The 144,179-nt window shown below is 45.0% G+C and overlaps 4 protein-coding genes and 1 pseudogene across 8 annotated transcripts in view; 2 read left to right on the forward strand and 3 right to left on the reverse strand.

The window, feature by feature from the left end:
* Atp6v1e2 (ATPase H+ transporting V1 subunit E2) overlaps nt 1–11,059 on the reverse strand; it is an 11,148-nt gene extending 89 nt beyond the window's left edge. Inside the window, exons 1-2 of one of the 2 annotated variants that reach the window (XM_040738475.1) lie at nt 11,041–11,059; nt 1–875 (exon numbers count right to left, since the gene is read on the reverse strand). The exon at nt 1–875 is cut by the window's left edge and continues 89 nt beyond it. In XM_040738475.1, the coding sequence (XP_040594409.1) occupies nt 98–778 (681 nt within the window). In that variant the 5' untranslated portion in view covers nt 779–875; nt 11,041–11,059 and the 3' untranslated portion in view covers nt 1–97. Of the gene's footprint in view, nt 876–3,307; nt 3,386–11,040 lie in introns of those variants that run through there. The other variant, XM_005077270.3, reaches the window with a different exon arrangement.
* A 7,511-nt stretch (nt 11,060–18,570) lies between these two features.
* Rhoq (ras homolog family member Q) lies at nt 18,571–55,421 on the forward strand. The gene is made up of 5 exons (XM_005077271.4): nt 18,571–18,927; nt 19,474–19,532; nt 49,674–49,838; nt 50,124–50,219; nt 52,182–55,421. The coding sequence occupies exons 1-5, from the start codon at nt 18,786–18,788 to the stop codon at nt 52,335–52,337; spliced, it is 618 nt and encodes a 205-aa protein (XP_005077328.1). The 5' UTR covers nt 18,571–18,785; the 3' UTR covers nt 52,338–55,421.
* On the reverse strand, nt 52,531–81,162 carry Pigf (phosphatidylinositol glycan anchor biosynthesis class F). 4 transcript variants are annotated; one of them, XM_005077272.4, is made up of 6 exons: nt 81,036–81,162; nt 79,359–79,607; nt 77,037–77,128; nt 75,671–75,787; nt 64,432–64,540; nt 52,531–52,843 (listed from the first exon to the last, which is right to left on the reverse strand). In XM_005077272.4, the coding sequence occupies exons 2-6, from the start codon at nt 79,584–79,586 to the stop codon at nt 52,730–52,732; spliced, it is 660 nt and encodes a 219-aa protein (XP_005077329.1). In that variant the 5' UTR covers nt 79,587–79,607; nt 81,036–81,162; the 3' UTR covers nt 52,531–52,729. The 4 variants fall into 4 exon arrangements, with proteins under 4 accessions (XP_005077329.1, XP_012973966.1, XP_012973965.1 ...); XM_013118512.3 differs by lacking the exon at nt 81,036–81,162 and adding an exon at nt 80,891–81,029; XM_013118511.3 differs by lacking the exon at nt 81,036–81,162 and adding an exon at nt 80,865–81,014.
* A 96-nt stretch (nt 81,163–81,258) lies between these two features.
* Nucleotides 81,259–98,228, forward strand: Cript (CXXC repeat containing interactor of PDZ3 domain). The gene is made up of 5 exons (XM_005077273.4): nt 81,259–81,401; nt 84,205–84,270; nt 93,424–93,478; nt 96,619–96,722; nt 97,340–98,228. The coding sequence occupies exons 1-5, from the start codon at nt 81,386–81,388 to the stop codon at nt 97,402–97,404; spliced, it is 306 nt and encodes a 101-aa protein (XP_005077330.1). The 5' UTR covers nt 81,259–81,385; the 3' UTR covers nt 97,405–98,228.
* A 30,632-nt stretch (nt 98,229–128,860) lies between these two features.
* LOC121137356 lies at nt 128,861–128,992 on the reverse strand (annotated as a pseudogene).
* Nucleotides 128,993–144,179: the final 15,187 nt, after the last annotated feature.

Below are 144,179 nucleotides of genomic sequence, written 5' to 3' on the forward strand. Positions count from 1 at the left end.
GGAAGACGCACCCCCCCACCCCCAGTTCCCTTTGTCCCAATGACTCGAGACTTCTTTTTGACGTTGCAATTCAACGCCAGTTTCCCTTTCCAGCACCTTAAGTAAAGAACTTTCTGTTGGCATTGCCCCCAAACAAAGTCCTTCGTATATCTGGCATCTTTTCCAGGGCCGCGAGATTCAGTCGACTTTCCAGGGTATTGGAAACCTTTATTCTATGGTCACTGCTGTAGACCTCCACCCCTCCAGCCGCATTCGAAGACAAGTATGCCTCTTGGTCAACCTGGATGTCCGAATGCTTCAGGCAGAGCATCATGTACTGAGGGATGGCTCTTTGCACCGCAGCCTCTACCAGGTGGAGGTCCTGCGGCCTGCAGCGGACGATCATCACAGGCTCCAGCAGCCGGAGCAAGGCTTGGAGCACGAGTTTATCCAGCAGCTCCTGATAAACATGGAGATCCAACACAACTCTACTGAGTCTTACCTTGGCATCCTTGAGCAGCTCCAAGACGAGATTGTCTCGGGCTCTCAGGACCGTGAGCCGCGCCTGATTTCTCATGGTGGACAGCTGGATTTTTTTCTGCTGCTCTATCTGTTTCTCCTTCTTCTCATAGTAATCCATGATCTTCAGTCGCTGGGTCTGCACAAGGCGGCCTTTCTCGATGTTGAACTCTTCCTCCGCCTTGGCGTCAATCTCCTCTGCCTTTTCATTGGCTTCTTGCTCGATGAAAGCCATCATGTGTTTGATCTGTTTCTGCACATCGAGGTCGGTCAGGGCCATGGCTGCTCTCCGGAAGCAAGTAGAGGGAGTATCCGTGGACCCTTTGTGTTTCCGATTTTGACGGTTTCCAGGGGGCTGCGAATGTTCCTCTTCCTCCCTGTGGGGTACACAAAGGGGAAATCCGAGTCTAAAGGGAAGGATCCTGGAGGCCATCTCTATAGCCCTCAGTTCACAAATAAGTAAACGCCAAGTCCAGAATCGGAAAGTGATTTGTAAGAAGCTGTTCGTTCCCTAGTAACAGAGGCTTCAACCTCCATTCCATTCCTTGTCAGCTCATTGTCACCCAATAGCTGGAAGTTGGGGCCAGGAATTCTCTAGGCAGTGATGACTGAAGACTCAGATAAGAAGTCTTTGGAGTAGAAATACCAAATCAATACATAAACATAAAGAATGTCTCCACATGGGGCTGGAGAGATAGCTCAGCCATCAAGACCTGAGTTCAATTCCCAGCACTCACATGGTAGTTCACATCTCCCTGTAACTCTAGTTCTAGGGGATCTGACACCTCATTCTGGCCTCTTCAGGCACTGTACGTATGTGGTATACAGACATATAACATATTCAAACAAAACACCCCCACACAAAATTCTTTTAAAAGGTTAAACAACCAAATAGACACACTATGGGGTGGGGAGGAGTGAGGAGAAGCAGAGAACCTGGTAAGGCAGGATTCAATCCAGGAAGACTTCTCAGAGGCAGAAGGCTTCACAAAACCTCTAATGACGCAAAGAATTAGAGTATGGCAAGGGCGAAGGCACTCTGGGGTGAGACATGGGGCTGAAGAGGCTGAAGTTAGTCTTTTATCTCCAAGCTTGTGGAGATATTTGAATAGCATGGGGGACCTTTAAGGAATCCATCTTTGAAAGCCTCATTCCGTATCTATTGCTCATCCTACACCTACTGTCATCCAAACCTCTGCCAGTATCATCTGGGATCTGGGATCTGAAACAGAGTGTTGGGCTGGAGTGCCTGCCAAACAGCCCCCAAAGACTTGTGTTTGGTTTCCAGGCCCCATGGAAAGGCAGAAGCACAGCTCCAACTCCACACCTCTGACCTCCATGAGTGTACCACAGTATGTGTGCATCTACACTCAAAAACTCATCGCGTGCGCACACACACGCACACACACACACACAGACACCCTCCTCCAGTAGTAATTATAAAGGAGGAGAGAAGGAGGAGGAGAAGGAGGAGGAGCAGGAGGAGGAGGAGGAGGAGAAAAATCCTCAGACTGGGGATATGATTCAGTGGTAGAACATTTGTCTAACATGTACATGGTTCTGGGATCCAGTGTCATGGAAATAAAACAAACAAAAATAAAAACGGAAGAAAACAAAGACACTGTCCCTACTAGGGCCATAAAATGCTATCCTATGGGCATGACACAGCATGACAGTCATGAGTTTACAGCAACTGTGGTTGCCTGCATAGGACCCACAAAAGACTGAACCCACAAACAAACCTTCTATCATAGGTGGATGAGGGAAAGTGGGGTTCCCGCCCCACCCAGGAGAGCTAATGGCAGTCTTGAGCTGCTGAAGGGAGAATGTCACTTTCTTCAGTAGCGTAGCCATCCATGAGTCACTAATGCTCCATTGCTCCATGCCCATGTCCACGCAAGTGACCTGGTTAAATCCAGTGGGTCACAAAGCAAAAAACAAAACAAAAAGACAAAGTACGGCGGAGATTTGGAGGGAAGAGAGGAAGCGTGGGGGGGGGGGAGAAGGGATTGTGGAGGGATCCGTGTGACCAGAATGGATTATATACACATATGATATGTCTAAGAGTAAATTAACTTTTAAAAAAACTCAAAAAATCTCATCAATCTCAGGAAAATGTCTGAATGAAATGAGACTATTCAAAAGAGAAAATGTACAAGGAACTAAATAAATTTTGGAGCTAAAGAATAATTTAATTAGAAAGATACCAAAGGTATAATCAGGCCCAGTGAGACAGCCCAGTGGGTAATGGTACGTACCACCAAGCCTGAAAACCTGAGTTTGGTCCCTAGAACCCACTCAGTAGAAGAAAGAATCAATTCTAGCTAGTTGTCCTTTGACCTCTACACTCGGGCCCTGATATTCATGTAATTTTAAATTTTTGACAAGGCTGGACGTGGTGGCACATGCTCCAATTCCAGCACTTGGGAGCCAGAGGCAGGCGGAGCTCTGTAACCCTGAGGCTAGCTTGGTCTAGCAGTAAGTCCCAGGCCAGCCAGAGCTACATAGCAAGTTCCTATCTAAAATAACTTCCCCCAAAAGATTATTGAACTTGTCTCATGTAATTTTGAGGTATACTTTTGAAAACTGAGGTTTTTTTTTTTTTTGGTTTTGTTTTTTTGTCAATGGCACAAAACATTCCCTGCTCCTACAGGAGACACGTTGATTAAATTCGTTTTAAAAGGCTCCCTGAGTGGCCCTGCTAGTCACCAGCTTTTGGAGTCACTATGGATGAAAGGCAAGGGAGTTCCAGATGTAGGACACCCCAGGCATATGTGTGGAGGAACAAACACACCAAACCAGCCCTTACCAGTTCCCTGCCAGGAGCCGCCTTTGGTCCGGCGCCTGGAGTCTGATACAGAGTGTGGAACTTGGAACACTCACTGGAACATGGCACTGTCACATCCTTCTGTACAGATGACCCAGGCCATCTGACCAAGCAGCTCAAATTCACAGCTAGGCCACCCCTTAGGAAGGCTGGCCGGTTCTGCCAAGAAGTGTCCAAGAGCGGGTTCCTTGGCACAGGGCCGTAGCTAGCGCTAACCTTGTACACTCAGAATCTTGATTAAATTGCTGCAGAGTGGGCCCACTATGAGATGGGCTCCCCTTAACAGATACGTGTATAGACCCAGGCAGCTAGTGTATTAATTTACTAACGGAAACTACAACAGCCATGCTGATTGGTCATGGCTTCTTTTCTCGAAGGCAGATTGACTGTGGAGCTAAATCTGAAGGCTGTTTAATAAGGAAGCAGTCCAATCAGAATTCACCAGATGGTTTCTAAGACAGTCACTCCCATCATGGGGCTGTTGGGTTCCTTTTCACAATGGAGGCATATCTCTGTGCCCGGACAGAGTAGACTCTGCAGTGGGGTTGCCTCAATGCCCAGCTCTGCACTGACCATGCATGTGATTTTTCTGAAGCAGCTCAGGCTCCCCTCCCAACCCTGTTTCATTATGGGTATAATGGGAATATAACACCATCCGCGACATGGGGCCATTGCTTAAATGAAAGAAGTGAAGCTTGGTAGCCGGAGTGGGTGGAGTCACACTTCTTGGATGGCGATTGCCATCTGTACACTGCCGCCATGATCTCTCCTTGGATTTGGGGGGTCACTCATCACAGTCCTTCTTTGGGCATAAGGGAGGTAGATCTGAATCGGCTTTCAATCATTTGCCTCTTTTTTAAGCTTAGCAGCCCTGGCTGGAGTTCAGGAACTCCCCAAATATTTCACAGTACCCTCATTAATAGTCCAGACACAGACACACCTTCCCTCGGTGATGGTGGGTAAAGTTCTGAATTCCAAGGCCCCAGGTTGGGAGTGGGAGTGATTAGCTCATAGCCCATCACATGCCCCCTGCCAGGTGCTGTAGTCCACAGTTATCAGGGCTTCCCTGTGCACCAGCTTCCACTGTGTTCATTAATGCTGGCCTTAGAAGAAGCTACAGAGTGGGTGGGCTGAAATTTGGGATTAGAGCGAATGTGTCTGCAGGAATTGGGGTGTCTGTGTCATGTGTCTGCAGGAACTGGGGTGTCTGTGTCATGTGTCTGCAGGAACTGGGGTATCCGTGTCATGTGTCTGCAGGAACTGGGGTGTCCGTGTCATGTGTCTGCAGGAACTGGGGTGTCCGTGTCATGTGTCTGGATGTAGGAACTGGGCTGTCCGTGTCATGTGTCTGCAGGAACTGGGGTGTCCGTGTCATGTGTCTGCAGGAACTGGGGTGTCCGTGTCATGTGTCTGCAGGAACTGGGGTGTCCGTGGCATGTGTCTGCAGGAACTGGGGTGTCCGTGTCATGTGTCTGGATGCAGGAACTGGGGTGTCCGTGTCATGTGTCTGGATGCAGGAACTGGGGTGTCCGTGTCATGTGTCTGGATGCAGGAACTGGGGTGTCCGTGTCATGTGTCTGGATGCAGGAACTGGGGTGTCCGTGTCATGTGTCTGCAGGAACTGGGGTGTCCGTGGCATGTGTCTGCAGGAATTGGGGTGTCCGTGTCATGTTCTGCAGGAACTGGGGTGTCTGTGTCATGTTCTGCAGGAACTGGGGTGTCCGTGTCATGTTCTGCAGGAACTGGGGTGTCCGTGTCATGTGTCTGCAGGAACTGGGGTGTCCGTGTCATGTGTCTGGATGTAGGAACTGGGCTGTCCGTGTCATGTGTCTGCAGGAACTGGGGTGTCCGTGTCATGTGTCTGCAGGAACTGGGGTGTCCGTGTCATGTGTCTGCAGGAACTGGGCTGTCCGTGGCATGTGTCTGGATGCAGGAACTGGGGTGTCCGTGGCATGTGTCTGCAGGAACTGGGGTGCCATGTGTCTAGCAGATTAACTTCCTGCCTGTCTGGCATAGAGATTGTGAGCTCACATGGACCTGTGGTTTAAGCAAAACAATACACCAAACTGAGAAAATCTCATGTCTGCTTTGGCACTAAGGCCCAGAGTCCTCTATTCTACTTCCTGAAAGTGGCATTTGTCCTGCTGACATCTGGGGCTGTGACAGCGAGTCAGGGCCTCTAAGCAGACATACCTCCCAGTATCTACCCCATATTCAGTAGCAGGGCATCCTTACTGCTTCAGACCCCAAGCACAGGAGCCCAGTTCCACTCAGCACGTTACCCACCCTGTCCCCTCAAGTAAAATGTCCAGCTCGTCTAAGTCCACCCTTACTTTCTGACCCAGGATGAGTCACATTGCTTCTTGGGCCTCCAGGCTCATCATCAAAATGTCAATTCAGACCTGGGCCCAGGGGTCCTCAGGACTCCAGCAGACGCAGGTGCACACGGACACTTTCAATATGATTGACTGGACCGAGGGCTTGGAGTCAGGAAAGACTTGTTTTCGTGCTTTCTTTTTTGTCTTTTTAAATTGTAAAATACAACACACACTGAGAAAAGTACACAGAATGCAAATGTGCAGCTAATGAATTATAACTTGGGAGCCCTGGCTCCCACGCAAATATTTGGTTAGCTAACTGCTACCCAGGCCAAGAAAGGAAATGCCAAAGGGCCGGTGAGATATCTCAGTGGGTAAAGGTGCGCTTGCCACCAGGCATTATGACCCAAGTTCGATCCTTGAGACTTGCATGATAAAGAGAGAACAGACTCCCACAGGTTGTCCTGTGACCTCCAAACATGTGTCATGCCATGTTCACATGAACTCACAACACTTCCACACAAAATAAGTTCATTTTTTTTCAAAAAGAAATGTTGATCATCTCCCAGATGCCCCCACTGTGACTGTGGATGGGACATTTCAGAACTGGTGATTTTGCATCTGTGGGTGTGGGAAAGATCTTAGGGAGAAGAACGAGCCTGGAAGGTTCTGTTTCTTCATGCCCTCCCCTACATGAAGCCCCGTGCATTCCAGAAAAGTGAGGAACCCTGTACCCAAGAGGAAGCCACGAGTCTGTCAGCCAGGAACCTCGCCCACACCCTGAAGCAACCATCCTCCATTCCAGCTGTGTCTGTAAGCATGTCTGAAGTCAGATGTGTGTGGCATTGTCTCACTACCCCGTCAAAAAGGAAGCAGTGCCAGACTTGGGCCTCTAGACACTTAGGGATTGCCAAGTAACAAGAAGAAGGGGTTTTCCAGGGCACGAAGCATGGGGCAATGCATGGGCCCAGGAAGTAGGTGAAGAAATTTAGGAAGTCCTTTGGGGGAGTTCAGAATTAACTATGTGGGAGGAGGCATCAACTTCTCTGTCATTTAGCAGATATTGGCTGAGTAGTGTGTGAGGAGTTGTGCACTCACCAGCAGAGTGAGAACGAGGCCGCTGCCAGCCCTGGCTTCCGGGCCCTTGGTGTGATGGGATACAAGGTTTGCAAGCAGGAAATCACGAACCAGACAATGTCCATAAAGCTACGTGAATGAAGGGATCTAGCTCTGCTGGCCTTACCGAGTTCATCCCTGGCTGTGGTGGCGTATTGCCCTGCAGACAGTTCAATCTTACAGGTTTCAAATGTCTGGGGGTTGACAATAAAACACAAACAGGGGAGCAAGGGGATGAGGATAAATGGGAGGATATGCAGACCTCTAGAGGCACTCAGACAAAATGAGGTTTCAGGGAAATCCAGTGCAGCGCCTTAACATGGAGCAAGCCATCTGGAAAAGACAGGACATTGGTTGAATTCACAGCTGGGAATGTATCCAAACTGACAGAAACGAGTGAAGACTTCGTGGAGATCCAGTTCTTAAGCAGGAACTTGAGCTACCCAGAAAGGCCTCTGGCTAAGACGTGTGGAAAGGTACCAGCCGCTCAAGGTGAGGCAGGATACAGGGGAAAAAAAAGACACAGATAAGGTGGCTGTGGGTTTCAGTTGAGCGACGGATCCTGCGGCTTCCCAATAGGGTTGTAACTTGACGGAACACTGGTCTAGGGAGACTCACCAGGTGGTGGCAGAGGCAGGAGAGAGCTGACTAGAAAACAGATAGGGACTGTGCACAGGTGAGCCCGGGGATGAGAGACAGGGTGTCAGTAATGAAAGGGGAGGTGTGACCCTTGGATGCAGCCCACACAGGGCAGAGCAGCCGGGCTGTGGGTAAGGCTGTGAGACACAGTAGGGACTATACACTCTGCTCCTGGGAGCAAGCTGGAGGAGGGGAAATAAGGTCAAAGCTCCAGAGGTAAAAGCCCACCCCCAGAGAGAAAAGCCAGTGTCAGAAAAGCGTAGACTACTTCAGCGATGACAGCGAGGACCATAGCCGGGCTTAGAGACTCCATCCCAGCGGCTAAGCGATTTCTGGTCCTGCCTGTTGAATGTGAAATGCCTGCAGGGGCCAGGCACAAAAGGCAAGAATGAGCCAGGCAAGGCAAGGAAAAAGTTTCTTCCGAAATCATTTACATTAAGAAGCCACGGCCGGGCAGTGGTGGCACACGCCTTTAATCCCAGCACTCGGGAGGCAGAGGCAGGCGGATCTCTGTGAGTTCGAGGCCAGGCTGGACCGACAGCCTCCAAAACAATACAGAGAAACCCTGTCTCGTAAAAAAAAAAAAAAAAAAAAAAGAAGCCACTACTTTGCCTCTTCTAAAACATCTGCAGGGTCAGGCATTTCGAAGCAGTACTTCAGAGAAGCTGGGCTCTCCCCAGAAGTGGTTTGCTTCGAATGAGCATAGCTTGGTTTCCAGGGACAGTGTCCTCTACAAGAAAAGCCTTTCAGGTCTGTCTTACCTCCAGGTGACACAGTCCGAGCCACCTTGCAAAAAACAAAGCTCTCCACAACAATGAGGCTTCTTCAGGGACTCCATGCCTGCCTCAGCACCTCAGGGTTTCCGCTGCAGATGAGGCTGTCCCTTCACCAGTGACCTCTCTTGGCACCTCACAGGACCATGCCTCAGCGTTTCCCCATGACCTCTTCAGCCCTGCAACTTCCATGCCAACCAGACCGTCCTACGTGGGCTACACTCACACGCCACCAAGTTAATTTGCTTGAGATGCAGCCTTGGCCCCTCTGGCCCATAGCTTCCATGTCCTGACCCTGAGGAAATGTTTGCCAGGCTTCACCTCAATGATGCCGATCTCTTCTTAATCACAGATTGAGTTTCTCAGCCCTAGCTAAGCAACCCTGATTGTCCCAGTAAGGCAAAGATTTCACTTTGGGGGTGTTGGTCTCTTGTTACCCAAGAGCCACAGCTAACCGAGAGCCACACATTCCCAGTTCAAAATATCAACAGCCCTGAGAATCTCTGCCTCCCTCTGCAATCTCCCGAGCCAGGTGTCCACCATCTGCACTGCCCTCGGCTTTATCTTGTGTGTTCCCACAGAACAGCTCATTAAACGCCAAGGACATGATGGCATTTCCAGATCAGACTTACAAGTACTTCCAGAATCCTCCCCTAAGCAGCACGGCTGCGTGCATTGTTGTAATAACCCGTTCTCTGATACCTATTTCCGTCCTATTTTACTTGCTATTGCTATGCTGAAACACTGACCAAATCCGATGTGGGGAGGAAAGGGTTTACTTCCTCTTAACAGATTACAGTCCATCATAGTCCATCACGAAGGGACGTCAGGGCAGGAACCTGGAGGCAGGGACTGAAGAAGTCATGGCAGAATGCAGCCCCCTGACTTGCTCAGCCTCTTTCCTTTCTTCCTTTTTTTTTTGTTTGTTTGTTTGTTTGTTCTGTTTTTGTTTTGTTTTTAGAGACAGGGTTTCTCTGTGACTTTGGAGCCTGTCCTGGAACTAGCTCTTGTAGACCAGGCTGGGCTCGAACTCACAGAGCTCCACCTGCCTCTGCCTCCCGAGTGCTGGGATTAAAGGTGTGAGCCACCACTGCCCAGCTTCCCTGCATTCTTATAGAACCCAGGAGATGCATTGTATACACTCCCACATGTCCAGGGGATGGCACCACCCACAGTGGGCTTGGTCATCCTACATTAATCATCAATCAGGAAAATGCTCAATAGATGTGTTCACAGGCCAGCCCGATGGGGACATATCCTTAACGGAGACTGCCTCTTCCTGGGTATCTCCAGTTTGTGTCAAACTGACAAAAATTAATCAACATAGGGCCAGATGATCTGACTTCAACACAGAGAAGTCACATCTGTAAGAGAGATGCTGCTGTTCTCACAATGGAACCGAAAAGGCTAAAGGGTATGAAGGTTGGACAAGCTCTGGAAAGTTCTAGATGAGTTTGTTATTACAAGGGGTAACTTCCCTAGCCTTGCCCCCAAGGTCCGTCCCCTCTGACCCTTCATAGATCAGACTCCTCTAACCACCTGTGGGGAAGGGGACCTAAGTCAGAGGTCCCAGGAAGCCTCCAAAGGACCAAGCCTAAGGGTAAAGGTGACTGAGTAGCCTGAAGTATGTCTCCTTAGAGAGAGCTATCTGTCCAGGACTCCAGGGGGCAAGCTAAGACGGAATACAAGCGGTCAACCTCAGAGACACACAGCGGCCATGCTTGCTGTTAGCTCCCTATGACATATTCGGTGCAAGCACAGCTCTGATACCAAATTCACTCTCATCACGACAGTCTTGGCCTCAACTCTTCCAGGGATACAGCTCCACCCTGGCACAGGAAAGGCTCTGGTTTGCAGGGAAGAGAATGTAAACGTCTATCCGACATCGTCCCTCACCACGTCCAGGGTCTCTTCAGGGACTTACTCAGGAAGAAAGCTATTATCTTTTTCCTTACTCATCTCACGGCTTCTGGCGGAGGCAGGAGGATACATCAACGTCATCAAAGCTGCTCACTGAGCCCATACAGCAGTGGTTGGGTGGTGAAGACATAGGCCCCCTACACACTGCCAACAACCTTGGGCCTTTTCAGCCCTCTGTCAGAATGTGATGGTGGGGGGAGGAGACACAGTGGCCTGACCTAGAGGAACTCCCATACAGCCTACATTGCTGGGACGCAGGATAAGGTAGTCATACGGATTTATCTGGAGGCCTCTGAGACTATTCTACTCAAAGTGGTGACTGTAAGGCTGTCATGATCCTAACTTATACTTGAGTAAAAGATGAGACCAACCAGAGTGGTCCCTGCCTCCTGGAACTTCGTCCCAAAGCCTCTGCTTAGCCAGGCATTAGCCCTCCAGATACTGAGTAAAGACATCAGAGAAAGCCAGGGAAAGGCTTGGGATAACTTTCTAGGCAGAGGTCAAGGCAGAGAGTGTTTAGCAAGCAAGGCAAAATTATTTCAGTGCCTTTGAACCTGTTTAGCCATAGAATATGGCATGTTATACACGATAAGTTATCTCTGGATCTGGAAACAATGTGCCTTAGTTAGGGTTTCTATTGCTATGAAGAGACACCATGACCATGGCAACTCTCATAAAGGAAAACAGTTAATTGTGGTGGCAGCTTACAGTTCAGAGGTTCAGTCCATTATAATTATGGTAGAGAGCACAGCTGTGTGCAGGCAGACCTGGTACTGGGGAAGCAGCCGAGAGGCCTACATCTTGCAGGCAACAGGAAGTTGACTGAGATGCTGGGCGGTACCCCGAGCATAGGAAACCTCAAAGCCCGCCCCCATAGTGACACACTTCCTCCAACAAAGCCACACCTCCTAACAGGGTCACTCCCTATGAGATTATGGGGGCGGATTACCTTCAGATTACCACACAGTGGCTTTTTGCACATCAGGAAGATTGGTGTAGTACTCTTGCTTGCTATGGTAGAAGAGAACGCTGCTATGCTGCTTACATGAAATGCATTCATTGTAGTCATCTGCTGGCCCACTCCTTTCTCAGGGGGCGGGGCTGCAGGAGACAGAAATGATGTCTGGTTAGACAGAAAAGGCATGCAGAGTTGTAGAAGAGCTGGAGAAACTGCTGAAGATAGATAGGTATGGTGTCCAGTGTGCACCTCGGGAGCTACTCTGGTAAGAAAACCACTTCCTGTCACCTAGCTTTCAGCAACTCAATCATGCCACATCTACAACAACCTCTGCCTTCCTGAGGTGCCACTTCCCGTGTCAGAACTGACTACTCCCCCACCACTGAAGCAGAACATCCAGAGAGTATGGCTTTTATTTAACCCGAGTTTCACTGTCTCATGGGTTTGGCAGGGACTGAACATCTGCAACGTCTATCTTTGCTTTAAGGGTTAGTGCTTCCCTTCCACTGAGACTTACAAACTGGAGCCGTGGTCCTCAACCTTCCTGACGCTGCCACCCTTGAATACAGTTCCTCATGTTGTGGTGACCCCGAACCGCACTTCATCACTGTAATGTTGCTACTGTTACGAATCGTAATGTAAATATCTGATGTGTAAGGTATCTGATGTACGACCCCAAAGGGGTCACAAACCACAGGGTGAGAACCACTGAACTAGAATGTGGGGACACCAGACCTTGAGCAGAGACCCACTTCCCCTTCTGCCTGGGAGTAGGCAGCTGTGAGACAATGTTTAGTAAAAACATGTTTACTAAAAACGATACAATAAGTTCCTGGCCACTTCCCCTTCTGCCTGGGAGTAGGCAGCTGTGAGACAATGTTTAGTAAAAACATGTTTACTAAAAAACGATACAATAAGTTCCTGGAAAAGGCCTTCCCACGGAAACTGCCCTGACCTCGACCTTGTCCAGAGACTAACCGCACCTTCAAAAACCCACACACATCCACCTCTGGTGTCAGAGCAGAACCAGCCAGGGGAGAGGAGAGAGCAGAAGCTTCTCTGGTGGGAGCTTTTCTGAGGAGGTTTTCTTGAACCTTTTTTGGAGCCTGTTTAAAGTTTTCTTTACATCATTGAACAAGTCTCTGTGTTGTCAATCCCCGACATCCTCCGCACGTTCTCGGACACAGCCGCGCAGCAGACGCGACACTAGAAGATGCTGCACATTCAGAATGTTCACTGAGCAAAACATCCACTACGAAAGAACAGCTACAAATGAGTGTGGCTGGCAGGTACCGTGGCTGCCACCTGTATCTAAGCAACTCATGTACCTGTCACTTCTGAACCAGGAACTCAATTATATTGCTCTTAGTACTGAAGCATGGGATAAAATAGTGACTTCATTTCTCAAAGAGATATCTGTGACCCAGTCTTCTTTAAAGCTATGGAAGGGGACAACTCCCAAATTATATGAGGATTCCATTGCAGCAACCCCGAAAGATGCGTCCTCTCCTACAGCAATGGGTGGTGATGCTGCCAGTCACAATGACAAGTGAAGTAATTTTATTAGATTTGGTTTTTATCATTCCAATCTTTAAGGCCCAATGACTTTTAAGAACTCACTACAGAGGCCGGGCGGTAGTGGCACAAGCCTTTAATCCCAGCACTCGGGAGGCAGAGGCAGGTGGATCTCCGTGAGTTTGAGGCCAGCCTGGTCTACAAAGCTACACAGAGAAACCCTGTCTCAAAAACCAAAACGGAAAAAAAAAAAGAACTCACTGCAGTGTTTAAGCCATCAGTACCCCCATTCAAAATCCCATGCAATGTCTGTTACCAAAGAAAGCAATGCATATAGGAGGGGCAAATAGGAAGGAGAAGCATAGGCATGGTATATGGCCAGGTGACATGAAATCAGTAGAGTCTGAGTGGCAGGGGGAGTCATCGGCAGTTATGTGGCTCAATCTGAGCCTAGGGACGACGTGTAAGAGACAGCAGAATCAAGAAGCATGATAACCATTTCACTTCCTTATTGATAACTTCCCAGAAGGGATTTCAGAGAGGGAGGAGAAACACACCAAGACTTGAGTGAGCATGGGTTCAGCTCACCTTGCTCCGCACCTGACCTGCCGCACGCTTCCATTCTCCCTTTAAAGCTGTCATTTCCACGGCAGCACCTGGAGGCCTAGGAACTCTAGTGAGCAAAAACCCGGATGGAATGAATGTTGCTGGCTACCTCTCCTGCCAAAAGCCCCCTTCATAACTGCGGCCCATCACAAGGGAAGCACGGATCTAGTCAGGATGAAGCCCATGCCGCCTCCTCCCACAAAGCCTAACCCAGGAGTTAACCAGAGCCATCTGACCTTTCACTACCGCCAGGCCTGGCTTTGGGATGCACTGGAATTATCCTATCAGAGGAAGTCCAAGGCTTGTGTTTAATTAGCGAGGCAAGGGAAACCGCTGGTCAGAGCAGTAAATGGAAGGTAAATCCCTCCCCATGTTACCAAGCTCCGTGGATTTCTGTCATATAATCTTGAACTTTACACTCTTCATGTTCATGATAATCCTTCATCCAGTCTTTTATTTAAAGTCCATTTATTTATTATGTATACAATGTTCTGCCTGCAGGCCAGAAGAGGGCACTCAGATCTCATTAGAGATGGTTGTGAGCTGCCATGTGGCTGTTGGGAATTGAACTCAGGTCCTCTGGAAGAGCAGTCTGAGCCATCTCTCCAGACCCGCTTTGTTGAGTCTTACATGATGTCTCCCCTCTTCCCTCCCTCTTAGTCTCCTCCTATTCGCCAAATCCATGCACTAGAGTGGTCTCAAATGACAGACCTAAATTTGTCATTTTTTTCTTTGCATCTTTGATGTACTGTCGTAGAATGTACAGCCAGTAGCATGGGGTTGGAAGACATTTCAAACCTTAGCCCTGCTACTTGGCTGTGTAACTGAGCAAGCTTCTTTTTTTTTTTTTTTTTTTTTTTTTTTTTTTGGTTTTACAAGACAGGGTTTCTCTGTTTTGGAGGCTGTCCAGCCTGGCCTCGAACTCACAGAGATCCACCTGTCTCTGCCTCCCGAGTGCTGGGATTAAAGGCGTGCGCCACCAACGCCCGGCCTGAGCAAGCTTCTAAACCTTTGCATATTCCTTACCACGGCTTATAATGAGAACACTGTAAGAGTCGGAATTCCTTGGGTACCAGTGGCTGAAAACTAACTTCAATTCATTAGGTGAAAGGGACAGCTGTGTTAACTCAGTTTGTCTGAAGAGTCGGTAAGGCCTCAGGACAATAGAATCCTGTGCATATTTGTGTGAATGAGTACATGCACACCTTGAGGGCAGCACATCTCCACGGTTGCTTCTCTCTGGCCCCTGGCTTCACCGTCTGGAACTGACTAGCTCCTGGGTCGCCAACAGTTTTCAGACCCACGCAAACCAGCTATGCCGAAAAAGAGAGGAGAGTCCTGCTGGGAGCCCCGGATTTGAAAATTTCAGGAAATGTGTGTCTTGTCTTGCCTTGGAGTCAGTACCCATGTAGGCTAGTCCTTGGGGGTTCGGGCAGGATGTGTAAGATAACAGAGATGAGATTACAAAGAATATTTACCAGGAGCAAATAGTGCTGTCCTGGACAGACCAACTGCTGTCTACAAGCCTTATCCTGCAGTCACTTCAGAGATAAAACAAGATTACGTACATCACGGACCTCCATTTGTGTACACAGTGCAACGCAGGTACGGCTCACAACAGTGCTCTGCCGATCTCTCCGCCGCTCACTGTATCCTAGCTTTTAGGGCCACAGCTCACCCAGACAGTGCCTTTGTCTCTTGCTAAGTAGATAAAGATGAACCTCTCTGATTGTATGCATCTCTATGGGAATGAGTATTGCTTTAATTTTTTGCTCTTTTACTCTTTTGGCTTTTGGGGGGACCCACCACTCAGCTCTCAAATAAATCACCCCCACACACTGAGGCTTATTATTACTTATGAATACCTGATCTTAGCTTGGCTTGTTGATAGCAGCATTTTTTTTCTTTTTCTTTTTTGTTTGTTTTTCGAGACAGGGTTTCTCTGTGGCTTTGGAGGCTGTCCTGGAACTCGCTCTGTAGACCAGGCTGGCCTCAAACTCACAGAGATCCGCCTGCCTCTGCCTCCCGAGTGCTGGGATTAAAGGCGTGCACCACCAACGCCCGGCAACAGCAGCATTTATTATCTTAATTTATGCCATTTACCTTTTCCCTCTGGACTTGTCTTTCTTACTTTCCTTCTTACTCTATGGCTGGCTGGCTGGGTAGCTGAGTGGATGGCCCCTGCTGTCCTCCTAGCCATGTTCTCTTGCTGCTCCTCATTCTTAGTTTCTCCTCCTAATTCTCTCTGCCCGCCAGCCCCACCTATCCCTGCTCCTGCCTCGTTATTGACCCGTTCAGCGCTTTATTAGACCACCAGGTGGTTTTTGTTTGTTTGTTTGTTTGTTTGTTTTTTGGTTTTTCGAGACAGGGTTTCTCTGTGGCTTTGGAGGCTGTCCTGGAACTCACTCTGTAGACCAGGCTGGCCTCGAACTCACAGAGATCTGCCTACCTCTGCCTCCCGAGTGCTGGGATTAAAGGCGTGCGCCACCAACGCCCGGCTCGACCACCAGGTGTTTTAGACAGGCACAGTAACACAGCTTCACAGAGTTAAACAAATGCAGCATAAACAAAAGCCACATGCCTTAAGATACTCTACCACAAAGAAAGTTTGACAAGCAAGCAGTGTCATCGGCTCTTCTGCACCACTAAGCCTGTCCTCTGTCTACCTCAGATGGACGCCATTCCTAAAAAACTGTGTGCTGCTCTCCCTTGGCCAGTGCATGCCGTCTGCTTCCCCCGGGCCTTCTGTTAGCCTCAGGAGCCCCAGGCCAATGATACCGCTTCCTCAGCACACCCACGGCTAAGCGGCTACGGCTACTACTGCCTCCTCCACTCCTCCAGAAGCCTGCTCTTTCTCCCCTACCACAGTACTGATTACATTATATAGCAATTATCTGTTTGCCCATCGGCTCCTTTCCGCTCCCCCTCTAGTGATGGTGGCTTGCCAGCTCTAAGTCCCCTGGCCAGGAAGAAAGCCTGGCTTCTAGTCGACCTCAATTCATGCTTGTTAAATGAAATACTGAATGAATCAATGAGGAGGAGGAGGAAGGAAGGACTGTAGGGGAGGAAGAGAAGGCTGCCTAGACAAGTTCTCTGTTCCCACACAGACCTGCGTCTGTTTCAATGCTCACAGCTCAGACAAAAGGGGGGGGGGAGCAGAGGCCTATGGGATGCTTAGGAACAAAGTTGCTTCCTGTCCCCCAGTCCTTGACATTTGAGAACTGTTTTTGGTTTTGTTCTGTTTTACCACTTGGGCATTCTTTCTCTCTTTCTCTCTCTCTCTTTTTTCACCCATGGGAAATCGAGGGTCTTGCAGACGTCTAATTATTCCAGTGGAAGGGAGCAGAGACAGCATTCCGGATGACTCTCCCCCTCCCCTTTTCAATCCATATCCATACCAGGTGTGACGGTCCCCAGAGCTCCGATATTCTTGGCAGTCTGTTTGACATTACTGTGGGCCAAGGGAATGAGGTCACTGTCGCCAATGAAATCACCACTGCATGATTCATCGCACATCAGTTCCCAACTTGGAGTGTGCTCTGAGATTCCCAGAGCGTCCCACAGCCATCCAGAACCCGTGGGGTCCCTGTGCAATGAGCTCACATTTTTAGAGCAGAAAACCGAGGCCCGGAGAAAGGCAGCCTCGTGGCTAACTTGTGGTGCTTGGACCAAATTCAGTTTTCCGCAGAGCTGGCTCCCACAGCTCGTTCACATCGTCCACGGATCCTCCTTTCAGAATACTAGCCTCTGCAAAGGCGGCCTGAGCTAACTATCTTTCAGGTAGCAAACCTTCCTTTCCTCCCCCACTAGAAAGTGGAAAGATCTGACTTCAAGGCAATTTGTTGCCTTTCTTAGCCTTCAAGAACTTACGAAGTAACTTTCAGGTTTATCAACGCAGTCAGCACAAGAACCTCTCTACTCAAACACAGTGGGCAGGGTATAGAGAGGGACGCTCCCATACGTTCACCAGAAACTTTACATGATACTTGAAATCTTCCTGGTAGATTTGAAATCGGGATAGGATTTGAGAATTGGTCCCTGGGGGGTCGTGAAAATGAAATGAGAACATCGCAGTGAGTATTTCCCTCCAGTGCTCCTGAAATCCTTGATAGCCAGGAGTAACAAGGAAGCCTTTTTTGCAACCACTTCCTAGGTACCAGTTTTCCTCACCCCGAACCCGAGGGTGAGGGCCTAAATGACCCCACGCGCCTGTCTGCACAGCAATTTCTATCACTGAGAATCAGTGAGTGGAAGCAATTTCCCTGTCGGCAAGCTGGGGATGGGGTGCGGTGTGGGGTCAGCGCAGACTGCGCCTTCGCCCCAGTGCCGTGAGTGTGAAGCAGCCCTGGGCCACAGAACCGCCCTGGCCAGACAAGTGTTTCCGGACTTGCCAGACAGAGGCGCAGGGTTGGCCCTGGATCCCTGGCCAAATCTCAGAGCGTGAGGACACATCACCTCAAGGATCACAAACGAATACTTTTGGAGAGACCTTTGGGAAAGAAAGGAAGCCTCGGACAATGTCGCCTCCAGGGGGAGCACAAATAACATTTGCAGTCTCCTGACGAGGGCTCGCCTCTTTGTGGCTGGCTTGGGGGTGCAATATGCTGCATCTCTCTTAGTCACCGATTTCATAGAAAATGACTCAAGCTCGTGCTGCGAAAGAAAGGCGTGGGGCGGTGATGCTGAAGCAATAAGCCAGGAGACCCACCACCCTCCCAGCCTCCGCGCGCCTTTCTAATTATTGTTATTAATTATTTTTAAAACACGCTTGGCCGCTGTTCCTGGTTTCTAGTTGCGTGGAGCACTCGCAGGCGGATAGGATGGCTCCTGCCTTCCAGGCGGAATTTAAATAGATACATCTGTATCATTTTGCACAATTGCGTCACCGTTGAAGTCGTCGTGGTTCCCCGAAAGGCCTCCACGTCTCCTCCCGGCACCAGGGCCAGCAGACGCTTCCGGGCTCTGGCCGCACTTTCGCGAGGAGCCCTGGGCTCCTCCCGAGCGGCTGCCCGCGAGCCCCTCCCCCAGCTCCCCTCCCGTCCTCCCGGCTCCCGGGCGCCTCCTCCACTGCCTCCGCGCCCGCCTCACGGGGAGCCAGGCTAGGGTGAGCGGCAGGGCCCCCCACGGCGGGCGCGGGTGCGAGCGCAGGGCGCGGGACGTGCGGCTCTCGGGACCGCCCTCCTCCGGACCCAGGCGGGCGGGGGCCGGGGCGGTGCGGGGCGGGCAGAGCCGCCTGGCCCCTCCCCTCCGCCGCCCTCCCCAAAGTTGCCGACTCCCCCGGGGCCGGACAGTCTTATGATCCGGCGGATCCTCCTGGGGAGGCCGGGCAGGGGAACGGGTTCGGGCGCTGAGCGGCGGGGCCAGCGGGCGGACGCGGCGAGCGGGGCCGGGGCGGGGAGCGGGGCAGCGATCGAAGCAGCGGCGGCGGCGGCGGCAGCGCCCCGGGCCCGCCGCACCTTCCCCTCCGGTGAGGGGAACCGCTGCATGGGGCCAGGGGGGCTGCCCTGCTGCGCCGAGCGGCGGCGACGGCGGACCCCCCAGGCGGGCTGGGGCTGAGCCCGGGGCCGGGGCGGGGGCTCCGGGGGGACCATGCCCCGAGGCCGGCCGGCCGCAGCATGGCTCACGGGCCCGGCGCGCTGATGCTCAAGTGCGTGGTGGTCGGAGACGGGGCGGTGGGCAAGACGTGCCTGCTCATGAGCTATGCCAACGACGCCTTCCCCGAGGAGTACGTGCCCACTGTCTTCGACCACTACGCAGGTAAGCCTCTGCCCTGCTGACTGAGGGGCTGATCCCGGGCCGGGAACTTTGGAACAACTTTGGCCGAGCCCCCCTGGCTGCCTCCTCTGAGCGTGCTCCCCTCCCCCGCCGGGCCCTCTGCCTGGCGGCCCCACCCCCAGACGAGGCTGTGTCTCTGGACACCCCTCAACGCGACTCCCACCCCTCCCTATCTCCCCCCTCGCCCCTTCTCCCACACTTCTCAGTTCCCTGAGCGCCCTCCTTGACCTTCCCGCGGTCGCTTCCCTTACTGCCCCAAGCCCCTGTGGGGAGACATCTGGGGACACTAGGGTAGACGTGGCTATGGGACTTGGGAGAAGAGGGGTGGATAACAGGGGTGCACATTACGACTAGATCTCATGCCACTTTGGCAGCGAGCTGAACGTTAAGGGGGGTGTTCTTTCCCGGGGAGCACCCACACGCCTCCCCGTGATTTGGGAAAGTGTGTGGGGGTCCTGTGTAAAACGAAATTGCTTGACCTCAGGTCATTGTGAGCGTCTCTCCCCACCCCCACCCCTGTCCTTGCAGTCAGCGTCACCGTCGGGGGCAAGCAGTACCTGCTGGGACTCTATGACACAGCTGGACAGGTAAGTGTCTTGGCCTCTGGCCGGTTCCTTTACCCCCACCTTTCGCCAATTCTGTGCGACTGCGAAGGGCCTTGGGAAGCTGAGGTGTCTAGGTGGGAGGGTGTGTCTTCCAGGGGCTCCTTCGGGATCGGGTCTTTTCTTAAGTCAGCAAATTAAGGAAACAAACCAAAAAGAAAAGGCTGAACAGTGCGAACCCCCGGGATGTGAAAGTTTTTGACTGTGTGGGTCGTTACGTGCGTTGCCTGGTGTGTGGGTCCCAACTCCTGTTGCAAAGTGGCGGCGTCCAATGGTGAAGCGCTCTTATTTTTAGTTGCTGGTGACCAGGTCTCCCCCCTCACAGCCTTTGTCTGGTCCCTCATTGGTGAGTGGTCTGCCTGCCCGAGGAGCCTGATTGGTGGGAAATGGCATCATCTAACATGATGGGAAGGCATTTGGTTCTCGTTATGTTTATTACAACATCATTGCACTCTGGGACTCCAGTCCCTGAAAACGTAATTTGTGGTGTTACCAGAGAACCACGGGGAAAAAGGAAAGAAACAACAACCCTCAGCCACTCCCTGGGGTGCGGAATCGCTAGGGTTAAGAGTTCAGCATGAGTCTTTCTTCCCCCTGGAGGGCCAGGTGACTGTGTTTTCTTTGGAGAGATTATTGTGCAGAAAAGAAAGGAAGGCTTCTCCCTTCGGCCTCTGGCTAGTGTTTGCAAACCAGAAGGGCCAGGCTGTTCTCCTGAAGGATTAAGGCGTTTTTATTCTCTCTCCCTGACCCAGCACTACTGACTTGCCAGACCCACTTTCTTTCCTCTGGGGCTAAGGTGATGAAGTTTCAGAATTCAGCTCTGCTATTTGGCCCGAAGTCTCGGGAAGAAGTTTCTGTGTATTGTGCAGACTTAAGGACCCTGAGGAGATAGGAGCCACTGAAGGGTTTCGAGTGGCTCTGGGGGAAGATCAGTCATTCAGTTTCTTCTTTATTTTCGAAGCGGGGGGGGGGGGGGTGGCTTAAGAAAAAAGAAAAAAAAGGAGAAAGACCAGACCACTACAGATACTGTATACCAAATATGTGTTGTTTGTTTAGATTTGCCTTTTGGAATTGTACACTCTTTGATTCTATATTGACATCTGGAAATATCTTGTGGGTTGGGTTTTTTGGGGGAGGGGGCTTGAAGTGGTCCTGATTTCTAAACTGTCATGGGAACATCTGAGGATGGAGAAGTGCGGTTCAAAGGGCCAGAGGACACTTCTGTCATCCAAGGTGTCCAGGCCAGTGCAGCCAGGTCTGATTCTCAGATTTGGGGTCCTGGTTTGGTTATTCTTTCATTGCCCCCCCTTTATCAGTTATGGAAGGCAAGGAGTGGAACTCAGATACCACCAACTTTTAAGTTGTGCTCTTGATAGAGAAGACGTTGACATCAGTTGAAAATAGGGAGTGGGGGGGAGTTTCTAATTTTAACTTTTCATACTAGCTCATTTCATTGTTGCAGTGATGGGGTTTTAACCGTGCACCTTGTTTAACAGGACATGTGGGTGTCGGAAGTCTTTATACAGAGACCCAGTTACAGTTAACCCTATGCCCATGTATGCACATCCCAGGTCATGCGGCACACAAGGGTTTGCTGCTGAGATAAAGACCCTTGCATCACCCCAATTTGAGATCCTGGGGAGTGCCGATGTCTGCCCCCTATTGGCCAGATTGTTAGTGTGCATAAATTACCTGAAGTTTTCCAGTCATTCTCTTGGTGGTGGTAGACTGGGTGGGGGTGGGGAGGATGCGATGGGGGTGCGGAGTCCTGTGCCGCCTGATGGTAGGCGCTGCTGGGTTTTCACCCACTTACTGATACTTTTGATTCGGAGTTAAAGTTAGCGATAATTCATTCCATTGGTAATAACCAAATTTAGCCATTATCAGACAATATAGTAGGGCTGTTGTATCATGCTAAGCATCTGGGCTGTACAAAAGAGAACATTTAAGTTAGCCCCCTCCTCCTGCTGATGGTGTGAATGTATGTAAGAGTCTGGATCGGATGTGTCTTACATAGATTTCGGTGTTGATTTTTTAAGACCTGATTTCTCTATGAATAGGTATCAGTTTCCTCTTATGATACTAATAGTAGTAAATAAATACATAGACATACATGCACGTACTTGCCTGTCGAGGATTTTCAGCCAGATAGACAACAGAGGAAAGCATATAGGGACCAAAACGTCTTGAATTCAGATCTCTACCTTGTGTGTAGTTCTAACCAAGTTATTTACTTTCTCTGTAATAGTAAAATGTGGGATAATTAGCATCTATACCGAAGAGCCGTAGGCTGCCTTAAATTCATTAACCTTTGCAAAAACAGTTGGCATCCACAGTTCTTTGTATATAGTAGGTGTGCAAATGGTGTTACAAAAAATTACTGTGCTCTGCTGTGGGCAGTGTCACTGGGCGGGGGGGGGGGGGGGGGTCACAAGTGGAAGAGGACATAATGTATCATATCCAAAGTTGATAGTCTACCAGAGGGCCTGATCCCAGAAGTGATAGCAGATGTGTGGAGCCAGAGAAATCCTTCCGGGCTCTGTGTTGGCGTTGAGAAGCTAGGGGCACGTGTAGTGTAGGTTTCTGTTGGTTCTCTTTTTTCCCCCCCAGAGACAGAGGGATGAGGAGGATCACAGCACTAGGAAACACTTGCCTTCTCTCCAAACTGTTTGCTCATATGTGTGGGCGCTTGGCACATCTCCTTGAAGAAACGCAGTCATGCCTCCTCCCTCAGGTTGGCATACCTCTAGTTCACTTTTTTACTCTTGGCCTTCTTGATGACCCCGGTCAAGTCCAAAGGCACAAGCATCATTTGCCCAGTTGACAAATTAGGAATCTACGAGTCAGGGGAGGGTGGTTAGGTGGTGACCTTTGGCCTTCTTGAGCAGGCTGCTGTCTACTTGACCTTTGTTGCAATCAGCAGAGAGAGAATCAGAGTACAAGAATGTGTCGGACATCAGTCCCCATCATAAACCTTGTGTAGGACATCTCTCAATGCTCTTCTCGCTCGCAAGCATTGCTCCTGAAAGGAACTCCCTCCCCTTCTTGGCTGAGCCCCAGGGTGGTCCTAGGACAGCCTACCATTTTGACTGCCAAGTGTTTTGGAGTGGAAGTTGACATAGGCTCCCTCCTCTACCCCGGGGGGCCTTACACGGAGGTCTGGCTCTCTGCCTGTCTCCTGTCTGGGGTGGCGGAGTCGGGACGGACACTTCTCCTTTCGGTGTAGGCTCTGTACTAGCCCTCTGCTTGTTATGGCAGGGATTAGAAGGTGGGGTTGTCCCCGGCTGCCACTCTTGGGAATGAAAGGAAGTGGGGCGCTCTCTGCCCAAACGAGCCAGCAGGGATGTGCTTAGCAGGCTGCACTCCAGCTCCAGGCTCCAGGCCTGATCTCTTAATCCTTGGCAGGAAGGTAGAACTTTGATGCTCTCAGGAGGGAGTCACTGAGATCCAGTTTATCCCAGGTCTCAGGGCACGTGATGGGGTGCGTTTGGGATCCCTAAAGTTGTAGATCCGGCCACTGTCTCTGTGTCCAAGATCACATGTGTGCTTTAGGTATACCATTACTATATCTGGCAACTTAAGCATCTGGGCTCAGGGTTGCATACATGAGAGCTATAAATATCTTTACTCCAGTGTCCCCCGGGGTAGCTTTCAATGACAAATGAGATTTGCTTCACATTTGCCATAACCCAGCAGCTGTAGCTGGTTGCCCACCACCACCACGGGAGCTCTCTGGGTACCCAGGGAGGCCCTTCCTCCAACAAAGGGAACCTCCACTGAAGGCAGCAGCCAGGAGGCCCCTCCCCTCTTCTGCATTTCTTGGGACAGCACCCAGGAACTAGCATAATGGGAGGAGGGAGCGATGGGCAAAGGTACCGCCAGCACATCAGTGCGTCCCGTCTTAGGCAGGGCTTGTCCACAACACCTTTCCAGGTAGACCTTTCCCAGAAAGGAAACGGCAGGCAGGTGAGCTGATGGGAGTCAGAAACAATGGTTTCCCTACTTCAGTGTGCAGAGGTGGGGTACAGGAATTGGGCACTCACACCCCCCAAGTCATCGGGTTCCCTCGGCGCCCCGCATTCCATCCTTGAGGGAATGGAGTGTGAGAGGAGTCTCAAGGCTCTTTCTAGATAGACCTGCAACAGGTGAGAAGGGGCACTGAGCCTCTGGTTTCCCTTGGTAACCCACTGTAGATTTCTTGTCTGGATTTTGCTAACCTTTGTAGAAGCTATTTATAACCCAGGCTGCACTGCGTCACACAATGCTGCTTTCCTCCTCTGTATTGAGAAGGTAGGTGGTCTCTGTTCATTCATAAGTTGTTCCTGTCTAAAATACTACACCGTGTTTCCCTGCGTGGGGCACTGGTGGTCTGTTCCAGCTCCAGCGTGGGCCCGAAGGCAGGGACCTTAGGGTGGGGGCAGTGCCTGATTGTGCCTCGGTCATGCTTCAACCTTTTTTGGGCCCTTTGGTCGACTTCCAACGTGATTCTCCTGAGGTGTCCTGACATTTTCAGACTTTAAAGTTTCCTGGCTGGTATGCTAAGCATCGGTCCTACAGACATGCCAAGCTGTTGCCTCGTCAGCCTTGAGGAGCTGGGGAGGTGGAGGGCCATGATATGGTCACAGAGCTAACTTTTTTTTTTTTTTTTTGGTGCAGTACTGGGGTTTGAACCCTGTAGCCTCATGCTCAGGTCAGGGGCCTTTTGGAGACTTGGACTTTTGTAGTTTCATTGTGGAATTTGGGGTTTCAGGGGATGATAGCGAATGGCAAAGCCTAGCAGCTCTCTGTGGGAGTATCAGTTTCCAGCGAGGACGCATGTGCTGGAGGCCTCAGCAGCAGGTACTCCCCCAATCCCCCCCCCATCCCCAGGCCCCAGACACAGCAGTGATGCTACAAAGAGGAAAAAGGCAGAGGCAGAGAAACCAGGAAGAAAAACTACAAATGCAGCAAAAACAAAAACAAAAACAGAAAACAATGATTTATGACTGCGATAGGCTACATTTCCTCTTACACCCTGGGGGGTTGGTTTTGCCCTCATTTGGCCAGCTTTGGCTGGGGAGTGGCTTTCTTTGCCCTCAGCACTTTCTTGTTCCTCTTTTGGTGCCTGTTACAGCTGCTCTGCACCCTGGCAAGCCGGCAGGTGGTAGGTGACAGCTGTTCCAGTCCTTCACATGCCCCAGTGAGTGGTCTGGGACCACTGTCCGCCATGGCCTCTGTGGATGCGTCATATTCTAACCGAGCCCCGGGCTGGAGGGGTACTTCACCACATCCCCAGAGCCCAGTTCTGTGCAGAGCCCAGTTCTGTGCTCCATGGTGCTAGGCACACACACATCTTAGAACACATTCGTTTGCATTTGGCCCTCCTCTTGCTCGGCTAATCCTGCTAGCCTGTGGCTAAGAGCATCAAGTACAGCCCCCTTCCTGCTGATTTGAGCTGCTATCTCTGAGGGGAATGAAGCAGCCATGTGGACGATACATCACGCTACCCATTTAGTCTCTGACCTGGCTCACTAGGCTAGGAGGGTACCAGGCTCAGACCTCAGCATCTTCAAGGCCTTTTGCTCCCTGGCCTCCTGAACTGTTTTCAGCAGTGGGAAGGCGGGGTTTGGATTCTGCAGATGAACATCAAACTTTCTCTGTCCTTCTGTGGTTGAGATCAGCCCACCAGCCAGCACCCCCCCCCCCACACACACCAGCCTCTTTCCTTCTGTATGAGTTGGGGAGACAGTTTCTACCTTGCAGAGTGGTCTCGAGGATTAGGTATTTCGTATGTGGTTGCCCAGTCCCAGGAGTGCCATGCCGCCTCAGGTCTGGTGCTATCCATTTGGTGCCTGTTCTCAGTCCCAGCTTCTGTGGGAGGGAAAGGAAAGTGGTGAGCCCCCTGGGAAGTTCATCATGCAAACAGGAGGCTGGTTGAGAGCCACGCTGCAGGACGGTGAGGAGGTAGAAGGCAGGAGAGCACCGCCAGCCAGGGTGGGCTGTAGAGTCCTGGCCAGGCTCTGCCACTTTCCACCGAGAACCTTCGCCTCCCGAAACTAAAGTCCTCATCGCCTCCCGAAACTAATGTCCTCATCCGTACAATGGGGTCATGATAGTGCTTCCTGGTAGGGCTTGGGGGCCAAGTCAGAGCTTCCTAGCTCCCAAAGGATTTCTTCCCCTCCTAGGGTGGCCAGGTGAGGCTTCACGTTCAGCTGTCCCTTCCAGCCACTCACCCATGCTCCTTGTCCCCACAGCAGCTCCCGTCTCTCTGTGCCACTAAGTGCGAGTTTGAGAAGCGTGGCGCTGAGTGAGGCCATGGGGTGGAGTGTGTAAGAGAAAGCTCGAATCTTGGCAGGGGTGTGGGAAGCAGTGGAGAGAGGGCAGCCATAGGAGGTGTCCCACTTGTGTCTTCCAGGAATTGGGATCCTTGCTCTCGCTGTCAGCTTGAGATGTAGGCCTGATAAGTAAACTGTGGACCTTTCTCCTTTTGACTGACAACTTAGTAATTAGATATTAACCTGCTGCTTTGTTGCTCGTTGATTTTAATAGAAAAGCAAGCTGAGGAGGAGGCCTCCATTGTTGCTATCTCTTTTGTGGTGGCTGGCCAGGGAAGTGAGCCAGCCTCCTCTCCAGATCTCCGTGTGTGTGTGTGTGTGTGTGTGTGTGTGCGCGTGTGTGTGTGTGTGTGTGTGTGTGTGTATGTGACCTCAAGGCAGACTTAGGGGGACTCAGCCTTGAGTGATGTTTCCCCACAGAGCAAGCTTGTGGCCTCTCTATTTTCTCACCTCTATGAGTCATGGAGGCTAGCGGTGCTTGCCTTATTTTGCAGGGTCAGGACGGTTAAGTGGCTTGCTCCAGGCCATGTGGTTGGTGAACATTAAAAGGCGAGTTTCTGGGGTGGGACTCTGGACTGCAAGTCCTGGGATCTTCGTGTTAGCTGACACTGATGGGCTTGCCCATAAGCAGATGCCTCCTTGTTCCACAGCACACGCTCTGTTGTCAACGGTTCCGTGCAAAAACTCCCATCACGATTCCAGGCAGGAGAGCTGGTAGTGGCTTCTGTAGGTGGGATGCCAGGAGCTGGTGCTGAAACTGCTCCACAAATGTTGTTCCTGTTCACTCTCAAGGCTGTTTTGTCTATTTGCCCACAAACCACTGTGCTTCTTTAACGGGGACATTGTGGTGATATCTTGCTTGAACAAATAAAGCCTGTCTGGGGGCCAGAGAATGGAGCTTGCCACTAGCTAACCAGAGAGGTCTGGAGGCTTTATTTGCTCAGGCAAGATACCACCACAGGGCACGTCTGGGGTGGCACTCATGTCACTCTGCTGATGAGTGAGTGGACGAAGCTTGGTGCCATTTGCCTTATGTCCTGTGTTGAACTGTTAGTGGACTTCCTTCAAGCCTAAGGGATAACAGCCCTCTATGTCCGTTTCTGCTTCCGGTGCCCTGTTTGGCCCACTTGACTTGACCTGTGGTTGGGGAGATGCCCCACGTTTCAGAGGTTTCATATTTAGGGGAAGTTGCCTCTTCACAAATGTGTGTCTGGGCCCTGAGGTGTAGCCTATTATGTACATTGAAAAGAGATTGTCTCTTTTATCTAAATGTCCCCTAAATGTATCTGCCACTTGCTGCCTATGTGGTTTGCCTGCTTGGGCCATCCACATTGCCACCACCTTGTCCAGGGGCTCCCAGGTCCCCTAGCTTCCGGCTTTCCCTGGTAGCTGGCTGATGAGAGCATCCCTCTATAGGCAGCCAGCAAATGGTCCCTGAGCATCAAGTCTGGGCTGGGGCTTGTGATGGAAGTATGGTGGGCCTGTTTCTGGGGTTGCCAAGGAGGCCAGTGTCTGCTCTTCTGGTGGTGAACTCCCAGTGTCAGTTAAGTCAAAGCAGGGCGTCCCAGGTAGACAAAGCACCAGACTGGATTCCTGCACGTACTGGCTTCTCGGAGTGTGGTCCTCCCTACAACACTTACTGCCAGGGAAGTTGTTAGGCATCTCAAATCTTAGAATCTACCCCCATTGCCTAAATCACAAGCTTGGAGAAATCGCTCTTAGTCCCGGCTGGACACGTGAGTCTGACGTGGGCCAAAAACCGTCAAAGCTGCACAGACAACTGTGTGTGGATTCTGGCATCTCCTCTCAACAAGCTCCTCACACACACACTTACTACCTTACACACCCTCCCAGCGTCTGGGGAACACGACTGAGCTCGTCGTTTAACCTTCTTCCCTCCTGACATTCGCCGGGCCTCCTTCCTCATTTTGGACATGTGTTGGGACTGCCCACATTTGCTTAAGGACTGGACCCCTCCCAGCCCGCCCGTGGACAGGAGAAAAACAGCAGAGGCAAGGATGTCATGTGTCAAACCTTGGCTCCATGAGCGTGCTGTCTGCCTTAGGGGTGTGCAAGTTGTAGACTCCACAGGCATTCCCCGATGACGTCCACAGGCCAAGCCATGCTCTTTCCTGCACACTGAGAGGACAGGTGTCCTTAGCTGAGGTTTGTTCATGTGCCCCATCACGGGGGGGGGGGGGGTGGCTTGGCTTTGTGCTGTCTTAGGTGGGCTGTGACACCTTCTGGTCTTGAACCCCAGGCAGGTGACAGTGGCTGGGCGCAGAGGAAGTGCTGTGTTGCCTAACACCCACCTTGGCAGCAATGGCCTTTTCCTTGGCTGACTTAGTGTTCTATCAAGTGACTTCTTTCTCTATTCCTCCCTGCCCCCTGCCTTTCAAATGTTATCTTTTCGTTTCCTTAAGAAACAAAACAAAACAACCAACTTGTTCCGGTGTAGAGGTGCCATCCTTCGAATAGCACAGTGGTTAGGATGATGAGTGCGTTGGCTCAGAGGGGACCTGAGCGTCAGAGTCATTGATAGAGTTTAATTCTGACTCCAGTTCAGTTAAAGCTCCATTTGCCCTAATCGCCACAGGCTGTCCTCCCCAGCCAGCTAGGTCAGGGCTCTGCCACTCTTATTACCCCAAGGTGTTTCTAGAAGCTTCCTTGGCCCTGAATACATAGGGATGGAGCTAGATGTGGGGAGAGGACAGAGGTGGGGCAGAGGAGGGATGGAGATTTCTGCTCCCACATCGGGGACTCTGTCCTACAGATGGAATCACCCAGAAGTCCAGGAAGTCTGAGGGGGGTGCACCCAGCAGCCCTCTCTCTTTTAAGGTCGACCTACACCCCACTTTTGAAGTTTAACTTAGTAACTGACTGAGATACAACCCAACACTTGGCTCCTTTCCTGGGTTGATCATCATTACCCACGAAGATTGGAGTGGGGGGATGCGTGTGACTCAACCCTTACACGGGGTTTGGAAATCCCCATAGGAACTAGGTGAGGGTTGGATCTCAGCGAGTATGTTGGTCAAGTCATTATGGAAAAAAAACAAAAATCAAAACAAAACCCCCTGACTTTCATAAGTGGCTCCGCCATTTGGAAGAGGATTCTGACCTGTCTAGACGTTATTGAAGGCTTTCAAATCCGCTTGTAGGCAGTGGTTTTACTGCATTGCCTATGTAAGCACAATGACACTCGCTGCTGGGCCCAGGAGGAGCCGGGCTGCCGGCTGCATTTGGATATAATGCTGGCTGTGGGTTTGAACTGTTCTCCAGTGAGTCTGGACCCACAGATCTGTGCCTTCTGTCAGGTGTGCCTCCAGAGTAGCTGTGGAGATGAGAGGGAGGTAGCGGAAAGGCTGTCTGGTTCAGGTGGGTCTAGACAATACAGCCTTCCCACTAGCACTTGGGTAACAGAGGGGTCAGTAACCCAGCAAGTGGGCGAGGACTATTCTGTTCCCTGCATCAAACTGGCCATGTGTGTATATACTCTTGCTTTAATACTTAAAGCTGAGATATTGCAAACCACAGAACATTTTTATTATCCCCCACCCCGCAAGGAACTTCACACGCATTGTTGGTCACTCTCCATACCTCAGCGACCACCCGTCCGCTTCTGTTTCATAGATTTGCCTATCCTGGGCTTTTTGGGGAGCAGATATTTGCTCTTTTATGTCTGGCTCCTTCCGTTTGACGTGTTTCCGGAGTTCATCTGTAGCGCAGGAAGCGTCAGTATGTCATTCCCCTTTAGCTGGGATTTCTCTCGTTTAGTGTTTTTCCATGGCCATTCTCTAGGTTCTGGGGACCATAAAGAGGGCGGGAAACCAATGAAAAGTACTGCTGACCTTTGTCCCCCAAAAGAATGGGCCCCTATCCTCCTTCCTGTCCAGTATTCTTGCTCCCTTTGCACTTTAGTTCCTGGGTTCTCTCATCTCCATCCCTACCCTAACTACCTTTTTCATCAAACGTATGCATGTATGGAACACAGATGAGGTACGGAACAAAAGTACCTATCCAGTGGGTTTTCCCCTTTGTAGGGATGGTTTGTAGAATTGGGAAGACGTGTACAAAGCTGACCAAAACACAAGTAGAAAATGAAGAGTCTGTGAAAATGAGAAAAGTGTCACAAATTCGTCCACCCAGGCAGAGTCTCTGTAGAGTCCCTTCAATGCAGTGGCCTTATTGGGGACAGTCATGGATGGTCAGGTCCATGGATCTGTATTGTCTTGTAAGAAAGAAACAAGAGTCTCAGTGAGGGTGCCAACAGGCATATGGAAGGAAAAAAAGACTAAGATAAAAATCAGTAAGCCACAGAAGAAAAGTCAGTAGCCAATTAAAGTTCACTGTACAAAGATATGCAAATAAAAGAGATTTTTAATCTGTTGGATTGGATAGGAAAAATTGATATCCAAGAGACTGGAAAGTTAGTATTCTATCAGGCACGGTTAACCTGGCCTGGGGGCTACACGTGCCCAAAGATAGCTATGAATGTGGCCCAGAAAAAATATATAAACTTTTTAAAACATTCTGAGATCTTTGTAAGTGTGAGAGATTTTTGTTTAACTCAGTTACACAGTGTGAACTTTGTAGATGGCGTGTGGTGTTGGTACATCAAAAGGTTGGGCATACCACGTTGTTGGGAGTAAAAACCGCCCCAGCTAGTTTGAGGATATTTGACAAAGCCTCGTGAGTTTGCAACGACCCACTTCTCTGAATGCATAACAAGACAGCACTCAGAGTACACGCAGACTTACATAAAGTGGCATTTCTTCCCTGCGTTACTTACTGCAGTGGCCAGTCATACACACAGTGATGAACAGCGAAGAGGCAGTGATTGAACACAGGACAGTGCGTATTAGGATAATAGCAGCCATTAAGAGCTGCTTTCACAAAATTGTAAAGAAAGGTAGATGGCTAATGATGCATGCAGGGTGGTGAAAAAGCATGAATTAAAACTGTAAACAGCAGAGATTGCAGCTTTGAAAATATACACAATAAACAGAGGGGAAATTGTAACAAAGTAGTCAAAGCGATTGGCTCCCAAGTGATACTAGTGAATAATTTTAGAAATGTACCCCTTTATTCTGTTTCCCCCATTTTTTTGAGGGTCATTTTATTTTCATCAAAGTTTTAATGTAGGTGGTTTAAGAGCCAGCAGTCCCGAGAGGGCCCATTAAGGAGGAACAGAAGCTCTCTCTCCCTGCTTCTTGTACAGCAAGGATGTGTCCCCTCCCATGTGATGGCCACTGTCTACAGCCAGCGGCTTGTTTCAGTAACAGACGTTATGTCTTCACACCGTGAAGCTCCCTCTCTCTAATGATGCCATAATTCCCAGGCACCCCTTCCAGTGGTGGGCTTGTAGTTTCCGTCTCTGTGACTAGGTGGGCCCTGTACGTAGGGCGCCATGCTCGCTACCCCCGCTGCCCTGTGTTCCTGTAGAGTTGGGGATTGACTTCTTCTCTTGCTTAGTTTTCACGGCAGGCTCCTGCTTCCCTCTCAGCCTGTCCTTCCACAGAATCCCCTGCATCCGGCATTCTGTCATACTCTGCTTAGAGCATCCCTTCTGAGCCTCCTACCCGCTCCTGGCTGTCCGGTGCCCTTTAGATGCTATGCACATCAACTTTCACCGTCACTGCCCGTTAGTAAATTCCCCAGATGTGCTTAGGATATCCCGCCTTCCCCTTTAGTTACTTGCTCTGATGGAGGATGTTATGGATTTCCCCAGTGAAGCTTCATTGGGGGGCAAGTTTTTTGTTTGTTTGTTGTTTGTTTTTTCGAGACAGGGTTTCTCTGTGACTTTGGAGCCTGTCCTGGAACTAGCTCTTGTAGACCAGGCCAGTCTCGAACTCACAGAGATCCACCTGCCTCTGCCTCCCGAGTGCTGGGACTAAAGGCATGTGCCACCACTGGCTGGCTGGGGGCAAGTTTTTGGACACCTTGTGTAGCTCTGGCTGTCCTGCAACTTGCTCTGCAGACCAGGCTGGCCTTGAGAGCCGCCTGCCTCCGCCTCGCAATGCTGGGATTAAAGGTTTGCGCCACCATCCCCTGACCTGATAGCTTTTGTTGTTGTTGCCTTTAGACTTGATTGACAGCTTGAAAATTATAAACCTTTTTTTTTCTTCAGCATTTTTGTTCTCTTCTAGTTTCTGTTTCGCTTTTTTGAGTCTTGTGCCAACTGGGTTCTTGATCTGTCTTCAGGAACCTGGCTCTGGAAACATTCAGGACCCCGACTTCACCCTCCTGAATTGCCATGGTATCAGCTGTCGGGTGGAGTCCAGCTGGCAGCTGCACCCCTGCGTCTAGAAATTTGTGTTTTGCTTCTAGGAAACTTTCTGGTTCATTTCTTTGATTTCTCCACATGTCTGTTATCTAGATTTGAAGGCCAGAGTTCCTGGAACGTCTTCTTAATTTTCTTATGTTGTATGGCTTCTGCGTCATTTTGCTCTATTTTAGGGTTATTTCCTCAATTTTACTATTTATCACTACATCCGATTTTGCTTTCTAAATGTGATTCTGTTTTTAATGTTCAAGGACCTTTCTTGTTTTCTAGATCCCCCCCCCCCATTGCTCTTCTAGGTGGTTTTTTTTTTTCTTTGAGACAGGGTGTCACTGTGCATTCCTGCCTGGCCAGACACTGTATAGTTCAAGCTGTCCTCACACTCAGATCTATGGGCCCCCACCTCCTACGTGCTGGGACTAAAGGTGTGCACCACCACACCCAGCATTTGGTTTATTTTTTGATGAAATACCTTCTGTAATTTCTCTAAGGTGTTAATGCTATTCCCTTTGGAGTTTTATTAACTGCAGTATATTGATCTAGTTTATTATTTGTTCTTGAGGGGTTTTTTGTGCCTAATTTAGAGATTAAACACTGTCATAGGTGTATGTATATAGGAAAAATACTGTATATGCAGGGTTCCAATAGTGTCCACAATTCCTGGTGTCTGAGAGTCTTAGACTGTATGTCCTGCAGATATGGGAGGGCTGCACTACACAGTACAGTCTAAATAATGATGTTTATCAGGGAGTAACTGAATGTAGTGGTTGTGGTATACACTAGGAGTGACCGAGTCTGTCGACTTCCATGGAGTCCCATGTCTGTGTTTCTGCAGGGTGGTCGCTGTACGGATGTCTTGGTCCTTTGAATGGCCCTTGATTTCTGTGCCTTTGTTCTTTAGAAGTTGTTGTCTCTGCATCTATCTGCTCTCGTCTCAACCCCTGCCACTCAAGGAGGTTAGCTTGGCATATCCTCGGGCGCTTACCCATACTTGGCATGTGAGATTCGCACACGAGGGGGCTGTTTAACTCAGCTCTCCCTGTAGGTCAGGGCTTCTTGACCAGTAGCGTTGATGCGGCTGGACTCGTGTTCTTCCGTGGGAAAACTGCCCTTGGTGCACTGTAGGATGTGTAGAACACCCCTGCTGTCTTCTCCATAGAGGCCGTGGTACCCTCCTCCAGTTGTGGCAATCAAAATGCCTCCAGACTTTGACACATGTTCTCCTGGGACAGTGCCACCCATACTTCCCCCACTCCTGGTTGGAAATCATGACTTCACTGTGCTCTGTCTAACCCTTTTCATTTGGAAATGCTACAAAAATCAATAGTGTTTTTGTCTTTCCTCCTGGGCTAGGGTCATATCCTCCAGAAAAGCATTATCCGTTCTCCAGTCCAAGAGCTCCGACAGGGTTGCATGTGTCCCAGGAAGCAGTTGCAAAAGGCATCTCGAGGGTCTCAATTTTAAGCACATACCCCCCTGCCTTTTGCACCGTTAAAGAGTTTATCATGGCAGAGAAGGGGGCCAGAAATTAAACCATGCCTTCACCCTTGTCCTATATCTAGAAGAACACACTGCTCCAGTCCTCACCTTCAGCCCCTGGGGCTTGTCAGTATTGCAGACAATACTGCTGCTCCCGGGCCCCATTCTGTTGGCCTGCTATGCTGGTTCACTTTGTCCGTTTTGCCTCTAGAGTCTAAAATTTTTGTGACTGTTGTCTCCTCTCCTATTGGTTTTTTTCCATGTGGCTGTATGCCTTTAAAAAAGAAAAAACAAACCCACAGTACATCTTAGAGGACTTTGGAGAGATAAGAGATAAATGTGTGTGTTCAGTCAGCTGGGATCTAGCTGAAGACGTCCCCCTTTATAATTAGAAACATAAATATGTTCCACAGCGGCCCCTTTTCAGAGCCTGCCTCGAGACACTGGGAGATGAATTTTAAGACGCTTGCTTGGCATTCGAGCTTTGGAGCAAAAGTTACCGAATGTCTCAGAGGTTTTGTTCTTTTGGTCTTGGGACCACATCATGCTCCGTTCCTTCCACAGGAGACTCTAGCTTTCTCAGGATCAGAGTCTGTGTCCAGCGAGGTCCAGCATCCTGCTCTCCGCACTGGAATAGTCGTGTATTCCAGCTAAGGCTCAACTCCATGGGGTCTATGCAGACAGTGACTTTCCAGCGAACACATTTTCATGCAAATACTGTCTTTTAGGTTACAGCTTTCTTAGGTTGCCATTGAGTCACCCTGATTAGATTTGGGGCCCTTTCATGTTCCCCAGTCACCTCAGTCACCTGCACTACTGATGACTAATTAGCGCAGATTCCCATTTATTCAAATCTCAACATGTAGCCTTACTGCCTGTGGTTAGATGGCCTCCTGTACCCCCTACGTTAACTGTCAGCTGTGCTGCTGATATTGGAAAGAACTTCTTGCTTTGCCTCAAGGGCAGACTGTCCTAGTTACTATGACCAAAAGCAAGTTGGGGAGGAAAGGGTTTGTTTGGCTTACACTACCACATCATAGTTCATCACTGAAGGAAGTCAGGACAGGAACTCAAGCAGGGGAGGAACCTGGAGGCAGAAACTGATGCGGAGGCCACGCAGGGGTGCTGTTTAATGGCTGACTCAACCAACTTCTTATAGAACTCAAGACCACCATCACAGGGGCAGCCCTACCCACAATACGCTGGGCTCTTTCGCATCAATCGCTAATTAGGAAAATGCCCTACAGGCTGGTCTGCACCCTATGATATGGATTCATTTTCTCAACCGAGGGACCCTCCTCATAGATGGCTCTAGCTTGTGTCAAGCTGACACAAACTAGCCCATCGTAGACCTGAACAGTTTCCTAGGTGGGGAGACGGCATGAGCATGTGAGCTGGTAGGGAGAGGGACACCCTTGGTGCGGGAAGTGCTCCAGGCTTAGAGAAAGGCACAGGAGGTGTGCACGGGGCGGGGGGGGGGCGCATTGGGCGCGTGGAGTATCCTGTATCCGTTTTGGTCAGAAAGAGCTGTTGACACTTAGATTGGCAGAGGAGCTTGAGGTCAGCTGTGGCAGGTCTGGAACATTCTGCTCACGAGTTTGGTCTTTCTGAAGGGTCCGATAGGGAGGGGACAGATTTTCTGTCTTCCAGTTTCTCAGGGCACATAACACCTTGCCTCTTGTTATCAACCTAACCCTGCATCCAAGGACTCAAGGTCTTCTTTGGACCTGCGTCCTGTTTAACTGCAATAGTGAACTCAGGTCTAACAAGTTTCTGTCCCTTTGCTTTTGTTTTAATAGTGGATGGTAAGGTCTGGTATGATGGCTCACTCAGTTAGATGCTTGCTATACCAGCGTGAGGACCTGAGTTCAGATCCCTAGCACCAGCCTGTAAAATGCTGGGTGGGACAGGACATAATTCTGGCACTGGGGAGGCAGAGTCAGGAGGCTTCCTGGGACTCACTGAATAACCAGTTTAGCCCAATGGGTGAGCTCCAGGTTCAGAGACTCTGTCTCGAAACGCAAGGTAGAGAGCAACAGGAAATGCCCGCCGTAGACCTCTGGCCACAACACGCATGCACACCAGCACATACATGCACACACTTATACACTCTCACACAAGTGATGAGGAGAGAGACTGTAGAACAGGGGATAAAAGTTAGTCACGTGGCTTCAGGCAGCACGTAGAACGCTGATAAAGAGGGATACTCATGTGGCTTCAGGCAGCGCATGTCCCCTCCAGACCCTGCACTCTGGATCTGCAGTCCACTGTGCAGTGGCGTCCTCTTGCTGCCGGATCTCACTGGCTTTCTTAAATAATCCAGTGGCTTATTTAACAGGAGGCGTCTACACTTTCATTTTTCAGGCAGCACACTCTACATCCTCCATGATGGACTATGAGCTCTAATGGGACTCACTGGATGGGTTAGCGCAAGCCTGGGTCCTGAGCTAGAACCTAAAGGCTCCTATATAATTCAGCCGGGTCACAAGGTGTGGTCTTGAACTTGGAATCCACCTCTGGGAACCCTCTGCTTCTGGGACAGTGTTCAGTCCGGCTGACTTATCCTGTCCATGCTTGAAAGGAGGAGTGTGGATTGAGGAAAGAAATAGACAAGAAACAGAAGGTAGAGTCAGGAGGGCATCCAGTAAATACTGTGAGCAGCCCAAGTGTATTGCGCCAAATTCTTATATACCCCAATTAAAAGGGGGGAAGGCAAAAGACTTCCTTTCTGTGATGCAAGGAACAAACAAATGCAATTACCTCCTTAATACCCAAACATCAAGCAACCACATCCTAAACCAAATATCCTGTTGCCTAGGTAAGACATCCATTAGCCACACCTGAGGCCACACATACTGTGGCTTGACCTTGAAGGTCAGGAACTCTCTGACCTTAAGCCAAGATGGACCAGAGCCACTTCTGTGGACCTCCACAGGACAGTTTCATCACTGAGTCACCTAGAGTTGGGCTGCTGTCTTCAGTGCCCTGGAGGGGAAGATGAGGGATGATCTACCCAGACTGACACTTCCTCTGAGGTTATAGAAGGAATGGTAGAATACCTCCCTGACATGCATAAAGGCCTGGATGTTGCAAACCTGCACTTCCCACAATGAGGGAGGCAGAGGCAAGTAGGTTGGAAGTTCAGGGTCATCCTTAGCTGTATAGTGCATTTGAGGTCAGTGTGATACATGAGACCATCTCCAAAAGCAATACTCGAGAGCAGACTGTGTGTAAGCCACAGTACACGGAACTCTGTGTCTGCTGCTTTTTTTTTTTTTTTTTTTTTTTTTTTTGGTTTTTGCGAGACAGGGTTTCTCTGTATTGTTTTGGAGGCTATCGGTCCAGCCCGGCCTCAAACTCACAGAGATCCGCCTGCCTCTGCCTCCCGAGTGCTGGGATTAAAGGCGTGCGCCACCACCGCCCAGCATCTGCTGCTTTTCTGATGGCTGCTGGTTGCTCATCCATTGTAGTGCTATGTCACTCTGCCTTGGTCACATTGCCTCTTAGCTTGTGTTCAGTCAATGTCACACGTCCTAACTAGCTTCTTTCCAGCGGGGAATCCAGTCTGGACTGGCTGTGTGGGTGAACATTCACATTTGTGTACATGTGTATGGGACCCAGAGGTCAGCCTCGGGTGTCATTACCAAGGTAACACTGCCTTACAAGTATTTTTGGGATGGTCTATCACTGACCTGGAGCTTACCAAGGAGGCTAGTTTGGCCGGCCAGTGAGAGATCTGCCCGCCTCTTCCCTCCCCCTTGCCCCAATGCTGAGATTACAAACAGCACTACCCCACCCAGCTTTTTAAAGTGGACTGTGGGGATAGAGTCAGATTCCCACACCTGTTCACTGAAGACTTCACTGACCGACTGGCTCCCTGACCTCCAGAGCACTCTTTTCTTTTGAGGTATACTGATTTATCAAAACATCTCCATGTGTTTTCCCAAAGTCAACTTCGCTCACAGTACACACACACACACACACACACACACACACACACACACACACACACCTATTTATGCCTCTGCCCCAAATCTGAAACTGAATGGAGAAGAAGTCGCTGGTGGGAAGGATATAGACCAGCATCCACCCCGTGTGCTAAGAGCCTCTCACACTTTAGCTAGTAGCTCTTTTCATATCATCGCCCCCCCTGCTGTGAGGATCTGTGGTAGTCTAGACAAAGGAGACAGAGGTGACCCGCTCAAGACCACACACACAGCTAGCAAGCCCAGCTCAGGTTCAGAAGGTCGGTGATGCTGGCAAACCCTCGCTGTTTAGAGAACTTCCTTTGGGCTAGAGTTCTGCCCAGCTGTTCGTGTAAACGGTAGATGCTCCTTGAGGGAGCAGCCCGATTAATGGGGCTGATGGGGAAGCCCAGGGGGATGGTTGGAACTTCTGTGGAAGCAAGAACCAGGCGGCCTGAGACCGGGACTGCAGAACTCCACGGGAACCCACAGAGTACAGCATGGTCAGAGGCGAAGGAAGTGACTCAGCGTGGGGGGTGGGGTGGGTGTGCGTCACACACGTGCCAGGAGGGAAAGCCATGCTCAAGAGTGTGGAGGTGCGTGTGACAGGCATGGTCTCCTTGCCCCGGTCTCCTGAGTGCTGGGACCGCAGTCACGGGCACCTCAGATGCCTTTTGTGGCCTTGGTGATCGAACCCAGGGCCTCTCCAGTGCTAAGCAAGCACTGTACCATCCCAGCTGCAGCCCCAGCCCCCTTTGAGCTAGGCTGCTCACAATGCCTAACACAATGGATGGTCTTGTTACTTTGTATTAAGAGATAATGATGGTGAAAAAGTCCCCGAGGTAGACACAGGTTCTGTGACTGAGTTGTCACATACAGAATTGGACTTCTCCGAAGGACTCCCCAGCCTCCTTTAGAACCAAAGGTGATGAGGGACACACACAGGATGTTGTTAGAAGCTCTGACCCATTGCTGAGGACACCCTGGCCTAACTCCACGAACTGCAGAGATTGGGCCAGTGAGAGCTAAATCCTTACATCTCGGGGACAGTGATCAAAGGGGGAGGGGTCAAGGAAGTGGCAGGAGAGGCAAGCGCCTCTAGGACTGCTCAGGTAGCGCTTCATTCTGATTGGACAGCTTAGGTCGGGTACCCCTGCAAGAACCAGGGCAGAGAGTAGAACTCACCAACCCAAGTATGGCCCTTCTCTAGCCCAGGGTGGCCCCAGGCTCCCAGGGACCTGCGTGTCTAACTGGAAAGAGGATGGGCCTTGAACTGAATCGGGTCTGGAGAGAAGGGAAAGTACGGGGATGTTGGATAGACAGTGTCCTCTGCACCATAAATGTTAAGATGGTGACAAAAGGCCGTGGTGGGAACAGCTGTGAGAACTAAAATAATATCTCAGTGTGAGGCTCCTGGGCTGTGAGGTCACCGCTGAGCGGGTTTAGCGCGAACATTGTTCGGCAGAGAGATAGCCCTGTTCCTGGGAGTCAATCCGATTCCTCCTTAAAAGTGACAATGGTGGCCCAACAAATTAGCATGTTGCTTGGGAGTTCTGACACTTTCTCCAGCTCCTGTAGCACAGTGCAAGCTACCTATGACCTGGCTATAGCGAACTTCCTGGTTTTGGCTCTCACTAGCAGATACTCGACACCAGGCCTTGTGGACCTGCTCCGAGGGAGTCCCCAGGGGATAGAGATAAGAGAAGAGGCTCTGCTGTTAGAGTATGAAGCAGGAGCACCCTGCCGATGCCTTGGAGCATCAGCAATGGATCTGGATCCGGCATCCCGCTGCGATCTGTCAGATGAAATGGTTTATAGACCGAAGCTTAGAAAGTGAGTGGATGCTGCCGGGTAAGGAAGTGTGGAGAGGGAAGGGGTGTGAACCTGGGTCTGAGATCTGTGCATCGGAGTAGCTACCGAGGATTTGCGAGTTCCTAGCTCGGATAGCTTGAGTGGGTAGCATTTTCTTTTATTGAGGTGGCAAACTCCTGGGCTGCAGATTTGAGAAGTGAATTTAGTTGAGATCAGAGGTTCTCATCTCGGGAGGTTCTGATTCAGCCAGAAGGGGCCGCGGTACAGAACTTTGTCTGGAGCTATGTGTAAGATGTCTCAAGTTCAGCATGGTCTATCCTGGTCTCCAGTTTCTTCCCTAATGTGTTTGCCCGCCACGTTGGTTTTCCTCTGCTCTGCAAAATCTGCTGGCCATCCTTCTAGAAGCACTAGCAAGAACCCGATGTCTAACTTGTCACCCAGCCTGAGTCTGGCTCTTGACCGGATTGAGAAGGCACCAGTTCTCTGGGGACAAGCTGCTTCCACCTCCAGCCGTCTTCATTCTCCAGCATCCAGGAGCAGCCTGTCTTGTGTCCCTGTGCACCTCTAGTCTTTGTGATTCCCCCTGCCGCCAGATTTAATAATGATAGTCCATGGCTTCGATGATTCAGGCTGACTCCTGCCCAGCTCTCTGTCCCCCTGGCCTTCCCAGTGTCATCATCAGGGTTCATCCTGGGCCTTGGGGCTGGCCTCTGAGCCTGTTCTCAGACCTCAGGCTGAGGTCTTTCCTTCTCTCCCTGCTAGAATTCATCTTCCTAGTTAAACCCTCCCCTAGTTCCTGGGCCTTTCCCTTCCTAGTACCTACCCCAGTCTGTGATTGTCATCACTCTGGGGACAACTTTTCCTGACTCCGTATCTCAGCTTCAACAGACTCAGCTCCCACCCCCATGTTACAACAAATGCTTCTCTTCTGTTTATGCTCAAATGAAATCTATAGGTGATACAACCACCCTAGGCTCATAATTGTAAGTCAACCTTTACCATTCCACATGTGCGAAGTCGGGATACGGGGAAAGTAATCCGTCATGAAACTGTTTATTTAGGTATTAAGTTCCTAGATTCCCAGGGTGAAATAATCCTGAAATCATAATTTCATAACCACAGTCACTGCCGTAATCGTGTTTTCATCAGTCATTTGGATGCTAAGAGAGAGCAGTGTTACCACAGTCTGCGACCTTTGGCAGTGGTGGCACCCTATGATGTTTCAATGCTCAGGACAATCGTCTCTCTCCTTCGGTTTGCACCGAGATCACCTTCCTAGAAAATGTATTCGAACCATGCTAAAAACAAAGACAGACCATTTATGCTTATATATTCAGCCATGCCAGGTCCTAGAGTCATGCATGTAATTACCAAGTCCTCTTCATGTTTCTGAATGCCTGGAGTCAGCAGTATAGGGATAGTGGTCTGGGAATGCCTGTGGCCTGCCCTCTTTGCTTTGACAATGGAAAACAACTCTCATTTTCCAGGCTGTCCTGCAGACAGGGTTGTACTACCTAAGTGAAAGCCCCTTGATGACCCCCTCACTTTCTGCAGAGGTGCAGGAGGACAGGATTCATACCTGCTTTTCACTGTTGTGTACACCGCATTCAGAACCTTGTTGCCAGACATATGCTGGAGAGAGAGAGAGGGAGGGAGGGAATGCATGATCCCAACAGCATGAAATTCCAGCCAAAAAGTCAGGCAAGACATATTATACCTAGGAGAGTGAGCTGGCATTTGACTGCTTTCCTGGTGCTGGAGGCCAGCTGACCTCTGTTTTAGTAAAAGCGACATGTAATTATAGCTCCCGGCAGTGTAGAATTTCAGCCCCCAAACTTCTCCAACCAGGGGAGTCACCTCACCCTGAACCAAAGAGACAGCGTGCTAACCGAGAGGCTGTGGCTTATCTTTTTTTGGAAAGTTAGGCTGGTCTCCTAGAAGAGCTCAAAGTGCTTACCGGGTTCCCTCTTCTCAACATGTGTATGCTATATTTACTGTCTATGCATGGATGGGGGAATGAGGGTTGCTGGACGGAGGGCCATATTTAGCTGAGTCTTGATCCTCTGCCTTGCAGGGTCAGCTTAGATAAGCCAGAACCCCGAGACTCGAGCTTTGGGGCTGCTCACAAGGTGACATGCTGGTTCAGTGCTCTCCTTTTAGAGAGGGGAAGTACTGGTCCATGAAGGTCCTCTCACTGGTTGTCTTTCTGCCCCAACTCATCATACGCATTCCCTGTCCTTTTGGGCTACCTAAAACTGGTGTTATGATCAGTAAAGTGGCCACAAAGAATGCATCTGTAGGTCCATAGTTAAAACACAGACACGCGCGTGCGCGCGCACACACACACACACACACACACACACACGCACACGCACATGCACACACACACAAAGATGAAACACTTTAGAACCCAGAAGGCAAACCTTCAAGTTGAGTAATTCTTTAACTAGAGCTAATCAGGTCCATGACTTAGAAATACAATTTCACAAGTAAAATGAAGATTGGGGAAAAAATAGGAAAAGACCAACTATGCATAAAGGTGCTGAAAAACAATCACTTCTTAGGAATTTATAGCACCCTAAAATGACTCTTCCTCCCCAAATTTCCTTCAGTTTAGCAGAAGTGGGAGGGAGGAGGAAGTCAGTAGGTGAACTCAGAAAACTCACCAGTGATAGATACACTTTGAATCGTATTGATCAAAACAGTCTCACTGGGGAAGGGGACTTATCCCAGTTTCTTTGAAAAGCGAGAGAGCGAGTTGATGTTGATGATGTAGCGAGCGTGAGTGGATTTTGATGATGTAGCGATTGGGAGTGGATGTCGATGATGCTGTTGCAGTGCTGGGGACCACATCTGAGGTTACACCACGCTAAGTGGGCACTCCACCATCGAGCTACATACCCAGCCCCAGAGTTATTTTTTTAAGATTAATTTTTATTTTTAATTATGCATATGCAGCAGGGAGTGGGATGGCATGTGCACATGAGTGCAGGTGTCCCCGGAGGACAGAGATGTCACAGCCCCCTGGAGTCACTGTAAACTGCCTGGCATGGGCTCTGGGAACTGAACTCAGGTCCTCTGCAAAAGCAGTGAGTAAGTGCTGAGCCATCTCTCCAGCCCCTCTCTTGTTACTGTGCCTTTGTTTATGGTGCTGGAGACTCTAACCTAGCACTGTATCGATGCTGATTAAGGAGAAAAAAAAATACTATTTTCATTAGACCAAGTTAAATAGGAAACAAACTCGAAAGTGACAAATTAACTATAAAGAGGAAATAAAGTTTCAAAAGCTCTTGTTACCCCCAAAGGACTCTGGGAATGTTTGTAAGATCTTGGTGGGATTAGGACAGACCCATTCCCCCTTCATGAATTACTCCATCCATGAGCCTGAGTCTGCGTGGCCCCTTTGGGGGCCCGGGTGTTTGCAGGGGGCAGGGTGCCTATTTTGAGCTTCTCATTCGAAACAGATGTTTCAACTAGAGCAGACTACCGAGAGCATTGCAAGTGGCAGTTGCTGCTCTGCAGATTGCAGAGCCACAGTTGTCGGGCATTCATGGCTGTTAGGCAGCTCTTCTGTCTCCAAGAATAATCAGCAGCTATTTGGATTTAGAAGGCCAGGGCTTGCCAGAAAGAATAAGTCCTCTGTGGCCCCACTTGCTGTCACAGAGAGGAGCTTGTAGACTTTGATAATGGACTATATTCTGAATGACTCGGGAGTGTAGGTTATCCCTACAGCATTTTCCTGGCCTTCTAAGTGTTTGTCGCTGACAGCCTAAAGGTTCCAGAAGAGGCTTGACCTAGGCCATGCCCCCTGTATGTGTTCAGACCACTCCAGCTATAAGGCCTGCCTGACACAAATGCATTTTCTTTTCTTTTCTTGGTATCTCCTAATCACCACTTTGATATATATGTATCACTCTGACTTATAAGGGAGTGTTCACACACATCTTGTCTGCTTTGCCATGCACTTTCCCAGAGCTAAGGCTGTTTGACACTGGAGTGCTTCCCATCCATGCAGTCTACCTTGGGGCAACCTTATGTGTTTCTACAGCAGCCTGTAGCTTCATCCCTTCTGGGCTGTGGCTTTGTAGTGTTCAAAACTCAAGTGTGTTGCAAGGCACATGGTGAATTGCTTGTTCATTTAACTTCACTGCCTGGTTTTTTGTTTGTTTTATTTTTAAAGATTAATGTATTCATTTTAATGTGCATCGGTGTTTTACCTATATATGTCTGTATGAGGGTGTCAGATCCCCTGGAACTGGAGTCACAGCTGCCTTGTGATTGCTGGGAAATGAACCCAGGTCCTTTGGAAGAGCAGCCAGAGCTATTAACTGCTGAGCCATCTCTCCAGCCCCCTTATTGCCCGATTTTTAACATACATCTTTCATGAGAGAATTTTGTATATATTTTATAAATTGGATTTTGAGTCTTGCCCTATCTTCACGTTCTTGTCGAGTATAGCAGCATTCTGAACACTTTGGGGCTGTTTAATGGTGTTTCCTGGATTAAGTATCTATTCACTGGATCTAGCTTCTGCCTTGTCTCTCCTGTTGTTGTATATGATCATCTTTTTCTGTGTTTGTCTTGAATATCCAACTAAATTAGAAGCTCCAGGAGATAAAGTCCTTTATTTGTGCATGTATAGCCTTAGGACATATTCTTGCAATGTAATGTCAACAAATCTTTGCTGATGTCTTTGGAGTGGCCAGGGTGATGGAATGTTCGCTGATAATACACAGCAGAGGCAGGTTGTCCAGTGTTGGTGGTTGATGAGAAATTTTGTATGAGTATGTATTTTAAACAGACCAGGCAGGTTGTCCAGTGTTGGTGGTTGGTGAGAAATTTTGTACGAGTATGTATTTTAAACAGACCAGGCAGGTTGAAGGAATGCTAGGTCGGCAGGAAGAGGGCACAGATCATGCTAAAGAGGGGGGTCCTTGGCTCTGCAGGCTGGGCCCTGTGTGCACGAGTCTCTGATAGGGCACCCACTTTAGTTCCGTTGCTTCCGAAGATCTGTTGTTTCCTCTGTGAGCATGTCTTCTCTTGTCTGGGATTCCTGTCATGTGCCAAGTGTATGATAATTTCTACCAGTTCTGGCTTTCAATATTGCAAAATAAGCTATCAGAACATGGGTTTTTAAAAACTGGAGCCTCTGTGGGATAGCCAGTTGGTAGGAAGCTAAAGAATTCTGTTAACAGTCCAAAAGTCCTGTTGACGACATTCAGTATTTTGATGTTGGGTAGTTGTCATTTAATACATGTAGCTTTGCTCCTGAGAATGTTCCAGTTAAATGTCTAAATGCCTATTTTAAAAATTAGAACTAAGATGTATAATTGGTTTACTAATTAGGAGGACATGGGAGACTTGGTTGAGAAAGTCTTGACTTGGGTAAATTGTCATTTTGAAAAATCAGGACACTTATTCTGCACATAAGTCTCACAGTGTCTCTGAGATTAGAGGCCCCTGCATGGTCCCTCTCTGACCCGCCATTTTCCGTCAAGTCCATGCAAACACAGTGCAACGGTAGAAGTCGCTTTGCGTGACGCTGGGGACCGTGTGCACAAGGGATAACTTATTTTTTAATTTGTTCTCTATTATTAGCCTTGCAATTACTCAGACTGGGTGGAAGCAAGAGAGATTTCTTTCTTAAAATAACTGCCAATTATTTAGTCCAAGATTGCAGGCAAGAGCAGTTCGTTTTAGGTAGTTTAGCATCGTTTACTTCCAAGAATGTCTGTACATGCTTTTTTTCCTGACTCTGTTTTTATAGCTATAGCTCCCTGCATGTAAGTATTCTACCAAAAAAATGCAGTTTAATAGATACCTAGAAAGGATCAGTCTAATTGTCCTCCCGTATGTCCATGTCTGTTGCTGGGAAAAGTTAGGCCTGATTCATGAAAGCAGTCAGGGTCTGGATTCATGTGATTAAGTATTTCCAGGGAACCTTGAATCTGGCCACTTTAACTTTCTTTCACAGCCCCCTAAAGAAAGAATACAGAATTCAGTTTCCCTGATAGAGTAAACTTGACTGAAAAAAAAACCCAAAACAAACAAACAAAAAAACCCTGGCATTAAAAACAAATCACAGACATTTCTTTGATGTTTCCAATAGTTTTAAGCCGGCTGCGTTCCAAGGCGCCCTATTAGTACAGCGTTAACAAATCATTTTTCTTCTATTAATCAGAAAAGTATGTTGCCCTCGAGACTTCGGTTTGGGTATTTTGATGAGAGTGTAGAAAATTTTATTTTCAGGAAAGAAATGTCTCTGTAGCTGCTGGGCAATAAAAAACCAGGGCTCTTGGGACCTTGCAAGGATTGTGGAGACATTGGGGAAGTGGCTTCCCCTGCGATGGGGAAGCCACTGTCAAAGCACCGTACAAAGGCCTTTCATGTGCTAGGAGCAGCACTGAGCTCTTCAGTGGCTTTTCTTATTTCTTGCTCCTCATCCTGGGGGATAATACCTGTATTCCTGTGTCTGTGAAAACTGGAAATCTAAATGTGGGAGAAGAATGATTTTTAATGAGAACACCTCATCCTCCAGAGACAGCTAAGTGCACTTTGCCCAGCGGCTCCGGTGCTGAGAGTGTGGGCATGGTATCCACCTTCCTGTGTGCTAGCCGTTTGATGGAGGCCGCAGACTGTGAAAGACTTACTCAGGGCAGTGATTATACAACCTAACACTCAAGCTGCTTTTCTAAATCAGGGTTTTGGAATTTATTTCAGATTTATTTTATGTATGTGACTGTTTTGCCTTCGAGTATGTTTGTGTACCACCTGTGCGCCTGGTACCCTCAAAGGCCAGAAGAGGGTGTCCAGTCCCCCGGAACTGGTTATAGATGGCTCTGAGCTTCCATGTGGGTGTTGGGAATCGAACCTGGGTCCTCTGCAAGAGCAACAAGTGCTTTTAAGCCCTGAGCCAGCTCTCCAGCCCCCCACATGTTGTATTTTAAAAGCATAGTTATTAATGCATGATAATCACTAATATCTTGTTCTGCAATGTGTCCATATATCCACATTAAATCTGGGCTGTATCCATCCTTCCAACCGCATGCTTTTACTCTCCCTTCTTCCTGGGCTGTATCCATCCTTCCAACCGCATGCTTTTACTCTCCCTTCTTCCTGGGCTGTATCCATCCTTCCAAACGCATGCTTTTACTCTCCCTTCTTCCTGGGTCTCTCGCAGTCCCTCACTTCTTTCCACAAGTGAGAGAAAACAAGTTGTCTTTCTCTGTCTGGCTTATTTTCTTTAATGTAAGCCACTTCCTGTTCTATCCATTTTCCTGAAAATGACATGATGTTGTTGAATGAAAGTCTGTTTCGTATATGTGCCACATTTTCTTTATCCGTGTGCCTTGTGATGGACACCTAGCCTGACCCTGTAACTTGGCTACGATGGCTAGTGCCACAGCGATCACGGGTGGACCGGTATCGCCACTGCATGCTGACTGCATCTTCTGAGTCGATACTCGGGGCAGTGGAGCTGGCTCATACGGTAGATCCATTTTCAGGGTTCTGTATGTGTGACTTAGGACTTCCTTGCTGTTTTTCTTAGAGGCTGTCTTAATCACATCTCCATCGACCGAGTCTATAAAGGTTCCGTCTCCCCAGTATGCCCAGCAGTATGGCCGCTTCTTGCTTTCTTCCAGACAGCCATTCCCACGGGGGTGGTGTAGGATCTTAGTGTCATTTTGACTTCCTTTTTCTTGACTGCAGGAGGGTGTTCAGCATTTTTTCTGGTGTTTATGGGTCACCTGTTTGACTTCTTTTTAGATGAGTGTATGATTGTTTTATTTGTTCCTTTTATATTTTTGGATTTTTATTTATTTATTTTTTTGGTCTTATCTGTCCAGACTATAGCATGCGTCAGATCTCCTCATTTCCCCAATGTGCAGACCCAGACTACGGCCTACATCCTGATTTCTAAACACAGGGCACAGATTTAGTGAAAAGTTAAGACTGGGGGAAGGACAGGCGGCTTAGTGGTTGAGAGCTCTGGCTGCTCTTGTAGAGCATCTACATGGCGGCTCACAACCGTCTGTAACTCTAGTCCCAGGACATCCGATGCCTCTTCAGGCCTTGTGGGCACAAGGTATGCTTGTGGTACACATATATACACGCATACATACATATATGTGTGTATACATATATACGTATATATGTATATATATATAGGCAACATACCTGCACACATTAAGTAAATAAATAAATACGAGATAAACACAGATTGTAGAAGTGTGGGGATGGCATTTCCCAATTGTCCTGTTCTGTCACCTCAAGAAGTTTCACTGCCAATGGCTATAGAGTATATGCCCTTTGATGAGCCATCAAGATGAAGAAAGTCGCATAGAATATATTGTCATTTGAAAGACTCAAAAAAAAATAGAAGAGTTAACTTCCACAGACAAGGATTTAGATTATACATGAACCCCTTCGTGTGTGTAGGTTTCATATCCAACTATGAAATTTTAACGAACTGGAAGTATTTGAGGGAAAAATGCATAATGTGCTGATCTTTATTCCTGTTGTCATTCCCTAAGTGTCTTAGTTGGGGTTTCTATTGCTGTGATGAAACACCATGACCATAAAGCAAGTTGGGGAGGAAAGGGTTTATTTGGCTTACACTTCCACACCATAGTCCATCATCAGAGGAAGTCAGGAACCTGGAGCCGGGCAGGAACCTGGAGGCAGGAGCTGATGTAGAGGCCATGGAGGGTGCTGCTTACTGGCTTACTTCCCATGGCTTGTTCAGCCTGCTTTCTTATAGAACCCAGGACCAGCAGTCCAGGGATGGCCCCACCCACAATGGGCTGGAGCCTCCCCCATCAATCCCTAATTAAGAAAATGCTCTACAGGTTTGTCTACAGCTCCATCTTATGGAAACATTGTCTTCATTGAGGTTCCCATCTCTCCAGTGACTCCTGCTGTGTCCAATTGACATAAAACTAGCCAGGACACTAAGAAATACAGCAAGATAATTCTTTGTGTTGCATCCAGCACTATAAGCAATGTGTTGGTGATTTAAGATGTGCACAAGGGTGTTTCATGGTTACATATAAGTAATGGCACCATTTTTTAGAAGGGACTGGAGAGTCTGCAGATTTGGGCATCATGGGATTCTGGAACTTGTTACTCACAAGTAGGGGGAGAGTTGCTGGAATTGAAAGTTATAGTGAGAAAAAAATGTCAGATGGTATGAAAGGAGAAATTCTTCAGTAGGGACATAATATTGCAGAAACTAGATGGAAGATCTTTTTAAATGTTCTCCTAGTTCCACATTTATACTGTTCTGGTGGCAAAGTGAGTCATTTAAGAAAGTGCGTCTACACCAACCAGTTTCTGTGAAAGCAGATGAGTACAGCCATGACAGAAATGAACTCCATTCTTTTGCTAGAATGTAAGTAGAATTTAGTGTCACAGAAAATAGCCTATGCAAAATGAGGTAGTCATTGCGTTTGTGACAGAGACTAAACAGCTATGAGGAGGAAAGGCCTGAAGCAGTGGTGTAGCCCATGTCATCGTCCAGTGCATTCTGGTGTGGAGAGGCTACCAAGGCAGAGCTGACAAGACAGTTAGTTGCAGCAGTGCACTGTTCCATCAAATGTGTGGCTTTATGGCTGTGTGCAGTTCCTGGTATACATGCAAAAAACATCCTGGCCGATTCACAGGAAAACATTTGGGAAAGGAAAGGGGAGTGGGTGGGGTTGTGACTTACACATTTTTGTCTTTAATATCCATATGCTGCATACACAAAGGGGATGGGAGGGGGGGTGGAAGGCAGGAGGAGGACAAGAAAAGCAAAACTCAAGAGTCTCAGTGAAAGTTCTTTTAGTGCTAAGAACGCTGCCTGAAGATAACTTTAGGAATCGCAGTGTATTTTCTCTTCCCCTCCCCCGTGTGCGTGTTTGCGTGCGTGCGTGCGTGTGCGTGTGCGTGTGTGTGTGTGTGTGTGTGTGTGTGGTGTTTTGATATGGGAACCTCACTTTGTAGCCCAGGCTGGCCTAAAATTCCCCATCTCCCTTCCTTAGCCTCCCAAATGCTGGAGTTACCAGAGTGTACCACCACACCCCTCTATTTTCTTAGTTTTTATTTGACCTGTTTATTGCATTAAATTTTTACTAAGAAGAAAAACAACACCTAGTGAAATCATCTTATTTCATGGAGAGATACATTCCTCGATGTACTTTTTGACCATGTGATCTAATGTGTTTATTGTTACTAATCTGTAGACATGAAGTATAAATAATGACTTTTCCTCTTTTTTCCCCTTTGTCCATAGGAAGACTATGATCGTCTGAGGCCTTTGTCTTACCCCATGACTGATGTCTTCCTCATATGCTTCTCTGTGGTAAATCCAGCCTCATTTCAAAATGTGAAAGAGGAATGGGTACCGGAGCTTAAGGAATATGCGCCAAATGTCCCTTTCTTATTAATAGGAACTCAGGTGTGTCTGCTTTGATTTTCTTTATCTAAGAATAAGCTCTCCTAGTGTGTGTGTGGGGGGGGGTTGCTCTCAGTCAAAGACCCTATGATTAGCAAATGATAATGTTCAGTAAGTTTCTGATGGTAAGTCCTCTCATCTTTACATAGACGTAATTCCCCAAAATTATATTAGTATCTTTAAAAATAGTGTCTTTTTTAATATGTGGGGATTAAATGGGACTATATGCATTGCTTTTTAAAAATATATATTATTTTATATGGGACATTATTGATCTCTCCTGATTAGATTGATCTCCGAGATGACCCCAAAACTTTAGCAAGACTGAATGACATGAAAGAAAAACCTGTCTGTGTGGAACAAGGACAGAAACTAGCAAAAGAGGTAACGAGTCCCTGCCGGGTTTCACGCAGATGTCAAGTAGCCGTAGAAGCCGGCTGCTCATGCATGTGTCCCGGGCACTGCTGGAGTTTCTCTCCCCCTCTCTCCATTATTTCAGTACTGACAGCGTGAGGAAGGTCTGTGTCCCTCACCATAGATGAGAGAGAATGGGGCTTTTAAAGATCAGGGAGACTTGCCTGAGATCTTGCAGTAAAATGACAGAGCTGGGCTTCCAGGTCACATGTCTGTTTACCTCTGCTATGCTTACAACTGTGGTGTCTTTAAAGCCATCGGTAAGTGGCTTTTTTTTTAAGCCAAGAATCAGGTGCTGAGACTTCACAACTTTCTTAATTACTGAGACATTACTGCTGTGCCAAGTTGGGCTCTGCTTTCGGTTACGACCCCTGCGGGTACAGTTGAAGTGACATTAGGTAACAGTTTAAGTCTGTGACTAAGAAATTATGGCTAGACTTCTAAAAAAAATACTTACAGATACATATAATACCTTTCTTAAAGTTTATTTATCTTTATTTTATATGCATTGGTGTTTTGCCTCCATGCATGTCTGTGTGAGGGTGTCAGACATCCTGGAACTGGAATTACAGACAATTGTGAGCTGCCATGTGGGTGCTGGGAATTGAACCCAGGTCCTCTGGAAGAACAGCCAGTGTGCCTGACCACTGAGCCATCTCTCCAGCCGCCATATAATACCTTTTAACTCACATTTTCCCTTACCCCAAAGCTGGATTCTTTTCCCCTCCATCTGACCATAAGATCATTGACTTCTTCTAATTCTTCTTCTTCCTCTTCATATTTTTTCCACTAGCTTTAATAGGATTTCTGTGTAAGTACTACCTACTAAGTTCTTTTAAAATACACTGTTGAGAGATAGAAAGAAGCAAAAGAACTTTCTGGAGGACAGCTTTTCCCAAAGCAAAGAAAAAGGATTTCACCAACAAATCACCTCAGAAATTCCTTGCACTTAATTTTATAATCCTGGGGGAGGGAGGAGAAGGAATTTCTAAATACATAAAGGCAAAAGTTATAAATGCAGGCGAATTGACTACATAAATATGTGCTATCATAGCAGATGCCAGAATAAAAGTCAGATTTATGTGTAGGGCATTGACGTCTTAGGAACAGGAACCCATGCGTCTAATGAATTCATCAGAAGAAGGCATGTATACCCCAGCAGAAAAAGGGGCTGAGAGCATGTATCCAAATTCACCAGGTCTGAAAGCATGAGCATGAGCTTCTACTCCAAGGAGAATGGATAGAAATCGTGCTTCTTGCCAGGGGACAACACAGCAGAACAACATCAAGTTCCTACCCTGCTCTTATGGAGATGACTTGAGAGAAAGCAGCAAGCATAGAGCGAGAACGCCGGAAGGGAATGGGTTGTCTGAAGAAAGCAGCCAGGGACAGAGTCACCAGGCAATGCTGAGAAACTGACACTCTACACAGGGAATAGTCACATGTGTCTCCCTCCCACCTCTGGGTTCTTTGCTGTGTCTTGGATATGCCAAAAACTTTCCACATTGGTCTTTTGGTCTTGGCCCCTTGGGGTCCCTCACTCCTCAACCCTGACCTGTTGAGAAGGCTTCCCTGACTACCGCCATCCTCCCATTTCCCTGTCCTCCCCCACACCCCAGCACTTACCTGTGCCTGCTCTATAATCCTCTTCTCCACACACAGCAGGACACCTTGGTCACAGACATGTACTCAGTACTTAAGCAGTTGCTTAATGTGTAGTGAGTATCTAATATTTGATGAATGAACTTTTCATAGAGAAATCTGGAAGGCCACACACTAGTATTTTAACAACTGTCTCCCTCTGGGTATTGTGAATATGGGTGATAGGGCTCTTTTGCATAGCTGTATTCTATAACTGCCCACATAATGTGTTGTTGCTGAGTTCTATAAGACTGTTTTATATAATTGTGGCTTCTTTTTTCTCCTTCCCAGATAGGCGCACGCTGCTATGTGGAATGTTCAGCTTTGACCCAGAAGGGTTTGAAGACTGTTTTTGATGAGGCTATCATAGCCATTTTAACTCCAAAGAAACATGCAGTTAAAAAAAGAATAGGATCAAGATGTATAAACTGTTGTTTGATTACGTGAGAAAAGTCTGAGTGGCCAAGGGAACTGTCCATTTCTCCCAGAATGCATCTGAAATGCTACAGTGATGTCCTGACCTCTTGCAGTGAAGTTTAACCTGAGGGGGGGAGGGAACCTGTCCTCAGCATTCTACAGCGTCATTGAGAATGTTTCTTAAAGGTCTAAGCGGCAGCCAACAGCATCTGAAGCCACAATCTACTATAAATACTTTATTTCAACTAGAAGGTAAATCTCTCAGGGGTTTCATAGTTAAAAAGCTACAATCACACCATGTTGAAACGACATTGAAAAAAAAACAACAGTGCTGTAAAAGGAACTGCTTGGCTTGACCATACACATTTCTGCACAGCCCTTACAGAATCTGCACAAAGAAATGTCTTCTCCCCTTTCTCCTCTTAATTGCTCTTGTATGTAAGTTGCTTTCTATTCCAGTATATCCAGAGTGGTGAGCTAACCAGGCCAGCCACGTAGCCAAAGGTCGCTCCGAGTGTACAGGAGATGGGCCACACCTGAGGGAAGAAGCAGGAGATTGAAACCAACCGGTGTTTCATTATTACTTGAGCACAAATTAAGTGTAACATAAACACTTCTATAGTGAAGCTTAATGTGCTTTCTTAAGAATGCCAAAAGTTTAATAGGTCATAACTGCATTTACTATGAACACTAAAAATGTACACATTTTAGTTAAAGTGCATTAAAAGGTAAGGAGGCTTTCCAGCGACTGTAGAATTAGCTCCCCAAATTGCATGAAGTACATGCTAAAGTACAAATTTAAAAATTGGGTCATAGTTTGCCATAATCCTGAACTCAGTTTAAGCTCTCTGAAGTAGCTGGCCATTTTTCTAATTCCCACTTTGGCTGTGTATATCAAATGAAGTAAGAAGTGTGTAGGCTGACCGAACCTTAGCAATTTTCAGTTGTGTCGGAGGGAAGGCCTAGAATCTGAACGTGTTCGTGGAGTGTGTGGGTACTCTGCTTCCATGAGCTACAGATGCTGTAGCCGAACAGGGGGCAGCTCACGGCTTATGCACTCACCTATGGTATGAGACAAGCAGAACATTACAGGCTTCCCAAGACGGTTTCTCCAGCCATGCTACACTTCATTAAACCACAACTAAATAATGGTGATTTATTTGATGCCACACACAGGGTATGTGGGTCCCTAAGTTAAAAGCCCTGGGTAAAAAATCTTGGAAGTAACTTTTTTCTTTATAAAGCTTATTTGGTGTGCTGGAGCCATTTCTAACCCTTCTCTGGGGTATCAGCCTTCAAAGTGTACCGGAGGCAAAACTACCTTCATAACCGGCTGGTACCATTTGGCTTTCTTCCTCCATCTGCTATGGATCTGCCTTATTCTAAATGCCATGCAACAGACAGTAGTGTTTGTTAGACAAAGCTTCCATGCGCACCAGCTCATGCAGTTTAGGGAAGCATAATCTAATCCATATTGTGTTGCCAGCCTTTCTTAGGCTGAAATTTGCTGTTGCTTAAACTATGACTTCTTGGTCTTTAGCGAGCTTCTGTTATCTTCCAGGGTTTGTGCTTACAGCTTTGTCTATTGCACAGATTGGGTAATGGAACACTAAACACTGATACTTGAAAATGACAGCCTTAAATGTTCATACCAGTCACAAATCTAGATGTACTGTTTTGCATGTGAGCTTTGTAGGAGTTTTTGAAGTAGAAGCACCACACTCCCCCACTTGGTAGTAGACAGTCTACTGGACAAGAGCTTTCTCTTGGAGTGGATGTCGGATGACTTTTTGTCCAAGCAGTGGTGGTTCACATTAAGCATCATGGCCTTATATGTATGCTCAAATGGGATTCTGTAACTTTCCCATTTAGTTTTGGTCTTGTTTTTAGATAGAACTGAAAGAAATTGTATAATGAGTTAACATACTAGCTAAGTTGTCAAACCCATGATATGAAGGAATCCCGACAGTAAAGTATTATTCATTTCCAAGTTGCCTTTGGAGATTTGATGGGTTTTGTTTTTTCTTTTTTTTTTTTTTTCTTCAAATCTACATTTGTGAAACCCTGGACACTTGGTGTATTAGGCAATGAAGTTAAAGTTGAGAGCTTTCATGGTCTGAGAGAAATGGATTAAGAATCTGGAAGTGTACACTGGTGTCGCTGCGGTTTCCTCGTGAGAGTGCTCTCCAGTGCCCCTCCCACTCATGAGCTCTTTTCCCTCTCCTCTGAGTCACAGCAGTCATAGCTGGACGTCACCTTTTCAGCTTCCCCTTCTCCAGGCGGTAGGAATCATGTATATAGAACACTCGATCTCTAAGCAGACGATTGTATCATCTGAACCTGAGGTGCCTTAGGTACTCTATTTACCTTGATGGGGTTTGGAGTTTCCCATTGCTTGTTAAGAGCTCTTTGTGTTGGTTGTTTAATATTTCTTTTTGCAAAATCTTCTCTGCCATTTTAGCCAAAAAAACAAAAAACAAAACAAACAAAAAAAAAACCAAAGATTTGTTTCCTATTCATGAGCAGATTATAGAGAAATTGCCTTATTTTCAGAAGCATATCTTCATTAAAGGCTTAGGTTGCAACCGAAATTCAGACTAATCTCTGGAAAAACTCTTTCAAACTAGTGAAATACCTGGGAAAGAAAATACTTTTCAAAACTATTTTACTAACATGACTTGCGCGGGTGAATACACTGCTTTAAATAAGGTCATGTACGAAAGAACTTAGAGGAAATTATTACTGATCAGTGTTTGCACAGAAAATCTGTTCTAAAGTCCTTTAAAACTTTTAGGAGACTCTTGACATCTAATAGAACTCTGCTAATGTGTACCCTTACTCTATCCTCACAGGTACATTGTAGCTTCACTTGCGATGAATTATCATATTTCCAATAAGTAGAGCTTGAGTTCGTGCCATTTGTTATGAATTATCTTAGTTCCTTTAGACACTGCTTCCATTTGATTTCTAATTAATTGGTTTTAAATACCAAATTAAATACTGGTTTGTTGGTTGTTGCTTTTTAAATGATTGTTACTTCAACAGCGTCCCTTCCTCACGTATGGGGTCATAAATAAAATGAAATGCAGTTTGCTACTTATGTAAAGCACTGAACTTCTGACCTTAGTAGTTTTTATTTAATCCCTTTCCTCTGCTTTGAGACTGCTCACCCCTGGCAATGTGTGAGCACCTGCACCCCTACAAAGCTCTTTGTCAGTCAAGAGTGTGGAGAGAGTGACAATCCTTGTGACCCCAGGCAAATTCTGATTTCGAGTACCAAATTCTGTTTTAATCACTCTGTGATTTTAGTGTGGTTCATTATTCGCAAACACACACACACACATACATCTGCACACATTCTTTGGACAGTTGCCATACTTCACTTCCAAAGAATATGAAAAATGAAATAAATGCTGGTTTAAACATTTTTCTCCTGGGAGGGGTGAAGGCTTGGCACATTCAGAAACTCACTGTTATGCAAAACTCAAGACATCCATGATGTCAGCAAATAAAATGTCCCAACTTTTCAGATGGTGCCCTAGTGATGGTCCAGGCTTTGTGCCTACAAGAGTGCTGGCATGACTCTCTGTGACACACGAGTCCCTAACTGTCAACAGTCTTTTCCTCCTAAGCGAACTCTTGCCAACTTTCTCATGACTGCTTTAAAATGTTTAAAACCACACCACCATACTTGTCAAATCAGCCTGGTTTAAATCTATCTTAATAATGAGATCTTAAATGAGATCCATTTAAAACTACTTCCCTGTTTCACAGACACACTTGTTTTAATATTCCTTATGACACAATAGTATTTTTAAAAGTCTGTAGTACCTATGAGCTATTTCAGCTGCAGAGATATAAATATTTCTCCAAATTATGGCAATCTGAGATCCCTATATGTAATTGCTTGTTTTTATGTAAGGAAAATAAGATTGAGAACAAAGACATTGATATTAAGAAAGCCATTCAGAGGGTTTGCCACCAAGTGACAATCATTTATTTTATCTAGTTTCTTTTCACTTCAAATGTTTCTTAAAAGTCACTAAGTGGAAGAAACATCTTGTGTTACATAACAACATAATGTAATGCAAATAGATAAAGTAAGGTTATCAAAGGAAAACCCTATTTTTAGAGTGAGCAGCTCTATCGGGTGGAAACCAACACTCTGGTTATGCACAGTACACTCGCCTCTCATCCCAGCACTCAGAAGCCAAAGAAGAGGATGGTTCATTTCAAGCAACATAAGATGCTGTCTTAGGGTGTCCATGCTTAATGAATCACCACATGCAAAAACAACTAGGGGAAGCAAGAAAGGGTTTATTTGACTTACACTTCCACATGTCTATTCATCATCTAAGGAAGTCGGACAGGAACTCAACAGGACAGGAGTTGATGCAGAGGCCACGAGGGACACTGCTTACTGGCTTGCTCCAGCTTGCTCTCTTATTACAGAACTGGGGACCACCAGACCATGATGGCTGGCCCTCCCACATCACTAATTAAGAAAAGGCCCTACAGGCTTGCAGAAGCCTCATCTAGTGGAGGCGTTTTCTCACTGAGGCTCCCTCCTCACAGATGACTCTAGCTTGTGTCAAGTTGACAGGAAACCAGCTAGCACGGCTGCAAAGCAAGACTTTCATGAAAACCACGCTGGGCTGGCGCTGCATGCCTGAGGCCTTGTTGTTCAGAGGTTGGCAGCGTGGCCAACAAAGGAGGATAGCCTGAGTCTGAGGCCAGCCTGGGCTACAGGATATAAGATACTGTCTCAAAAAACAAGACACCAAAACCCAACTCAAACAACCCCTCGAAATAAATAAAAATGCCTTGTTTTTAGGGCACCTGTATGTTCCTTACAATAAATTAAGTGATTGTGGATTTTTGCTTTCCTTTATCACTTGAACAACAACAACAAAAAGTTTGTTTTCTCAAAGCAATAAAAATTTTTACATTACCTAGCATAGAATTTGGGCAAATGAAACCTGTAGGTTTTTTTTTTCAGAAATAATTTCATCTTTGTAAGCCAAAAAGCACTTTCAAAATGTATAAATAAATTGCACATGTGTGTTTTTATGTCAAATAAAAATTGTTTGAAAGGAACAATATGCTTGGGGCAGATAGCTCAGCAGTTAGGAACACTGGCTGCTCTTCCAGAGGATCTGCGTATGATTCCCAGCATCACACGGAGACTCACAACCATCTGTAACTTCAGTCCTGGGATCCACACCCACTTTTGTCCTCTGGACACACGGCACGTGCATGCAGACAGAACACGTAAAATAAGTAATCTAACAAAAGACAACCATATAAGAAATGCAATAATACAAAAGTGTGTGTCCACTTTTGTTTTAGGAAGAACTGTTTATATCTTAGGAAAGGAAATGTTCCAACACATTTATACAGTATAGTGTTTCTCGCCTGTGCTCTAGGTAGCATAGAAGAGTGATTAAGAACACTGATTTTGGTCCTAAACAGGGTGCATTTGAATCTTGGCTTTAAGATTTCCTAAACATGTCATCTGGCCACTTTGTGCTTAGTTTCTGTGTTCGGTACACACCCTGGTACCTACAGGTGCTCACACACACCACAGTAATAAATATCAATGTAGAAAAACGTATGATTCTTTTTCACCAGGATAGAAAATCTTATTTATGAAACATTTTTTAAAAATCACAGGTGTCACAAATTTTTTCATAACTTGAAATGAGAAATCATAGGACTGTAACTGAATTGGTTACTGCAAAATGCCAGAGTAGAGGAGAAAACAGAGATTACTGATTTGACCGAATGAGGGCTTCTGACATTTTAAGTGAATTAGTATTTCCCCTTCCTGAAGGGGTTCTATTGTATTAAAGTAGAATGTTAACACATCGTTTACACATCTCAAGACTGGGAAAAGTATTAACAGAAGACATGCTCACTGCAAGCTGCACTGGCAGGGCCACGGCAGGACTTTGATGAGAGATGGGCGGTACTAGCCAGGCCAGCTTATGCGCATGCATGCGTGTGTCCAGGAGTGAACTGCCACTCTTGACAGAGTCCTGACTAGGAATCCACTGCTCTACAATGGCTTCCTAACTATGCTCTTTGTAGTAGGAGAGAGGTCAGGGCACGTACAAGCCAGTGCTCATTTACAATTAGCAGACTCGTCACTCGTGTGTCCCTCGCCAGACTGCAGCAGTCTGCACTTGCATGACACAGGCAACCCAAAATTCAAAGGAAATGAAATGATCATTGAAGACAGTAGGTTAGCAGGCTTCATCAGATGAATTCTAATAGTTATGCCAATGAGAATCTGTTCAGGACAATAAACCCACTGAGAAGTAGCTTGTGTGAGACAGAGTTTTACTGTCCTTTCTCACTGAAGGGAGAGCTAGTAACCCCTCCTCTGTAGATTCACCAGTTTCTCCCTATTTACCTCTGATGGCACCATGCCTGGAGGCTCACAAACACTTCTAACTCCAGCTGAGGGATCCCACGGACACACATATGTGCACAGATACAGACACATGAATAAGTCTTTAGAACAAGTAAGTGGGACAAGTCAGAGAATGACAGGACATGGCCTCCGTCACCCTCCAATAGCCACATGCTACACGTGTGCAAAGAAGAAAAAGCATCAATTTTTCAGATGCAAAGGCACTATAAATTAGCTTTAAATATGCTTCTGCAAATGTACTACATTTTGGTCTAAAAATACATCAGAGCGATAAGGACATTTAGGAGAAACAATGTGGGAAATGAAAGCAATTTAATACTTAAGAATTCTAAAGAGAACAAAGCTATGTCTTTAAGAAAAGGAAACAAACACTATGTCTCAGTCTCCAGCAGTGAAGAGATTCATGGCGTAGGTGGAGCTTTTGTTCGAATCCCAAATCTTCCTTTTGCCAGTCAAATGAGGGTGAACACGGTGTGTACTCTTCCCTCCTACGTTTCGCCTTTGTGGTTAAGAACAGGAAAGAGATCTACCTTGCACTACAGCTGCCATGATTACAGTACCTCTGGCATAGTACCAAACTCATGCCTGGTACAGAGAGACCTACAAATGACACGTGTTCTATTCGTGTCTGAACTGTCACAGAACTGAACATGATAGGAAACTGAAGTGACTCAATAAGCAGGTTTAACAAAACACCAAAGAGACAAAAGGAAACTAACTCCCTTAAACACTGCTAGCAGAAAGAAGACAGAAAGCCGACGAGAGCTCGTTGTACTTAATGAAGCAGGCATTCAGGTGTGCTAGAAGCACTGTCAGCAAAACAGCAAAACACTTCTTTCCTCGGTCACAGAGGCACGGCAGGTGCCACCTAGCCTGCTTTCTGTAACAACCTTCTTTTCCTGCCTTCAACACAGTGAGGTCGTCCTTCAACTATGCAGATAGCTTTCATCACCTATCGCTACTAAACTCATTGAAGGCTCATGTTAAGTGGAAAGTAAGCTGGCATTGGCATTGGTTTTCACTGGACCTTCCCTGCTACTTAGTGAGGAATCCAACTGAAAGCTACAAATACAGCTTGAGATTTCTTATTATACAATGCAATCAGTGCCTGGCTACAGGAACGTTATACAAAGTCAAATTTGAATTCAGAGGAGAGAAAATGGCACTCACACATGACAGGTTTTGTTGGCTCTGTGTGTTCACGCATGTGTGTTTTTAAAGAAACCAGACGCTCTTGTTTCTCCAAAATATAAAGAAAACATAACACAGAGATGCTTGCTTTGAACACAATGTGAACGTATCAAGCGTGTATTGGGCTGCAAGGAACACAGAACTGAAATCTTTTAGTAGCATGCTGTATTTTAGACAGCAGAGTTATACAGTATCATCTTCTCAAAGTTTGCGCTAGCAAAGTCCCCACATTTAGCAAACACCATCATCCCCTTATCTGGCAGATTCTATCAACATTATGAGCCACAGTGAGGTCTTGTTCTGTAGAATTTGATTTATTGGAAAATAACAATGGCATCACAAAAGCTTTGTTTGCTGAAAGTGAAAGAAAAAGTAAACCTCATCACTTCTCTAGTTTATTAGAAAAACTATGAAAAGGTAAGAAACTGAATAAAAGGTTTTGAGACCCCATTAGTATGCACCACACTTTAAAAGGGCTATAGTAAATAAGTCAGCCATTAATGTGTAGTACTCTAATAACCAACAAATTAAAAAGCCAGTGTATTCCAGCAGAACGAAATGTTTTCAATAATGAAGAATAACAAGTTGTAATATATCCAAATTAGTTAACTAGAAAATCTTTTTTATAAGTACATAATTCAGAAGATGGCTCAGTGGGTAAAATGCTTGTCACGGAAATGCAAGAACACAAGATGTGAGTCCCCAGAACTCACATGAAGCTGGACACGGCAGCCTACATGGCTGTAATCACGGGAGATGGGAGGCGGGGACGAGAAAAGCTCTGGGAGCTGGAGGGCCAGCTAGCGTGGTGTACGCAGGGACAACGAGGCCTCAGCAGCAGACGTCTCCATGTGCACCAGTACACACGTGCTTATACACACTCTCAAAGATTTAAAACGTCAATTCAGTCAGTGCACGGGATGTGGTGAAAGGGGGGTCAGGGGTTCAGGGCCAACCTCAGCTACATAGTGAATTCCAGGCAAGTCTGGGCTACAGAGTGAGAGCCTGTCTCAAAGCCACACCTCCCAACGTCAAAGGTGAAGGGAAAACTACAATAATTTTCTAAATCTGAAGTTAATTTGAATCTAGCTCACTCTTTATTATAAGTAAGTATAGAGGGAGAAAAACTAGCAGCAAAAAAACAACTAATCTAAAAATGGACAACTGAACTGTAAATAATGTCTTCTAAGCAAACCCAAACTCATGTTTTCATCAGCATATCTACTTTCCACAGCTCGACTTCCACTTCTGTAATCTTTTTTTTTTTAACTTACTTGTTACGTTTATAGTATGCTGTCTGCATACATGCCTGCACGTCAGAAGAGGGCACCAGATCTCATTACAGATGGTTGGGAGCCACCATGTGGTTGCTGGGAATTGAACTCGGGACCTCTGGAAGAGCAGGCAGTGCTCTTAACCTCTGAGCCATCTCTCCAGCCTACTTCTGTGATCTTATAGGGAAGGTCTAAACATGTAAGATCAAGCTTCTACACTAAAGTAGGTAATATATATACACACTGACATTTCACTAACTTGTTAAAGCTGATGTTTCAGCTCTAGTTGTTATTAATATTCTATATTTAGACTTACTTATATTAACTGAACATCATGAACTAGTAGTTTGAAACAACTCATGTACCTTCCTTCTTCAATAATTCTGCCCTCCAAGTCACTAACACTCTTCAGTTGAATGAAAGCAAGTACGGATGGCAGCGATGAGATGAGATGCCAGTTGGGACACCATTATGGCGAGAAGTAGGACTCTGCTTCATGAGCACAAGGACAACAGTACTGCCATGTTCTCCAACCTGCTGAGACTTCTCAGTTTAACAACCAGTCAGCACGGGGAAGGCAGCTCACCACAGTTACTGAATGTGAAAGAAAAACTCAACTGTCCGAGAGAGAACATCTAAGGGAAACCACAAAAATGGACCTAAAAATAGGCAATTATGTTCAACAGAAAATTCGGGTCCTTTGAGTGAGGTATGTAAAGATTTAACTCCAACTGTTTGTTTCCTAAGGGATTTACCCTACAAACTTGACAAATATGCAGATATATGCTAAAGTATGACAATAATAAAATTAATGTGACTACCAGTGAACTGAAAACAATCTAAATGCCCATTAAAACCTGATATGTTGCCAGGTGGTGGCGCACGCCTTTAATCCTTGCACTAGCCAGGCAGAGGAGGCGGGTCTCTGTGAGTTAGAGGCCAGCCTGGTCTACAGAGCGAGTTCCAGGACAGCCAGGGCTACACAGAGAAACCCTGTTTTGAAAAACCCCAAAACAGAAAGATAAAAAAAAGCCTGATATATTATTTTAAGGTAATAGAATGTTCCAGTTATATAATTCTAACCTAACATGTAGTAACACCATAATATAAAATTTAAAGGGAAAAAGCAGGTTAAGAACAACATGTACACTATGAACAGCATGCATGGAAAGAGCTGCAAAAGTTCCCATCAGAATAAAAATGGTGGTTTTCCCTCAGTGGATGGGGAGAGCTAATTTTAACTTTTTATAAAAATTATTAATACAGCTTAAATTAAAAGGCAAATATATTTTCTCTTTGAGACCAGAAAATATTCTCTTCACGTTGGAAAAAAAAAATACTTTTATTTTTTAATACCATTGTTCTTTTTGGGAAAAATTATCTTAGGAAACATTCATGATGCTACAGATTCAAAAGTGTTTACTATAGTAAAATAGTGGCAATAAATTAAATGATCAATAGTGATATATCACATTATAAAATAACTGTGTAATAAATGAGCACAGTATGAAACAATTAAAAATTAGTGAAACAAGATCTTGGGGACAAAAAGGAAAGGTTATATGGTGTCATAGTGATGTGTTTGTGTGTCCAGTTGATAAAGTATGGTGTGACCTCATTAATCTTAATTGTCAACTTGACAAAATCTAGAGTCATCTGAGAAGAAAAGCCTCAACTGAGGGATTTCTCAGCTCACACTGGCCTGTGGGCATTTCTGTGGAGGCTATCTTGGTTATTACCTGATGCAGGAGAGCCCATCCACTGTGGGAGGCCCCATCCCATAAGCTAGCTAAGCATGAACCTGGGAACGAGCAAGCCAACAAGCAGTGTTCCTCTATGGTTTTTGCTTCAAGTTCTTGTCTTGAGCTCCTCTCCCGACCAATATAACCTGGAAATATGAGCCAAATAAATCTTTCCCTCCCCTAAGTGTCTTTCAGTCAGTGTTTTATCATAGCAACAGAAAATACTAGAACATGGTAACACACCTGTAATCCCAATACCAGGAAAGGAAAGGTATGAGGATCAGGGATTCAAGGCCATCCTCAGATACAAAACGAATTCAAGGTCAGCATGGATTATGTAAGATCCTGACTCAAAACATGCATATTTAAAAATTAAGATAATGATGCTTGGTGTAGTGACTCATATATGTAATCCTACTAATTGGGAAGCAGATGCAAAAGGATCCTAAGTTTCAGACCAGCCTGGATGACAGAACAAGTTCAAAGTCAACCTGAGCTACACATTGAGATCTTGTCTCAAAGCACCAAGGGCTGGGGATATGGCTCAGTGGTATCCCATGCACTGTCAAGCTTCCTCTCAAACCACTTACCTTTATTTTTAAATTACTTGGGTGCTGGTAGGACATCTCAGCAGGTAAAGGCACCTGCTGCCAAACCTGAAAGCCCGTTTGATTCCTGGACCCACCTGGTGGAAGGTGAGAGCCTATTCTGATTCCCTAGCTAGCACGCATGCACACACAGACAAATGTGCATGAGATAAATAAAAATGCAACAAAGCTTGCTTTAGAAACTACTTTGCTATATGCTTTGTAATATATTTCAAGGTAAGCATTCAATGTAGCAATCAATCTAGTTAAGAAAATAGATTCTAAGATCACAAATATAATAATTAAAGAGAGAAAAATGAAAATTCTCCTGTATGTGTTGACAAAATAAGCTTTTAAGAGTTTAAGAGCAGGGACTGGAGAGTGACTGCTCTGCAAGATGAGGTCCTGAGTTTGGATCACCAGCACCCATGTGAAAACCAGGCATGGTGACAGACATTTGCAACCTCAGTGCAGGAAGGGGAAGACAGGAGGATCCCAGGGCCTCGATGGTGGGCCAGCCTACCCAATCAGTAATATCCAGGCTCAGTGAGAGACCCTGTCTCAAACACTGGGGTGAAGAGCAACAAAAGAAGACACTGGATGTCAACCTCTGGCCTCCACACATGGCGAATGCATAAGCACACACATGTGCTCACATATGAGCACATACATGTATACAGCCCCCACACACACAGTTTCAAAAGAAACATTTAGAGTTGTAGGGTAGATACATGCCAACATGAATGCCTATGGCACTAGGTCAGGCCAGTAACCAGGCATCTAGACTGCGCTGTGTTCCCTGCTGTGCTGAACAGTCAAATACCTCGCATCACATACTTGCTTTCCTTCCGCTGTGCTAGCATACATTGTTAGTGTAAAGTCCTTAAAACCAACCTGCCACGGTCTTTCCCAATCCAGTGGAATAGGGAATGCTCCAAGCCATGCTCCTATAAAACTGGAAATTGTAGTGATCTGAAGACTGTTTTCCCAAATGGATGTAACTCTGCAAGACACCATACACAAGTCATTGGTGATTTATATTATAATAGCTAGAAAATCACACAAGCGCTAGCACAGATTGATGTTACGCTTTTTCAATGTAATCGACTCAAATTGACAGACGCATGAAGATGCGAATGCATTTCCACTGTAAGGGTACTGCGTGTGCACCGTGCGAGGCAGACAACAGAAGACACTGTGGTAACAACTGTGTCCTTGTTTATCACTCCCCCAGTCCTTCACCACAGGCAACTGTCACTCTCAAATGTCACATACCTCTCCAGAAAGAGTCTGTGCAGGTCCACATATGCACACAACTTTATGCATATCTACATAAATGAAATGTGTGCAGGTCCACATATGCACACAACCTTATGCATATCTACATAAATGAAATGTGTGTATACAAGCATTTTTTTCTTAAATAAGATTTAAATGCATCCCGCTGTAAGCCCGATTTAACTTTTGTTTTCTGCATGAACAGCTACAATAGCAATTCACTGTATGGATGTAAAATGGCTTCATCAACTCATCTTCTTCATGCCATATTTCATCCAATATGACTTCATCTATTTGACAGACAAGGACGGGGAACAAGAAACTCAAAGGATCCCGTGATAGAGGACATGGTGGCAGACACCTATAAACCCAGTGCTCAGGACAGGACAGTGCTCAGGCAGTGACTTCATGGCCAGAATGGACTATGTAGTGAGATTCTATCTTAAAAAGAAAAACAAACAAACAAAACAGTGATCTCTGCCAGCCATTCCTATACTGGAGCAAAGGGGACAGACAGACCTCTTGCTCCTCTTGTAGCTCAGGTCTTGATTTCAGCCTTCTAATATGAATACTCAAGTCGTTCTCATGTACGGCTTTCTGACTATGACATGTGTCTAGTTACAGTAATGGAAGGCCCACAGCAATGCAGCCAGTGGGGCAAAGATTCGATTGCTTACAATGCATGCAGGAGTTATTGTGAACTTAATGAAAAGCAGCAGCAGCAGTATTTTCATTGGAAACTCTCCAGACAGACATTCAAGTGGAAACCAGCTCTGTCCATCTGACATCCCCACATCCAGGAGAGGCTTATTTCTATTAAAACTTGGGGTTTTATCATGTTTCCAAGTTTGTGCTATTTGCCGGGCCTTCCTGTTCTGTGTTTTAAGTAATACTTGTAAATGCTAGCCAGTTTCAACTAGCACCTGGCAGAATGGAAAGCTATTTCTATTTTGAAGATGAAGTAGACTGGCTGAGTTAAATATAAGGAGACTTGCGCTGTCCAGGTAACTTGAAGGGTCTCAAAGGTAAGCTTTGACCAGGTGTGTGGCTGACAGTGTTGACATTAACACACAGTTCATCTATGCCACAACACAGAAAGGAAAGTGCAGGAGTCGGGAATGTGGGAGAGGCTTCAAGCAGACTTTACTCTCTGCTGGAGAGGCTTTGCTCTTCAGTTTTACAGACGAGGAAGATGGTCATCAAGACTTGAAGGAATAAGCAGGGTGAGACCTTACTAGAAAAAATGCGCCATGGATAAGAGGACACAAGCGACGCTGCGTGAGGTCAAGTTCAAGGCGGGAAACGGGTGGAGAAGTGGATTAGAGTTTTACACAATTTCAGGCCAGGTGAGGTAGCTCACACCTGTAATTCCAACACTAAGGAGACAGAGGCAGGAGGCAGGAGAAATACTGCATAGCAAGTTCTAGTCCAACCTGGGATATAGTAAAATAACGACTTTATTGAGTATAGCAAAAACAAACAAAAACCCTAGGGAAAATACTTTTCCAGCCACACAATTTACTTATGTAAAGTTTATAAGGCAATGGTTTTTTTTTTTAGGATAGTCAGTGCTACTTAATCACCACCAGCCATATTTAGAATATCTTAATCACTGTAAAAAAAGACACTCTTCACCTATCAGCAAGCACTCTCCATTTCTACTCCCCATAGCCCTAAGCAACTAAGCTACTTCATGTCTATGGACTTTCCTGTTTTAAATATTTCATGTAGGTGAGCTCTAATGACGTGAATTGTTTCACTGACTTCTTCAACTTGGAATACTCTTTTCAAGGTTCACCTATGGTGTAGCACGTATGAACACTTCATTCATGTCAGTGGATCCTACTCCCTCGTGTGGATGCTGCAGATTTCATTTCTCCATCCAATAGTTGATGAGCATTGGGTTTTTCTGCCTTTGGGCTATTGAAAATAATGCTGCTAGGAACATTTGTGTACAAATCTCTGTATGGATACCTGTCCTCATCTCTGTTAGCATTATACCCAGAAGGAAATAGCTGGGTCACCTGCTATTTGAGGAACTAACAGTTTCCCAAATCAGCTACAACATCTGATTTTTCCACAAGTCTATGAAGGTTCCAATTTTTCTACATCTTCCTAATTACCTGTGGGTTATAGTCATTTTAGCCCCAGTGTGAAGGAACCAAGACCTAAAAACTATAAAAAAAATTCTGTGGACTGTATTTTAAGTGAACATATTTATCAAAATAACTTATGTGATATCTTTAAAATCAAAGACTACAATTAGAATAAAAGTCTCTTCCTCTACCTGATTTCTACATACTATAGAGATACTTCCAATCAAATATATATACAATTTTTCATGTCTTATATGTCAAGATATCATTACTTTCTGCTTTTTGCTGCAGAAGACATAGCTCCTATTATCCACATGCTTTCTGTATCAACACAGCATATCTCCCTCTTTGTCATCTCTCCAATACTAAAATTGCCCCCTTCAGTTAATGGTTAACCAGTGTTTTTATAGTAACTATGAAAACGCCAACCTCAGAGCAAACCACAACCATGTGTCTTTTCTCTTAGTAAATACAATTTTTAATTTTCCTCGGGTGCTAAGAACTCTTCCCTCTCCTTCCAGCTGTTTATCTACCCGCCACTAGCTCACTTTAAATATTTAAAAGTACTCTAGCTGCTTGCTTCCTCTGTCTGCTCCCCTTCTTTTTGAGGTGCCTGGCTGTTCTCACCTGCTGATGGCGGCGCAGTCCTCTGAGGATCCTGCCCCATCATCTTTGAATTTCTCGGTCTCCATCCTGCTGCTCTGGGGTCTCAGTCAGATCTGGACTCACCCTCTCTCCTGCATCCCCCATCACGTTCCCTTCCCCCCTCAAAAATGGCTTTGAAGAGATATTTTAAATCTGAGAACCATCTTATTATGATTGCTACAAATATTCTGCCTCGGATTTTTGGAAGGCATTGTTCCCTTGGGTTTTGGTTCCCACACAGAGGTTCAGTGCTATTCTAGCCCCGCCCCTATTTCTACAAGGACCATGTTTCCCCCATGCTGGAAGAATTCCCAACCATCTCCTTATCCCTGGTTATCTTACATTTCATGTAGAAAAATATCTTTGTCTTTTTGTTTGAATAAGTTTTTTTTTTTTTTACTTCATCTCTACTTTGGTTGCTTTCCTACAGCATTTCATTTTCTTGAGCTTTACTGTTGAGTATTCCCTTTGTCTGACACACTTTACAGATACACACACAAAACATGTGGCTATCTTCTGTCCATTCTATTGTCTTCGTCTTTACTGACCTTTCTTGTTTAGATTCCAGTTGAGGTTAGATGGTGTAAGCCTAGCTTCCTGAAGGAGGGGAATGGTTATAGGTAGAGTAGATACGCTGGCATAGAGAGGTTCATTTGAGCTTTATCCCCTGAGGACGCTGAACAAATCTCAATGTTAGGGTTAGCTGAAACAGCTGAGGCCTTGATAGCTACAGTTGTATTTCTCCATTCCTCTTCTTCCATTGTTCAATGTGTGTTACTTTTACAGTATCTTCTGCTCTACAACGCTAATTCATTCAAATATTCTCTTGGCATACGTAATGAGCCTCTTTCGTGCAAAACCTGAAAAATTCTTTCACTGAGAACTACCATCTTTATATTCTCTTTTTACTACAGAAACACACAGCAGTCTTATGTTTGAGTCTCCCTTGTCTCCTCTCCATATCTATCATGTTCTCTAATTACTTTATGCCTCCCAACTCAATTCTTTCACTGAGAACTACCATCTTTATACTCTCTTTTTACTACAGAAACACACAGTAGTCTTATGTTTGAGTCTCCCTCATCTCCTCTCCATATCTATCATGTTCTTTAATTACTTTATGCCTCCCACCTCCTTCCTTATCCCTCATTCATCTTGAATGGCTCAAACCTTTCCTTCATACTTAAATTTGATTTTCTAACATGCTTTATGCTTCTAGATATTTCTTTCATTGTTTTGTTGTTTTTGAGGCAGGGTCACTCTACATAGCCCTGGTTGTCCTAGAACTCACTATGTAGACCAGGCTGGCCTTGAATGTGCACCACCCAGCTGCTTCTTGATATTTCTAAAATATGTTCTATATATGTTGTTTAGGTTCTGAATTTATGGCATGGATTCTGCAAGCCGATCTTCACTTTAGCTCATTTTCTTTTTTCTCTTGTTATTAAATTAATACGATTAATAATATTTTTCTACGATAAACTATGTGAAATTTGTTTGGTTTTGGTCCAGGGGCGTGTTCTCCCAGATCACATCTGCCTGTGCAGGTGTCTGTCCCCTCCTCGATGTCCCCTACCTCACAGTGGTGTGCTACTTCTATTTCTCTTGCTCACATTTCCCCTGGGCAAGCTGTCTAGGCTACTTCTCTGCTCAGATACATAACAAATGTACTCTCTTTGGTGCTGTCTTCACATCTTAACTGGCTCCAGTTTTTCCTGTTGTGGATCTGCATTTCGAATGCTGGGTGTTATTTTCTACCCATTGGGTTTTTGTTTGTTGGTTTATTTGTTTTGTATCTAATGACAGAGGAGAAGAATGGAGAAGGTAGATGCTATCTTTGTTGACTCAACAGTAATACTCAACTGAAATGCAGTAAATGGTAGCTCCATGATGCAAACTTTAAAGCATCCTGGCCAGGACTTAGACATCTTTTTAGAAACCAGATGAAGCTATTATGGCACCGTCTGTGTCCTTGGCAGAATTCCAGGAAAGAGCAGCTCTGTAGATTCATAAAAGGCAAAGAGACCTGACAATGAGTCAGGGCACGGCTGTTGTGCTGGTGAGGAAATCTATGTAATTGTATATTATTCTTCACATTCACTTGACAGCATCAATCAGCTGCCTTTGATCCCCGAGTTCTATTCCAGCAATCTAGTTCACAGAATCCCTTGCCTAAGTTTTGTTGAAACAAATAAGCACATTACATTACTTATAAGGGTCAAAGAAGCCCCTGCTCAAGTTTGAAATGAAGGTGTATATCACCTTACTTACAACTCTGAAAATGTGATAAACTTTCAATAGTAAATTAGTCACAGAACAATTTTAATGATATGATGATTTAAACTAATTCCACCACAGTGATCTATTCTCCTTCTCAGTAGTTAGGATAGGAAGACACAGGGAAAAGATGGCACTGTCCTCTCCCTCCTAGACCAAGGACAAGGACTGGAAAAATTCCTAAGAAGCACAGCCATGTCCTATCTGTAGCAATGACACCTGTATTCCAGCATCACCATATTCCTCCATGGTTAAAACAATACAGGCTGAAATTTCTTTTCACTTAAAGTATCTGATAACTGGGGCTAGAGAGATGGCTCAGAGGTTAAGAGTACTGGCTGCTCTTCCAGAGGTCCTGAGTTCAATTCCCAGCATCCACATGGTAGCTCACAACCATCTCTAGTGAGATCTGGTGCCCTCTTCTGGTACACAGGCACACATGCAGAAAGAACATTGTATGTAATAAATGAATCTAAAAAATAAAAGATACGATAACTGAGAGTGCTCTGCAAAAAGTGGTACATTTTGCACATACACTCAGACAAAAATGTCCATAATACTGTGGAATAAAGTAAATTATAAGGCAGTGACTAGAGTAACTACTTTTGTTTCAAAATTGCACATTATATGAAGAAATAAAATTAGAGTACATAAAATCTGTAATTATTGCCCCTTTAATACTATTATTAGTTCTTTAACTTTCTGTTCATTATTTGAATCTTTAACTTGAACTTTATTTGAAATCATATGCTTTTACTACAAAATCTATGTATTTTACTACTTAGACTAAAAAATATACACACAGATGCATTCTTTTGTAACAAAGAAATGAGAAAAAAATTGAAACGGGCAAATTCCTATTAACTTCTTGCAGGACTGGTACTGGCTTATTTTCATTTCATAGCTTTCCATAATAAACTTGTCTAAAGTATAATATTATTGTAAGTACTTTCATAATTATAAAATATTTTCCCATAATCAGTAGGGCTGAGAACAGACTAAATGGCTTATTGTTATACTATGAATAAAATTTTAAGGTAACTAAAGAAATGTTATAGGTCACTCTTCATGATAATAAAGCCTATGTACCTGCCCGCATTATTTGATTTCGCTGAAATTCATTATGGTAAATATCAACTGAAATATGCCACTTTGAATGCTTTCTGTACGTCAATGTATCATCCATTTGAATGCGATTAATAGCAAGTGTCTTAGATAGGTTCTCATCAAAATAGGCTTAAGGTACAACTCCTCCTGGTGGCTGAAAGTATTTTACACAATTTTCAGCATAAATATTCCCCACCAAATAAAATTTTAATAAGATATTAAAATCTTTGTTAAGTTTATGTGACTACATTCAGACTAAGTTACCTATCTTTATATGAGTAAATCTTTGGTTCTTGATGTCCATGGTAGTTTTCTCAATATAAAATCTGTATCAATATAAAGATGACAAAAAGAAAACTGTTTGCATATAGAAGACAGGTGTTACTGTGTGCTTTCACCTTGACAAGACCACTGATCTGAGCATCTGTCCTAACCAGGAACTTATTTAGCTCAAGTGATCAAGTTCTTACTCAGACACTTAAACAATAGCATCAACGAATTGACAAATCAAAAGGCAAAACTTCCCTATGATAGGTTACTACTCTCCTTTATAAGATAATCTGCAAGTGGAAAGAACATACATTGTGATAAATACAAGGCAACAAATGAAATCAAACTCTGACAAATCAAGTATTTCCAATATTATGCATACCAACAAGAAGCTGGCAAAAATATTTTAAGAAATCAAATTACTTCTTTGTCATCAGTTTCTTTACAAGAACATTTTCTCAGGGGCGGTTTCATTGACTTTTCTGGAAAAATCCTGTTAAGATAATGAAATTAAGTATGTCTAAATTTAAAAAATATCAGAATTGATCCTTTATTCTCAGGATATAAGTCTCAACCTTCAAGTTCAAAGTGTTTGCATTTTCAGCTCAGCGCAGAATTTACATGAACTTGCAAATAAATACATTAAACCTAGGGGCTGCAGGGAACTCAGTGGCTAAGAGCACCTGATGCTCTTCCAGAGGACCCAGGTTTGAGTCCCGGCATCCACATGCTAGTTCACAACTGTCTGCTATTCTAGTCATGGGGGATCCGACTACCTCTTCAGGCTTCCACATACTAGGGATTCATGTGGTATACAGACATATATGAAGGCAAAACACCCATACACATAAAAACAAATAAATAAATTAAAACTTAGTTATTTCACTTAAAAGTAGTGTAAACTGTTTATATTGATTTGAAGCTGGGTGACACATCAATTCAAAACAGACCTGATCATCATCTTAGGTTCATTCCAGTGCTTCTAATTACATTAATGAATATGGAGACATAAAACTTCTGCTCCATGATGACAGGTCCACGCACTCCACGCTGAACTAACTGGCAAAGCCGTATTCTCCTCTGTGTTACCTATGCACTACACTTGTCCGGCTGCTACTTAGAAGCCAAACAGAATTACAGAGACAAACTGTAGTCAGGGTTGGAGATATGACAGACAGATGCCCCCAACATTTGTTGATGCGCATGACAAACACTTGTTGAGCTCTTTGGTTTTACTCATTACCTGACTCACTCCACAATAAGCCTGAAGAGTTCACACTCACTTTATTCTCATCACAGTACACAGGAGAATTCATGGGGCTAAGAGGCTTGTCTGAGATGACCACTATGTAAGAAAGGGCACCAATCCACTTTCTGACCTGAACTGCTAGCGTCTTATTTCTGAATTCCAGTTCCAGCTCCATTGCTTACTGACTGTGGAACTTGAGTAAGGCACGCACTGCCAGATCTCCAGTACCTTCATAGAGAACATGGTGAAATGTCTTTGAGGACTAACACAAAGTTCATGAACATGCTTTAAGTTATTAAAAGCTGTCTTTTGTTTGGTTTTACTTCATTATTATTTCATGTCATATCCCATACAATAGTAAATGGAATGGTTTGTATTACAAACTGATTCTTTTTAGTCAAGGTCTTCTAGTTTACCAATTACCTGCTCTTCAACTAACTGTGTGTTGGAAGATGTGGAAGGGTAGCTTTTGCAGTCCAGTGATATTTCAGTGGCGTCTGAGAAACCTAGCAGCTTCCTCTTACAGGTCTAACTTTCAATAACCAAGAGATCAATGCAGTATCTAATCACTGTTTGTATTCTGAATGGGCTCAAATTTCACAAGCAGGCTAAAAAGTTTCAGTGAAAAGTCTCTCCAGCTTATCTACTAGCTTCTCAGATGTTTTCCTCGGAGATAACCATTACATCATTAACTGTGCTTTCTTCAGAGATCCACGGCCCTACCTCTTCCCCCATTCCAACTTCAGACGTAACTGTTTCATCAGCACACAAGCTTTAAGCTTGATGGGTCTTCTGCTAGGGATGCAGCTCAGTTGGTAGACTGCTTGCCTCCCGCACACGAGGCCCGGGGTTTACCCTAACACTACTATAGAACGAAATCAGTACCAATATATGCTGTATTAATGTTGTAACATGAATGAGCCTTGAAAACACTATGCTAAGTAAGAGAAATCAGTTACAAAAGATCACAAATTGTATGACTCATTCAAATGAAATGCCCAGACCAGGCAACCCTACTGAGAGAGCAACAAGATTCATGGTTGCTTAGAGACAGTTTGGGTGTGAATCATATCTCAATATTGTTTTTAAAAATGTATCTCCCATGAACTGGCAAGATGGCTCAGCAGGTGTGTTGGCTAGTTTTTTGACAACTTGACACAAGTTTACAACATATTAAGAGGGAACCTCAATTGAGAAAACGCCTCCATCAGATTGGCCTGTATGCAAGCCTCAAAGGCATTTTTTTGATTGGTGATTGATTTCCGAGGGCCTAGCCACTGTGGGTAGTGCCATCCCGGGGCAAGAAGGTATACAGGAGAGTAAACTGAGCACGCCAGGAAGAAAAAACCAGTAAGCAGCATTCTTCCACGGCTCTGCTTCAATTCCCTCAGTGATAAACTATGACTGTAAGAGATAAGCTGAATAAACCCTTTCCTCCCCGAGCTGCTTTTGGTCATGGTGTTTTACTCTAGCAAAAGAAACCTAACTGACGCAGCAGGTAAAGACACTTGCTGCCAAGCCTGTCACCAGAGTGCAATCTCCGGGACCCGCGTGATGAAAGGGAAGAAAGAATCTCTGCAGTTATTCTCTGACCTCCACATAACACCCACACATATATGCACACATGTGCATATACACACAAATAAATAAATTCAGAAAATATATGGAAACATATCTCCCAATGTATCAGTTTACTTAATATATCATGAACCATTTTCATCCACATCTGGTATTAATTCTTGGTCAGATTTTCAATACCCATCTTTCACTACTTCACAATAACTGACAAGAAACAAATGTCAAATCTTTTCCTAGGAAAAGAATATTATTTAATGCAATGTTTATGTTTCTGAACAATTTCAGTATAAAACTGTGCTACCATTTTTATTAAGTTCCTAGCTTTTTTTTGTTGTTGTTGTTATTAACGAAGTCTCTGAGCATTATGTCTCTAACTCCATCCTTCCCATGCTGCCCAATTTTTGCAAGGTACAGTAAGTTTTAGAACACATAGGTCAAGAGACAGAAGAATAATCTATATAACCAGATTACAATGTGTCCCTTACATATATAACTTAGACACACAATTTAAAGCCACACTGATCATTATAAACCATTAAAGTTTCAGCCAGTTTCCATATTTAAAATTCTCACGCTGAAATAAATGAACTCCATTGAAGACACAATGCTAACTAACCATGTAGGGGGATATTCAGTTGTTATGCTTTTGTTCCTAAGAACTTTATGAGTAGACAGCTGTTACAGGAAAAAAAAATGAAATAAAACACAGTGAAGCCAAATCTATATGTACATATATAAAATAACCATTATTCATTCTCAAAGAAAAATGTAACTTACAGAGACAGGCTGCCCAGAGCCCATCCTCTGTTCTCCTTCAGCTGTGGGTTTCCAGATCACACAACACCATGTTTACTTCGGTGTCTATGCTCCCCCCAGCACCCTGCACAAGATATCCCTCCTTTGGTTTCATCAAAGTCTGTGTTTCTTTCTGATCCAATCCCCACCGATCAGGCCCTCGTCAGCCCCGTTCTTTGCTACTCCCCTACTTCTACGGCACTGATTGTGGGATTATTACATGTTAACCATTCATCTGCTCTTTTCACTTATAGCCCGTGAGCACACGGCTCCTCGGGTGATCTGACCATTCTGGAATCCACACAGAGCTAGCAGAATGTGCAACGCAGAGTAAATGCTCAAGAAGTTTGGCCGCTGGGTAATAAATAGGACAAAACTGTTGAGAACTAACTCACCTGGTTTTCTTAGTTAAAAATTAACCATTATCATTTCAATGGCTTTAAGGAAGCTAAAACGTCAACTTAGCTATGCTGCAGATATATGAATGACAGCTATAGAAATGAAATCTGGTAAAGCTTGCACTCTCAGATCTTACCACAAAAAAAACAAACAAGGGATGGTTACACAAAACATTTCTAGATTATGGGCTTCATTTCTACGTTACGAAATGCACAAAAGCAGTTATACTTGCAGTACTTTATCTTGCTAATGTGGAGGCAAGGCTATAGTTCTGTGTTGGGTTCTCTTACACTGTCTACCTCCAACCCCTATTCTCCAAGAGCAATGGCCCTTTTGACATCTGAGAGCCGGACAGTGCCTCAAGACACTCACAGGATAAATACACCAACAAGAATAGAAAATACTTCTTTAGTTCTTTTAATGTCACTGTTAAACTTACCCATTTCTACTGAAAACTCTCAGCCATGCTTTGAGGTTTGGTCCTAGCAAACACAAACAAGGTACTGTAGTAAAAGTAGACAAGATAACTGCAAATAAAAACGTTTCCAACACCAACCTAGGATCAAAGAGAAAACCTGTTCATGTTTCAGAAGTATTAGAGGGACATGTATTCACAGGCATGAGTCATCTTTCTAAGTGTGTTCTCTATTCAAATATCTGCTTATACTTTACTCCAGAAAACTACCTAAGACCCACTAAATAAGACTAAATTACTCTACTAGCTTCAGAAACGTCTTAGCAAATTACCTGCTTTTAATCATAAATTTCAAAAATGTTAAAAATCTAAAGATCCATACTGAGGCCTTCTTGTAAAACAAAATAACCAAAATGCTCAGTTTTAGGTAGTTTTCTTCCTTAACAATCCCCAGAACTCCTAAAGTTGAACTGCTTTTTTTTTAACCACATGAAGAGATTAAAACTAAAGACAGTAAGTTTCACCTCAAGAGTTTATGATTGAAGTCTAACAATTTACATTTTGATAAAATTTTGAACTATGAAACAATTTGTCTATTCACTGATTCTCTTAAAATGGATTAAATGAAACCATTTTTCATGACAAAGACTTTCCTGCCCTGCCTAAAACAGAATGATGTTAGTTTATTGTGTGTATACAACTGTGTCTGTATGTCTGCATCTGTAGCTTTATGTGTGTATGAGAATGTATAACCCCTGACTTCACCATTGTCATTTAATCAATGGTAAAATGAAATGTATCATATAACAAACATTGGTGAATTTAGTTCCCACTAATTTGAAATTTGCCCAGTTTTAAAGACTGTTAAATTTTAATATAAACATTGATATTTGATAAAGGAATCTATGTCCCTGAGGAAAATAAATTCAGATACTCTCGAATCATAGTTGAGTCATTGAAATACTATTTATAACCAATTTACACATATCACAATAGTGAGTTGCCTGCATAAATCAAGCATGTCTAGCCTGCGGCCCTCATCCAAGGATAGCTATGAGTATGCCCCAAATTATAAACTTACAACATTGTCAGATTTTGGTAATATGATCACAGGGTTCTTAAATACAATTTTGTAGATGACCATATTGTGTTGTAATGTCAAAAGGTTGGACAGCTAGAGGTTTTTCACAGTAATACATTAATTACTATATATATACATATATAAATATACATATATATATATGTAACAGTACTAAAATAGGACAATAATAGAGTTTTCTACCTTGATCCATTAATCAAACCCACTATGGTTCTACTAGAGTTGCTAAGACTTAGCATATCATTTAGTAAATTAATACATGAAAACATAAAGTAAGTGTTCAGAACTTACTCTATTAGTGGTGCGCCATATAGAACAAAAATGATATGAAGGAAAAAACAAGACAGAAGAAAGTAGATGCAGCATTTCAAAACTCTGGACACCTAAAAGAGAAAGAAGAAGCTAAAGACTCAAGAAATTACTTTAAAAAACCCCACAAATTCTGCTGTTTTACACACAAATATAACTTCTTACCATAACATCTGAAACAGCTGGACATTCTTTGTTGGATAACTTCAAATCTGATCACATGTCATCACATACATAGCCCTTAAATCAGACTGCAAAAAACTTCAAAGACAGGGCCAGCAAGACGATTCAGCAGGTGAAGGCCCTTGCCTCCAAGCCTGATGACCTGAATTCAACCATTGTGACCCACAAGATGGAAACCTCAATATGGAAGCTGTGTTGCGTGTGCACACACACACACCCTACTAAATAAATATTTTTTTAATTTAAAAGACAAGTATCACATAAATATATTTTATCCCACAATAGCATAAAAGCCAAAACTGATTTCTGTTTATGTGGTGTGATTACAACATTATTAATACTTAAGAAATAGAGTGTTAGGATACAAAACCCACAGTGACCTTATTATATAAAAACAAATGAATTAGTTACAGAAAATGAGTACTATACTTTTCTTTCATTTTAATACAAAACTAGGGAAATTACAAAAAGCAAAATACTAAATAATTTCCAAATCATGTTCATATTGTTGCATAAACAATATTTTTTAAAAAGACTTGAAAGAAAAATAAACAAATGAGAACAAAGAAAAGAAAAAATGAAAAAAGAAAAAGGAAAAGAAAAGAAAAAAAGGACTTGAACATCTACAAATAGGTCCATGCCTGGAAGACACTTGATCTGAAACTCAAGATGATATAATTATAAAACACATATTAATGTTTTAAACTGTAAATCATTTAAGGTGTTGAAAACACTCTAATAGGGAGTTATACATAGTATTGAATGTTCAGTGAGGATTTTAACTAAACGCTAATTGCCAAGTGTCATAGAACAGTGAGTGATATTCTGAAAAAAAAATTGATTCTAATATCTGAAAACTCTTTACTGTTTAGTCAAGGAAGGCCACATGTGAAGTCACAGTTACAATGACTTAATGTGCAAGCTCTAGAAATCTCACTTCTTATTTAAGGAGGGCCTCAACCCCTTGCTGAGGGAGCTATGGACAGATGGCGGCTACTAAGGCAAAGAGAGTCAGTTTTCCTCAGGAGTGTGGTCCCTGGGGGCTGACCACGCTCCAGTAGACGTCCCCACGAGGACAACAACAAAAAGGATACAAAGTTGGGCAGAGAGTAGGAGTAGGGGATGGATATGATCAAAACACATTGTGTGCCTGTATGAAGTTATCAAAGAATAAAAAAACAAATTTTTAAAATGTACACAGGCTGGGGACACCTCAGTCAATAAGCAACAAGGACCTGAATTGATTCCTAGAACCAGAGTAAAATGTTAGGTAAGGGGCATGTTTGTAATCCTAGCACTGGGGAGAGACAGAAGGACCTCTGGGGCTCTTTGGCCAGCCAGTCCAGCCTAGCCTAATTGGTGAACTCCAGGACAGTGAGTGACCCCGTGCAGAGCCGGTAAACCGTGTTTCTAAAGATGAAGCTGTCCCCCTCCCCACCCTCCCCCCCCCTTGCATTTGCACACAGTGTAATCCACCCATCCACTTCAACACATTAAAAAGTACAAAAATAGGCTGGGCATTGGTGACTCACGCCTTTAATGCCAGCACTTGGGAGGCAGAGGCAGGCAGATCTCTGTGAGTTCGAGGCCAGCCTTGTCTACTGAGCGAGTTCCAGGACAGCCTCCAAAGCAATACAGAGAAACCCTGTCTCGGAAAAAAAAAAGTACAAAAATAAATGAAAATAAACTGCAGATTCTTATAAGTTATCTTCAGTGATGATATAAAACAACGAGTATATAGGGTCATATTTATATTGTGATTGAAAGAGCCATAATTCCACAATTAATGCACAACAAATATCTATCAAACATTGTAGGTGACAGGCTACTGCTTTGGGGGGGTGATTTGGTTCTCTTTATATGCTGAAAATAACTCAATAAGGATATAACAATACTTCATTCTTTGTTTTGTTCCTTCAGGAGAGGTTTCCCTATGTAGCCTTGGCTATCCTGGAATTAGCTCTGCAAACCTGGCTAGCCTCAAAGAACTCAGAGATCCACCTGTCTCTGGTTCCTGAGTGCTGGGATTAAAGACATATGCACCACCAAGGCCTGGCACAATGAATCATTCTTACACTATTACTTCCATCTCAAAACTGGTTATTAATAAGTATGCCTTACCTTGTGTGATAAGGAACTTCTTCTAGAAGACACATTTGGTTTCACTACTAAATGTAACAGGAGATTGACACCAGTCACAGAAGTAGAACACGTGCACAGCCAGGTCAGGTGAGTTTCCAGTATTGAGAAGTTATCCAGGAAGAGGGATGGAATAAAAACGCTTAGGAAAACTGAAAATACGCACAAAAGATTGGAATACAGCAGTCTCTTGATGTCAGTATCTTTCATGGTGTTTTCTTGGGTAGCTATCTAGTAGAAAAGAAATTAAGAAAAACATGTAATAACTTTTCTCCATGTCCCAAACACTTAATATTTTATTTTCTATGGACAATATATTTGTTTCAAAGAACAGAAGACAGAGTTGATATTCTGTTACTTTAGATTTTTCTAAAATGATACAGAGCCTTAAAAAATTCGGTAAAAATTTAAATATTCATGACTGATTTCTGCAACGGGGGCATAGAGACAATTAAGCCACTAATTTTACTATTTTCTTTTCCGTTTTTTGGCCAAGATCAGGAAGATAAAATCACTGTAGTTCCCAAATGCCAACCAAATATACACTTGGATATGCAAATGGTGTTGAGAACAATAGTTAGATGGTCACTATGTTAATCTAAGGGCTCCCAAAGCTCCTGGAAAAACAAAGTAACACTGTCACAGACAGTAAAGTTCTAGTCAAAAAGCAGAACATGAGTGGGAGGAGAAACAAACGTTTTATGGTCTCTATGTACATATATTTGCCCTAATTATGCGTTATAGTGGTTAAAGTTAAGAAAGAACTTAAAGCAATACAAGTTACATAGCGGTAAAATTCCCGCCCAAACAGAAACGTTCACACAGCAGGGAAGAGGAACTGGCCTGAAAGGTAAAAGAGCAAGTTTGGGCACCGTTCTATCAGCCCTCGTTTAATTCACACAATCGTTTTCAAAGGCAAATATGATACTACTGATTAAGCAAACCGGAAGAACAAGTCAGCAGACGCGGCCAAGGTTACACACACTAAAGCCATTTCAAGCACACCCTCCTCAAACATCAAGACACTCTGCAAGGGCCGGAGAGGACCGGATAGATAGCAAGAAAAGACTTGGGCAAAGTTTCTCGGATTCTTCCCTCCAGTGCCCGGGCCGGGATGGGGAGGGCGGAATACCGGGACTCCATCCTGAGTAGAGAGCGCTTCTGGGGCCGCCTGTAGATCCTGATCTAGCACAGCGAGCGGCACCCAAACGCCAAGGCTTGCTGGATGGAGCCATGGCCAACACTGGCGGGTCCCGAGGTCCCTCAGCACTCCAGACCTATGGGAGCCACCAACTGGAGTCACGATCCGACGCGAACCGGTCGGAGGGCGCGGCTGCTTCCGAGCCCTCCTTTGCCCAGGTGCAGGCTCGGGATGCTGCCCCTACCTCGGGCGGCGGGAGTGTGGGCAGTGAGAGGCGTCATCAGAGAGAGGAGAGGGGGAAACAGAGAGAGAGGGAGACAGACAGACAGACATCCGGCGCTGCCCACCCGGGTGACCGGACACAGTGACGGACCGATGCCGGGATCCCAGAGGGTCCGTCCCGCGCGCGGACATCCTCCGGTCCGCAGGAAGTGTGGCGTTCCGGAGGCCACCGCGGCAGTCGGCAGAGGGGCCTGCACCCGCCCCGGGCGAGCGTGAGGTGCAGGCGGCCGGCTTACCTAACTCTCCCGCCCGCCGCAGGGAAGGAAGGGGACACCACCGCCTCCCACCCTCCTCAGGTGCGACAGCCTGCCATGGCCCACGCGCAGGCGCAGACCCAGGAGGTGGGGACTACCAAGCTCACAACCAATCGTTAGAGAGGAGGGGCGGGACAACGAAGGAAGCCCCGCCCACCTGCCCTCGTTGGTCCCTCCCGCGGCTGTCCCAGGGCCGGAGAGGCAGGAGCCGGAAGTGGGGAAAGCGGAAGCGAGCTGCCGTAGCCGGAAGGGGAAGCGTTCTCAGGCTGTGTTGTTGATGTCTCTTGGCGGCGGCTCCCGCTTAGGTTGTTGAGGGGACGGTTCGTGGCAGGATGGTGTGCGAAAAGTGTAAGTCAAGGGGTCCGATGCTGTGGGAGGAGGAGCCTGACGAAATTCCCACGCGATCTCGGCCTTCGCTGCTTCTGCTTGGGGCTGTGGCTGTGACCCCTGTCTTTCCTCCGGTTACCCCGGCCTGTGCCAGGGACCACGAAGTTCTGTGCTTTGTGTTCAGAGCGGCGTCAGGCCTGCACTCTGTGTTTGTTTCTGTCGCCCTTCTCCTGCGTCTCTTCAGTTGCAACTTCCTGACTTGGTTCCAGGAGGCTTAAAACGGATCTTCAAGATCTTCCCGGGAGCAGCGAGAGTTTGCCCGGTGTAGCACGGATAAATCCCAGGCCCTCAGTTAACGTCTTAAGATTATAAACAAGGAATCGTTTCTGGTGCTATCGATTTGTCCCGTGAAGTTTTTGAATCTTGACTTTTTTAAAAACTGCAACATTTAATACAGGTTAAGTTTAACTGCATATTTTGTACCATCCCGTCCATTTTTTTCATTCATACCCGCAGCGTTGGTTCAGGGGAAAGAGAAAGTCTCATCATCGTAGTCACACCTGGCTTTTAGAAAGGTTTTCTTAAGCTTTTTAGTTACCATTCAGTAATTCTAGTAAATCCTGTGGGATTTGTTGAAAATATTTCATTTTTTTAACCGCAAAAACTTGATTGGTTTAAAAAATAACTTTCCTATCTCAATCTCTTTTCCTCGGGCTAGACACAGGATTCTAATTCTGTATCCCAATTATCGTCTAACAGTGATCAGTTTTGTTTATATCCCCTCATAAAACTCTGGGCACAGACAACCCCAAGTAGCCAAAATTACAGGCCTGCTTCATCAGGCCCAGCCTCCATCCTTAAGCAACATTTTCTTAACTCTTTTTGAAAGTGGGGGAGATGTTTGATCAAATGTAGCTTAAATGTATTTATATTGTGTACCTATCCTTTTATGCTGTGTAATATGGGTCGTCTTTGTAATTTTTGTCAGTTGTGTTCATTTAATAATAGATGACAAAAGTTCTGTCTACTTGCATGTGTTTGTAATTCCCTTTATACTTCAAGTGCTTTGTCCCAGCAGACATTGAGGATAGTAGGAAATTGTCAGTTAATATCTCCAAGGAACATAAAAATTTTGAGAATCCAAGGTCCGTTGTGGTGTTAACATAAAATGCACGTACTTTGGACTTTAATACGTGCGGTAAAAGGCATCTCTTCCTCTTGCTATCTACTTCTCTGCTTTTCTGACAAAAACCTAAGGTTTTCTTATTTTTAACCTCCCAGTCTGCTGTCAGACTCACCCTGCAAGTAAGCTGAGATCATGCTCACACAAAAGCGGCCACCACAGTCCTGTCTTTCCTGTGTCAAGTGTTCAAAAAAGTTGTTTGCCTCCAGACTTTTAGAGCTACTTCTTAATAACTTTAGAAGTACAAACTGACTTTCCATACTACTAAACGAACTTTTAAGCCAGGTTTTGGTGGCCCACACCTTTAATCCCAGCACTTGGGAGGCAGAGGCAGGCGGATCTCTGTGAGCTCCAGGACAGCTTGGTCTACAGATCAAGTTCCAGGACAGGCTCCAAAGCAATACAGAGAAACCCTGTCTCGAAAAACCAAACCAAACAAAAAACTTTTAAACTTACACCAGTAGTCTTCCATTTACTAAATTGCAGGATTTTTTATTGTTTTTATTTTGGGTTTGTTGTTGTCTTTATCTTTTTTTTTGTGGTTTTTGGTCTACTTTATTTCTCTGGCTCCATAAAGTCTTTGGGGAATGTTTGCCTCAGCTAGCACATCTATACCATTGAGAATCAAATTCACTTCTCCACCCTGACCTTTTCCCTACTTAAACAGTGAAAGGTAACGATTTTGAATGTTTGAGACCCTTTACAGATAAAGCCTTGGCTTACCATTCCAACCTCATTTTCACAGCGTTTATCCCTTTCACACTTGAGTTAGCCAGATTTCCTTAGGTCTGATGTACGCCCCATGCCTTTCCTCATGATCTGTCCTTTATCTATGTAGTTTGACTTCATCTTCTTCATATTTGCCTTGTCAGGTGCTTAAACTGTCTCCATTGGCTCCCAGTCAAAGTCTCTGATCACATTTGAAAATCTAATGAACACTTATACATATATATATATGTACATATATACATATATGTATATATAATTTTTTAAAGAAAAATAGAAACACACATATTTGTATACAGTTCCATCTGGTTCATTTATTTCTTATGATCTGCCTATAAACTCTTAGGAAACTAGTGAATTTGGGTATAAGCCCCCTGAAATCTAGATTAGTGGTTTTATTTTCATCATTATCTTGCATAGTGTTTTATACATACTAGGTGATTAGGAAATGTTGAAAGAGTGAATAAGTTTGTCAGAATTGTTGAAAGTATAAACAGTGAAAGCAACTTATTCAGAATTAGTTATCCATTGCCCACAGTTACTATCTTAAGTCTTCATTCACTGGCTTCCACCCCAGTTAGTAGGTTCCTACTGTAATCTGACTTGATATCATTATGAACCTCAGGCATGATATTTATTTTATTTTATGGTTTTTCGAGACAGGGTTTCTCTGTATTGTTTTGGAGGCTGTCCTGGAGCTCGCTCTGTAGACCAGGCTGGCCTCGAACTCACAGAGATCCGCCTGCCTCTGCCTCCCGAGTTCTGGGATTAAAGGCATGTGCCACCACCACCCAGCTTGATATTATTATTCCAAATTTTTATTTTAAAATTAGAAATGGGCTCATTATCTCATTTCCACACAGTATGTTTATTAGATGATAATTCTACTTCTCTTTTGCTATCTTGCTACAACAGGTGAAAAGAAACTCGGCACAGTTATCACTCCAGATACGTGGAAAGATGGTGCACGGAACACCACAGGTATTGTTTCCTATTAGGAAATAGCAACAGGATCAATTACTTATGGACCCTGTTTTAGTGTTTTACTATTAGCAAAATGAAATGTTAAATGCAGTTTATCTCACCGATTAAACACTAAAGAGTACTGTGTTTCCCCTGTGATTTTATATCTTCTTTTTCATCATCTAGTTACATATATGGATTCCTAATATAGTCAAGAAGTAGTAAAATTATTAAATTATTTCATTGTGTGTCTATTTGATTCAGCTTAATAAGGTCTGTATTTAAATTTCCTTCCCACATCTAAATTTCATGTTCTTGAACAAATTTGAACTATTCTTGCTTTTTTACTGAATACATATAGCAGACTAGGCGTATTGATGCACACCTTTAATTCCAGCACTTAAGAGACAGAAGTAGGCAAGTCTCTTGATTTCAAAAGAGGCCAGTCTGGTATACACTACCGAGTTCCAGGACAGCCAGTGTTACAGGAGAATCCCTGTCTCTGAAAAACAAACAAACAAACAAAAAGTACACTGCCGCGTCCGCTGCGCAGCCTGTGTCCGAGGATGTGTGGAAGGTGTTGGGGATTGACAACACAGAGACTCGTTCAATGGTGTAAAGAAAACTTTAAGCAGGCCCCAAAAAGGCTCAAGAAAACTTCCCAAGAAAGGCTCCCTCCAGAAAGGCTTCTGCTCTCTCTCTACCCCTGGCTGGTTCTGCCCTGACACCACAAACTGATTTGGGTGTGTCAGAAGAGGCGGTTAGTCGTTGGAGAAGGTCGAGGTCAGGGCGGTTCCCGTGGGCCAGCCCTTTTCAGGAACTTATTGCCCCAGACATTATATTGTTTTTAGTAAACATGTTTTTAGTAAACATTGTCTTACAGCTGCCTACTCCCAGGCCGATGGGGAAGTGGGTCTCTGCTCAAGGTCTGATGTCCCCACAATTCCCCCTTTTTTATTTTCTAATGAGGCACTCCTGGCTTAGGTCAAGTAGGGTCACCCTCCCTTGCCCGTCTTTGGGGGACCTTGAACCCCTGTCTTAGGTGGGAGGGGTCTTCCCCACAGGTTGCCCGTCAACGAAAGAACCTCATCCTTAAATCATCTGTAACCAAACTTCATGGCTATCGGGATTGCCATGGGCTACGCTAAGCAATGCTTGGTTATGGACCTCTTGCCTCTGGAACAAGGCATGTTTGAGCTCGGCATAAAGCCAGAATGCCTACTGCCACTGCCACCATTTCCAGGACCCCCATTGATATAGCGCCTCTCCATCACCGTACCCATCACCAGATCTGGGCCATAACATTCTACCAGCCTTCCTCAGTTACAAGGGTAACCTGCATGTTACAATTTGATGGTCAAAACAGTGATAAAGTTTACAATCGTTCCAAGATCTCAGGAAAGCATTTAGAGAGTGCACTTGCACAGATACATTAGGTACAATCATTGATGTTACACATGTAGCATTATGAAAAATATGAACAATAGGGCTTGTTGCACTATCCACAGAACACCAATTTGTTCCTTTGGTGATGCAGTTTGTTGATTTAACGTCACTAGCCTCAGCTGAATATGCGACTTGAGCCAAAAGTCTCCTTTTTGTCGCATTAGAACAAGTTGCATTTCTCCAAATAAATACACTGGCATAAGCACGATTGAAGAAACAGGAACCACCAAGTCTGATATTTCAAGTGACCATGTCCTGTTCAAATACTGAAAAGAGGCTTTTGCCACTCATCACAGTCCATACCAATGTCCAAATGTTTTAAATGGGTCCTTTTTTCCCCCAAAGGGAAAAACTGGCAAAATGAATTCTGTTGTTTCAAGGTGTGTCAAGGGCAGACAGTTAGTCTTTCCAGTTCTCTGTTGGCTTTGGGATGAAAACTCAGAGGTCCAGGAGGTTGATGCAGCAGGCCTGTTGAGAAACTGGAAATCTCGAACCGACTGTTTTCCTTCTTTCTCGGGCTGTAGATTCGATGACATCAAGGGTCAGGAACACTGATTTAGGAGATCTCACTCAAACTGGCTTAGGTGGGCTTCCATGGTCTCAGGTCCAGTTTTTCTCTGCTCCATGCATCTCACCAAATGTTGTGACACCTACTGAAGCTTTATTCTTTTCCTGCAAGAAAACACAAGCATACACTCGACCCCAAATTAGGGCCTTCTCCACTGTCTAGTGCATGGATGTCTCCATTTGACCTGAGCAATAGTTGCTCAAGTTCCATCATGCCAGAATCTGTCAGAAGCAGATTGCTCACTGGCATTCACATTTTAAATTTTTTAAATGAGGAGTGTATTATTTGATGAGTCATGTGGGGACTGGGGACATTATTCCCCCTTTTTTATTTTCTAATTTTTTTTGAACTGTTGAAGCTGGACCATAACAGTAGAATGATTTGTCTACCCTCCTTGGTTAACTGTCTAGGTGAATTGGGATCACTACCTAGATTATTTGTAGATGCCCTTTAAAAAGGACATATCCATTAAGTATTTGCCAAAAACTTCTGAAAATCAATCAAAGATTGTAATCTATACTGTGTCCCAAATAACTTTTGAAAATTATTTGAAGTCTCTGAGCAGTCTTTCCCAATCTAACCTGTAGAGCTCTCACTAGCTGACAAGGCCTCATTTTCATCTTAACTTTTCTGTTAAAACATTAACCGACTGGCTGGATGTTCCTTTTGGCTATATCTAAAGCAATTTAGGTAGCTTTTTAACTATTTTTGAAGGGATTTAAGTATCCTTTTAATCATGAAAGCAGTTCACACTCACGCATTCACAATCACATTTCATACATACCGGTGTGGCCACACCATACATTCAGAACATACATGCATCTTTTGGTCATCTTTTTTCCCTAGGTCATGATTAGTTTGTTGAAATGAAACTTCCTTAATTAAAATCTATGTAAAAGGCCGGGCGGTGGTGGCGCACACCTTTAATCCCAGCACTCGGGAGGCAGACGCAGGAGGATCTCTGTGAGTTCGAGACCAGCCTGGTCTACAAGAGCTAGTTCCAGGATAGCCACCAAAGCCACAGAGAAACCCTGTCTTGAAAAACCAAAAAAAAAAAAAAAAAAATCTATGTAAAAGAACAACTCCAGCCAATCCTTGAACTAAAAAGGTTAAAAAGTCTTATATGCCCTTCAGCATTCCTCCATTTGAGCTATAGTCATGGGGTACAGCCGTACCTACTCCTTGTAACTCTGTAGATGCAAGGTGGAGAGGCCAGGCTTTTGGCCAAAGTTTTTAGAGGTGACTCACAAAATTGACCTTAAATGCAAACAAAATTTTCCATTCCATATACCTTTGTCTTTTTCTTTTTCTTTACTTAATACCAGTACCTCTTTACTGTTACCAATTTTTTTTGTTTTGATTCACCCATTTTTTTTTTTTTTGAGACAGGTTTTCTCTGTATTGTTTAGAACCTGTCCTGGAACTTGCTCTGTAGACCAGGCTGGCCTTGAACTCAAGAGATCTGCCTGCCTGTGCCTCCCGAGTGCCGGGATTAAAGGCGTGTGCCGCCAACGCCTGGCTATTCACCCATTTTCAAACCATCCTCCAACCCAGGATGTTCCCTCAGGCAAAAAGCCTTAAGATTTACACAATCCACCCTCCAACTGAGGGCAATTTCTCGGGTTTCCCTCTTTCCCGACCTTGGTGTCAGGCTAAGGCCTAGAGATTTAATCTAGGAGATATTAAATATTTTTAATAAAACAGAGATTCCCCTTTAGGAGGGGGGAAACTCAGAATGCTTAGTTTCTGACTTTTTAATCTCTCATTGGCAGCAGCCGTTCCCAATGTATTATTGGTGCTATAAAAATTGATGAACAGGGAGCTGGAATGACTAACTGGCATCAACATGGGGGGGGGATCCTCACCAGCACCCATACTTCCCTTACCTGAGTGTTCGGCAATGGTTGGATCATCTTTATCATGGTGAGCATTCCTAGTATCCGGAGTAGTATTGGGGTCGACATGCCTGATGCACCGTTCAGGGACCCAAATGGGCTTCTCACTTCCTGGAGGGAAAACACAAACAGCCCCTCGGACCCTAGCTAGTAGGGGAGTGGGTGGCTGCCATTTTCCTGTAATCAAATCCTTCCATCTGACCCATCCCAAAGACTGGGAGGGTTTGTTCCAATGTCTCTCCATAGCAGACAAATTATTACGGTCTATGGTCAAAAAATTTTAAATGTAAAGTATGGTGGATAACTGAATATTGGGGGAGGTCAAATACTCCCCCCTTTTTTATTTTCTTAAAATATTGTTTGAGAGTGGCATGGGTGCGCTCCACAATGGCCTGTCCTGTGGGGTTGTGAGGAATACCAAAAGAATGGACAATGTGATGTACCCTGCAAAAGGCAGCAAAGCGATTGCTGGCATAGGCAGGGCCATTGTCCGTTTTTAGGGCATCGGGAATGCCCATGTAGGCAAAGGCCTGCAGGCAATGAGAAATAACATCTTTAATCTTCTCTCCTGAGTGGAGAGAGGCAAAAATAAGTTTAAGCATGCATGTATTTTAATTTCCCTGCCTGCGGCAGGTGAGTGACATCCATTTGCCAGAGATGGTTGGCCCTGAGGCCCTGGGGATTTATCCCCTCATTGGGAGAATTATGATAAAGGGCACAATCAGGGCACTGAGAGGTAATCTGTGTAGCTATGGATAAGGGACACCCAGTGTGAAATTTAATGGAGCGGGCATTTAGATGATACCGCTCATGTAGCTAGTGGGCAAGCTGCTCCTGAGTAAATAAGACCCTAGGGCGGGTCAAGGAGTCAGCAATTTGATTGCCCTGGACAAGGGGTCCTGGAAGGTTAGTATAGTATATGCATGAATAAATCCCACATAAACAGAGTAGATGCGCTGCCAAATAAGATGTTGGAGCTGAACTAATAAAGAACGAACCTGGGAGGGGAGGTTGGAAGAACATATGGAGAAGTTTCTAAAGGTCTAACAATGTTGGCAACATAAACACTATCAGTATATAAATTAAAGGGCTCTCCCTCAAACATTTGGAAAGCCATCAAGCAAGCAAACAACTCGCCAGCTTGTGCTGACATCTGCCCTATGGGTACTCTCTTCTGCACCTAAGAAACCACCACCGCGAAACCCTTGGAGGAGCTGTCTGTAAAGACTGAGCGAGCTCCAGCTAGAGAGTTCTCCTTTAAAATCTTGGGAAAAATCACAGGGTGTTGTTTAAAAAAAGACATCAAGGGGCTATTGGGATAATGGCTATCAAACTGGGCACCTGTAGATGTAATAAACAGGGTCCACCCATCATGGAAGATCTGTAGATGTTCCACCTCCTCCTTACCATAAGGAAGGATAATTTTATCAGGACTCTTTCCAAAGGTTTGAATGCTAAACTTGTGCGCCTTCCACAACAATTGTAAAATCAGATCATAGTAAGGGGCCACTACCTTTTTAGGGGAGGCTGACAAATGTATCCAATAAATAGGACTAGTCTGCCAAAACACGGCAGTGGGCAAAAAGCTAGATGAAAGTACAACCAGAACAAGGTGCTGCCCATAATCTATGCGCCGAAGGTGGGCTTGCTTTATACTTTTTAACAACAATTGTAGGGCTTCCCTGGCCTCTGGGGTAATCTGTCTAGGGGAAGTTGTAGCAGGATCCCCAGGAAGAATATCGTAAACAGCTTTAAGAGCCCCTGTTTTAATAGAAAGAGAAGGGCAAAACCACTGCACCTCTCCCAAAAATCTCTGCCAATCATGAAGCATTTTTAAATTTGAATAATTGATTCGGAGTCTTTGTGGCCGGAGGCCAGTTTGTTGAATTTGATGACCCAAATAAGTATAAGGGGGTCTCTTTTGGATCTTTTCAGAGCCAAAATAAATCCGCAGGCCTCCAGAAGCTCCTGTAGCTCTGCAAAGGCTATGTAACATTGTCTTTCTTCGGCCACGGGCAAAATAATATCATCCATGTAGTGAATAATGTAAAGATCAGGGAACTTACGTCTGAGGGGATCTAAACAGGCAGCTACATAAATCTGGCATATTGTTGGACTGTTAGCCATCCCTTGGGAGAGCACCACCCATTGGAAGCCAAGGGCAGGCTCCCTAAAGTTAACTGCAGGAAGGCTAAATGCAAACCGAGGACTATCTTGAGAATGCAAGGGAATAGAAAAGAAGCAATCCTTCAAATCAATGACAATCAAATGCCAGTCTCTAGGAATGGCCACAGGCACGGGCAAGCCAGGCTGGAGCACCCCTATAGGCTGCATGGTCGCATTCACGGCCCTCAAGTCTTGTAGTAACCTCCATTTCCCTGAAGATTTTTTAATTACAAATATCGGGGTATTCCAAGGGGACGTGGAAGGAACCAAATGACCCGCCTCCAATTGTTCTTGAACTAGCTGGTGAGCCGCCCTTAGTTTCTCTGCTGGTAAGGGCCACTGTTCCACCCATACCGGATCATCCGATAGCCATGTGATGGATATGGGGGCTGTCGGCGCAACAGTGACCCTCATCAAAAATGACCAAAACCCTTCCTATCCCCTGGAGCCCTGGTCTCCAAAGGGAAGGATGCCACAGGGCAAATCTCTCCCTGTTCTAGTTTACTTCGTCCCCTCCCCGGACTCCAGCCCCTTCCTTGCATCATCTGGGGCCCCTGCTTTTGGACTTGGGTGCCTGGGTGGTGAGGACCACTCCCATTTCTTGGATGAGGTCCCGTCCCCAGAGGTTAATAGGGAGGCCAGACCAAACATATGGCTGAAAAAGCCCTGTGTGGCCCTCAGAGTCTTGCCACTTTAGGATTCTGAGGCTTTTTTGAGGCACAGCCTGTCCTATTCCCTGGAGGGTCACTGTCCCTTCCTCTTTCAGCCAGGCAGGGGGCCAGAATTTATCTGAGAAGACAGAGACATCTGCCCCAGAATCTAAGACGCCCCTAAAGGACTTGCCTTCTATCCTTAATGTAAGCTGGGGGCGGTTCTCCATAGTAGCTACCCAAAATACTGCTGGGCCGGTACTTCCAAAACCTTGGTTGCCCTTTTTCTTTTTAATTTTTCGAGCCTCACAAGGAGCTGTAGGGAGGAGGAGTAACTGAGCAATCTGTTCTCCTGCTGGGATGGCAACAACTCCACTGCCCACTGATGTCATTATTTTAATCTCTCCCTCACTATCATGGTCTATAACACCGGGGTGTACCTGGATGCCTCGAAGAATAGTACTGGACCGTCCCAAGAGTAGTCCAAGGGTGCCTGGGGGCAATGGCCCATGCACCCCAGTAGGGAGGGCCTGGATCCCCATTTCTGGTGTTAGGATTGCCCGGGCGGAGGGACCAAGGTCCAATCCTGCACTCCCTGAGGTGGCTCTAAGGAGGTCTGAGATATGAAGGGGTTGCTCTGGGGGAGAAAATCAATCCTGCCACTGCCCAGATCAGGGGTCATTGCCCTGTACACATTGGTTTTGGGGCCCTGGGGCGGGGCCCTCCTCCAGTTTCCCCGATTATTATTAGCAGGAAGGAAATTTCCCTCCCGGTCAGTTTTAGAGTAGCAGTCATTAGCCCAATGATATCCCCTTCGGCAACGGGAGCATAAACCAAGTCTCTTGAGACCCGTAGTACTATTTTGAGGGTACTCTCTACGGAAGTGTCCCTCCCTACCGCATCTGAAACATGTTTTTCTCCCTCCCAGAGTAGGTCTTTCTTTCCCCACTTGGGGCTGAATAGCAGCAGCTAACACTTGGCCCTGGATGAAGTTCCCATCAGTGTCCCCACATATCCGGATATAGTCATTTAGACTTTTATTGCGATAGGGGCGAAGGGCTTACTTACAATATTTATTTGCATTTTCAAAAGCCATCTGCTTTTGAAATTGCAGGCCCAATGCCCCCAAATATTCTTTCTGCTACCTGACTGAGACGGTCTACGAAGTCTTGAAAAGGTTCGGAGGGTCCTTGAAGGACTTTGGACAGATGACCCTCTCCTTCCTTGGAAGGCAATGCTTTCCAAGCCTTTTGGGCCACTGCTGCCACTTGGGCATAGACTGCGATGTCATATTGCATTTGTTACTGAATGGTGGTGTATTGACCACTCTCAGTAAGCATCTCCACATTTCTCTGGGGCTGTCCAGCCTGTGCATTTCTTTGGGCTGTCTGGCTGCATCTTTCCTGAAACTCACCCCTCCAAATCAAATAATCTCCCCCAGATCGAGTCGCTCGGCAAAGCTGCTGCCAATCACTAGGTGTCAAGTTAAGAGACGCAAAAGATTCCATTAAGGAAAGCGTAAAGGGAGCCTGCGTTCCATAATTTAAAGTTGCCTCTTTAAGTTGTTTTATATCTTTAAAACTTAAAGGGTTATGACGCCGAATGACCTGCCCAGAATTGTTCGGGTCTGGAGCTTCTATTACCAGGGCCACCACCAGGCAGTATTGGACCCCTCCTTTGGGTCTTCCATTGAGCTCCAAGAAGGGTTGGGTTGTATCGTAGGAGGAGTCCCTTTTTTCAGAGTATGCAGAAGGGTTTCTCTCCCTGTCCTGTCTTTTCTTAATTGGAGTCTTTTTTAGTTCTTTTTTAAGGGCTGCTATCTCAGCAAGTAACCGTTCCTTCTCAGACTCTGACAAGTCTGAGTCTGAGCTCCTTCCATTTTCTAGGTCTGACTGAGAAGGATATAACCGATTCTGACCGGAGTCCCTCTTTTTGGGTCAAGCCCGGAGATCTCTACCCATTTTTTTGTTGTTGCTAAGAGACTCCTCCTCATCCTCACTAACAATGGAGCCTCTAGTTTCGGGCGGTGGTGGCGCGCACCTTTAATCCCACCACTTGGGAGGCAGAGGCAGGCGGATCTCTGTGAGTTCTGAGACCAGCCTGGTCCAGGACAGGCTCCAAAACAACACAGGGAAACCCTGTCTCGAAAAACCAAAAAAAAAAAAAAAAAGTAGAAAGATGTTACAGATACAAAGAAAATGTAGGCTGTTGCCAAAACACTACTTTGAGACTAAGTAATAAGGCAATTATATTTTATACAAATGTTTATTAAGAACTGGGCTATTATATGAGGATTTTTTAAAAAATCAGATAAAGGGTAATTTATTAGTAGAAAGTCAAAGAGTGAACTTTTAAACTAATTCCTAAGCATTTGTTATATACATATTTAACATTATATGTTAGATTCACATAAGTAAATTTATATTTCTGCTTTTTTAATATATAGAAAGTGGTGGAAGGAAGCTGAATGAAAACAAAGCTTTGACTTCGAAAAAAGCAAGGTAGGTGGGAACATCCCTAGGGCAGTCATAAAGTTGACTTTAAATAGCAAGCCTACTGGAGTGAACTGTTGCTGGGTCCCATTGTGGTGGACTTAGGCAGTGTTGGCATACAACGGCTATAAGCTGTTCCTAAACCCTTTGCCAATATATGAGGATATTAGTGCTGCTTTGTATTAGTTTACCAGAAAACATGGTTTTTATTTGATCTGCATGTTAATTTGCTTGCAAATCAAAGGCACCAAGGAAATGTGGGAAAGTCATAAGCTTTGGACTTGGACCTAAATTTGAACCTGCACCCTGTGTCTCTGTAGTCACGTGACCTGGGACATGCTGCTGCAGGTTCTTGCCCTTTGTAAATTGTATCTTGTCATTTGAGAATGAGGACAAAATGTCTCCCACTGTAAAAATAAGATGTTGACACCATATCTCATTGTATACAGTTTACATTTTCGCATGAACCCTTTCCACTGCTATCCCATTTCCTTGCTTCCTATTACTACTCTGATGGGTTGTTAGCCGTGTGATCTTCTAGAAGGTCACATAATTCCTTGCTTAAAGCCCTCCATTGGTTTCCCTTATCCTGTAGAATAGAATCCAAGTTCTCCACCATGTTCTTACAAGGTCTTCCATGATACAGCATCTTTCTCTTCTGACTTCCCATTATACCACAGTCCTCCTCATTTGGCATGTAGCATCCTCATTAGGTTTGCCAATCCCTCTGTCACTAAAGTGGGTTATGTTTGCTGCTCCTAGCTTCCTCCTGACTGCTTGTTACTTGGCTGAGGCTGAGATGTGAGCTTCTCAGTGAGGGGACCTTAACCAGTATTTATCTCTGCTCCACTACAGCTTTCAGCTGGGATTCTCTTTGTAACACTCACTGCTTATCTGAAAGATTTGTTTTATTGGATTGTCTTTGTTTTTTCCAATATGAGTTTGGTGAGGGCAGGGAATTTGTAACATTCTTCTTTGGTATTTAGAACAGTACAGGATACAGTAAGTATTGATAGCCATTGTGTGGCATCATGCCAATGATTGAAAGAAGTAATAAAGTGTCTACTTTATATATAGAGTGGCTGCTGCATAGTAGGTGCTTATTAAAAACTTGACAAAACAGCATAATGGACCTAATGTTCGGTGCAGCATCATACTTTGTATTGTCAATTGACTTGGTGTTTCCTAAAACCATTCAGTTTTCACTGGTGATTATATGAATTTTGCAACTTCATATACCTTAAGTTCCTTTGGGCTCATAAGTTATTCTTATTTCTGAAGTGTAGCTGTTACTTTTGAGTGCTCTAGCTAGCTTATTTGAGAAATTATATTACTGTAGTACATTGAATTTCCAATGCCATTATTTCTAAGAAGCAAGGAACTCTGGGAGGCTGGAGAGATGGCTCAGCGGTTAAGAGCACTGTTTTCCAGACGACCTGAGTTCAGCTTGGGTGTCCAAAGCCTCAGAGCCACCTCTAACTCCAATTCCAGGGCATCCACCGCCATCTTCTGACTGCAGCAACACCACACCCACCCACACAAACATGCGCATTGCAGAGTTTTAAACATGAATGGAATCTTTCAAGAGAAAGAAAGGAAAGAAAAACTACCAGTTAAGCATGAGAGTTTGGGGATTAAAGTGTCACCTCGGGACAATAAAAGTATGGTTTGAGAAAGGGACTCCACACGTTTACTCTGTGGGAGTAGAGTGCTGGTCTTGAGTTTAGGAAGGTTAATCTTTAAAAGTGGCCTGTTGCCTGGCAGTGGCGGTACATGCTGGTAATCCCATCATGTGGGGAGCGGGGCAGGAAACCCCATGACTGGCTGGGTTATGTAACCAGATTCAGTCTTTAAGAAATAAAAACAAGCAAGCAAAGGGGTTTGCTTAATATAGAAAATACTGGGGCTGGAGAGAGGGCTCAGGGCTTAGAGCACTGACTGCTCTTCCAGAGGCCTGGGTTCAATTCCCAGCACCTATGTGGTGACTCACAGGGGTTTGTAACTCCAGTAGGATATCTGGTGCTCTTCTGGCTCCCACAGGCACAGCACACATGGTAGGTACACAGACATAAATGCAGGCAAGATACCTATACACATAAAAATACATGAAGGCAAAAGGTTTCAAAAAAAGAGGAGCTCCTGAACTGTACCCCAGACAGCATACCAAGGCTGATGCTACACGGAGAAAATATAAGTAGTCATTTTAGAGCTAGGAAAACAGTTTTAAGTTAGAGCATTATTGCCAGTTTTGGGAGAACTATTTCTTCTAAAGTTATTTGCCCTATGGTTCCTATAGAATACCATGTTACATAACAGAAAACCCTTCATTCAAAGGGATTAGGCCCATGAATTAAAAATGCTTGTTACATTTTATCTTAACACATAAACTGTGGATGTATTCATCTGCCATTGGGTATAGAGGTAAAACCTGATGGGAATTTATATCATTTTCCTCACATAAACCATCACCAGAGTATATATTCTGCACCTCAGTGAACCAAGAACTAAGCCGGGTATGATGGCATGTGCCCATGATCCTCGTGCTCAGGTCCTGGTGATAAAAGAATCGGGAGTTCAGGGTCATCCAGCCTGGATTTATAAAAGAAAGGCAAGGAAAGGAATTGGTCCTGGGACAGATGACCTGAGCTTGATTCTCAGCATCTACCTTAGTCAGCTCGAAACCACCTGTAACCCAAGCTTGGAGGACCCAAACCCTCAGGCCCCCACAGCTACTGCACATATGTGGCATGCTTGCATACACAAACACACAGAGTATTTAATGTTTTAGTGGTTGGCTTACCCATTCCCAGTTCATTAGTAGTTATAACAGATACGTGGGTTTTTGTAAAGCCAGTCGGTCATTCCTTGTGCTGACATTTCATCAATATTCATATTTATCACACAAATGCAATGACACCTGCAAGTGATAGGAGCGGGTCTGAAAATAAATACAACTGGCTCTTCATATGCACAGCTTCCATGGCAGGACAGGGGAGTGCAGGCGTATTCCACAGAAGTGAGCCAGAGGAGGGCTGTCCGTCAGTTACAGAACTTGATGGGAGAAATGATGGTGCATACATTAGTCATGGGTGTTACCGCAGGTGAAGACTTGGTAGTACGAATATTTTTTTCTTTTTTAAACTTTCTAGGTTTGATCCATATGGAAAGAATAAGTTCTCCACTTGCAGAATTTGTAAAAGTTCTGTACACCAGCCTGGTTCTCATTACTGTCAAGGCTGTGCATACAAAAAAGGTAAGTTTCTTTAAGTTAACTTTTCTATTTACATCAAATCTACTCAATTTGCTGTTGACTTGGATAACAGAAAAGAGTAGCCTTTCATAAATTGTTAGTCAGACATTTCTTTTTTCTAAGACAAAATAGAGTTTAAAATATATTTCTAATCAAAGGATATTTCTTTTTTTCTTTGCTGTGAAGTTCTTAAAGATTCTACTTTCGCGCGTGCGTGTGTGTGTGTGTGTGTGTGTGTGTACATGTGCATGAGACACACTTAAGCATGCACACAGAAGTCAAAAGAGGCTGCCATGTGCCTTCTTCCTCTGCACTTTCTACTTCATCCTTCCTGAGATGGGGGTCTCTCCCTGAACGTGTAGCTCCTGTTTTCTGGGGAAACCAGCAGACAGACCCCAGGGATCCTCTTGTCTTCACCCCACTTGGATCTGGAATTATGGGCATTTGCGAAGATACGTGAATGTTGAACTCCAAACTCTAGTTTATATGATTGCAGAGTAGGTGCTCTTAACCACTGAACCTTCTCTCCACACCCGTCAAGTGGTTTTAAGTTTAGATTAACATAAACAAACTAAAAGCTGGTACTACTTGGTTGCTTATGTGTTTCCTTTTTGTTTCAGGCATCTGTGCCATGTGTGGCAAAAAGGTTCTGGACACCAAAAACTACAAACAGACGTCTGTCTAGATGTTCTGGTGAACCCTCTGACCTTCTGTAGTTGTCCTTTCTACCTTGACTTTTCAAGGTATAACATGGATGTTCCATCTTACAAAATAACCTGTTTCAAGATGAGTGCCAGTATAAAGCAGTGAAGTTGATCAATATCCATGCACTTGATATCATGAAGCTCTGAACAGCAACGCTATAACCAGACTTCTGCCTTAAGAGGTTATTTTCCTTGTGAGCATTTTACTGAACTAGAATAAGTGACAAAATTAATGGAAAAGGTATTCCTGAGTTCTATATGCACTTTCTATTTAACATTCTTATAATCCTATTTGATCCATGTATTTTATTTATAGATATTGCAATGTGAAATTACTGATACTTTGCTCTGAATTTGACATCCAAACATAGAATTCCTTCCTTACAAATGTCACAGTTCTTAGGATCAGTAGTCCCTTGGTTAAATGCATTTTCATTAGCTTTAAATATTCGAGACCATTATTGCTGAATGGTCCCTTAGTAACCTGTCCTGCCACAAGTCAAACTTAAGTTGTGTTTTTTTTTTTTTATTGTAAATTTGTTGTTGAAGCTAAAGTGCCAGTCCCTTTTACCTGTGAACTAGAGCCCATGGAGTGCCCATCTGTCCAGATGAGTGCACTGGGTTTCAGAGAATTCAAGTGTCCTGAAAGCAGTGTGGAGGAACAGTGTCTGTCCACACATAGTGAGGGTGACGGTCTCTGCTCGGGAGTGTCCTTTGAAGCTGGAAACAAACTTTTTCTAACCCTCTCCACCACCGCACCACCCCACACCACACCCAAGAAATCAATAAAACAAACATTTGGCTCTGTGTGTGTTAATGCGTTACTGTAGATTGCCAGGAGACTGCTGAGATTCCAAATGAAAGTTTTTCTTCTGTTGCCTTCTTAGATTTAGGCTTTCTTTTTTTTAAAGCCCCCAGCCTATCAGGAGACCAAAAGGATATCCTGTTTTGATCTATAGTATCTTAAGTACATGTCACTGTGTAATGTGGGAACCATTCTAAATAATGAAAAAGTAGGCATTGCTCATTGTTTTAAAATTACTGAGAAGACCAAGTCTTCATTTTATCTACAAGATTTTTCTTTCTTTTTTTTTGTTTTTTTGTTTTTTTTTTTTTTGTTTTTTGTTTTTTGAGACAGGGTTTCTCTGTAGCTTTGGAGGCTGTCCTGAAACTCACTTTGTAGACCAGGCTGGCCTCGAACTCACAGAGATCTGCCTGCCTCTGCCTCCCGAGTGCTGGGATTAAAGCTGTGTGCCACCAACGCCCGGCCAATCTACAAGATTTTTCAAGGATGCTTTGTGATTTGTGTTTATCAGGCAAATTACAGAATAATGCAAAATACAAATAATATCTAGCAGGACAAAAAAAAAATATCCTCCCATATTGTAATCAGTTTGGGTGTTTTGAGATAGGGTCACTCTGCATAGCCTTGGCTGTCCTGTAGACCAAACTGGCCTCTCTGAGCACTGGAATTCTTAAACCAGATCTTAACACAGAGAAAGAAGTCATAGCAGGACCCAGCGGGGAACATCTGCTGGCATGCTAGGCCTTAAAGCAATTACTCACTCTCCAGTATGGTATGGTCTGTTTTGATCCCGGGTTTATTTATGTTTGCCCTCCCACCCCTTGCCCTGTGGTTATTCTTCCAATGTCATTGGTTTAAGTTTTAAGCTTTCTGGGCAAACCCCACAAGACAATGTGTGTGAGAGCCATTTATCAGTCTGTTCATACAGGGGAAGCATAGCAATTAGTATGCTTTTGCTTCCTCCCAGGTAAGTTTAGGGAATGGAGTGCTTTTAAAATTCAACTAGCATTCATTGAACTTCTATTTTATTCTTACCTCTAGGCATACTGCTCATTCCAGAATGTCTACATCTAAAGTGGAATCGGGGCCTGTTTCAAAGTAGTGATTTTAGCCAAATAACAGAGTTAGATACTGAACTAAGGTAGTAGTGAGTGGAGGGAAATAAAGGTACGAATTTGACAGTTGCAGTGAGAAATTGCGGGGCCGATTGATTTCTTTAGTGGCTTGGCTGGAGCACAGTGACCTTTTTCAGTGTGCTAACAGTAGGCATTTCCACCAGATGGCAGCGATGCTCTGCTTATTAAATGCTTGTAGTTAAGAGTGACCCAAAGACTGACTATGTGACCATGAGTTCCCAATAATACTGTGAAGAAGCCAAAGAAGTTTAGCATAAAACATTTAAAATCTGCAAGGTAGCAATAGTTGATAATGCACTTGGCTGGGTACATGAAGTCCTGGGTTTGGTTACTCGTACTATATATACTTAGTGTACAGCATTTCCAAGGTAGAGGCAGGAGAATTAGAGACTAAAAATTTATCCTTGACTATCATTTAGGAGTCCATACAGCTCTTACCCAGGACTGGTTTTGCTTCCCAGCAAGTACATGGTGACTCACTCTTACCTCTGGCCTCCACAGCCCCCTTCACACACATACAGACTCACACACAAGCAAACTCACATACACATAAAAATAGATCTTTAATTCTGGAAAATATATTTAAAATATTATTAATCAGGCAATCTTCAGACCAAAGATGAAAAATATTAGAAAACTAATCCAGCAACACAACACACTGTTTTGTGACCAGTGAAGACTTATTCTAGAAATTCAAGGTTGGATGACATTTTTAAAACTTATTAAAGATACATACATACATACATTACATTATCTCAAAGTGTAGAAAAACTAAGTTTAGTGGTTAGAGGCCAGACTTAACAATAACACTTGCTCCACAACTGTACAGGACAGAGTTCAGATTCCAGCACCCATTAAATAAATTAGGTGTTCCCCCACAAATGTCTATAATCCCAGGACCAAAAAAGACAAAAATAGGAGGGTCACTGAAGCACTTCCAACCTAACAGAGACTCAAGCCCCAGGTTCAAGAAGAATCCCTGCCTCAGAGGAACAAAAAAAAAAAAAAAAAAAAAAAAAAAATGGTGGAGGCAATACCAATGCCCTCTTCTGACCTCTGCTTGTATAAATGTGAACACACACCATACACATGCACAGGTACGTAAATAATGAAATATTTTTAAGAATTCCATTATGATGAAAGTGGCTGTTGAATTAGAACAGAAAGAAATTAAAAGAAAGAAATTCCTTAGCATACTAAAGTAACAGAAGACCCACAATAAATCTGACAAATGTTAAATGCATTTCTTGAAAGGGATGTGCTAGGCTTTGTTCTCATGAGGAACTGTGTTAGGTTTAGCTTGCTCTTTGACATACTTTCCTTAGCTCTGTTTGGAAAGATGCACAGTAGCCCTCACTCTGAGGATAGTTTGGCTCCAGTAGGAAGGTGTGGTCCTTCCAGGATTACTTCTAAGGTATTGTTAGTGAGGGCTCCTCCACTCTATGCTAGGTGTTTGGACAGGGTCTTCTAATAAGCTTTTTCAAATTGGGACTTTGGACCACCAGCTTCCCAATAATGACACACAGACTTAATACTATTTACAAAGACTTGGCCTTAGCTTATGCTTTTTCCCAACTAGCTCTTACAACTTAATTGACCCATATTTTTTTAAATCTACGATCTGCCACATAGCTCAGTTAGCTCTTCTTAATAAGGCACATCTGAGAAATGAGTGTCTAGATTTCCTCCTCCCCATTTCTCTCTCTGTGCCCACAAGTTCCACCTATTCTCTCCTGCTTAGCTATTGGCCATTTAGCTCTTCTTGTTTTGTTTTTCCTTTGTAATTTAAATTAGAAACAAGCTTGCTTTACATGTCAATCCAAGTTTCCTCTCCTCCCTGACCCCCACCGAACCTCTATCCCATCCCCTTTCTGCTCCCCAAGGAGGGTGAGACCTTCCATGGGGGATCTTCGAAGTCTCATTTTGAGCAGGACCTAGACCCTCCCCTGTGTGTCTAGACTGAATTTCCCTCTATGTGGAGTGGGCTCCCAAAGTACATTTGTGTACTAGGGACTAATACTGATCCACTACCAGAAAGGCCCCATAGATTAACCAGACTTCAAACTGACATCCATGTTCAGGGGGTCTGAAACAGTCCTATGCTGGTTTCCCAGCCATCAGTCTGGGGTCCATGAGCTCCCCCTTTTTCAGGTCAGCTGTTTCTGTGGGTTTCTCCAGCCCGGTTTTGATCCCTTTGTTCATCACTCCTCACTGTCTGAAACTGGATTCCAGAGTTCAGCTGAGTGTATTAGCTGTGGATGTCTGCTTCTGCTTCCATCAGCTACTGGATGAAGGCTCTAGGATGACATCAATCTCATTATTGGAGAAGGGCATTTAAGGTAACCTCTCCACTATTGCTTAGATTGTTAGTTGAGGTCACCTGTGTAGATCTCTGAACATTTCCCTAGTGCTAGATTTCTCTTCAAACCTATACTGGCTCCCTCTATTATGTTATCTCTTTTCTTGCTCTCCTCTATTCTTTCCCAGACTCGATCTTCCTGCTCTCTCATGTCCTCCTCTTCTCCCCTTCTCTTTCTCCTAACTCCCTCTCCCCTGCCCCTGTGCTCCCAGTTAGCTCAGGTCTTAAGGAATCGAATTGAAAACCCTGATAAGGACCCACACACCTACAAACACCTGATTTTTGACAAAGAAGCTAATTTTATACAATGAATAAAAGAGCATCTTCAATAAATGGTGCTACCATAACTGGATGCTGGCATGTAGAAGACTGCAGATAGATCCATATCTATTGCCATGCACAAAACTTAAATCCAAATGGATCAAAGACATCAACATAAATCCAGCCACACTGAACCTGTTAGAAGAGAAAGTGGGAAGTACCCTTGAATGAATTGGTACAGGAGACTGCTTCCTGAACATAACACCAGTAGCACAGACACTGAGATGGACAATTAATAAACGGGATCTCCTGAAGCTTCTGTTAGGCAAAGGACACAGTCAACAAGACGAAATGGCAGCCCACAGAATGGGAAAAGATATTCACCAACCCCACATCTGACAGAGAATGATTTCCAAAATACACAAAGAACCCAAGAAGCTAGTCACCAAAACACCAAAGGATCCAATTAAAAAGTGTGGCCAGACAGTGCTTTATTGACAAATGCACAGGACTTCCCCAATGGGGGGGGGGGGACGGGACAATAGAATCTTGAAATTTACAGGCAAATGGATGGAACTAGAAGAAACCATCCTGAGTGAGGTAGCCCAGACACAAAAAAGACAAACATGGTATGTACTCACTCATATATGGATTTTAGACATAAAGCAAAGGATTACCAGCCTACAATTCACACCACCAGAGAAGCTAGGAAACAAGGACTCTAAGGGAGCCATTTAGCTCTTTATTAAACCATTCAGAAGGTGCCTTAAGCAGAGACACCTGTTTACAGTGTAAACAAAGTCTGAAATGGTGTCTAATTTCCCCAGGCTGTTCCCAAGCTACCTATCTGTCCTGCTTCAGCCTCCAGTATGCTGGGATTACAGGCATAAACCACACATCCGGTTCTCTGAATGCTGGAATTTTGGAATTACATGCCCTGTATTAAATCTGGGAACTCCAGCTCCCAACCCGTTCTTGTTTTTCCCTGTCCTCATGGGCTTGCACACTACACGTGTGCACCGTACTATCTGACAGAGACGCTAAAGGGTCCCCATGGAGAATTTTTGGAACTTTTTCTGTGTAAGGGCATCCTCTCCAGAACTCTGCCATGCATCTTTTTTTTTTTTTTTTTTTGGTTTTTTTTCGAGACAGAGTTTCTCTGTATTGTTTTGGAGGCTATCGGTCCAGCCCAGCCTCGAACTCACAGAGATCCGCCTGCCTCTGCCTCCCGAGTGCTGGGATTAAAGGCGTGCGCCACCACCGCCCGGCTCTGCCATGCATCTTTAACTGCCTTAACTCTGGTCTCTTTCCTCACTCAACAAGGTGAGTAGGATCAGCTTTGGTATGGATGGGACACCCTCTCAGGAGTCACAGTCCTGCGCTGCCTATTTGCCAATATCCAAAACTAGTTTTCTCAATTTTGGCCAAGTTTTTATGTTGATTAGAAAGGTAAATATGGCCCGTGGCAGTTTGCCATGGTCCCAAATGGAAGTTCATTACAGATGGGCTAAGATGTTTGATATGGTTCCCATCCCAATAAGTCCATTATACACTGCAAAGGTTATAAATACACTTCATAGACCCAGCAATTGAACATCACAACTTACACTAGTGTGTCAGTCCCCGCCCCCACCCATGATGGTGGGGCTGGCTTAGACTTGCAGCTCCACGAGGCTGCCCAGTGTCTTGAAAAAGTATGTACTAGTTTGGGGGAGGCTCAACACTCCAAACCAAGTGCATAGTGCTTCCTAGCCATCCTAAGTTCAGAAGGTTCCAAGTCAAGCTATCGTAAGTAGAGGACTATCTGTGGGTTTATTTGGGGCAGGGTTAGCATCATTGTGTATTCCAGGTTGGCCTAGAATTCTTGAATCCGCCTCAGTCTCTCAGACACTGGGATGAACATGCACCCCATGCCTGGCGTGTCTTGTACAGTTTCTTAGAAGTTTTGTCTCCCTGTAGACTGCCCTTTCTGGTTGCTTCTCTTGTTTCTGCCTCCCTATTTCTGATTAGAGGTCACTTGTGGCCATGCAGACTCAACAGGGGAGAGACAATCAGGTGTTTCAGCCACTCCACTCTGCTTCTATAGGCCTGCTGACCACGTGTGATGGAAGGCCAGCTTTCCTGACAGGATTACTGAATGATGTTTTTGACTGGGAAGACAGTGGATCGCACTCTAATTTCTCTCGTCTGGACGTTAACGCGGAGGGGAAGAGCCTACATAGTCAGAGTTCAGTCGCCGGCTCTTCCTGTTTTTAAGGGCATGTGGCCACCCTCACCTGTGCCTCTAGATTTTGGACATAGTGTGAGAGGGACAATACTCCTCTACCACTTATATGCATAGGCAGTTATGGGGTGTCCTTAGGAATTCACATGACTCTCACCTGTCCTTCATGCAACCAGCGTTCTTTAAGTCAGTTTTCCAGCCCCCTTCCAGAGGTGGCATACATTGTTGAGCCTCTTAGCACTCAAGTGTGTGCTGAACTTGTTCCTGTATCTACTTACCGGCATTTGCAGTTTGGCTTTTCAAGTGTGTCAGATCAATTACTATTTGTTTCTCTACCCACTCAAAGTTGGGTCCTTTGATACCTTCTTTCACTATCTTTGGGGTTCATGCCATTTCCTCTCAAAATACCAATGATGTAGTTTTAGAGAGGAAGGTTGAGGATCAAAATTAGATATGTTTTATTTTGTTAGCTTTCCACAGAAATTTTAGTATCATATATTTTAATAGTTTCATCATCTTCCTAATGTTCACCAGATACACTCATATGTCTGTCTGTCTGTCTGTCTTGCTGTCTGTCTAGCTATCTAGTCTGTGGCACTGGAGATTACCCTCACAAATGATAGACAACCAACAAATCTAATAATTAGATTTTGACAAAAAAAAATCCGTCCTCTAATGAGAGAAATGGTGGAGACAAAACAAAGCTGATGGCAGGGAGGAAGAGAGAGATGTTAATGGGGACATTAATCTCGTTGAAGCTGAATGTGTAAAGATAATGTATATAAAGAGATGGGAATCTGCAGTAGATACTACCCTTAGTATAGTTATTCCTTTAATTTTGAGTGTTTTACACCTCAAATTAGCAGTTCTCCCTGATTCCAGCACCAAGTCTGCTTCCTACTGAGGCATCTGGCCTCTGACAAAAAAAAGCAGGTAGCCCTCATCCAGGCTTCCTCATGCAGTACTTATAAATATTAAAGGACACTGTCTATTGACCAGTGACTAATGTGCCTTCAAAATACAGTTTCTCAGAAGTCTTCTGTGACCCTCCAAAGAGGTCCTAATTTTTCTCAAAGAATTTAAAATCTTTCTGCATTGATACAATCATTCAGGGTCAGGCATGAGGAAATCACAGCCCAAGGGCCAAGTAGCTATTTTGACAGATAAAGTTGTACTGGAACATAGTCACAGACATTCACTAGCATGGACATAGTCATTAGGACATTTACTGGCTCCCTTCTTGTGAGATGACAGAATAGCAAAGCCTAAAATATTTACTGCTTGTTCCTTAACATAGGTTTGCTGTCCTGTCTCCTATCTTAGTTAGAAATGATCAGTGTATTTGGGAAAGTGAGTAGATAGGAAAGGTTCATGGCTGCCCAACAGTGATTCAACATTTTTCCAGACGATTCCCACTGTTTTTTAAATTCCCTAATGACCTCATGGACTAATGTTAGAGCCAGAAGTCCCTCAGACATCTCTGAAGATTATCTACTGGCATGGGTTGAAGCACACATTCTTGTACATTCATGAACTAAACTATCAGTAACTCGATCCACATGACTGTAGCTTAGCACAAAAGTACTTAGACTTTTCTGGTTATTTACTCAAGGATCATAATTTCTTGCTACATTCACTCACTAATAATAGTGTATGATTATTTCCTGTGTTATCTAGAATTTATGAACTTTCTCCAGATTCGACTCTCTGGTCTGCTTCCATGACCTGAAATCGGCCTTCGGGTGATGCGGCTGGGGTTCCCCGGACAGGATGTTACTTTTCCACAGATGTGGAAACATAGTTCTTTCTCAGGAGTCAGTGAGCCAGAAAGCCTCCTACAACCCAGACAGTCATTTTACGAAATGAATTCTAACTCAGTTTCTCTGCGGATTATTTGCAACCAGCCTGTGTTTTAAGGAGTTTCCCCATGCTCAGATGAACACACTCAGCTAAAGCGGCCCATTTCGAACAAATGAGCTTTACCCAAAGGTTTAATCGTAAGCATCTAATGCCTCACACATGCTTAGAAACTCCTGTGCCTGGTACATAGATTCCCTAAGGCACTGCTCCCTTCTCTCCAAGGGGCAAGGGAGAAGAGCCAGTGACTGCATTTGGAAGGACCCTCATGGGCCCTCGATTCCCTCAGCACATGTGGATAAATGGGAATGGAATCTTCTTGCCTAGGTGTGCAGCAGCTCACTCGCTTTTTTGAGTGGAAGTGAAAGTGTGTTCATGAACACCAACTAAAACATGCAGCCCATCACTGCTCCTAGGAACTGGGGGCTGAGTCATGGGCTGTTCTGTGTTCCCCTCCTACTTCCGGGGCAGTCTACCTACAGCTGGCCTGTTAGAGCTTGCCTTGGCCCAGAACCTTGGGCCTCACTTAAGGTTCCCCCTGTTCCTTCTTAATCTACCCACAAAGCCTCCTTTGTCACCCAAAGGCGTGTGCCCTACAGCCTGCATTTCCCCATCATAATATTGAGGTCACTCCACTCACATTTACATGAAGCTCTTCCATCCCCCAACTAAACCAGAAGATTCATACATCCAAATATGATATTTTTTGTTCAACAGACCCCTTAGATAAAATCACCAAGATGAAGACAGGACTACCTGTTACCACTCCATAGCCTAAAACAGGAATTCAGTGGTCTTTAATGATGTTATTAATCATTAAATTAATAATAAATTCATGATTATTAGTAAACCATTAAACAATTTAGTTATATAATAAGTCAATACACTTAATTTAGTAATTAATTATTTGGGTTCTGGCTTCCAAGAATCTGAGGGTTAGGGACTTCCCAGAGACAGAGCATTTGAATAGAGAGGACAACTTAAGGGGGCAGCCATGGCAGCTAGTAGCTGCTTTTTCTCCCCCCATTTCCTGCCAAGACTTAGACTGGGGGGGCTGCCATAGGCAACAGTGTCCATCATTCACCAATCCTGAGAAAAGAATTTCTATTTTAATGTTGTGTCCCTAAGCTCAAGCACTGGGTTCTGGATGCCCACTGCCCTTCATAGAAAACGTCAAGGTTTTGCGCCCTGAGCCTAGAGTAGACACGTAACAGCAAGAAACAGAGAAACTACAATAACAAAAGTCTTCCCGGCTTTAGTTCTTAGAAACTCCCTTGCGACAGGGACACACAAACCAGTGGCACAGACACAACATTTGGAAGAAAAGATGAGCTTGGTGGCCGCTTTCTTTGTTTTGATCCGTTTGGAGGAAGACAAGGTGACTGATTGGCTCACAACGTCTGCCGAGCTCGTCCTCATCAGGCCTTGAATTTGTTGGCCCAGCTCATCAACAGCAGTCATGATTTTAAGCAGGAGTCCTTTGTTTGATGCTGCTAGATTTGTCTTGAGTCCTGAGGATGAAGTCAGCCATCTTGGAGGTTCATGCTCTCTGTTACCTAGTCATTGTCCTTCTCCCTATCTGTCTGCTTCTCAGGGTGTCTGCTATCTAACTCCTAGTCCCTCAGTTGTGTTTGTCATAAGAATGTGTGGACTAAGAATTGCATCCATGGTTCACAGCCTGTATTCAGACACCACTTTTCCCCTGGAGGAGAAGTGCCCAACTGGTCAATTAAGGATCTCCTAAGAGGTGCTAGTTCTATAAGGCAGTGGTAAACAAACTCTTCAACTTAGGCCATGAAAATGAAGCCAGTAACTGAGGAAGAGGTTTCCTCCTGACAGTAAAGAATCCCTTTTCTCTGCCCTCAATCAAGATTTCAACAGCATGGGGGTGGGGAGATGGCTCAGTGGTTAAGAACACTGGTTGCTCTTCCAGAGAACCTGGGTTCAATTCCCAGCACCTACCTGGCAGCTCAGAACTGTGTGTAACTCCAGCTCCAGGGGATCTAACACCTTCATACCAATGCACATAAAATAAAGTTAAATAAATTATCTTTAAAAAAGATTTCAAGCCAACTCCACCCAAAACAACCTCTTTTCCTTAAGCTCAAGAATGACATTGACCCTGCCTTTATGATCAGTTGCCTGCAAAATACAGCTAAGATATAGTCAGTTACATTGCAAATGAGGTCATTTTAATTTATGCATATTGGACATCTTAATATTCATGCAAATTTGAAAACTAGTTCATATAAATGAGCACATTTTTCATTCCCTCTGCACAGAGAACACACATAGAGTTTGCAGATTCTTTGCAGCAACTCCAAAACTCCCAAGGATCCAGGGCCCATAGGGTGAGACCTACTAGGCCAAATAATTTTAAATAGGTCTTGCGTTAAAATATCTAGTGCGTGTGACAGCAGCGTCTGACAGAAACCACTCTTGATGTGTTCTGCTCTTTCAGACTCCAGAAGTAACAGTGTCTGCCTTGCAACACATGACCCTTTCGTGTTTTCAAAGTTTTCATGCCAGCCGAATCACAGCTTGCTTTTCACTCCTTGTAACACCTTGCAACATCACAAAATATTTGCTGGAGTTTGTGAAGAGCGGCTGCAGAATTAGTAAGCCAAGATGAGCCCCCCCACCCCCATCAGTTCCTTCTGTCCCAGCAGCCAGGAAGGCAGCTTGAGAACTCTTGATTGCTTCTCCAGATTATGACAATTCTTGGCACCATAGCCCAGGGCAAGAAGAGAAGTAGAGGAAATGTTATGGAACTTGCAGGTGCTGGTACATAATATTGCCGCTTTCCAGAATTGAATTTCTAAATGACTCCATGAAGGTGAGTTGCTATGGTAACCATAGTTCTCAACTTTTATATCTGGGAGTGAGGATAGCGTGGGCCATTTCTATTTGGGAATATATAGTCTGGGTTTAATGAATAACAACCCATGCTCCTACTCCTAGGTAACCAGGCATATATGATACTAGACCAGGGAAGGGACCTTAGCAACCATCTAAATCCACCTGTAGACGTCTATAGCAAACTGAGTCTCCAAGAAGTGATGCCACACAGGAGCCTGTTGGCTAAGAGATCGTGTTCTTCTGTTTGGAGTTTTTTGATGCTTTTTTAAATTTAGATCACATAGTCTATTCAAATGGGCTGACACAACGTTCATGGGTAGATAAGGAGAAATGAACCACAGGTAGGCATAAGGGCAGTGTCTCTTCTCATTGAGACATCAAATCAGCTCCATTGGACATGCTTGTCTCCTATGAGATCTGCCTCCACCACAGTAAACACTCCAGGGTTTGACTTTCATGAATTCAGAATGATGACAGTGTACCACTGTAGGAGGAAAACAATGCCGCCATTAACCATGGGACTTACTAGAGGCGCATACAGATGAGGTAATAAAAGAGCGGTTTACCACACCGCTAACCACACCCACTTTAGGCATGACTAAAGACGTGTATATATACACGGACGTAAAGACGTATACGGATGTAGGCGGTGAACTATGTCACTAGCCAGGCCCACTTTTGGGCATGGCTAGGGGCGTTATGGGGAAGGTATAAAAGACTGAACAATGGCAGTCTCCTCTCTTTTTCCGGCTTTCGGCTTCCAGTTCGGCGGCGGAAAACTACTCGGCTCATCTGGGTTACTTGTTTGTCTCTTGTGAGTAATTTCTACAAAAATACTTAGTTTTACTCTCAGTAAGTGTGCCGTTTATCATTGCAGCATCAGTACCACAATTAAAATGAGTATGTGAAAGTCTCTTTGGTAATTAAAAAGTTAATCCTTTGGATTGTTTTCAAGGCCTAGCTTCCTGGATTTTTTTTTTCATATAAAAGTATACAAAAATACTTCAGGGCAACAGCTTTCCTTTTAGTTAATAGCTTACCAGCCCATAGAGAACTTAGCTATGAGATCTGTCCGTGGGATTCCTTGTGAAGAAGAGTGGGAGCCCAGGGTACACAGTACAACTCCTTGAAAAACAAGGCAAAATCCAAAAGCAAAATAAGTTTAAAGTGTTAGTAAGGAGACTGAGAAACACAAACACTTGGTCCTTGGAAGTCTTTAAACGTGTGTGGCTCACTCGTAGCTTGCTAAAAGGCAGATTCTTGTTCAGGAGGTCTGGGATAGCACTCCACATGGCTCACAAGCTCTTGGGTGTGGCCAGTGCCTCTGATCTTCGGTGTGACCCTTGAGTAAAAAGGGTGCAATTTATTCGCTGTCTCCCTATGTGTTTTCTGGTCACCTCTGCCTTTCATATCTGTGAGTACCTGTTACAGGAATCTTCCTGAATCCCCAACTCATGGTGCTCTTGTAATGCATACTACCTGCCTGGCTCTGGGGTGCTGCTCTGTGGAGACATGACCCACCTGCACACATGGAATACGACGAACCAGGTTGTAAAGCCACCGCATTTGCTCAACCCGGCATGACAGCTCTTTCTCAAATTTGGATGTCACACCCTGTGCCCCAAGTCAGGTCCTCAATGAGCCAATTAACATAGCCAAAGTATAAGTGGAAAGCAGAAAAAGGAGAATTATTCAGTGCGGCCACACTGGGAAGAGGGACAAAGAGATCCATAGACTCCTTCAAGTCTGTCTTTGGGGGCCCAAAGAGAGATCCGAGTTTAAAAAGAGGGCCAAGGATGTGCATATTTAAGTAGCCCCTGTGGCCCTACCCATCAGGACGCATCATCAGTCTCATCCATACCGTGTCATATTCCCCTTCTGGAGATGTCCTTTCCTCCCCCGCCACGAGATTCCTAGGAAAATTCCCATTCCCTCGGGATTTTTGTTTCAATAGTTGGGTGAATTGAGAGACTCGGTATCTCTTTAGGTTATCTTCATTGCTGTCAGATCAGTTACAAGCTTAGTTTCTGGATGAAGAGCTAGCTCTTCATGATTGGTTAATACACAGAGGTTTATTTTCTCCTTTCTCTAAGTGCTATGCTTAGCTCACCCACGAGCTCAAGATCCATTGGTCTGGTGTAAGAGATACAGAGTCTATTCAGGCTTGAATTCCTCTCTCTTACACGCTCACTTTAGAAACCAGTGGCCATGCAGAGACTTCACATTGGGTCTGTGATAAAACAACAATCACCTGTGAGGATATATATATATATATATATATATATATATATATATATATATAGAGAGAGAGAGAGAGAGAGAGAGAGAGAGACAGGGTTTCTGTGTAGCCCTGGCTGTCCTGCAACTCACTGTGTAGACCAGGCTGGCCTCCAACTCATAGAAAATAGCCTGCCTCTGCTTCCCAAGTGCTGGGATTAAAGACGTGCTCCACCAACGTCTAGAAGAATTTTATTTATTTTTTAATGGGGAGAAGTACATTATTGTTTTATGAGACCACTGTACTAGAAGCACTAGCATACACTAGAAAGAACTTGGATATGGAGGCAAAAAGATTCGGGTTCGGAGTGTTACACAAGGGCTGCGTATCTTTTTTTGTTTTTTTTTTAAGATTTATTTATGTATTATGCATACAGTGTTCTGTCTGTATATATCCCTGCATGACAGAAGAGGGCACCAGATCTCATTACAGATGGTTGTGAGTCACCATGTGGTTGCTGGGAATTGAACTCAGGACCTCTGGAAGAGCAGCCAGTACTCTTAACCTCTGAGCCATCTCTCCAGCCCAGGGCTGCATATCTTAAGTTACTTCAAACTGCCGGACTTGTTTCTTCCTTTGTAAAGTGGGGTAACTTCCCCATTGGCAGCTGTAAGCATTGTTAACTGCCTAGCATGGGCTCAGTAAAGACAGATGTTAGCAACTCAGCAGAATCCCTTCCAGATTTGGAAACTGAACCATTGCCACCCATCCCTCCAGTTTGAGAAAGCCTGCTGCATAGCTTGCGCGTGAGGCATTAGCGCCATCTAGTGGCTGACCACTGCCGAGGTGTTCGTTATCATCTCTGTGTTTATGAATGGCCATTTGGATTGGTTTATTTCATTCAGCAAGCATTTGTGAATGCCCGCTGTGCACCAGACCTTCGTTTGGTCACTGAAGCTTCCAGAGTGAGTAAGATAGACATGTCTCCCGCCTGTAGATTGTCATCAGATGAGGAAGACTGAATTTAAATAACTGCCAAAATAAATTCATCTTGTAAAAAGAAACATAAAGCGTGCGGGAGCCCATGGGTCTATAATAAAACTTGCCTAGGGGAGTGACGTCGAGAGTGGGAAGAAGAGAACGTGGCCACGTGAGACATGCAGCAGCTAACCACTCAACAGCATCTCTCTGGGCAAACATACCAACCCCACTTGAGCCCAGGCCCCTGCCTGTCATGGGGTGCCCAAATCTTGAGCTGGTCACACCCCTCTCCATACAAGTTACTTCACGTGTGTCATTGCTGATTTTGCAGAGTGTTATCATCTTGCAGACAAACTTGCACAGGTCCTAAAATGACCCATCAGAGACAAGACTCACGGCACATCTTTCTCCCTGTGATGTCCTTGCTTTGTCCTCTGCGTTCGCTGTTCCCCCACCACCATTCAGTGCCACCCCCATTTTTCTCTATTCTGTATGATGCTGCAGAAAGCAGACCTTCAAAGGTGCTTGGGGAGAATGTGAAGGGGGATGTGATAGCTCTGTGGGTCACAATAGCTCCATGGGTCACATCGAAGGGAGGAGAACGGCTGATGTGACTAGTTACACAACTCTGGCATGATTACAGAGAATAAACCCTGGGGCTCTGCCCACCAGGACAGAAAATATACCACACGATGCTCCTTATGTTCCTGTAATTGAAAATGTGTTGGAGCTGCTTCCAAAATTGCAATGATATGGGGACCATTTGGAAAAAAAGAAAAGAAGTGTTTCTCTGGAAATCCATAGGAAAATGCACAATGTGCTGAGCACCCAGCACCAAAGTATCTCCATGCAGAATGCAGGATTGAGGGGTTTCCTGTTACATGGGACTTCCAGACAAACTAGACAACTGGTCAACCTGGCCTGTTGAAGTCAGGCCATGACAGACTCTGAGATCTGGGGTTCATCCAAAAGTTTAGTCATAGACCACTGCAAAGCAGGCGGGGCAAGGGTGGTACATGTCCCTCAGAAAGAGCGTGTTTGTGTTCAGTGTCTGAGTTTCTCTCTCTCTCTCTCTTTTAAATAGTTTTCTAAATTAGCATACCAGTTCCGCTCTGGGCCCTGTGAGCAGAACTGGCTGGTGTCAGGCCCCAGCAGGCTCAGATAGAGCAGGGTCGGGCCACTCTGCACCTGTTATTCCTCATCCATGTAATAGATTAGGAGTATCCCCTATGCCCTAGACAATATGTTCACTATATCAGTCAACGCCAGCAGAGTGGCCCGTGGAATATAGGAAGTACTAGTATGGAATTCTCAAGAAGAGAAACTAATTGTGGCCCTGGCTGGACAACTACAACCTCTTGTGGGTCAGTCTCCCCATATTTGAGAATCTCTGACTAAGTTTACCTCAGAAAAAAAAGAACAATTGACAGGAGAGATGCAGAAAACGGAATTTACTCTGGGGTTCTATCCATGAGGAGTTTCATTCATTTATTTACTAATAAGCACTAAGTAAGTTATTGTGTTCCAGGCACCATCTGAGTGCTTTATACACATTATGTTTTGGTATATTGTTTATGATCTAATAAAGTCACTGAAGATCAGAATGCAAAGCCAGCCACACTAGATAGCCATAGAAGCTGGGCAGTGGCGGCACACACCTTTAATCCCAGGACTCAGGAGACAGAGGCAGATGGAGCTCTATGAATCCAAGGCTGCCCTGGGCTACATGGGAGTGTAACAGTCTAAAAGAGAAACAGAGCTTGCACCTTTAATCCCAGCACTAGGAAGGCAGAGAGAGGAAATCAAAGTGGGAGGAAACAGGAACTGGAAGGAATTGCACTCTGAGGATTCGTGGAGACAGGATCACCCTTTCAGTATGAGGTAGAGGTGAGAGCTAGTGGCTGGCTACTTTGCCTTTCTGATCTTCAGCTTGAAGCTTGAGCCCCAATATCTGTCTCTGGGTTTTTATTATTCATGCTCATGTGTTCCTCGTGGCACTCTTATGAAGCAGGTGATGTTAGTTATCCCATTTTATAGATGAGAAGCTACAACTCTCTAATTTCCTACAAGATCTTAAGAGAGTTTGTTGATATTTCTCTTCCCCTCCGCAAAAAAGAGACCGTACATTTTGGCATCTGCCCCATGGACCCAACACAATGTGCTTAGGAATGGGTTTAAAACAAAGTCAACTTCATATTAAACCCAAAGTAACATAAATCACACATCTGAAAACTATCAAAAGCACAACTGACAGTACAGAAGCAGACTGACCTGTAATCTCAGCAGCTGGGAAACAGAAGAAAGAGAGAGGACCACAAGTTCAAGGCCACCCTGGCCAATGGCAAAACCCTGCCTCTGAATAAAAGGGCATGTGAGTGGGGCAGACCAGCAAGATGACTTAGAGGGTAGGGGCACTTGCTGTACAAGACCCGAATTCAGATCCCAGCAGCTGTGTAAAGAGCCAGGCATGAGTGCAAGCATTCCAACTTGGATGGAAAAGTATCCTGGCAGCCAGGACTCAAGGAATACCACAAAGTCACAACGCACAACAAACCTCACACAAGAGGTTTATTGGGAAGAGAAAAAAACCACCAGGATACAGGATAGTGGTTGCCGTTGCTGGAATGAGAAGCAGCAGCAAACCAAACAGGAGACAGAGCTTATAGAGTTTCTTGGGAAGGGGGTGGAGCTGTTCAGGGTGGAGATGGGTGGGATTTCATGTCCAGAGATCAGGCTTTTCACGGGGTGGGGCAGGGTCCAGCAGTTAGGGGAGTTCCAGTATTCTGTAGGTGGAACCTGTCAGTTAGAGGTCCTTGAGGGAGGGGCCTGGCTGGCTACTTGTGTGGCTCAAGAGGCTTGCAATAAGCATGTGCACACCTGTAACTCCAGCATGGGTGATAAAGACAGGAGGATTGCTGGGGTGTGCTGGCCACCAGCCTTGCTCCAAGTTCACGAGAGGCCCCATCTCAAAGGCTTTTGCCTCTACACAGGTGCATAAGCATACACACGCCCTCACATACATGTCAACAATATATATGCATGTTGGGTTTGTATGTGTGCCATACACATGCATAAATATACACAAGTTCGATAAAATGACCAAATTAGCCATGTCTTATGGGGCTGGATATGTGAAATGTCATGGGAACTTAGGTATGGGAGGACAGGCCAGGTGTGGTGTCATTCATCTGTAATCCCAGCACTCAGGAATTGAGACAGGAGGATAGTGAGTTCAAGGCCTGTCAGGGCTAAAAGAGAGAGACAGAGACAGAGACAGACAGACAGAGAAACAGAGACAGAGAGAGACAGAGACAGTGAGACAGAGAGAGAGACAGAAATTGAGGGAAGGTTTTAGAAAAGACCAAAAGATCATAAAAACAAAAAGCCAGAAATATTTTTCCATTCACATGAGTAACCTTGTAGACCTTTGGAGGGAAATCCTGAAGGAGGTTTTAAGTGTTGATTGGTTGTCGATTGACAGTGCTTGAATATGGAGAAGAGACAGGCCATCTTCCTCACCTTGAAGTCCAGATAGGAGAGCTACTGTGTCTGGCCAGGGTTGGGCTGGCTAAGGAGGCTGTGAATGCAGTTTCTCAGCCCGGAGAGTTTGAGTTAGAGCCATGCTTCTGCTGTGACACCTCCCGATGCCAGCTGAAACACTGTTGTTATCTGCATGCTGCATCCCTTTAGATATACCTTGGCTCACCACCCAAAACCGTCTCCCTTCAACTGACCCACTTCTGAGTCGAGACATCCCATGCACCCCAAGCTAGGGTACCTCCCTAACAAAGAGGATTGGCCAGGGGTGGAGACTCTGTGAGGCTAGATAAGAGATGTAGCTAGATAAGACTTATTTTCTCTGATAAGAGATGTTGTTAAGGGGGCTGGAGAGATCGCTTAGTGTTTCCAAGTACTGGTTGCTCTTCCAGAGGACCCAGGTTCAATTCCCAGCATCCACGTGACACAACCATTTGTAGTTCCAGGATATCCAGGCAATACCCTCCTCTGACCTGTATGGACACACATGCATGCACACAAATAAGCAAATATTTAGGTTTTTTTAAAAAAGAGATGTGGTTAAGCTAGTCTCCAAAAGCTCTGGGGTCCTGGCAAAGTCACCCCACACTCTTCACGGTGGGGGTAGGTGCTGGACTGTATTTTTGGAAAGTACAATCAGGACTTGTAGCTACCAAGAAGAAAGAGTAAAGTCCCCCTTTCAGAACAAGGACATCAGTTCTGCTATGACTGTCCAGCTGACCTACAATCACCTTCCTCTCTGGAGATGGGGCTGTGCCCTCAGGTCCAGGGAATTACTGTACCTTCAGACAGAGACTCTCCAAACCGGTCAGCTAGTTTGCATGTTTAATTTTTATTTCACGTGTGTCACCCCTAGCTGCTCTCTGCCTTAAACCACTAGCAGCTAGTATTTGGCAAATGCCGTTTCTCCCCATCTGGGTATCACTTCCTGCTTTGGCCTAAGCCTGGCGACCCCTGGTCTGTGTAGAGGACCTGGGGGATGGTTGCAGCCTGGGTTCCTTGCATTTCAGTGCTGGGTGTTTGGATCTCACAGTTTGGCTCATATACAGAGGTGGGGGGATAGGTTCTCCAAATGCCAACTGGACTTTCTTTCCAGGCCCGTGTGGTCTTGGGAGAGCCAGGAATCCTCACCATGGTACCTTTGAGTTTTGCTAGGGGAGCCTGAAGAGACAGAGGCTACAACTGAGCCTGAGTGTGTTCCGTTAGCAGTTGAGGCCTGTTTCCACTCCAATCTGCCTCTCGGCCCAACTTCACACCTATTCCTTTCGAGAAAGGTTCCATTTTGTTCTATAGCACTTGTGGGACAGCCATTGTCATGAGACCTTCCTACTGCACCAAAAGCACCAGACTGAATGTCTCTGTGTGCTGGGTGTGGGTGTGTACACATGTATGTGGGAGTGCACATACCCATGCTCCCAGTGTGGGGGCTCTCTCACCCCCTGCCTTATCCTCTGGAGACAGGGTCTCTCTCTAGACCCGGCGGGGCTTGCCACTCTGGGGCTAGACTGGATGGTCACCGAGCCCTAGCGAAACTCCTGTTTCTCCTCACCAGTAGAAACAGTGCAGGTACTCAGGGTCACACCTGACCTTTATAGGGGTGGTCAAGCTCAGGCTCTCATGCTTACACAGTAGACAGTCTTCCCCAATGGGGACGTCTCCCCAAGCCCCACACGGAAATGTCTTGAAATGGACCGTCTTTTGCTGTTCTCTGTATGTGAAAATGCAAATCAAGAGGCCCTCTTAGCTTTGCAAAAATCTTTGGCACAGGGCTGTAACCAGAAGGCCAGTGAACCCAGGACAGTTTTAAATCACTGCTCAAGCCCCTCTTCCCGGGGGCTTCTGCAACTCTCGTGTTCTTCCTTACTTTGTGTGGCTGCAGAGGGGCAGACTGTCTCTGCAGACATGCCACCCACACGACTTTCTGCTATGACACGCTTACCTAGAGCTGAGCGCCCCCATCTGTCCTCCTTCAGGGTCTCTGGACTACTGGAAGTTGCCAGTCTCCTTGCTTCCCGAGACTCCTGACTGCAAACCTGAGAACCGCTCCTCAGTAGTCGCTGTCAACCCCCTGTCTCCGCAGGGCTCTCCTTCAGCACTGTTTTTGGTCTTGTTTTAAAGATTTATTTCATTTATTATGTATACAGTGCTCCATCTGCGTGTTGGCTTGCATGGCAGAACAGGGCGCCAGATCTCATTACAGATGGTTGTAAGCCACCATGTGGTTGCTGGGAATTGAACTCAGGACCCCTGGATGAGCAGTAAATGCTCCTAACCTCTGAGCCATCTCTCCAGTCCCTCGGCAGTTTTCTAGGCTGGAAGGAAAGTTTTTAACTCCCCTTTGCAGACTTTTCCTTTCAGTCAGTTCACAGCCTATCCCAACCTTGTGTCCATTCCAGGGTCCTGCCCTGCCCACAACACCTTGTGCAATGTCCCTGAACTGCCTAGGATGTTCCTATTTACACTGCTTTGCAATGTGAACCTGAGCTTAGCTCGTCAATGGAACAGGAATTGTCTTTGGTTTGCTATGATTTGAAATAGGTATGAAGGAGCTGGGCATGGTGGTGCACACCTTTAATCCCAGCACTCTGGAGGCAGAGGCAGGTGGATCTTCGTCTGAGGTGAGCCTGGCCTGCCAGGGACAGCTAGTTACAAAGAGGAAACGCTGTCTCAAAAACCCAGGGGGAAAGGAGGACAGGAAGGAGTGGGTTGTTTTATTCATTTTATTTTATTTTTGAGTATCACACACATTACTTACTGTCACAGTTTTCCTGGAAGGTGTTGTTTACCCTGTTTTACAGATTAAGAAAAATAGATTAACTAACTTGAACAAAGTCTCTAAACTACACAACAGGAATGCAAAATGTTAATATTCATTTGGTGTAAAAACTAATGAGAAAGTTTTAATATTTCAGTTCTTAAAAAGGGAAAAGAAAATCTGCAAGTATCAGCCAGTGCAATGGTCAGAATGACTTGGGGAAAGTCAGAAACTTCTCTGGGCTAGAATTCGAACATCTTGGAAATCAGGAAAATATTCTAGAGAGTTCTACCAATTCTGTGCCAGAAGAGGAAAAAACCTCCCTCCTGCCCAGTCCAAATGTCTTCAGAACCCAAATTACACCACAGGCAATAAATGGTGGGCACTGGCCAGGAGTCCAGCGAGCAATGCCCTGTTTCTCTGTTGGGCAGTGGCTCTCCTATTCCAGGCTGTGGATAGGCAGAGGATGACATGCCTGCACACCGTGTAGCCTGTGTACTACCCCAGCAAGGGTTTCCAGCTCTCCAGTAAGCACCCATGCTTGTTAGGAAGTGTCTCCAGGTCCTGCTGTGACAAGAAGGCTGGACTTGCATGGCCTCCCTTGCATGCTCTGAGATCTGCATGGAGAATGCAAGGTATTTGTGGAAAATAAAACAATCTCGGCACCATGTAAGTACCTTGATATTATAGGGACTGTACTTTGGGGGGACGTTGACTTATTTCAATGCCTGTGCATGTGCTTGCCTGGCTTGGAAAGTCAAAGATCTCTGAACACATACATACATACATGCATACTTATGTAGAGATGCACATACATGCATACATACATACATACATACATACATGTATGGAATCTCCTAGGGACTTGGAAAGCTTTCACTAACCCTAGGAAACCACACTCAAACTCTAATTCCAAAAGTACCCACCAACACTTCAGGGGCAAGTTAAGATTTTTAAATAGTCATGAACTAGCTTCTGACCTAAGAACACAGACGGATGAGGGAGAATCCAGGGAAGCTGGTTTAGGAGGGGAGCTAAAATTCTGCTGTCCTCAACTTCAGAGAGTCCCTTCTTTATTGTGGAGCCTCCCCCACCTCACCCCCACACCCCACACACCAAAAAAGGACAGGCCCAGTTGAAGGCTTTTATGTATGAAGCCGTGGCTAGAGACACTGCTACAGCTTAGGTCAAGTTTTCTTTGGCACCCTACATCTCACCGCTTAGCCTCTTTGTTCCCATCCCAAGCCTCCTCCGGCAGCCAGCCAAGCAGCTCTGCGATTCCCCTAAATTTATAGAGCACTATGCAGCTTGGCTCTGTGCTCAGAAAGACAAAGTCATTCTGGTAATACGTCTGTTGCAAGCTCTTCAACCTTGGGCTTCTAGAGGGACTGTGCTCCTGCACCATCTCACAGAAACAATGTGAGGCAAACGAGGCACTAGCTCAAACAGATGAATCCTCTGCACTCTGACTGTCAAGGACGGGCGTGTCTGTTTCAGCTTGTTCACTTATTGAAGTTATTGTTTAAAACAGGGATGTATTGTGCAGGCTGGGCAGGTCTTAAACTCTTGATGTTCCTGCCTCAGCTTTGAGTTCTGGGATCATGGGCAGGCATCATCATAGCCTGTAGCTCTGAGGGCAGGCATGTTTCGTTTTCATTTTACTCATTGAAATGGGGGTGTCTTTAGCGGCAATGACTGTTATAAATGACTTTTCCAATCACCATAACTCTCTTTTTCTATGGTTTAGGTCCCTTCAGTTTAGTTACCAAATGCTACAGGACAAATTTCAAAAGCAAATAATTTATAACTTGTATTCCAATACAATTATTTTCATTCTATTCATTGCTATTAGTAGTTTATTGTGTTTAATGTAAAGATTAAGCTCTGTCATACACATAGACATGTTGGGAAAAGCACTATTTACATTTCTCTGATCTTTGGCATCCTCTAGGGATACTGGGCCAGGTGGACTAGTGTAGTCCCAGCTGCATTTGATGAGAGATACATGATAGCAACTTAATTCCTAATTTTATTAACATCTAGTTTGCAAGGAACTGTGGAGACGGAATGAGCTGAGCATTCTGGGGGCAGGCAGGGTGACATGTGGAAGGACATAGGCCCAAGTCTTTATGCAGGGCCCAGTTGGCAGGGGTTAGAGTCAGGGACTTCAAGGAGGTCAGAACACGGACTCATAAAGGCATAAACCATAAGGCACAGAATTAAGTGGCAAGATAGAGGAGAGAGTATCTGCTAGGCATTCATTGTCAGACCACATGACTCCACAGACTATATGTACCTGCATTTAATCATAACAACTTTGGGAGCAGGACATTATTTCTTTGACGTTCAGGTGAGAAGCAGGTGTGGAAAATTGCAGGCAGCGTAGCAAGGTGAGGTGGAGGGCATAGCTCCTCCCTAGCTCATCCGTCCTCCCTGGCTCATCCGTCCTCCCCGGCTCATCTGTCCTCCCCGGATGCTGGTCTCCAGGCCAGTAAGTGCTCTTCTCATTTTACGTCACTTTTCCAGTTACTTCCTTACCAATTTTCAAAAAAAGATACTGTATGAAATGGATTATATACGCACGTGTGTATTTATTTACCATACATACCTCAGAAGAAAACAAAACACCTCTGAATCCATCTCACCCAGAAGGGGCAGAATGTTTCCAGTGTTGACTGAAGCCCCATGGGTACCTCCCTTGTCGCAGTCCTCACCCTTTCTACCCTCAGACAGCAGTGAAGTGTGTGATGTCTCCTTTGCCCTTTATAATGTTTGTGGTGGTTTGAGTAAGAATGGCCCTTGTAGGCTCACACACTTGAAGACTTAGTCACCAGAGACTGGAACTGTTCGAAGGAATTAGAAGGATTGGGAGGTGTGGCCTTGTTGGAGGAAGTGTGTCACTGGGGGTGGGCTTTGAGGTTTCAAAGCTGGGCCGAGTCTCCCTGGTGTGAGTAGGAACATAGAATGAGGTTCTCTGCTACTGCTCCAGTGCCCTTCTCCCTGCCACGGTCATCATGGACTGACCTGAAAACGGAGCAAGCCCCAGTTAAATGCTTCCTTTTATAAAGAGCTGCTGGGGGCGATGGCGTCTCTTCACAGCAACAGCCCAGCGACTAAGACACCCAGCAAGGAAGGAACGGCCTCAAGCATGCTACACACTCAACCCTTCAACCTTTTAAAGTGCTTCAGGGTCCCTCTGGCATCATCAGGTAAACAGGCCAGCTTCCCGGCCTGTGTTCCAGAGCCTGCAGATCGCCTGGGAACTGCACAGAGCTCCCAATCCCGGCGGGAGCATCAGGTAAACAGGCCAGCTTCCCGGCCTGTGTTCCAGAGCCTGCAGATCGCCTGGGAACTGCACAGAGCTCCCAATCCCGGCGGGAGCCAAGCACCCCAGACTCCAGATCTTCTCTCCCACCAAAGAGACCAGGAAACTACAGGAGCCAGGGAGACCAGGGGAGTAGCAGTTCTGGATCAGGAACAACAGGACCCAGCATAGGGTCCAGGGGACCAGGTAGGAGGCTAAGCGCCCCAGATTCCTGTTCTTCTTCTCTACCCACGGACCAGCATTTGGACAAGGCATAGAAGAACCACCAGATTACTGGACTTACTAGCACCCACCAAAAGGGAACTCTGGTCCCCAGACCAGGAAGGGGCTCTTTCTGCACCCACTAGAAGAAGAGATGGGAAAGAGACAATACAAAAACACAGTCAGCAACAGAAAAACAAATATGACACCGCCAGATTCTAGAGACTCCACACCAGCAAGACCCCAATATTCCAATGCGAAGGAAGCAGAAGAGAACGACCTTAAAAGCACTTTCATGAAAATGATAGAGGCCCTAAAAGAGGATATTGGAAAATCCCTCAAAGAAATGGAAGAAAAAACAAACCAAAAAATGCAAGAAATGGAAGAAAAAACAAACCAAAAAATGCAAGAATTGGAAGAAAAAACAAACCAAAAAAGGCACGAAATGGAAGAAGAAATGAAGCAAAAAATGCAAGAAATGGAAGAAAAAGCAAAGCAAAAAATGCAAGAATTAGAAGAAGAAACATACCAAATAAGGCAGGAAATGGAAGAAGAAACAAAGCAAAAAATGCAAGAAATAGTAGAAAAAACAAAGCAAAAAATGAAAAAAATGGAGGAAGAAACAAACCAAAAAAGGCAGGAAATGGAAGAAGAAACAAAGCACAAAATCCATGAAATGGAACAAAAAGCAAACCAAAAAATGCAAGAAATGGAAGAAAGAACAAACCAAAAAATTCATAAAAGGCAACAAACGGACGAACAGATAAACAGAAAATTGCAAGAAGCAATGCAAACGCTGCAAGGGTTGAAAACTGAAATAGAGTCACTAAAAAAAACACAATCTGAAGAAAGGCAGAAAATAGAAAAGCTGGACAAACAGTCAGGCACTACCAATACAAGCATTACCAACAGAATAGAAGAGATGGAAGAGAGAATCTCAAGTGTTGAAGATACATTAGGAGAAATGGATTTATCAACCAAAGAAAACCTTAAATCCAACAAATCCTTAACACAAAACATCCAGGAATTATGGGACACCATGAAAAGACCAAACCTAAGAATAATAGGTATAGAAGAAGGAGAAGAAATCCACCTCAAAGGGGCAGAAGGCATATTCAACAAAATCATAGAAGAAAACTTTCCCAACCTTAAGAAAGACATGCCAATGAAGGTACAAGAAGCCTACAGAACACCAAATAGAGTGGACCACAAAAAAATCCCTCGCCACATAATAATCAAGACCCCAAACATACAGAATAAAGAAAGAATATTAAGAGCAGCTAAGGAAAAAGGTCAAGTAACATATAAAGGCAGACCTATCAGAATTACACCTGATTTCTCCATGGAAACTCTGAAAGCCAGAAGGTCCTGGATAGATATTCTACCTACACTAAGAGACCATGGATGCCAGCCCAGACTACTATACCCGGCAAAGCTCTCAATCACTATAGACGGAGAAAACAAGATATTCCATGACAAAACTAGATTCAACCAATATGTGTCCACTAACCCAGCCCTACAGAAAATTTTGGAAGGAAAACTCCATCCCAAGGAAGCTAACTACAACCAGAAAAACATAAGCATTAGAGAATCCCTCTCTACCAACAGCCAAAAGAACAAAGGGGTGAAATTCCACCCATAATTCCACCAACAACAACCATCGCAAATCGAAGAAGGATGAGCAATCAATGGTCATTAATATCCCTCAATATTAACGGCCTTAACTCACCCATAAAAAGACACAGACTAGCAGAATGGATTCGAAGACAGAACCCTTCCTTCTGCTGCATACAAGAAACACACCTCACCCTCAAAGACAGACATTACTTGAGAGTTAAAGGTTGGGAAAAAATTTTTCAATCAAATGGACCCAAGAAACAAGCAGGGGTAGCAATCCTAATATCTAACAAACTAGACTTTAAAATAAAATCAATCAAAAGAGATGAAGGAGGTCATTACATACTCATCACAGGTGAAACCCACCAAGATGAAGTGTCTATCCTGAACATCTATGCCCCCAATACAAAGGCATCCACATTCGTTAAAGAAACATTATTAGAACTTAAATCTCATCTAAAGCCCCACACAGTTATAGTGGGAGATTTCAACACACCACTCTCACCACTAGACAGGAATACCAAACAGAAACTCAACAAAGAAGCAAAAGGGCTAATAGAAGTAATGAACCAACTGGGATTAACAGATATCTATAGAACATTTCATCCACATAAAAAAGAATATACCTTCTTCTCACCACCACATGGAACCTTCTCAAAAATCGACCACATACTTGGCAACATATCAAACCTCAGCAGCTACAAAAAAATTGGAATAACTCCATGCATCTTATCAGACCACCATGCCTTAAAATTAGAATTCAACAACAACACAAATTGCAGAAAACCTACAAACTCATGGAAATTGAATAATGCTCAACTGCACCATCCCTGGGTCAAAGAGGAAATAAAAAAAGAAATTAAAGACTTCCTCGAATTCAATGAGAATGAAGACACAACATACCCAAACCTATGGGACACTTTGAAAGCAGTGCTACGGGGAAGTTCATAGCACTAAGTGCTCACATGAAGAAACAGGAAAACAGTTATACCAGAGAATTAACATCACAGCTAAAAGCTCTAGAACACAAAGAAGCAAACTCCCCCAGGAGGAGTAGACGCCAGGAAATAATCAAATTGAGGGCTGAAATCAACAAAGTAGAAACCAGGAAAACAATACAAAGAATCAATGCAACGAAGAGTTGGTTCTTTGAGAAAATCAACAAGATAGACAAACCTTTGTCCAAACTTACCAAACAGCAGAGAGTGAACACACAAATTAACAAAATCAGAAATGAAAAGGGGGACATAACAACAGACTCTGAGGAAATCCAGAGAATCATTAGGTCATACTTTGAAAACCTGTACTCCACAAAATTCGAAAATTTAAAGGAAATGGATGACTTCCTGGACAGCTATCATTTGCCAAAACTAAATCAAGAACAGATAAGCAATTTAAATAGACCTATAACCCCTATGGAAATAGAAGCTGTCATCAAAAGTCTCCCAACCAAAAAAGTCCAGGTCCAGATGGCCTCAGTGCAGAATTCTACCACAAATTCAAAGAACAGCTTATACCAATTCTTCTCAAAGTGTTCCACACAATAGAAGCAGAAGGGTCTTTGCCAAACTCTTTCTATGAGGCTTCAATAACCTTGATACCCAAGCCACACAAAGATACAACCAAGAAAGAGAACTTCAGACCAATATCCCTCATGAACATTGATGCAAAAATACTCAATAAAATACTGGCAAATCGGATCCAAGAACACATCAAAACAATCATTCACCACGATCAAGAAGGTTTCATCCCAGGGATGCAGGGATGGTTCAACATACGAAAATCCATCAACGTAATCCACCATATAAACAAGCTGAAAAACAAAAATCACATGATCATCTCACTAGATGCTGAAAAAGCCTTTGACAAAATCCAACACCCCTTCATGATAAAGGTCTTGGAGAGATCTGGGATAACAGGGACATACTTAAACATAATAAAAGCCATATACAGTAAACCAACAGCCAACATCAAACTAAATGGACAGAAACTCAACGCAATTCCTCTAAAATCAGGAACAAAACAAGGCTGTCCACTCTCTCCATACCTTTTCAACATGGTACTTGAAGTTCTAGCTATAGCCATACGACAACAAAGGGGGATCAAGGGGATACAAATTGGGAAGGAAGAAGTCAAACTTTCACTGTTTGCAGACGATATGATAGTTTACATCAATGACCCAAAGAACTCTACCAGGGAACTCTTACAGCTGATTAACACCTTCAGCAAAGTGGCAGGTTACAAGATCAACTCAAGAAAGTCAGTAGCCCTACTATATACAGATGATAAAAGGGCTGAAAGAGAAATCAGAGAAACATCACCCTTTACAATTGCCACAAACAACATAAAATACCTTGGGGTAACGCTAACCAAACAAGTGAAAGACCTGTATCGTAAGAACTTTGAATCTTTAAAGAAAGAAATTAAAGAAGCCCTCAGAAAATGGAAAGATCTCCCATGCTCTTGGATAGGTAGGATCAATGTAGTAAAAATGGCAATCCTGCCAAAAGCAATCTACAGATTCAATGCTATCCCCATTAAAATCCCAGCACAATTCTTCACAGACCTTGAAAGAACAATAATCAATTTTGTATGGAAAAACAAAAGACCCAGGATAGCCAAAACAACCCTGTTCAACAAGGCAACGTCCGGAGGCATCACTATCCCTGACCTCAAGCTCTATTATAGAGCTATAGTCCTGAAAACAGCTTGGTATTGGCACAAAAATAGACAGGCAGACCAATGGAATCGAATTGAAAATCTGGGTATTAACCCACACACGTACGAACATCTGATCTTTGACAAAGAAGCTAAAAATATACAATGGAATAAAGAAAGCATCTTCAACAAATGGTGCTGGCATAATTGGAGACTGGCATGTAGAAAAATGCGGATCGATCCATGTTTATCGCCATGCACAAAACTTAAGTCCAAATGGATCAAAGACCTCAACATAAATCCAGCCACACTGAACCTCTTAGAAGAGAAAGTGGGTGGTACCCTTGAACGAATTGGTACAGGAGACAGCTTCCCGAACATAACACCAGTAGCACAGACAGTGAGATCAACAATTAATAAATGGGACCTACTGAAACTGAGAAGCTTCTGTAAGGCAAAGGACACAGTCAGCAAGACAAAGAGGCAGCCCACAGAATGGGAAATATATTCACTAATCCCACATCTGACAGAGGGTTGATCTCCAAAATTTACAAAGAACTCAAGAAGCAAGTCTCCAAAACAGCAAAGGACCCAATTAAGAAGTGGGCTGCAGAACTAAATAGAGAGTTTTCAATAGAGGAGTCTAAAATGGCTGAGAGGCACTTGAGAAAGTGCTCAACATCCTTAGCCATCCGGGAAATGCAAATCAAAGCAACTCTGAGATACCATCTCACTCCTGTCAGAATGGCTAAAATCAAAAACACCAATGACAATTTATGCTGGATAGGATGTGGTGAAAGGGGGACACTCCTCCATTACTGGTGGGAGTGCCAACTGGTTCAGCCACTTTGGAAAGCAGTATGGAGATTCCTCAGAAAAATGGGAATAAACCTACCACAAGACCCAGCAACTGCACTCTTAGGCATATATCCAAAAGATGCCCATTCATATAACAAAGATGTCTGTTCCACTATGTTCATAGCAGCTTTATTTGTAATAGCCAGAACTTGGAAGCAACCTAGATGTCCCTCACCCGAAGAATGGATAGAGAAAATGTGGTACATCTACACAATGGAGTACTATTCAGCAGAAAAAATAATGGAATCATGAGATTCGCAGGCAAATGGATGACACTAGAAGAAACCATCCTGAGTGAGGTAACCCAGTCACAAAAAGAGAAACATGGCATGTACTCTCTCATATATGGATTTTAGACATAGATCTGGGGAGTGCCAGCCTACAATCCTATTGCCAGAGAGTCTGGGAAACAGAAACTTCATTTACTGGCTGGTTAAGTACTGAGCTGAACTCAAGAAAGCCAGTATCAGAGAGGGAGGACTGATGATCAAAGGGATTAAGACTGGGCTGGTTTAACCCCAGAAACAGCTGACCAGACAAAGGTTAACTCTTGAATCCCAGGCATCAGCCTGGGAATCCAGCATGGGACTGATCAAGACCCCTGAATCTGGGTGTCAGTGAGGAGGCCTAGGTAATCTATTGAGCCTTGGACAGCAGATCAGTACCCATCCCAAGTATACACACGGTCTCTGGACTCCCATAGAACAATGTGAGGTGCACTCTCACCCTGAACTCTTGGGGAAGGGTCTAGGCCCTGCCCTATATGAAATGACAGACTATGGACACCCCCATGGAGGGCCTCACCCTCCCTGGGGGAATGAGGGGATAACGGGGGGGGGATGGGGGGAAGGCACGGGAGGAGGGGAGGGAAAGGGAGAGGGACCTCGTACTGACTTGTGAAGCAACCTTGTTTCTTATCTAAATTTAAAATGGAAAATAAAAAAAATATTAATAAAAAAATAAATAAAGTGCTTCAGACTTTTTTCCTAATCATTTCACTGACATTTTACTCCTGTGAGTAAATGTTTTTGTACCATACATATGTCTATGCTTTATATATGAGAATAATGCTATTTTTATCCCTTTGGGACCTTTTCTGTTTTGTTTTGCTTTAGTTTTTGGGTTGGGGGCATGCATGCATTGTGGGTACTACTGCGTTCATTAAGAAGGGATGCTGTAGCCTAACCTGTATTTTCTAGGGCATACTTAACCAGTGCCTCATGGGCCGTGAGAGGGTGCAGCAGGCAAAGGCACTTGTCACCAGGCCTGACAACCTGAGTTCAACCCCTGAGGCCCACTAACTCCCTCAGGTTATCCTCTCAGCTCTACGTGCCTGTCATACCACATGCCTCCCAGTGATAAACAATAAGCAAACAAATAGAGGTTTTAAGAATAGTCCCAAATCTGCCATATATATGTGTACACACACACACACACACTTTCTCACACTCTTTCTTCTTTGTATATGGTAGAGATCCATTTTATGTTTTCCATTTTCAAGGAAACTAGCTTTCTAGCTTTCTTGGACCACTCAAAATAACCACCGCCCCTATAGCCACTGTCCCCTTATAGCCACTGTCCCTATAGCCACCATCCCCCACCGTCCCCTATAGCCGCCATCCCCTATAGCCACCATCCCCCACCGTCCCCTATAGCCACTTCTAGTGTCCAGTGTTCAAGTGTGGTCTGTTCTACATTCTCTCTTCTGTTCTACCATGTGCTAGTCTATCCCTGCACTGACAACAAAGCTATAATTTTTACTGCTTAATGCAATTCTTTTCATCATCATATTCCTTCTCGCCTGTACCAGAGCACACGCAGAAACAATGAACCCCGGCTTACAAAAGAGTATTTGCTTAGCACCTGCCTTTGAAGTCTTTGTCTACCTGCTCAACAGAAGAAAAGCCACACAAGTGCTACTAATAATGAGTCTTGACACTTAGCAGGCTCAGCTTCCCTTCTTCTTCAGAAGCATCTTGTCTGCCCTTGGCTCTTGGCTCTACCCTGTCCATTTTTGTCTTGGTTAGTCGGATTCCAAAACAGAATATTGTGTGTAAGCAGCAAGGGCAGGGTCGGGCGCCTATAGCAAAGCAATGACAGTGAAACCATGCAGGAGGCAGATTATGCGTCAGAGACCTGGCACGTCTGAAGTCTGGGGCCCGAGGATTCTGGGAGCCAGAACATGGCAGCCCTTTACAGAGACACTCAGCTGGTGTCAAAGCATGTGGCCGTCTCCACATGCTGAGTATCACAAAAACAATAAGCCGTTCACATAAGCCTCCTATGGGGAGATTTGTCAAGGAACTAAAATCACTCACTCTAAAAGAGAAAAAACCCAAATAATTCAATTGTTGAACTCAGCTCCAGGCTAAAGAGATCAGTGAAAAGGAAAAAGCAAGGCCAGAATTTGAAGTTCATACTCAAAGGTATCAATTTTCCATGTGAGGGGGCAAACCCAGCCCATCTACCCAAGAGATCTCGGTATCACTCCATGTCACTGGAGTTTATTTTGTTTATTTAAGGTAATGATTATTAAGCATTTACGAACAGGCATGTTGTGTATATATCTAATTTAAGGAACCCTCAAAATCCTAATTAACTCCAGGGCTGAGTCCAATCTATAATGGAGCAGTAAGCATTTTCCTTTGATGGATATAGCTGGGGAAAGACGGAGGATTCCCTCATTTACAGGGCTCTGACAATCAAGTCTCAAACCAGTCTTAAGCTTATTTAACCCAGATAGAAAAGACACAAACCAGGAGTTATCAGGTTACAAATGATATGCCCACTGGAAACAGGGGCAGCTTATATGCCCACTGGAAACAGGGGCAGGTTAAATGCCCACTGGAAACAAGGGCAGCTTATATGCCCACTGGAAACAGGGGCAGCTTATATGCCCACTGGAAACAGGGGCAGCTTATATGCCCACTGGAAACAGGGGCAAGTTAAATGCCCACTGGAAACAGGTGCAGCTTATATGCCCACTGGAAACAGGGGCAAGTTAAATGCCCACTGGAACCAGGCGCAGGTTATATGCCCACTGAAAACAGGGGCAGGTTAAATGCCCACTGGAAACAGGGGCAGGTTAAATGCCCACTGGAAACAGGGGCAGACGAGATGCTGGCTGTATCCTCCATGGAGACAGGCAAGAAGAAAGGAAGTGCGGGAAGATGGGTATCCTAAAACACAAAGCCTAGGGTACCCATTATATGCTCCGTTGAGACCGCATGAACAAAGACTTGGCCCCCTTACTGGGACCAGGAAGTCCTTGGTATCAGATGCCAAGTATTGGCATCAAGGATTTTCCAACAAGGAAGGCAGCTGCCTGAAATCCTTTGTGGAACAACACAAGTTATAAATAGACGTATAAAATTTTTTAAGCAGAAGGCAACAGGCTTAGCAGAGCTACTCTTCCCCTTTGGTTCTCCTCCCTCCCTGCATCGCCTTGCCTATTAAATCCCTGCTACCAGGCAGAGCCATCTGCCTGCTAGCCAATCCGCTGTCCCAGCCTCAGGAGAGCCAGGATGGAAACTAGCTTCTATGACAACCTCAGGTTGTGACCTTGCTTGTGGAAAAGAGTAAATCTTCCTAACTCACCCTTGGCTAATTGGGCAGGAGGTAAAGGAGACGAGAGCGCTGTGTCCTCTCTAACCGGCTGGCTGGAGCACCAATCTATCCCTTGCAGAGACAGCCTTGGCTTAGCAACAGACTAAAGAGAAAGGCTGTATGCTGAGAGCTACTCTGGGGGCGTCTGTGTGAGAGAGAGCAGGGGTGGGTGCCTTTCATCCCTTCTAGCAGATACAGAGGCATCCGGGCATGCAGATTGAGAATTAGTTAGGCCACTGTGTCTCAGACATTGCTGGGCTCGGAGCCACCTGCAGACTTGTGGAAGCACAGGTTTTGGGGGGTTAACTCTCAGTATTTCTGATCTGATGGAACTAAGAACACGCATTTCTCATAAGCCACCAGGTGACAACGATACTGCCAGTTTCAGGAGGACACTTTGAAAGCATTCAGTTTAGCTTAACTTCCTGAGTTTACAAAGGAGGAAAATGGACCCCTAGGGGCTCCCAACTGGTAACTGGCTTCAGCCAGCCCAGCCCAGAGACACCTGGACTCTTGTGGTATTTCTTCTACCACTCCAGGCTGGCACGAGACCAGAATTAAAATAGCAAGGTGCTATTTTAATCACAAATGTTACCCTTTATGACTGAGGATGGCCAGCCTCATACGCTGTCTCCTCTCCCTCTGCTGCCCTAGTCCAATAGATCTGGCTCTGCTGGCTCAGCACATAAATAGCCCACTCTGGTCTGTCATCCACTATCCAACAGGGCTGAGAGGCTGGGGGCGTTGCCATAGATGTGTGTCCACTCTGAAAAGCCTTGTGTCTATTTTGCTGCCCCGCTGTCCTTGCTGGTTAGTGAGCTGGAGATCTGAGGGGCTCCGCATTGACTACCGAGTGACACGCATCGGCCCTGAACTCTAACTCTTCCTACACCCCCCATGTTCACTGAAAGCTTTGCCCTTGGCGTCTGGCATTTCTCTTCATGGCACCACCTTTCTTGACGAATGGTCACCCGTGGGGGTGGGACGTGGTTGAATGACAGTGGGAGGCTGGGGGAGTGGCTGGTGATGGTGAACTTTCCTCTTGCTCTTCCTCCTGGGTTGGAACATTCACCTCCACTCAACCCTGATGGCTTGTGCTCTGCATCCGGCAAGCAAGCATCTGCATGACATCCGTCTGCCTAGAGGGTTTCTGAGCCCCTAACTGCCTCTTAACTCCCTTGAGCTATGGTCTGCCAACCAAACTGGAAAGCTCAGACTCAACCTGGCATGGCATCCAAGGTGAGACTGGCCTTAAGCCGCCTGCAGACCTGTCCCTGTCACTTCCAGGAATGGTTCCTGCAGTGGAGCGGTTCCAAGCCTTATCGCCACCCCCTCATCCTCCATCTCTTTGTGCCCAGGAGATCTGGCACAAAGGCTTCCTACGGAGGGCAAAAGCTCCGAGTGGGTCTCCTCGGTGAGGAAAAGGAATAAACGAGATCACTGACCGTGATGCCTTGCATGGCTCCCTTGGTTTGGAAAATGGTGGCCCAGAACAAGACAGACCGCTAAACTGTTCTGTATTACGAATTGTCTGGGCTGGCAACATGGCTCAGCCGACAACAGAGCTTGCCACTTGAGCCTGACGGTCTGAGTTCAGGACTATGGTGGAAGGGAAGAGCCAATTCCAGAAAGTTGCAGACACCTCACCCCCCACCCCCCATCCCAACCCTGACTTACACACACACACACACACACACACACACACACACACACACACACACACACGCACACACACCTACCTCATAAGAGTAATAAAAATTAAAAATTTAAAGAAAGAACGGGTTAATGACTGGCGGTCATGGGGAAAATACAAGCGAGGGTCCTGGCGAAGTTTTGAGCAGTCTGAGTGGCACAGGGGTGGGACAGCAGCCGCGGAAGGGATTGCCTCCATAGGGAAGTCAGAGGACTGCCCTGCTCAGCTTGTCTGCTGTGAGGCAGCTTGACCCCTGCCTTGCTCCAAATATTGACATGCCCGCATGCCCGCGCAGCTGTTGTGGTGACACGCAGGTGGGAGAGCAGGACGACAGACCGAAGTGCAACCTGCTCCACCTCACATCTGCTGAGACCTGCGTGCAGCTCACAACACTCCACCCCAGCTCCAGGCTGGCACGTGCAGCCAGGCGGTGCACATCCGAAGACGGGCGGTGAACATCCGAAGACGGGCGGTGGACATCCGAAGACGGGCGGTGGACATCCGAAGACGGGCGGTGGACATCCGAAGACGGGCGGTGGACATCCGAAGACGGGTGGTGGACATCCGAAGACGGGAGTGGTGCTGGGAGACACAGGAAGAGAGCACCTACAGGCGCACGATACAGGCCAGGACGTGAAGCAGCGCCCTGCTTGCAAAAACACACCGGAAGCTTCGAAAGCAGCTTTGAGATGATGCTGGTAATTCTGAGACTCCCCGTCGCGTGGAATATTCCTTGACACTGTGTGGATATATATCAGTGTGACTGCTTTAATAAAAAAGCAAATGGCCAGCAGTTGGGCAGGATTTGGGGGCGGGGCAGAGAGAATGCTGGGGAGAAGAAGGGAGAGTCTCAGGAGTCATGAGCCAGACACAAAAGCAATATGGGAAGTCCACAGGTGAGGTAAACGAGCCTCAGGTCCGCACACAGATTGAGTAGAAATAGGTAAATCTAAGTTATAAGAGCTAGCTAAAAAAACAAGCCTGAGTGATGGGGGATATCCTTCTGTATGCTGTGAATATATGTGTCTCTTATTGGTTGATGAATAAAACTCTGATTGGCCAGTAGCCAGGCAGGAAGTGTAGGTAGGGCTACCAGATGAGGAGAATTCTAGGAAGAGATAGGCAGGGAGAGTCACAAGGGAGACTCCATGTAGCTACTGGGAAGATAGGATGCTGGGCATTCTCCAGTAATCCAAGACGATGTGGAAATGCATAGGTTAATAAAAATGGGTTAATAATCAAGAGAGAGCTAGCCAATAAGAAGTTTGAGCCATTGGCCAAACAGTTTATAATTAATATAAGCCTCCGTGTGTTTATTTGGGGCTGAATGGCTGTGCGACCAGATGGGACAGAAAGCCCCATCTACACCTAAGCTACCAGCTGAGTATTTATAATTAATATTAAGTCTCTGTGTGGTTATTTGGGGAGCACTGTCACTCTGGCCATTTGAGGGAACTGGTTTGATTTGAGACACAGTAGGTTCTCTTCAACTTGAGCCCAATTACCTTGGAATCTGCTCCCTGATGAGATACGTAGGGAAAACTATTCATTTTCCTTACCAACAAAGAAATGAATAAGGATTAGAAACAAGGGAAAGGGGAGGAGGTGGGGGCTTGGTAAAGGAGAAATTCAATACTGTCTGCACACCAACGAAGTATCTGTTGTCCTAGAAGAAAAACTATAATCAACCTATTGTTTTCAGGGTTTTATAATTTTAAAGAAGAAAAAATTAAACCCTCAATCCTTCTTCTAACAGTTCGATTTAAGGAAAATTCCAAATGTCTTCCCACCCCCACTCCCCCACCCCCTGCTCCCCACCCCCCACCCTGCCCCCTTCCAGATTTTATCCCATCATTCTCCCAAGCAGACTTTGCATGGTGTAGAGAGGGTGTGGAAAGACAGGCTGTGAGTTCTAAAAGGCTCCCCAAGGTGTCATGGAATAGGATTATTTTCTTTATCCCTTCCAAATAAGTGTCGGCTGTCAGGGCTGGATGGATGGTTGGCATATTGCAGTGGGAATACAAAGGAAACATGGAGAGGCCTCCTGCCAAAACCATCCCTCTTCTTTATTTGTTACTAGGCCAAGAGCTGCTGGAGAGTGTCTCTCAGAGCACACCTTGGTCCTTTCCCCAAGAAAGCCAAACTTGGAAGTGACTAGCAGGTCTAATTGTACTTCTGTTGGAACCCAGATTCTCAAAGGAGTCAAAGAGATGTCTGGAAGCCTCTGTCTGGAGAGCACTTGATGGATTAGATCCAAGGCTCACACGGACCCAAGAAGCTGTCAGGGTGACTGGGCAGTGCAGGGCTGATCTGAACAATGCATTCCAGATGGTTTGCCTGCCTTCTTTGGGTTTGGGGCCAGTTGGAGCTCCCGGGCGGTCTCCCAAGGTAGGCTCCCAGAGGGCCCAGGGCAGCTGTCCAGATGGGAGGGACCAGGCTAAGGATCGCTGTGGCCAGCTCAGAACTTGAGGGAAGGGCCTTCTCCTTTGTGTTCAGCATCTGGATATCATTTTTCAAGCTATTAAAAACACTAACTCTTCTTTACTACATGTAGCCAATTTGGTTTGGGGTTTGGTTTTTTTCCTTCTTCTTCTTGTTGCTGGAGTGAGAGAGAGAGAGAGAGAGAGAGAGAGAGAGAGAGAGAGAGAGAGAGAGAGAGAGAGTGTGTGTGTGTGTGTGTGTGTGTGTGTGTGTGTGTGTCTTTAAGCACTTGGGAGAAAATTTCAATCCAAACAGTTGCACCCAAATAGATTCACCCAAATAATTTGGGACTATATAACATGGTGACACTCAGAGAAGGGACTCCAAAGCTCTCTAACAGACAGCTTATCACCATCCCCAAACCTCCCAACTTCATTCTCTAGCAATGACACGGTCAACGACAGAGACTACAGGGCAATGCCAGGACTTTGCAATACAGTTTAGTATTTAGCTTAGTTTTGTTTTGTCTTGTGTAAAACATAAGGCAGATGGGGAGGATCTTCTCCCCTGTTGAAGGCTTGCTGACTAGGCTATAGGAAATAAGCAGGAGGCAGAAAGAGGGTACAGGGGAGTATGTGACAGTGCAAAGAGAGGAACAGATGAATGAAACATGGTGCCTTCTGCCCTGTGCGTCCCCTGGCTGTGGTAGACTTCTCTACTGCGAAGTCCAAGGCCATTTTGCCTAAGGTCCTCTTACCACTGCTTGACTGGCTAGTTCTCCAAGGAATCTGGTCTAGGGGAAGCAGGAAGAGCTTCTGCCCTATGTATGACCATGGTGGGCTAGTGCAGAAACCTTCCCTGCTCCCATAAATAAGTCCTGGCTTATGAAGCAACAGCACCTGATGCTAGCTAGAGTGCCTATCTTACCAGAACATAATCAACCACAGAGCATCATGCACCAGCAATTTCAAAGAAACGAGTCCATGCATGTTGGACACAGGCGGAACCAGTGAACAGAGCAGGTTGGGGTCATCTAGAAAGAGAAAAGTTGTTAAAAGAGATTCTCTCATCTGATCTAGTAGCCAAATACAAGGTAAATCCAGGAACAGATGGACCCAAGCCCTCTACTTTCCATTCAGCTCCCCTTTGAACTCTGTTTTTGTGAAATGACATTGAACACATCTTAAAAATATGTGCAGTAGAGAATTAAAATCTTACGCATCTAATTACTTCCCCAAAGTTGACTTGCTGAAGAATGGAGATGGCTTATACACATATTAGTCTCCCCCTTCCAACATTTTGCTTTCTATGGTTCAGTTACCAACACTCACCTGAGGCCTGAAAATATTAAATGGTAATTTCCAGAAATACTACCTTACATTCTGGATTGTTCATATTAGTGTGATAAAAATGTATTGCCAACTCCACCTATCCCATACTATGAATCATTGCTGTACCCAACACATCCATGTTGCATATGCTCCCTGGTCACTAGTCACTTAGCTGCTGTCTTGGTCATGTGACTAACCACTGCCACATTGCAATGCTTATATATAGGGTTTGGTACTCCCTTCAGCTTTAAGTATCCACTCAGGATATTGGAACACATACCCCAAAGATAAAGACAGACAACTGTGTAATCTCAGAACCTTATGACCTACAAATGATAGAACAAAGTGTGTTTCCTAGCTGAGCTTGGTGGCATGCACCTGTGTGGGGACACCAGACCTTGAGCAGAAACCCACTTCCCCTTCGGCCTGGGAGCAGGCATCTGTGTAATGTTTACTGAAAACAATTCAGTGCTTTAAAGCTCTTGATAGGGCTCAGATAAGGGCTCCTCACTGAGATACCATGACTTTCACACCCCCTAGGGCTAGATGCCTCTTCCTGTCCCCCCCCCCCCCCGTGTCTCCCCGATTCTGGGGCCGGAGATTAAACCACCAGCCAGGAGGGTGAGAAGTCTGGAAAGAATGGTATGTAAATGGATGGCAAAAGTCCTTAAAAAGGGAAGCTCTTTTTTCTTAGAGAGACTTCTCCTGAGACTTCTCTCTCCTAAGGGACTTGGAATCTCCTCCTAAGCTGACTTGGGAAGCATAAAGTTTTCTTAAAGCAACCGACCGGTCTCTGTGTCATCTATCCCGACCACCTCGCTACATTCTCGGATGCAGGCCGCACAGCAGGTGCGACATACCTGTACTCCCAATGAACAGGAAGCTGCAAGTGGAGAATCATGAGTCTGAGGCTAGCCTGGGCTACATGGGAAAACTCCCTATCTCAAAAGCATGCTCCCTAAAATCTTAGTCAATAATATTCAGTGCATAGATATGTACTGTACACATTATTATACAAAATAGTCCATAAGTAAACAAACTTATGCAAACATGTAGTGACATATCTCGGTGGCGTATACACACACTCCTAACTCCTTAATCTATGTGTGCAGAAGTCACACCAAAGCATGGGTACTCTTATTACTCAGGAGAACTAATTATTACCCCGATCTTCCTGGACGCCTCAACACGCAAATCTATAACCTTGAGGCTCATCCCCTCACCTGCTATGGCAAAGGCTTTGCTAGGCTTCCAAACAACTCCTTCAATTCACTGCTGCAGTCAGCCCTGAGCCCACCACAGCAGATGTGACATGAAGCACCGATCAGGCTCAGCACTGAACCCTGCTCCTGTCCGCTTGCAGTCAGAAGCAGGTCTAACCTGTATCTTCCTTTACTGTGACAGAGCATGGACAGACTCGCACACACCACACGCAGTACTCTTCCGAAACTCATCCAACGCGCGGCAGCAGAAACACAACACCAGCGCCCACCAGGCCTTCTGAAATAACGTTGTGGCAAGCATACAAAGACATAACAGGTGTTTCTCCCCATTTAGATTCAAAGGAGGGCATCTTCATATTATTTTGCAGAGCAGGAGACTGATACAGAAGATAATTTTCCTGGGCTGACGTCCCTTTTGTCACCTGAATTTTTTTTCAAGGGACTCAGATGAATATTCTCTTGCTTTAGCTCTTCCTGTCCCTCACTCCTCACCTTCTCTCTTTCCCCTGCAAGGATGGATGAAAGAGCTCAAGATCCCTGGACACCTGAGATCATCACCACACAGATCCCTGAGATCATCACTGTATCACATTGCCTCATGAGCAGGGGCTGTAGGTACCTACAGTCTCAAAAACACATCTCTGCCTAGCTCCAGATTCCATAGCCCCCATCTCCCATTTCCCCACATCTTCCCATGAGCTCTACCTTAGAGGAAAAGTCAAGTGTTTGCTTATAAAGAAGATACCTGGGCACATACGCAGGACAGAAAGTGGGGTCCTGAAGGCTCTGTGTCCCCGGGGTTTGGCCCACATTTTTAGGACAACTCACTGTGCTAGAGGTAACAGGCTCATTCCATCCCATCACTGAGCTGACACATGTTGTGATGAGAAGTGTCAAGGAAAACTCCCCACAATGTTGATGTTCATTCTTGTGGTCTGGGGGGACAGTGTCACATTGATGGATCTGCCCAAGTGGTAGCCTGATCGTAGCCTAAACACTAAAAGAAGCCGCAGTCTCTGGACCTGGACTTGAGATGTCTCAACAGACATTTAATCTGGCCTGAGTAGGCGAGGGAGGAATTGCTACACCAAGTCTTGTCTGGGAAACACGGGACTTGTTCTGGTAGATTCCTCATTGGAATCTAAGAGCAGAGGAAATGGGTTGAAAAGAGCAAGATTCATTTGTCCAGGAAGCTGTGGTGAAGGCACACCCATCCTGCCTGGAGACTGGATGCCAGGTAAGTTACTGACAAGGAAAGAACTGCTTCTTCCTGTTCTGTACCCTCCCTGGAGCAGCAGGGCAGGCGGCTGATGAACTGCAGGCACACCAGAAGCCTTTGCTATCTGAGGGTGTCCCCAGGGCTCAGAGCCCACCCAATCTCCTATTGAGGGTGTCCCCGGGGCTCAGAGCCCACCCAATCTCCTATTGAGGGTGTCCCCGGGGCTCGGAGCCCACCCAGTCTCCTACTTTCAGGAGGCTTCTAACCCTGGCTTCCCTAAGGACTCTTAGCTTGCACGCCTCCATCTCAGAGACTGGCAGACGCATGGTCAACCCGGGCGATCACAATTTGCACTCTCCCCAAGCTTCTCTGCCCCATTCTGAAGAGGCATTACATAACTGAGTGCTAAGCACTGGAGAAAGATGTTCCTGTCTGTGGCTATCCAGGGACTCAGCTTAGCCATTCTATCGCTGCTTCCAGCTGCGGAAGAGCACAGACCCTTCCCCTTTGTCCCTCCTCCTTGTTGCTCACCAGGTCCCTGTAACTCTTAGGACCATGCAGGGACAGTCAGTTTCCTCCACTAGACAGCCGAGGAGGACAATGTGGCTCCCCCATGATACGACCGAGAGAGTCCAGAGAACTGGTGACAAAGACGAGGTCTAGACTCCTCATTTCCATTCTAGAGTTCTTCTGCGTCATCTCCATTATTCTATTCATCAAGTGTCAGAACTGAAATGCTAAAACGTAAGGTTCCCACTCCATGACACGGATGAAGCAGGCCACTAGCCTTATCTCCTGCATCCCACCCACACAAGCCATCTGTCTAAGCATACCAGAATAGCACTGTAGTCTCCAGCTCTGCACCTTCGCTCCTGCCCGGCGCTCGCTTGAGTCGCCCTCCCCCGGTTCTCTGCTTAATGAAATTTAATCACCCTTTAATCCTGAGCTCAACTGGCCTCTATAGTGCCTTCCTGATTATTGCACAGGAAGTCATTTATCTTGCTCAGGATACTATATATATATATATATATATATATATATATATATATATATACATATATATATATATATGAGCAACTGTGGCTTCTTTGTGTTCTGCCTTGCAGATTAGAGCTCTGCAGGTGAAGTTGATCTTCCCAAGTAAACTGTGAGCCTGAGGAAGACCTAAGTGTTTCCTGCAGGTTACAGTCCCCTATAATCTTGTATATGGTAAGAACTTCATATTTTGAAGTGGTAAATAAAACACAAGGAAGATAAATGGCTTCTTCAAAAGCACACGACACTGAAACTTGAATTTACAGATCCAGAACTGACCTCCATACTATTTCTTCCAAGTCACACTGTCAATAGTGCAGTTGCTGCTACAATTAGTCTCCCCAGAGACCCGGAACAGCTGAGCACAGGCTAGTGTGCATGGCACAACTTAATCCAACGTACACTGTGCTGTTGGAAAGGGGTGTTGGAATGGTTGGGCTTGAACAGCTGAACTTCCTGTGTTGTTGGCTGTCATGATATGAATAACTCCCCTCTCCCACGTTGCCTTCTCCTTTTGTGAGCTTGAAGGAGCATGAACTTGAAGGGGAGTGAGCTTGAGCAGTGTGAACTTGAAGGGGTATGAGCTTGAATCAACTATGAGCTTGAGGAGCGTGAGCTTGTCACATATAATGGTCCTGAAGTACCTTCAAGGACAACACTAAGAGCATAATGAGAGAGTGGACCAGCATTACAGTCTTTAAATTTCCTAGCCACCCTTTTTACAAGCACTACCTGCCCTCACTGGGCTAGATGATGTGGTTACAGAAATACCGCCTGTACCCTCATGGAGCACCAATGTAGTGACTGGCCATTCATGGCCACTGCAAATAATTTAAGTAAAACAGTTCCCAAATTTACAGATTAATTTTTCGCACTGTCCTTTTTGTTTTAGCTTCAGAGTTAATTGAAGAGGGGGTTCTATGCTATCATTCTGTAAAATACCAGCCACTGACTCTGTGTACCATATAGTAAATCAACCTGTAGGCGGAAGCTAATGAAGTAGAGGTAAGTAAGCACTCTAGGTACCTCTCATGTGGTTGCTCAGGGTGGCCAAAGGAGGAGTCTGAGGTGCCCAGTGAGCTTCTCAGTAGCAAGGAATTTTCAGGCACCTGCTTTCAAAGAAGGCTGAATGTGTGGGTGACTGCAGTCCCAAGCTGTTCAAACCAACAGAGACAACACCGATCCTACCCTCATCCCCTGTACTTAGCAAGCTAACTTTAAGTAAATAATAGATATATACTTCAAGAGTTTGAAGCAACACCTTAATCAGCCTAAGAAGACAGCTGTCTTGGTCCGGCCTTGTTTATCTGTGAATGTTTACCTCCACCCCACACACACTCACACAAAAAAGAGCCACTTCCTGGCCAGTACCACAAACCATAGTAAAACTTAGAAGTTTCAACCCAGTCTCATACCCCATGCGTTAACATCATATTGCTAATAGGGCATCTCATGCGTTTATTTATTGATGACAATTGTTTGTGTTCCTCAAACACCGTACTCATCCAAATTTAAGCAGTAGGAGGTTAGATCAACATCAGTATTTGGAAGATGGTATCCTCTAAAGTATCAAAAAGGAAGCAACGAGCCAAACAGAGGCCCCAAGCCTACCTCCCATCAATGCTGTGCTTGGGTGCCCCTGTATGAGGTCTTAAATGGTTTGTCCATTTAGAAGACTGCTCTGAAAGGACAAATGAAGAAATGCCTGGTGAGAAGATAAACGTGGCCATCAGCAGGTCAGCTCTACACAGCACAAACCTACACTAACCAGTTCTAATTCCCCTACGAACTCATCCCTACAGCATGTATTCTGTTGGCCTCTGGTGCTTGTTGGTATGGTGTATTTATAACTCTGCAGCATGTATTTATAACTTAAGAGTAAAGTAGAAGGTCTTTATGTGTTCTAAAATTACTTCTTTCAAAGTTCAAGGGCTCTTTCCTCCAGTTTTCGCACTGGGTAATCTGGTAAGCCATTCCTGAAGGCACAGTACGTAAGCAGCACATTTTCAAAGGATGTAACAGCTCTCTTGTTTGGTCTTCCTCATATGACGCTTTCTCCTACAGTAAATATCTCACTCCCAGGTCATTTCTCAGGCTTTTATGGGCCATTTCTAGATTTTTATGATTTCGACGATGTTTTGTTGCTAGAAAACTAGGTAATAAGTACGAAGGATATACGCTACCATGTCTTTATGTTAAGGTCGACATAAATCTCTCGACTTCAGTATCTCACTTAACCTTTTATCATTAGCCTGTGTTTTTTATCCAGATATTCCCATACCATGTGATGCTTCTTATTTCAAAACCAAAATATAATATTGAACAAACATCTAACTGGCACATTCCTTCAAGAAGCCTTGTCTACGGCTTCCTTCTCTTCCCTGAGTTTGGTCTTCTGTATACGATCCCCTTGCTCATCTTGAAATAAAAATAAGCAAACCAAAACATGTCATCCACTTTTTCCTACAAAGAAGTAGACAATACACTCTCTCCCCATGCTCCTGAGGTCATTTCTTTAACCCAGTTCAACGACATCACTAGATTCCAGTTTTTACTATAGCCAGTTAAAGTTCTTTCCCACCCCCCTCCACACTGCATATGTTTAAATGCAGCAAAGAGAAAACGCCTGCTCCTCGCCAGCTAAAGCATAACCAATGCAATGGAGAAGTAGATAGGTCTCCTAAGCCAAATAAATTCTAGCAATTAACAGCATCTTCATGTGAAGAACTTAAATACACACCTTGTGACATTTCCTGCTTCACAAAGGCCAGTTGAGAGATTTGCATTTAGTAGAGATTAATTGCTCTGAAACTAGACTTTACAGTATTGTATATGATTTGCCATGGTACTTATGAATAGGAAGTACATGGTAATTACCCAGGGTCTTTACTCTGATAACTCCATGAGAAATAGCCCACTGTCTTCTGGGTCATACTTTATATAGATGCCTGATAGGTCGGAGTTTGGATAATTTTATGGATTTTTTTAAATGAATGGATGAAAAACACATGGTAGAGTTAGAAGGAATAGGACAGAGTCTATGGTTTTTAGGAGGGAATAGTCATTGAGGATTATTAATGATCTAGATGGTCTGTGAGCTAGTATTCTGTAAAATTCATATAAGTTTAATGGTGATATAGATTTAGTTAAGTTATTGACTTCCAGAAATAGCTATTTCTATTATTCTTCAGTAGTTCTTTTTAAAATACAACATTTCCATTAAGAAAAGCTTAAAATGGAAAATTGGTAGTGGGCGCTCAACAGGGCCTTTGATCTTACACTGAATTGATCAACTCTACAGAACCTTAATCTAGTCTGGAGGTTCATCATCCGCCTAGAAGTCCCAGAAAACAACTTCCTGAGTTTTTGTCTTAAGGCTCCTAGTGACAGGCACAGCACACTGAGGGATGTATGGAGAGGTAGGTGGGATTCCCACTCCAACACGATCAAGGCATGCATCACATTCAGACTGTTGGGAGGAAACTTGAAATCCACAAGAACAACTGTCAACATAAACATACAGGCCTGTTGAATCTAATATTCTAAAGCATGTAATTAGTCAACAACTAGACTTGATCCACACTCAGTTGGGAAGAAAAAGTCAAATACAGACTGTTTTTCTACAAGATGATTCATAATCAATTGCTAGTTTCAGAGGACCTGGGTTTATTCATATGACATACAGATAAAGTAAATATAAAGTCTAAAAAATGACAAAAGTTCCTTACTGTTAGTGAGAAACCTATTGGACTAGAGGGATAAATACAAGCCACTGTCCTTCTCAAATGACCTGATGTCTTAAGGAATCTGAAGAAACACAGACATGTGACCTGTGGTTTGAGAAATGCCCAAATAAACTTCTCCAACATGTTTGGATTCAAACATGGCCTACGGCGATCTGCAGTTTCTGCTTCAAATATGGCTTATGGAAGGATTCACAGGCACCTGTCTCCTGCTTGAGTTTCCAAAGGTCAGCATGTTCCCTGCCCTCCGGCTGCACTGTCTCAGGGCAGCCTGTTGGAGTTTGTCAAAGCCCACCATCCTCACTTACCAAGATCTTTGGGTACCTGTTCCCAGACTTTGATTCAAAAGGAGAATGCATAGGCTATACAACTTCTTCCAGGAATGCTCAGCGATTTCCCTCTGCTGTTTAGAAATAAAGTCTTTATTAATTTAAGTAAAATGTCCACATGTAGCATACTGTTAAATTGAGAATGTTCCTCATTAGTTCACATATTTGAATGTTTGGTTTCCGGTTGGTGGACTGTTTAGGAAGGATTAGGAGGTGTGGCCTTGTTAGAAGAGGTGTGTCACTAAGGGTGGGCTGTGAGGGTCCAAAGCCCATTACTAATTCTCCAGCACCATGCTTGCCTACCTGATGCCATGCTACCTGCTATGATGATAATGGACTAACATTCTGTACTGTAAGCAAACCCCCAGATATGGGATGTCTTTCTGTACTCAGTGAATGTTTTATTACCATTGGTTAATAAAGAAACTAATTTGGCCAACAGCCAGGCGGAATACAGCCAGGCAGTAAATCCAAGCAGAGATACAGGGAGAAGAAAGGCAGAGTC

This window comes from Mesocricetus auratus, unplaced genomic scaffold (genome assembly GCF_017639785.1).
Source record: "Mesocricetus auratus isolate SY011 unplaced genomic scaffold, BCM_Maur_2.0 Super-Scaffold_100676, whole genome shotgun sequence".
Lineage (NCBI taxonomy): Eukaryota > Metazoa > Chordata > Mammalia > Rodentia > Cricetidae > Mesocricetus > Mesocricetus auratus.

Excerpts from the sequence above, each read along its gene's own strand:
- Rhoq (XM_005077271.4), top strand. The coding sequence starts at position 18,786 with ATGGCTCACGGGCCCGGCGCGCTGATGCTCAAGTGCGTGGTGGTCGGA. Across the intron at positions 49,839-50,123 it reads TCTTATTAATAGGAACTCAG|ATTGATCTCCGAGATGACCC; the intron begins GTGTGTCTGCTT and ends TCTCCTGATTAG. Across the intron at positions 50,220-52,181 it reads GACAGAAACTAGCAAAAGAG|ATAGGCGCACGCTGCTATGT; the intron begins GTAACGAGTCCC and ends TCTCCTTCCCAG.
- Pigf (XM_005077272.4), bottom strand. The coding sequence starts at position 79,586 with ATGAAAGATACTGACATCAAGAGACTGCTGTATTCCAATCTTTTGTGC. Across the intron at positions 77,129-79,358 it reads GAAGTTCCTTATCACACAAG|GTGTCCAGAGTTTTGAAATG; the intron begins GTAAGGCATACT and ends TTTCTCTTTTAG. Across the intron at positions 64,541-75,670 it reads AGAGTTTTCAGTAGAAATGG|AGTTACATCCATTTGGGAAA; the intron begins GTAAGTTTAACA and ends GGTGTCTTGCAG.
- Cript (XM_005077273.4), top strand. Across the intron at positions 84,271-93,423 it reads TGGTGCACGGAACACCACAG|AAAGTGGTGGAAGGAAGCTG; the intron begins GTATTGTTTCCT and ends TTTAATATATAG. Across the intron at positions 96,723-97,339 it reads AGGCTGTGCATACAAAAAAG|GCATCTGTGCCATGTGTGGC; the intron begins GTAAGTTTCTTT and ends TTTTTGTTTCAG.